Consider the following 144,179-nt stretch of genomic DNA (forward strand, 5'->3'; position numbering starts at 1 on the left):
GCATTCAGAAGTACATTTAACATATATTTCTGAATATATTTGCAACATATTTCACAATGCATTCCAAAATATATGCACAAATATATTGAAATATATTTTTGAAATATATTTAATCTGGCCAAAATTGTAGCATTTCAAATATATGGCAATATATTTCGGAAAATATATTAAGAATGTTTTTTTAAAATATATTTTAAATATAAATGCAAATGTACTTCTGAATGCAACATTTTAAAAAATACATTCCTATTACATTTTGAAATGCTGTGTATTTATATATTGTATTTTATATATTGTAGGCCTATAAAACTAGCAAACATTTGGAAAAAAAAACAATAACACAGTACAATACACACAACTTTATTATCATGTAAATATACAAAAACTACAACACAGGGAATAGAAAGTGGTGTTAACTGTGATAATTGACATTAATGACATAAAAGTTTGTAGTATTCTGCTGAGGTTCCTGATGTTTTCCTTCAGGTGATATTTCAACGCCGCAATTTTTCTCGTAACAGCGTCACTGATCACAGCTTATGAAGTCCCAGGAAACTTTGCCAAAGTAGCAGCTTTAAAAAGTAAATGGAAAATATTAGACTTATTAGATTTTCCCTGGGAATCAAAAGCCATACAAGACCCTTTTCACACTGCAGCGATGCTAAAGCTCCGGCGGTTTTGCAGTGTTTTTGTAGCACTTTTTAGGCGTTTTTTTTTTTTAAAGGGAAAAAGTCCAGTTTTTAATGCGCTTTTAGGGTGCTTTGGAAGCACTGCCCATTAATTTCAATAGGCAGGTGCGTTTTAGGAGCGCTATTTATAGCGCTCCCAACCCGCCCCAGATGCTGCTTGCAGGACTTTTTCTAATGTTGCGCAAGCGCATCGCCCCATTGTGAAATTACTCATTGCACTGAAAGGGATGCAGTTTTATGAGCTTTTTAGAGGCTATTTCTAGCGCTAAAACGCCTGAAAACTGCCTCAGTGTGAAAGGAGTCTAACAGATGCAGCTGAGTAAATAAAACTAACAAAATTAAGCATGTATAAAAACATCAAAATATTGTAGACTTTTCAAAAATCAGTATAAAAATCAACATCTTGCCTACAACTTGTCTTATTAGTTCAGACTACTACCAGACTGAGCAAGATATCTCATTTTGACACAGCAGTCAAATTGGCTTACAGTCTACATGTCAAAGCTGATGTTTTCATAGGGTCTAACTGTACCTGCTTCTCTCCATCTTTCAGCCGCTTGGAGGCACCGCCTTAAAGGTTACTTTTTATTGAAGTGGTTGTAAAGACACAAGGGCTTTTACCTTCATGTATTCTATGCATGAAGGTAAAAAGAAAAACTTCTGTGTGCAGCAGCCCCCCTATACTTACATGAGTCCCCTCTCGATCCAGCGATGTCCACGAGAGCCTTGTCTCTCCAGGGACTTGCACTGCTGATTGTCTTTCTGTAGCGGTGGGAGCTATTGGCTCCCGATGCTATCAATCACAGCCAGTGAGCTAATTAGGAGATGGGGCCAAGGCAAGGCTCAGTGTGTGATTGGACACACAGAGCTCTGGTTCAGGAGCACTGGCATGGGACCTGAGAAGAGAAGGATCTGAGCTGCTCTGTACAAAAACCCTTACACAGAGCAGGTAAATAGGAGTAGGACATGTTTGATATTTAAAAAAAATACGTTTTAATGTTTCGGTACCAAAAGAAAACCTACCTGTTTAGGCCATGAGTACGACACTTGACAAGGAGATGAGCTCAACTCTTCAGGCGGGACAGAAGGTGATGCACACGATACACCCACACAGGATGAACTTCCACCATCATTCTTCAGTGCTATTAGCTGCGCTCTTGTGGTTTTCAAAGTATCCATTACGCCAGGCAAATCTATGGAAATGCATAAAAACTTTTTAAGTAAAATAATGGCATATTTTCTCACTATATCCATTAATTTAATTTGTTAGAAATTGATGACTTGTGGAAAAATGTACTTTTACATGATTAGAGGGATTCCTCCAGTCTGCTGCTGACCCCCCCACTAGATCAAAAATATTCCAGGAGGGTTTCACCCAAGGTAAAAGTAAGGATGTTCCACAAAACAAAAATCCTACTTGTGTATATAGTATGTAGTTACCTCAGTGCACTCACTCATACTATAATGAATGTAGTACAGTAAACTCCCAGTTGCCCAATGACCCCCATTGGTACTGTTGTTTCTGGTTGCTTGAGAGCTAATAGTAACTCTCAAGCACCCATCTCCCATGGCACCCTGACCCCCTCCCACTTAGCAGCTAAAGGGGGTATGGCTTGGGGGCAGGGTTTTACCACCCCCAAATTCACATGTGAATGAGCCTTAAAAGTGCTATTGCCAAATGCAACTAAGGGCTCATTCACAAGTGTGGTATGCAATGCTCCAATGCACCTCTGAGAAATTCTGCAAGGTGGTGAGGAGGCAAAATGTTAACACCAATAATTGCAGTGAAAGGCACGTGATTGCAGCGCGGTAGTACGGCAATTATAGGTTTTAGTCAGGTGTGAGGAGGCAACATTGGAAGACACTGCGCCCTGTGATCTTTGACTTCTCCCATGTTGTTCAGGCAGATCTCCACCTCTCTAAGGTTGCCTAACTTTGCCTTAAAACACTGTAGAATGAAAGGGCAAATGATTGGTCAAAGAGAAAATAAAGATAAAAAAAATAAATAACAAAGGCAGCAGTACTGGTGGAATAACACACAATAAATAGATAACAAATGAAAAGACTGCGCCAATATAAAAAATTCAATTAAAATAAAAAAAATTCACCAATACCAATTCACATTGAAAGATTGGCATCCAGGGGCTGATATGCCAAAAACGGTGCACAATATTTAACCAAAACAAAAAATCAGAGTGCACAGAAAAATTAGTATATAAATTCACAAAATGAATGTCCAATTATATGTGTAAACAATGAGAGGTTAATACGCCAAATCGGTGATCCCAAAATTGTATGCCAACAGCACATACTTGGCAAACCAAACCTCAAAAGTTCTTAATGATATCACCACAAAACTCAAACACTGATGACCAAATGAATAATGAAGGATGATGCAGATATGATGATCAGATACAGTGCCAGTTGAATGCGGTGATATAAAAAAACGGAAGGTGCCCACCACCGTAATTAAGTTGTCCGCTTACCAAAGGCAAGTTGTCTCAGTTGTCGGTTTTCTTCTTCCAAGTGCTTATTCCGGTTTTCCATTCACCAGTTGTCAGTCTTGGTCAGGTGCTTTGACAGCGGCTGGCGGCCCATCTGTCAGAATCCAAAAAAATAAATAAAAAAATTTCAGCTTTCCACCTCCACACCCCCCATCCACCCCCCCCCCCACACACACACACACACACACACCCCAGACACAGCTAACCTCCTTCTGCACAATTTATTTGATGGCAGCTGAATGTAAACAGCAGGTAGTGGGGGAACCATAGCCAAACTGCCATTGGCTGTTTCAATTTTAAAATTAGGCTGATTATTGCGCCCCCTTCCCAATGCCTGTTGTAAATCAGCAGAGGAAGACCTGAAGAAGAATGTTCTCCTTCAAATCCTCTCCTTTGCTGATTGACAACAGGCAGTGGGCGGGTGTAACTAGCTATTGGCTACTGCAATTTAAAATAGTCAATAGCAAGCTGGTTATCTGCTCTTTTTTCCTGTATTCTGACAGTGGCCAATGACTGTTAGAATACAAAAAAAGGCCTAGGTGTCAACTGATATCAGGCTACTTCTGGGGCAGCTGGATGTAAACAGAATATCAGTACCTCATATTGTTATCGGCCTGAAAGGTGGCCCATAATTGGTATCTGTATGGAAAAATCCATATCTGTTGGCACCTAGTAGCAGGGCAGATAATAATATGCAAAAGGGGAGGGAGACATAAAACATTGGTAGTACTGTGCCCTGACATTATAATGGGGTATATTTACTAAAGGCAAATCCACTTTGCACTACAAATGCACTTGGAAGTGCAGTCACTGTAGATCTGAAGGGGATATGGAAAAAAAAAAAAAAAAAGCATTTTGCTTGTACATGATTGGATGATAAAATCAGCAGAGCTTCCCCTCATTTCAGATCTTCCCCTCTGATCTACAGCGACTGCATTTTCAAGTGCACTTGTAGTGCAAAATGGATTTGCCTTCAGTAAATCAACCCCTATGCTGCATGATGAGTGGATATAGAATGCAAGCCGTATAATATTATATGCAGCAATGTGCACTGAAAGTATGCTACACAGTTACTGGATATAACATGGAAGCCACACATATTATATGAAGCAGACTGACATGCTGTGGAAGAGGAGCTCTGTAATATTACATTACTGTGAACATGCTGCATGGTAACTGTGAATGCACTCGGAATGAGAACTATTCAGCAGGAAATAGACAAATAAAACTTAACTCATGCACCAAACTGTCACAATTCTATTATTTGATAGAAGACATACCTTTAATCCAGGAGAATCCATCCAGGAGAATACAGAGAGTCTCCACCATGCCATGCTTTCCTTTTCAGACTAGGCCTTACAGGAAGTGAGAGGTGGAAGTTCACCACCCCTCTGGTTCCCACCCAGCTCACTTCCTGTCTTCCTGTATTATGATAGAAGTCTGTCTGTTTGAAGAGTTTTTCCCAGGGCAGGATTTACATATTAGAAGATTGAAGGCACAGAAATCACAGATCCACATACCAATAAAAGGAATGAAAAAAAAGAAATGAGAAAAATATTTATACATGTAAGTAAGTGATGGGAGAGGCATTATATATATATATATATATATATATATATATATATATATATATATATATATATATATATATATATATATATATATATATATATATATATATATATATATACACACACTGCATCTTCATTCCATTCTGCTATATGTGTGTGTATATATATATATATATATATATATATACACACACACATATACACATATATACTGTGTGTATATACACACACAAGAATGCAGCTCTCATCACTTACATATTTATCTTCCAGCCCAGCCTAGTATTGGCCCATGACAACAGTGCAGCTTGGGCAGGGATATGACATTTAAAGCGGAGTTCCACATAAAAGTGGAAGCTCCACTTACTTGCCTCTCCCCCCCCCTCCCCACTTTGCCACATTTGCCACCTTTCGGGGGAGGGGAGCAGGTTCCTGTTTTTGACAGGTACCTGTCCCCACTTCCGAGAGATCTCGCTGCAGCAGATGTGTTTCCGATGCTTTTCTGCATGCCTGTTTTTGATGCATTCCAGGGCATGTTTGGTGTGTTTTAAAGCATTCCAGTGCATTTTCCTCCTCTTTTTTTCCTAACCTTAGATAAGGACATGTGTGTTCCAGTGCGTTGCAGGTGCATTCTAGTGCGTTTTTGATGTGCTTTACAGTGTTCCATTACAGTCCAGTGCAGGAAAAATGCAGAATGCTCTACTTTTTTTCTGAAACTGCAAGCACTGGTGTGAATTATGCCATTGAAAACCATATAACCTACTTTCCATGCAGACAAAAAAAAAAACGCACTGGACTGCATGTGGTGTGAATTGGCCCCTATAGGGAATGGCAGCAGCAGCACCCCGAGAGCCAATGTAAACATTGGCTGGGGTACCAACATCGCCGGATTCCAGGACAGGTAAGTGTCCTAATATTAAGTCAGCAGCTGCAGTATGTTTACAGTATGGGGGTTATTTACTAAAGGCAAATCCACTTTGGACTACAAGTGCACTTGTAAGTGCAGGCGCTGTAAATCTGAGGGGTAGATCTGAAATGAGGGGAAGCTCTGCTGATTTTATCATCCAATCATGTGCAAGCTAAAATGCTGTTTTTTTATTTTCCTTTCTCCCCTCGGATCTACAGCGACTGCACTTCCAAGTGCACTTTCCTTGCAATTTCAAGTGCACTTTGCATTTGTAGTTTGCACTTGTAGTGCAAAGTGGATTTGCCTTTAGTAAATAACCCCCATTGTGTAGCCGCTGAGTTTTAATTTTGTGCTGGGGAGAACTTTAATATCCCAATTCCTTTTATTTGGCTGCTGGAATTACCCTTCGGCAGGTACTAAGTCCAAAAAATGGACTGGACTTAGTATAAAAAGAATATACAGTATATATACTATATTGCCAAAAGTATTAGGACACCTGCCTTTACACGCACATGAACTTTAATGGCATCCCAGTCTATAACAGATTCAATTCCTCTGGCTGTCCTATGGGAATGTTTGACCATTCTTCCAGAAGCACATTCATCCCAAAGGTGTTCTATCAGGTTGAGGTCAGGACTCTGTGCAGGCCAGTCAGGTTCCTCCACCCCAAACTCGCTCATCCATGTCTTTATGGACCTTGCTTTGTGCACTGGTCCAAATCATTTGGTGGAGGGGGAATTATGGTGTGAGGTTGTTTTTCAGGGGTTGGGCTTGGCTCCTTAGTTCCAGTGAAGGGAACATTTAAGGCGTCAGCATACCAAGATATTTTGGACAATTTCATGTCCCCAACTTTGTGCGAACAGTTTGGGGACGGCCCCTTCCTGTTCCAACATGACTCTGCTTTGTATTAAATGGATTATGTGCTTAAAATCTTATAAAAAAATGTAATATTTTATTTGAATCTTTTGGTTTTTATTTAATTTTTTTATTTTAAAAGGAGTAAAACAAACCATTTTAAAATGGGAGTGGCTCTCTTATAAATGTATTCAGAATGTTATCTATGTCATAGTTACAAAAATGTCAGAAAAAATATATGTTTAACTGTCTTTATTAGACATTAAGGGGCAGATCCACAAAGATCTGCCCGGCACATCGTATCTGAGATACGCTACGCCGCCGTACCTTACCTGGCTTTGGTTCGAATCCTTAAAGATTTTGCGCCGTAAGTTACGGCGGCGTAGTGTATCTCAAGCGGCGTAATGGCGCGGAATTCAAATGCGGCGAGTAGGGGGCGTGTTTCATTTAAATGAAGCGCGTCCCTGTGCCAAACGAACTGCGCATGCTCTGTTCCTAAATTTCCCGCCGTGCATTGCGCTAAATGACGTCGCAAGGATGTCATTGTTTTGACGTGGACGTAAATTACGTCCATCCCGATTCACGGACGACTTACGCAAACGTAAAAAAATAATTCGAATTAAACGCGGGAACGACGGCCATACTTAACATAGCAGGTTTAACTATACGCCACCAAATAGCAGCTTTAACTATACGCCGAAAAAAGCCGACTAGAGACGACGTAAAAGAATGCGACGGCCGCTCGTACGTTCGTGGATTGTCGGAAATAGCTAATTTGCATACTCGACGCAGAAAACGGCGTTAACGCCACCCAGCGGACGCCGAAGAATTGCATCTTAGATCCGAAGGCGTACGAAGACGTACTCTTGCCGGATCTAACCCAGATGCTGTTGTATCTTGTTTTGAGGATTCAAAACAAAGATACGACACAGGAAATTTGAAAGTATGCCGGCGTATCAGTAGATACGCCGGCGTACTCGCTTTGTGAATCTGCCCCTAAATATTTTCAGAAAAACATATTTTAAAAATATATTTTCTAATATATATCTTTGGAAAATACATTTAAATTATATTTTTGGAATGCATTTACAAGTATATTTAAAGATATATGTTCAAATGCATTTTTTTTATATGTTCAAAAATATCTGAAACATATATTTACAAACATATATTTTCACATATATGCCTTTGGAAAATATATTAAAATTATATTTTTGGAACACATTTACAAATATATGTAAAAATATATGTTGAAATTACTTTTTTTATGTGTTAAAAAAAATCTGAAGAATATATTTTAAAAATATATTTTCCAATATATGTCTTTGGAAAATGCATTTAAATTATATTTTGGAATGCCTTTACAAGTATATTTAAAAATATATGTTTAAATGCATTTTTTTAGATGCTCAAAAATATCTGGCACATATATTTAAAAAAATATATTTTCAAATATATGCCTTTGGAAAATATATTTTAATTTACATTTTTGGAATAGATGTAAAAATATATTTGCGTAGGCCAATATATTGTAAATATATTTAAAATATATAATTTTTTTTAATAAATATATTGGAAATATATTTTTCTTCCATATGGGTTGGGCCTGCTTTTCTTCAGCAGGGACAGGGAAGATGGTTAAAATTGATGTGAAGATGGATGGAGCCAAATACAGGACCACTCTGGAAGAAAACCTGATGGAGTTTGCAAAGGACCTGAGACTGGGACGGAGATTTGTCTTCCAACAAGACAATGATCCAAAACATAAAGCAAGATCTACAATGGAATGGTTCACAAATAAACATATCCAGGTGTTAGAATGGCCAAGTCAAAGTCCAGACCTGAATCCAATCGAGAATCTGTGGATAGAACTGGGAACTGCTGTTCACAAACGCTCTCCATCCAACCTCGCTGAGCTCGAGCTGTTTTGCAAGGAGGAATGGGCTAAAATTTCAGTCTCTCGATGTGCAAAACTGATAGAGACATACCCCAAGCGATTTACAGCTGTAATCGCAGAAAAAGGTGGCGCTACAAAGTATTAACTTAAGTGGGCTGAATAATTTTGCACGCCCAATTTTCAGTTTTTTATTTGTTAAAAAAGTTTGAAATTTCCAATAAATTTTGTTCCACTTCATGATTGTGTCCTACTTGTTGTTGATTCTTCAAAAAAATTACAGTTTTATATATTTATGTTTGAAGCCTGAAATGTGGCAAAAGGTCGCAAAGTTCAAGGGGGCTGAATACTTTCGCAAGGCACTGTATGTAGAGGTAAGCCAATGAGTAGAGAGTTGCAGTAGTTGATGACCAGGGCGTGAATTAAGAGCTTTGTTGTGTCATTGGTTAGAAAGGGGCATATTTTGGAGATGTTGCAGAGGTTGAGGCGGCAAGATTTGGACAGTGATTGAATGAGAATTCAGAGTCCAGCACTACACCTAGGACCTTGGCATGGACTCATAGTTGTGCCATCGATTTTGGCAGGGGAAGGGTCACATGAAATCTGTGAAACCTGACCTTAGTTGTAAATTGAATTAAAGTTCATAAGAGGTGAATATTGATACTAACAAAAGCATGCCACACTTTTCAGATATTTATTTGTAAAAAAAAGCTGAAAACCATTTATCATTTCCTTTCACTTCACAATTATGTGCCACTTAGTGTTGGTCTATCGCATAAAATCCCAATAAAATACATTTATGTTTTTGGTTGTAACATGACAAGGCACTGTATAGACAATTTGGTTAGGTTGCAACATAGGAGGTAGAGACATGCAGGCTTTATTTTGCAATAAATATTAGAGTGTATTATCTGAGAGGCAATATCCGCAAATATTGTTCAATGGATGGATAGTATGTAAGCAACTTGGTTATGCTACAATATAAGAAAGAGTTACAGTGCAGGTTTTATATTTAAATAAACATTAAAGTGTAATAATAGCCACAAATATTTTTCAGTGGCTGGACAGTATATAATAAACCATAAGTGCAGCACTCAAGCCCTCAAACAACATAAATAAAATATACAGTGTAAATATGCAGTGTAAATTAAACAAACGTGCACAAGTCAATCACAGATCACATGCAATGTCTATGCAATGCAAATTCAGCCATACAAACTATGTGGCTGAAATCGCATCGCTTTTGCACCGAAACGGTGCAGGACCCCTTTTTTGGCTCGCACTGGAACCAGATCCCATGGGTGTTTAGATCCATGGGATCTGATTCCTGCAACATTTCACAATTCACACTGATATGATCTCCGAACGAATCTGGGGGTGCTATTAACTTTACACTGACACCCCCAGTGGTTCGCAGATGTCAGTGTGAACCAGTGTGCGATGTAAGTGTGATGTGGGAACTGGAACTGAATCGCAGGGTTTCCTGCATTGCACCAGTGTGAACCAGGACTTATACAGAGTCTGAAACCAAACTTTTGGGCAGCATGCCTACTGTGCTTTATAAGAGTCGCTGCTAGCCGCATTTTTTGGGGGTTAGCCTCTATTAGCCTACGTGTCCATACACACATAGTGGAGAAATGATACCACTCTGAAAGCTGCTGATCCCTTAGATTGCTCCCGCCCTACTGAAACCGACAGGTGCTGGCTCTGCACAGGTGCATGAGATGAAAAGGAATCCTGGGCTGCCGCACTCTGTTCAATGACGTCTTTATTGGATAAAATCAATCAAAAAAAAATCCAAAATGGTACAGTCACAATGAAAGTGAACAACAAGGTAAAGGTGGCTAATGCGTTTCACATCGTGAGATGCTTATTCATAGCATCTCACGATGTAAAACGCGTTAGCCACCTTTATCTTGTTGTTCACTTTCATTGTGACTGTACCGTTTTGGATTATTTTTGATTGATTTTATCCAATAAAGACGTCATTGAACAGAATGTGGCAGTCCAGGATTCCTTTTCATCTCATCCATACACACATAGGTGTTTACAGGTGTTTAGAGGCAGAATAAACCCCACTGCAAGGACATTCAGGAGCAGAAAAAACTCCTGACACTCCTAAACAAGCTTAAGTCCTAGCAAGTCACGCACTTAGGCATTTATTCATTTAGTTGGACATATAAATGTATTAATTTAATTGGCTAGAATACAAACTTTCCCATGCCCATCGAAATTAATGAACGGCCAAGCACTTAACACTCCTAAACGTGCCTAAATGAGTCTGAACATGTTTGCAAAAGCATGGCTTTAGGCACATTTTGATCCTGCTTTTTTTCTGCCAGTAGAAAGGCATTTAGAAAAGCTGGGCCCAGTGTGACTGAGGCCTTAAAATACACTATATTGTCAAAAGTATTGGAACACATGAACTTTAATGGCATCTTGGTCGGTAGGGTTCAATATTGAGTTGACCCACCCTTTGCAGTTAAAACAGCTTCAACTCTTCTGGGAAGGCTGTCCACAAGGTTTAGGATTGTGTCTATGGGAATGTTTGACCGTTCTTCCAGAAGCGCATTTGTGAGGTCAGGCACTGGTGTGGACGAGAAGGCCTGGCTTGCAGTCTCCGCTCTAATTCATCCCAAATGTGTTCTACCGTTTTTAGCTCAGAATTCTGTGCAGGCCAGTCATGTTCCTCCACCTCAAACTCGCTCATCCATGGTCTTTATGGACCTTCATTTTGTTGAGGGGGGATTATGGTGTGGGGTTGTTTTTCAGGGGTTGGGCTAGGCCCCTTAGTTCTAGTAAAGGGAACTGTCAGCATACTAAGACATTTTAGACAATTTCATGCTATAAACTTTGTGGGAACAGTTTGGGGTTGACCCCTTCTTGTTTCAACATGTCTGTGCACCAGTGCACAAAGCAAGCTTCATAAAGACATGGATGAGCCACTATATTGAGTTCATGTGCATGTAAAGGTAGATGTCCCAATACATTTGGTAATATAGTGTAATTTGAAAAGGAAGAGGAAGGCTTTAAAAATGTAGCAATATAGGCACCGGTAATTGTTTAACATGTTATCTTCCAATATTTTCTCCTTGGGTTTTTGCACTGCCTAATAGTGATGAACTGCCCTGGGTTCAGTTCTTGCATTGTTCATCAAACATAAAAGAAATGCGGACGTAGAACCCCAAATAAAATCAATGGGCTTTTAAAAAAGAAAAATGTCACACAGACACCCAGAGCTCCCCCAAAATATATAGCAGACCCATCTATTATGTATTAGGGGGACTTTGGAGAGGTCTGTGTGCTGTTTTCTTTTGACCCATGTGACCATGTTTAGGCAATGATGTAAACCACTCCATTCCCCTCCCATTCACTTATGTGGCTGGGAATTCCTGCTATGTAAGTGAATAGGCCAGTTGGCATCAGTGGTTTGTGAGGATGCTGCTGGTGCAAACAGCTGCTTTTGCAATCCTCCATGCCCAATAGCCTCAACGTTTGGCATTCAGATAAACTTCCAAACAGCTAGTATTCAGTCCAAACTTACATTCGGACCAAACACTGAGCTGATTTCTATTGTCTAATAATGTTGTATAGTGGATCCTCAGATTGCAAGTAGCGCGGTTAACGAGCGTTTCACAATACGAGCGCTGTATTTAAAAAAATAGTAACTCGGTTTGCGAGTGTTGTCTCGCAAAACAAGCAAGATTCAGGCCAAAGCGGTGTGCAGTACCACGTTTGGCCTGAGGTGGGGGGGCACCGGAGACAAGCAGAGCCAAACAGCGCCAATTGCAGCCGATCAGCGCTGTGCGGAAATGCACAGAAAGGCCCAAGGACAGCTCGACTGACCTTTGCAAACCACAGAAAGGCTTGGGAATCAAGTCTTTCTGAGGCTTTCTCAGGTCAGTTGCGGTGTCCTTGGGCCTTTCCGGCCATTTCCGAGGCTCTTTAAAGCCCCCCCTCTGGCCGCATGCTGTATTGCATGGCATTGAAGTCAATGCCGAACAAATTATTTTCGTTTCCATTGACTTCAATGGGGAAACTCGCTTTGATATGCAAGTACTTTGGATTACGAGCATTCTCCTGGAACAGATTTTGTTTGAAATCCGAGGTTCCACTGTATACTTCTGAAGAGAACCTGGTGGCATCTTTTTACACATGCTTTGTTTTGAATAGTTGATTGGCTGCCCTAGTCCCGGCCAGTCACTGGTGGTTAGTTGCAATTTTTTCTGAATGGACATTTGTTCCCTACTTATTAGATGAGCTAGAGCTTCATGTATGAACTGCAAGAATGGTTGTACTGTATGTCTTAACCACATCAACCAGCTTCCAACCAATTTACATCCCATATCAGTTTGAAAAGAAGCATAATCTGATACAAACATTAACACTTACATTTCAGTAAAAAAAAATTTTTTTACAATTACAATTGATGTAGCTTAGTGAGTGTCCAAATGATTTTTATAGCATAATATAAACTAGCGAACGGTAATGCAGCATGGCGGAAGATACCACCCACAGCACTGAATTACAGGCCACTCGAACTGAGCAGGATAAAGCTCCATGGGCCAATATAAACTACAGCAACAGACACACTTAAAAACAAACAATATATTACTTCCCATGGCTAAACTAGAACTCTGTGTTTTAGAAGCAGTAATGGAAAATTCATCAGACAATGCCAGCAGTGCTTAAACAGATTTTGGACATAGACAAATATAAATCCTATGTATCTATTTTTACCTTTTCAGCAACATTCCGTATTGACCCAATTTCCTTAAAATTTTTAAGAAAAAATATATTTTTCTTACTATAATATTTCATTCTTTATTTTAATGAATATAGTTATGTGTTTCTGTGTTCTTTGAATTTACCTTAAAAGAATTAAATTCTTTACAGACCAACTTGAAAAAGGAAAATAAACTTGAAAAAGAAAGAAAATATATTAAATGCAGGAACTTCTGGATGGACTTGATAAAGAAAGCATAATAAATGTGATTTTCAAATTGTAATGGCTTTCAATTGTTAGAACGATGCTGCTTGAAAAATAGATTCATCCATCCAAGGTGTACCAGAAATCTTGGATTCGAGTGTAGTTATCAACAATAAACAGCCATTATTCCAAAAGTGCAGAAAATGATGGCATTACATGGGAAAGTTATAGAGAGAAAGAAATCGAATGGTGCATTATATTTAGCTAGTAATTTCTCAAGTCGGAGCATGGTATTTGTAGATAGACAGGGAGTCTGATCCATTGTACAAAATATAGGTGCAGTCTGTATCCTCACAGCCCATCAGTACCATATAGCCTTTTTTTTTTTTTTCATATAATTGAAAAGCGTAGGAATCTTCTTGTTTATATAAGTTTTAGCCAGGTTTGATTTAAATTGTCCTAATTTTTATATTGTACATACAACTACAATATTCACTGTGCAACTGTCTTTTTTGTGTGTTATTGTATAATGTTATAACTAAATACTACCTTTTAAACAAACACTAACATAAGAGCCGGGTCACACAGGGGCGCCTCGTCAGGCGACTCAGCCGCCTGACAAGTCGCGTTCCGCTCTGTTCAATAGAACCGTTCTATTAGGAGCGACTCAAGTCGCTCCATCTTAGAAAAAGGTTCTTGTACGACTTTGGGGGCAACTCGGGGCGACTTGCATTGGTTTCAATAGAGAAGTCATTTTGCAAGTTGACTCTGAAGTCGTCTTCTTGAGATCGCCTTGCAGAGTCGCCCCCAAAGACGTGCTGTCCCTGTGTGAACCAGGTCTGAGTGGTTCTTAAAGGAGTATGCACTCAACACTCTTTAGAATTGTATCCAAACTTGTCAGAATCAAAGTTATTGGGGGACTGGCATATAATATATTTGGGTAGTGGGTATAAGTTGGGGCCATCATATAGTACTTACGGTTTCCATTGCAACAAGCTACAGTATATGAGCCAACCAATAGTAGCTTACACTTTCATACAGTCTGTCTATAAGCACAACCTTCATATTGTTTAATGATTTTTGTTAAAGTGTTTAATATTTTTGTAGCTTGCAAGTTCTTAAATGTGGTGCTTGCATTGTTTTTTGTTGTTTGTTTTTTAGCCACTGTTCTTTATTTTTACCTGGTAATCCTGCAAATTTCTGTGTTAGGAAGTCTATACTCACTCTCTTTACTGTATCTATTAAGGAGTCATTGTTGACAGTAGAGATGAGCCTAATACCCCTCCTATACGGTTTGCAGCAGAACTCAGGGGGAAAGTTCTGACCGAACCTCATTGAAGTCTATCAGAGCCAAATAGATAAAAAATAAAGTGCCCATTTTTAAGGCTTATATGCAAGTAATTGGCCATACAAGGGGTATGAGGTCAGGGTACTGCCCTGTGGGACATGTATCAATGCAAAAAAAAAAAACTATCATATTTTCAGGGGCAGGGATTTTAATGGCAAGTGCAACAATGGCCACAAGGGCCTCATCCCCACAATACCGTGGTCGGTGGTTGTGGGGGTCTGCCGGCAGGGGGCTTATCGGAAGCCCCCCTTGTGAATGTATGGGCCACCTGGCTACGTCACCTGGTGCCACTGCCCCTTTCTGACACCACTGACCCAGAATGCATTCCCCAGTGCCCCCTGCCCCAAAGCACCCACCACCCCTTGCTGAGGGCATGCTGCTTGGTATGGTTCAGGAGTAGGAATGCTCGCTCTTCCCCCCCTTTCCTTACCTGCCAGCCTGCATGGATTTGCGGGGGGGGGGTTCACTTTTTTCTTTTTTTAACCAGCTGTCAGTGGTGAAGCCCATTGACAGCTGATGACTAATTGGTTGTTAAGAACACCATGGCTTCCCTGCTTCTTAACATCCAGCTTATACTGCAAAATTGCATTGTCCTGCATGCAGTGCATTGCATGACGTTCAGCACGTGTTCCCCAAACTGGGCGAACAGCCAATGTTCGGCCCAATCTGATGCTCTAGCCAAACCATTCGCCCAACTATAGACACCAAGGCTGCTCTTCTTATTTGGACTACAAACACATCTTCTATATTCATCCCCATGGCACAGAGGTGTGGAAATGTGCCAGTGCTAGTTGCAATCTTCTGACCTCTCCATTCATACACCCCCACCCTTTAATTCATTCTCTATCCAAATCTTGGTGCCTTAACTTTTGTAAGATCTCCAAAAGATGTCCCTTTTTAACCACATACAACACAATGCTGCGATTTGAGCCCCTGGTTATCTCTTGCTTTGACTATTGCAACTCCTTCTTTGTTGGCCTACCTTTACATAGGCTTTCCCCCCTTGAGTCTATTATTAATGCTACTGCTAGACTCATTCACCTTACCTAAACGTTCAGTGTTCACCACCCCTATTTGCCAATCCCTCCTTTGGCTTCTGCACACCCAACAAATAAATCTCACAATACTAGCAACAACCTACAAAGCCATCCACAACTCTGTCCTGAGTTACATCACCAACCTCGCCTCAAATTACCAACCAAATTCAGTTGTCCCTGCTTCTTCCAAGCCCTCTAGCTCCATTGTCACCTTATCCCATGTTCACCTCCAGGGCTTCTCCAGAGCCTTTTCTATCCTTTGCAACTACTCCCTATCCCTATTATCCCTATGTGTTCAACTATCTCCTACTCTATCTGCCTTGAGGTGATCTTTAAAAATCCATCTCTACTTCCAGATTCGGCGCTGCACGAGGAGGAGGTGAGCCAGTTCCCGCAGAACTCCTCACATACTCTGCATAAAAAGCCTGCCAAGCTTTGGGGTGACCCCTGTTTCTGCTACCTAATGGGGCCCCCATGGATTGCTTTGTGGAGCGATCACATACCCGCTCAGTCTCCTCCACACTGCAGCTGGTATAGCGCAGGTGGTTGTCTCCCTCCTTGCTCCTACAATAGCAGCCACAGTAGATGGTGCGTCGCAGAGGGGACTGGAGCAGCTTCATATTGAGCTCAGGACACAGGCTCAGAGGATCTCTGAAAGAGGAGTGAATTTATTCATTAGAGGATGAGGCCATGGCTAACTCAGCTTCGCAAGCCTGCATATCAACATCTAACAGAGACATCTGGAAACAATTAGATGACCTGGAGAATCGCTCACAAAGAAATAATCTGTGCATTATAGGTCTGCCAGAATCAGTCTCCAATGCCCAGCTCCTCATCTCCCTCCTTTTATCTGGCAGATAATGAGGATTTCCATCATACGCTAGATGAAGCCTGGGCGGAATATGCTTCTACAAACGTGCGCACATTTCAGACCCAAACCTTTTCTGGGAAGCAGGTAAAGCATTTTTAAGGGGAAAAATCTCACACACTACCCAATTTAAGAAACACTCTCGGAAACAATACATGCAGGCCAGCAATGCTTTATGCTTTGCACACAAACGTCTTACATTAAACCGCACCCCTATAACTTACAAACCTGGCAACTGGCTTAAAGCAGTTTTGACATGTGGGCAGAACAGCAAGAAGCAGCTAAAACATCTTACTCTACCTTACATTTTCACAGGTTTGGCAAGAAGGCAGGCAATTTATTGGCCAAACTATGCTCAGCCCCGAGACGACCTACCCACATTTCTGCCTTAAAAACTGCAGGCTCCATTGTTACCTCACCTGCAGAAATCAGTAAACTTCTTGCTGACTGCTATACGACCCTGTACTCTAAGGAGTCGACTGACCAGATGACAGCAGATGCCTTCCTAGCTAAGATCCACCTACCTAAGCTCAACTCCACTCACTTAGAAACACTCAATGTGCCCATAGTCTTCGAAGACATCCAGCTAACTATTAAATATCTAGCATCTGCCAAGGCCCCAGGCTCAGGTGGCTACACGGCAGAATTCTACAGATTGACAAAATCACAATCACAAAATCACACCCTAAAACATGTCTTCACCGCTATGTGGGATGGTGGCTCTTATATCCCCAAGGGAACGCAGGAACACATTAGACTAATCTGCAAAAAAAAAGAAGAAAAGAACATATTCAGGTAGAATATAGTCAAAATTGTTTTGACACAAAGCAGGTTTGTTTTCTATAATAAACATTCAGAAACACGTCTACAAAACAATGAAACAAGCAATGTTTATTTAATTTTTTTGGTTAGCAATTTTTGCGCCAAGAAAAGATACTAGTCTTATGGGCCTATTTATAAAGCAGTTAATTTGACATTTACCAAACATTCACTGCAGGGGATATTTCCTGGTGCATGTACTTTAAATGACAACGACTGATTCATCACCAGTTAAAGCGGTTGTAAACCCTCCTATCTTTTTCAGCCAAGGAAGCTGACATCTTGGCCTTTGTTCAATCTTCAACTGCCATGAAGCTGCACATGTGATCAGTTATGACACCAGCCATTGGATGGTTTGACAGCTTGGTTGAGAGCACAACCAATGTGCAGTTAGCATTCCCGGCATGCCAGGAATGTTAACAGTTTTTTTAAGTGTTACATCGATGGGTTTACTTCCGCTTTAATGTTTGGTGAAAATCACATTCACTACTTTATAAATATGACCCTAGTATGCCTAAGGACCACAACTTGGAAGCTGTTCTGCAGAAAAGTCCATCACTCCTTGCATCATGTGCTTTTAAATACCAAATAGATCCATAGACACTGTGAAGCAGCATATTTTCAAAACAAGCTTAGGCCTAAATGTGAAAACACAAAAAGTGAGAACAATTCTGCTGGATCCAGTTGTAGATAGTTGCAAATGTTCTGGCGTAATTAGTAAAGGAGAAGGAATAGTGTACATCAGCAATGTAGTCTTTTTCTGACAAAAAAATTATGGTCTTTTGGGGTTGCTACCATCTAAAAAAGTATTTTTTTTAGAGCTAATGTCAGTCAAATGTGAATGTATTGGGATGCTGCTGTTGTCTGTAATTCCAAATTATGTAAAGTACACTATAACTGAGAATGTCACCTAAAACCATGGCGAAATACATCATACAGCCTTAAGGTATCCCTCAAACCTGTTATTTAAAAGTTTTATTTATTTTCCATGTCACCTGCAAAACCACATTAACAGAGTTCTGTCCCAACTGTAATATTTTTGGGAAAATGTTTGACATTAACTCAAGCTCCCCCTGGCATGGCCCAGTAATTTGCATTTTAGCTCTAAAAATGGTCAGAATCTACCAACAGGGTTTGACCCATCCTCCCCCCCATAAACGTCAACAGGATGGGTACGGGTGGGTACTAGTACAGGACGTACCTGTACGTACATGTGCCCAGCCGTGCCATTCTGCCGACGTATATGTGCAGGAGGCGGTCCTTAAGTGGTTAATGGCATGCCAATCTTAGTCTGTAGGGTTCAATATTGAGTTGACCCACCCTTTGCAGCTATAACAGCTTCAACTCTTCCGGGAAGGCTGTCCACAAGGTTTAGGAGCGTGTCTATGGGAATGTTTGATCATTCTTCCAGAAGCAATTTTATGAGGTCAGGAACTGATGTGAACGAGAAGGTCTGGCTCTCAGTCTCCACTCTAATTCATCCCAAAGGTGTTCTATTTAGTGGAGGGTGGATTTCCAGTGAAGGGAACTCTTAAAGCGTCAGCATACCAAGACATTTTGGACAATTTCATGCTCCTGACTTTGTGGAAACAGTTTGGGGATGGCCCCTTCCTGTTCCAGCATGACTGCACCCCAATGCACAAAGAAAGGTCCATAAAGACATGGATGAGCGAGTTTGGGGTGGACGAACTTAACTAGCCTGCACAGAGTCCTGACCTCAACTCGATAGAACACCTTTGGAATAAATTTAGGTGGAGACTGCGAGCCAGGCCTTCTCATCCAATCTCAGTGCCTGACCTTACAAATGCGCTTCTAGAAGAATGGTCAAACATTCCCATAGACACACTCTTAAACCTTGTGTACAGCTTTCCCAGGAGAGTTGAAGCTGTTATAGCTGGAAAGGGTGGGCCAACTTAATATTGAACCCTACAGACTAATGCCGCGTACACACGATCGGACATTCCGACAACAAAACCGTGGATTTTTTTCCAACGGATGTTGGCTCAAACTTGTCTTGCATACACACGGTCGCACAAATGTCGGAAATTCTGATCGCCAAGAACGCAGTCACGTACAACATGCACAACAGCACTATAAAAGGGAAGTTCAATACCAAGCACGCTACCCTTTGGGCTCCTTCTGCTAATCTTGTTTTAGTAGATGTTTGGTTGAGAGACGATTCGCGATTTTCAGCCTTGTGTTTTTCAGTCCGTTACTGCTCTTTGCAGTCTGACAAATGTGCTATCTATTACAAATGCTAGTTTTACCAGACCGAGCGCTTCCGTCTCGTACTTGATTCAGAACATGCATGGAAATGTATGCATCGGAATTGTCTACACACGCTCAGAATTTACGAGAATGGATTTTGTTGTCAGAAAATTTGAGAACCAGCTCCAACAGCAAATGTCCGATGAAGCCTACACATGGTCAGAATTTCTGACAACAAGCTCCCATTGAACATTTGTTGTCAGAAATTCTGAGTGTGTGTATGCGGCTATAGACTGTCATTCCATTAAAGTTGATATGCGTGTAAAGGCAGGCATCCTTATACTTTTGGTAATAAAGTCTCAGAATCCAAGTAAGTATATGTTTGAAATTTTTCACAAAGTAAGATTGCTCAGATTATTTGGAGTAAGCTAGAAATAATTGAAACACAGCTGAGAAATGAATATATGATTTTACATTTTTACCATAGCTACATTTTAACTGTGGCATATATGTGATATTCTGTAGCACTTTGCTATTTTGAATCTTTGCCTTAGATAACAATTAAAAATATAATGATATAATGAACCATCACAACACCTGCAATGATTTTAAAATCCCCTTTATTGGGGAAATTAAGTATCAGCTTCAGCAGATGTGGAGTTTTTGTCATGTCAACTATGAACCCCACTCCACTTTTTGATGACCCAATTACCTGTTTCTTTTTTTTTCAGCTATTTCAGGATTTTCAAGTTATTCCATGTTGGAATCAAATCAGCGAAAACAAATGCGCAGAACATCAGTGTCACTCTAGCCTTTAATAAAGGGGTTGTGTACAAATAATGGCAAGTGACATCAGAGAAGAGGGATCATAAATCTGTTAGCTTAATAAGATAAGATGCCATTCAGAGGCTAGTGGCTTCACTTCAAAGGAATTAAGATTGCAATCACTGGGACAAGCTAGTATTATTTCCCATCAACCAGAAAAAGAGGGTCAGAGCAGACCGTTATCACGCTTCACATCACACTGTTTACTTTGCATTTTAGTGCACACAAATTGGCTCAGATAGCTGACAATCTGATTAAGTGTAGTTGAGTATAGCTACATCAAATGCAACACAACGAGAATCTACTTGCTTGAGGATCAAATTCATCTTTTAGTTAGAGAGCTGTGTGTATTGGTGTTAAAAAAATATATGGTAGTTTCCCGCAAGCAAGGTTCGCTGCAGTGTCAGTTTTACGTTGCTAACCAAGTTTTACAAAATTTTGATGGGTGTTCCAAATCAAGTTGTAAAAGTTTGGCCATAACAGTATAAATTGTAATCTCTCCTTCCTAGCCCTCTTGTGTTGATTTGTTTAGTAACTTTACTGTCTCCCTTTTTAATTGTGAAGTGCTCTACACTCTGTTGGCGCTATATAATTCTGTATAGCAATAATAATAATACATGGGTACATGTTCTTAAAGACTGGATAGAGAACTGATGAGACCTCATATGGATGTGTAATACTAGCCAACATACATTGTAAGATAGGACAGCTCAAATCTATCAAGACCATGACTTCCAAATAAAACTATATTAGAGATAAGGCAATCTGTGACTGTATTGAAAAATAAAGGCATAAAACTGATGGAGATGTTATGAGCCAATTTCTAGAACTTTGCAGAGGACACATATCTTTATCAATATATATATATATATATATATATATATATATATATATATATATATATATATATATATATATATATATATATATATATATATATATATATATATATATATATACACTGTGTATATATATATATATATATATATATATATATATATATATATATTGATAAAAAACATCTCTGCCATTTACTGGGTCATTAGGGACCCCAGGGGTGGGAATGACTATGTAGGCTGGTATAGTGCACTTTCATTTTTTTTATTGACCCTCAACTGGCATAAAGAGGTTCGCTCCAATCATATAATGCCATTAAATTCACTTTAGGCATTATAATTATCAGGTATGTGTTTCTAATCTTCATTTTGACATTCTCATTGTACAAATGTCCGCTTTGCTTACCAAATTCACTAAATTGCATTATCCTATAATTTTAATTGAAAGAATTTCTGTAATCTAAACCCAAAGTCTGAACTGAAAGAATACAGTGCAAGTGTTCCCTGGTTCTAGCACAATACTTTGTAGGACTCAGAGATAGGAATTAGAAAAACTAAACTTTTCTGAATTTTTTGTTAAATTGGAACAGTGATGAGTTAAAAAACGCCTTTTTTTTCTATATCCTGTTGGAGAAACTTCCCTTTGCTTACCATCCCAGAAGCAGAACAGGAAGTAAGAGAAAATCTCTCCCAAACAAGGGATAATTTCCTATAGGACAGTTGTCACAGGAACAGATCTCCCTGTTGGAAGATTAAAGCCAGCCATACACGGAGCAAATTTTGAAATTAGCTTGATTCGGATAGACAGTGTTGTGAATCCCTCCTGCCAAGTCATTGTAGTCTCCTGGCAGGAAAAGCTGTCCTTGCCAGGAGAAGACTAGTGGAGGTAACAGCCGCTAGTGATACTCTCAGGTAAAACCTGGCATGCTGGTTGAACCTCAGTTGATCGATTGTTCAACTTGGTACATTCAGCCTGCCCATATAGCAGGAACCGGACGAGACTCAAACTATGTGTGTCCAGCCTTACTCTCTCCTCCCTCACCCCTCTTTATGTGACAACCCAAAATGTTGAATTTTTTCTCACTTTCAATGATGATGACAATGGCCCCTGGACAAAAGGAGAGAATGAATATACCTGGAATGGACACAGATGACTGTATGACTTGGCAGAGGTTCTAAATGTTTGCACGCTGCACAAAAAAAACCCAAAAAACAGTTTTGGCTATACACACACTTAAAATGTAAAATGGTCTACATTGACAAAGCTGTAACCTATTTTTATTATTTGCTATAATGATCATTGGGCCAGATTCACATACATTTCCGCTACGCAGCGGCGGCATAACGTAATCCATTTACGTTACACCGCCGCAAATTTGCAGCGTAAGTGCCTGATTCACAAAGCACTTACCTGTAAACTTGCGGCGGTGTAACGTAAATGCGCTCGGCGCAAGCCCGCCCAATTCAAATGGGGCGGGCACCATTTAAATTAGGCGCGTTCCCGCGCCGAGCGTACTGCGCATGCTCCGTCGGGTAAATTACCTGGCGTGCATTGCGCTAAATGACGTCGCAAGGACGTCATTGGTTTCGGCGTTAATGTAACACTTACACAAACAACGTGATGTTTTAAATTTTGACGCGGGAACGACGGCCATACTTAACATGGCTTAGAACACCTAGGGCTCAGCCCTAATTTTACGACGCGTATCTCGATGGAAACAATGTAAAGTTAGAGCGACGGGTAACGCGGACGTTCGAGGATCGCCGTATAACTAGTCATTTGCATATTCTACGCCGACCGCAATGGCCTCGCCACCTAGCGACCGGCATAGAATTGCATCCTAAGATCCGACAGTGTAAGTCAATTACACCTGTCGGATCTTAGGGCTAGCTATGCGTAACTGATTCTATGAATCAGCCGCATAGTTAGGACGGGCGGATCACGGAGATACGACGGTGTATCAGGAGATACGCCGTCGTATCTCTTTTGTGAATCTGGCCCATTGTTTTTAGCCATTTGCAGCCTTTAGTGATTAGTGTTGAGCAGAATATGCCATATTCGATTTCGCGATATATCTCGAATATATATTCGAATATTCGAGATATATTCGCTAAATTCGAATATTCGTGATATTTTATCGAAAGTAAATGATTGCGATTTTTCGCTATTGCGAATGCGAAAATAATTGCGATTTTTTGATAACTGCGGTAGGAGCACTCTGATTGGCTCAGAATATTCGTGATATTTTATCGAAATATCGCAACATGCGAATGCGATATTTATTGCGCAATTTCGAGAAATGCTGGAGGAGCGCTCTGATTGGCTCAGAATATTCGTGATATTTTATCGAAATATCGCAACATGCGAATGCGATATTTATTGCGCAATTTCGACAAATGCTGTAGGAGCACTCTGATTGGCTCAGAATATTCGTGATATTTTACAATACAAAATAATTGCGAATATTCGGCAAATGCGGAAGGAGCACTCTGATTGGCTCAGAATATTCTTGATATTTTACAATACAAAATAATTGCGAATATTCGGCAAATGCAGAAGGAGCACTCTGATTGGCTCAGAATATTCTTGATATTTTACAATACAAAATAATTGCGAATATTCGGCAAATGCAGAAGGAGCACTCTGATTGGCTCAGAATATTCTTGATATTTTACAATACAAAATAATTGCGAATATTCGGCAAATGCAGAAGGAGCACTCTGATTGGCTCAGAATATTCTTGATATTTTACAATACAAAATAATTGCGAATATTCGGCAAATGCGGAAGGAGCACTCTGATTGGCTCAGAATATTCTTGATATTTTACAATAGAAAATAAAAAGTGTTTTGCATTGGTGGTGATTCTTTACTCTATCCATCTGTCACAGCCGTTTGTCAATCAAACACCTTGAAGATTGAACACGTTCATGCTGCATGCTTTGGACTTTTTTTCACTTCACATATCAAAGACATTTTTATGAAAGATTATTTTTCTATTATTGGGACTATATTTCTTTATATATTTTTTTCACTGTGTATTTCACAAGTTATTTGCGCTTGCTTATTTTATAATTTGCCCACATGTCTTGTCACTAGACATATTTTTTATTCTTGTAGAGCGACTCCATTTTCTGTCTTGTATTAATTTATGTTGTATAACATTTTTGAGTTGCTGCTGTATTCTCCCCTTTTTTAAGGTATGCGCAATTTTTTCCTTCTTACAAAAAATAATAATATCAAACATACAAATATTCATAACATACACATACACAAAGCCCCCCCCTTTTGCATCAGAGACAATCAGAGTTCTCCTACCACAGTTATCGAAAATTCGCAATCATTTTCGCATTCGCAATAGCGAAAAATCGCAATTTTTTTTTTTTCAATTTGGCAACATAAAAGGATCGCCTCAGCTTAGCTACTCGGCCCAGGGTCTCTAATCATCCCAGCAATGCTTTTAGACGTCGATAGGATGTGATCTGTTTTAAAAATCAAATTGAAAAAATGCGAATATTCGGAATTGCGAATATTCACCGCGAAATTCGAAATATAGCGCGATTTCTCGAATATGCTATATTCGAGTCGAATATTCGCAATGCGAATATTCGTGAGCAACACTATTAGTGATGAAAATAACAGTTTTTAAGGCAGATATTGATTGCTATAGCTGAATGAATTGAGCCTCAAGCACTAAAATGACTGGGTTGGTGCAGTTCTATTATTTCCTCACAGGAAGTTTGGATACCTAGATGCCAATAAAATAAGTTTCATAACAAAATTCAAATATTCAGCCTTTTGAAAGTATACCTTATTGAGTAAATAATTTTATGGCAATGGCCCTATTGAGGAATAAATGAGAGTAGAATTGAATCTAGCAAAGATAAGACAATACAACATTAAGGTGTATAGATGTGTATATTTTCAATGCTAATGTCATAGGCATTTTCGGCAAGTGAGTAAGTGCATGAATATTGCATGTGCTGTAAGGTACAACATCCTTAAACAAATCATATATTTATAAATTCACTGAGCATATTGCCAACCACACGCAATGTCTGATTTCTCTTATTGCTTAGAAGTGAATGGCCAAAGCTTATTCTTTCATTTTAGCCTATGTGATGGCTTGTCTTATTTCCCAGCTGACTTAGCTCAGGTTATACGTTTTACATAGAGCAGTGATTACTTTCACTTCTTTCCTCTATTCTCTTGCAGCCAAGGAATTACCCCTCTTATTGCACAGATAGTAAATTGTAATGAAAGTGGCAAGAGCTTAAGAGGTCTCCCAGAACAGTCTGAAGTGGGCTACATATATTCCTTTACATTTTTAATGCAGCTTTATTGAGACATTGAAAGCCGTGGCAGTGAACGTACTGTTTTTATCTCTTTAATAGTCATATAAATCTTTTGTGGGATTGAAATGTAAACCGTCTTTCACTCATGCAATGGCCAGTCAATTGACTTTTGATGTGTAAGTGGGAACAAAATCTCAGTTTATGTTACTGAGAGGCAGAGACTTTGAAATGTCTGTAGGGATCTGGTACGGGTATTGAGCAGAAACTCACAAGGATCTGGCTGTAGTTTAAAAGGAATCTTTAGTGTGTGGACATCATTTTAATATTTTCCTGGAAGTAACCTTTGATTTAACTTTCACGTTTTTACTTTGTTGCTGTTCCATATTTTGGTGCAGCAACTATTTATATTGAAGTGTTATTTACTATTGTATACTCTTTTGAAATTGTTGTTTCCATTGTGATTTTGTGTCTTTGTTGTAACTGTATCCTTATAATTTCCCTTGGAATTAATAAAGTATTCTGAATTTAAATCTATAAGTCTGCCTTACGCTCAGATAAAACAACAGTCAATTTTGAGCATTGTGCCACATACTAGATATATGTAACAAGCAGATATAGCTGCCCTCTGTATATGTATAATTATAAAATGCAAAAGGCATTTTTTTTAAAGGAACTCCTGCACTTAGAGATATACATTGTTTGTTGTTTGTTTACCAATTATAGATGAGAAATTATTGGAGTATCCACTAAGTTTGTAATTTTTTGTATTTGATGTGTCATCCAGTTCGCCACGAATGGCAGTGGACCTCACTACAACGGAAGTTCAAAGAGAGCGCATGCTCCTTCCCCATGGAAGACTTTTTTTCAACTAGCAGGATCCAATACGGATCCTGCTTTTTAGGGCTCCATGCACACTCGGTTAAAAAAAAAAAAAAAATGTCTGCTCCCTTGGCAGAAAAAAAGAGTGTTTTCTGTACATAGTTTAGGTGAGTTTAGGAGAGTTTTGTGTTTTTTCTGCCAGAAAGCTCCAATAACGCAAACCAGAAGGGTTTCTTTTTCCTGCCTCTAAACATTGAGCTTAAAATATCCCAGTATTTGTCCTAATGTGCACCCCCATGGGCAGATAAGGAGGTCTTCCAGACAACTCTGTAGGCTTTAAAACCTCAGGGAGGAATCCTTCACCCTAATGGAGTGAAAATAATTAGGCAGCAGACACTTTAGAACATTGACTGTGTATTAGAACACAATAAACTCAAGGATGAGTTTAAGGGTTGGGGTACAGGATACAAAAAACGACAAAAATGCAACTCCATGAATCTTTGTGCTAAGACTGGCAATCTGCATTGATAGACTGTGTGGCAGCTTCCGACAGCAGAAATACATTCTGAAGGATGTAGATAGGTCCCCCCTTGCAATTTCACTTCTCCCCTTCATACCCACCCCCCCCTCTCCAGTAGAAAAAACTCATCCAGTCCACAGACCCAGGATATTCTTCTTGTAAAGACCCTTCCCAGGCATCAGGCCTGGCTTCCCACTAGCCCCTCCCCAGGCAAAGCCAGGAAGGAAAAAGAACACTCTACAAGGTGTCCCTGAATATTTATATCATTCTCCAGTGTACACCACTGTGTAGCGCACAGACCGGATTGGTCTTGCAGTTTGATCATGAATTCAAGTCCCTCATGGGCACAAAGCAGCCAGGCACTCAACATTTCCCAAGCATTCTAATTAGAGAACAGGCTGTCTTTTTTTGTGTTTTTGTGAGTGGGAACTTAGGGATACTCCAGAATCTGCAAACTTGACCATGAAGACTGTAATTTTGCACCAAGACGTCAGGGTTTAAGCACCCCTTTAAAGTGTAAAGCTGAACAGTAACAAACGAATCCCTCAACAGGAATAAAGTCCTGAATGTGGAAAGTAGTAGCCAGTGATATCTAAGGAGAGAGAAGGAATGTCTTTAAATCCAGAAGGCTGGTACTCATTGGCTGCTAATCTCCAGACAGCAATGTGCAGGATCTGTCAGATTTGGTCCTTCAGCAGCCTGTGTCCTGGCTCTTTGAGAGACTCTGGACTGTCTACACCTCCTGCTGGTAACCTGTCATATTGACCAGGGATTGACTGGGGAGATATTAGCATGCAGGCTGGGATCATCATTCTCCCACCCACTATGTCCCAGGGTCCCCTGGGAGACAGGGGAAGGTAAGTGAGCCCATACCGTAAGTGAGCCAAAAGCAGACCCAACTAATCAAATAGTGTTCTCCCTGCTTACAGATAGACCAAAAGCTAGATTTAATGAGGAAGTAAACCCTGATGGGTTTTACTTTCTCTTTCTTCTGCAAAGGAAAAGCATAATGGGCTACTATGCATCGCATACTAGCCCATTATGTGGCACTTACCTGCAAACAAAGCTTACGATGTCCCCGCTGGTGGCCGCTTCCATCTTTGCCCCTCTTCCTTCCAGGGCCATTGACCCCGGCTCTGTGACTGGCTGGGGCCGTGTGATGTCACTACAGCGCATGCCTGCGTGGGAGCCGTCAGTCATGCCACTTGCGAGTCAAGGACGGGCACGGAGGTCCGTTTCTCCACTGCCTATGCGCACACTACAAGATAAATATCTCCTAAACGGCACACGTTTAGGATATATTTCCACTACCTATAGGTAAATGTGGCAATCGGGGGTTTACAACCACTTTAACAAAACAGTAGCTCTATGGGGCAGTACACCTGCCAGTGACTTGCCAGAGAGATATAAATATTAATAACTCAGCATTATTGTTTCTTCTTGCGTGTGTCCCTTCCCGCCAATAAGGGCTCAAAACTCTCCTCCCTGAAGCTCTGCAGTGTTAGACTTTAGACTCCCCCCTTGCTTTTCAGAGCTGAGAGATGCTGTGTACAATATATGTTTTGGAAGGCTGTAGAGAATAGGGGGCTGCAGGTACAATTAAAGCAGGCGAATCTGTTCAATCTCTGTGTATCACCTGAGGCCAGTTATTTCAGTGGTTATATGTAAGGGTTTTCAACCACTAATGTAAAAGAATGCAGCTAGTGGTTTCTGTACAACAGTCTGGCATCCCAGCTTGACAATCAAAACAGTGTTTAATACTGAGGTCATGAAGAAAATCTTATCAATACCATAGTTTTGGATCATATTTCCTTCTGTCTAAATAGAAACTTTAAAAAAGTGATATTGTTTTCATTCGTATACTTTACTGACAAGAAATTAGGAGATCTTCCCCTGCTTGCGCTGGAAGAATCATCAGCATATACTAAGTAGGGGTAGGCATACACAGGTATACAATATGTCTCTCTGAGAACAACATATAAAGAAAAGCCTGGAGTGACACGTAGGCTAGGCACAGGGCTGGCATGACAGGGCAGAAAACCAGCAAGGATAGGGGTTAATTAGGGGAGTGTAGCAGGCCATGTTAGGGGGTGTCTTGGTAAGATATTTTCTGGGGTAGGAGGGGCCAGGGTACGGTGGTCAGTCTCTGTCCATCGGATGAAGAAGGAGCTCCCACCCTCCCGCCCTAATTTTGGTATGCTGTGTGTAGGTTTGTGATTTTGGGGGTATCGGTTGGGGATCTTCGGAGGCAGTAGAAATTAAGACCAATATGGCATAAGTGGGGAACCATTATGGTATGGGATCCTCAGTGGATGCCAGTTAACCAAGGTTTAACTGGCATTGGGAGATGGGTATCAGCGTTGGAAGGTAGTCCTCGAGTCGGCATGCTGCGACTGTGGACCTTGTGTGACCACTCTGAAATGTAGATAAATTTGGTCAGTGCCTTCAATGATCCTCAACATGGTTGTGACGTATCTGGGTTAGTATTTGTTTGTAAATAATATTATGGTTAAAATGTTAATAAAATGGCTGGTGTGGCCAATTTAATCCAAAATGGCTGTTGTTTGGTTATTTAATAAGGTATACAGGGTTGTATAGTATTTGGTATTAAGCTGTTTGCATCTGCTTACCATAGTCATGGGTTTTCTGTGGATTCTTGAAGGAGTCTCGTGCTGCAAAGACCTACTGCAAACATATTCTCCTTTCACCAGTAAATGAATATGGAGTATGTGCAGTAAATGATTTGTTCCTAGTTCAGTGGAGAAAAAAAAATGACAATCAGCTGTCATAAAGAAATTTTCCAGGATGTGCAATAACAATCTCTTCCAATGACAGGAAGTGCTCATTACCGCACCTCTTCATGGCCCAACTGCTGCTAGTTATGCTCAAATTGGTTATATCATTTTCTTTTATATGGCCTTGCATGGCCACGGTTACAAGTTCTGCCCTGTAAACTTTAAAGGGCATGAGAATTTATAGCAAATGCTGTAAATTTCTTCTAATTTACAATGTAAGAACTTTTATTGGACTTGGTTGGGAAATATACTAAAACTGATGCCGCATACACACAATCATTTTTCGGCATGAAAAAAACGATGTTTTTCGGCATGTAGAAAAAACAAATTTTTTTCCAACTTCATCAATAAAACGACATTGCCCATACACCATCGTTTTTAAAAAATGCTCTAGTGACGTACAACACGTACGGCGGCACTATAAAGGGGAAGTTCCATGCAGATGACGCCACCCTTAGGGCTGTTTTAGCTGATTTTGTGTTTGGAAAAGACGATTTGTGCTTTTCTGTCTGTTACAGCGTGATGAATGTACTTACTCCATGACGAGCGCTCCCGTCTCATAACTTGCTTCTGAGCATGCGCAGGTTTTTAACGTTGTTTTAGCCCACACACGATTATTTTTTACAACCCAAAAAACAACATAATTTAAAACGTCGTTAAAAAATGCAGCATGTTCGAAAAAAAAATTGTCGTTTTTCAGAACCTGAAAAATGATGTGAAGCCCATACGATAATTTTAAATGACATTTTTTAAAAAAATCGTTTTTTTCATGCCGAAAAAATGATCGTGTGTGCGCGGCATTATAATCTCAGCATCTTACAAACTTAATTTTGTGTCTTGCACTTTACTAGACATTTAAAATATTTTCTTAATGGTGGAGCTATAGTTCCGGGTCACTCTTCAAACTCTTTAACCAGTGAAGGGGTATGATTTTTTTATACTTTTATAAGAACTTGAATAGGTGGTGTGTAAGGGTGGGATACTCCATAAACCCTTAGTAATGGTTTGAGGACACTGAACTTTCTTTTCAGAACTGTGAGCCAAGTCCTTAGACAAGATGGTGATGGACTGAGCTTTGTAGTAAGACTTTGAGAAGATTACTCTTCCTCCTTAAACATCTAAGCAAAAACATTTCACTAAGAATAAAATAGACTGAGCCACCAGACACAATGTCCCCTTTAAACCCGCTAACTCTAGCATAAGAGCGATGGCAACATCACACAGTCTCGAGGATCTCTCACACCTGTCTGTACTAAGTAATGTCATTGAAAAATTGGTTTCCTCCTTCCAATATGCTCCAGACACTTTCACCTGGTTGTACCAGACTAGATCCTCAGACCATAGCCCCAGCTTCAGCAACTGTCCTCTCCTAGGCTGTGATGTCCTCCTCAGGAAAAAATACCAGGCTGCTCCAAGTCTAATTGTATTTATACAGACTCCCTGCCACCATCTGGGCACCTCTCCCCAGGAATTGGCCAGGACTGCATAAATATTCAGATGCTGATTAGACATTTCCTGCCCACTAACTTCCACAACATTTCTGGCCAACCTAGGGGAAGCAGTTAATCCTGCAGCCACTGAAACACAGAACAGACCAGAACAATCAAGCACAGCTACACTGATTACAGTAGGCTAAAACTAAACTTGCCTAATGAAATGTAGCTCCACTGGATACAATGAGCCAGAACAAAATGTTCCTAATTCTAGCACCTAGCTAGGAGGGTGCTACATATTAAAGCACTCTGGAGTTATTTATACAAATTTGTTCTGCTTTAGCTGGCAAGACAAGGTTTATCCTGAACAAGGACTTTAGATTGTTGGTGGGACATCAATGCACAATTTGGACTCTCTTGAAACAGTCTGAAGAGTACATTGTGGACATATAAGCTCTGCTAAGCGGAACATTTATTTATAATGGACAGTAACAGTAGGAGTACAAGTGGAAGTGGTGCTAATTATCACTGGGGGTGAACACTAGCAATCTGGCAAACTTTTCTAATTTGTTTGGTCACTTGTTTCTATGCACAGCAGCCACCTGGTTTCATCTTGCACCACTCACAAACAAAAGGTTGCCACCCAGTTTGGGCTAAAACAGCCTGATCAGGTGACAGTCATCTTAATTAAGTTTTTGATTTACATAATTTTTTAAGTGAAAGGATTAAAGGCAGGTACTGTAGCTGGGGTGTAAAGGCAATAGAAGAAGACATGTTTCAAAGGGTAATTGTTTTGCTGGCACAGAACATCTCACATTTTACAAACTTTACTTTTAGCTTACTTGCTGCTGAGGGGGTAGACCTGTAATTATTATATACTTGCCTTACTGGCTCATCCCATCAGTTGTGGCTTCACTAAAATTTAGAAAAATGTTGTGCACTAAGGCTACTCGTAAATAGGGATGAGCCCGATGTTCGAGTCGAATGTACATTTGACTCGAACATCGGGTGTTCGCTGAATAGCGAACAATTTGCTGTGTTCGCAGCAAATTCAAAAGCAGCGGAACACTGTTTAAAAGTCTATGGGAGATTACCATGTAAAACCAAAAGTGCTCATTTTAAAGGATTATACTGTATGCATGGTATTGTCATAAAAAATTGTTTGGGGACCTGGGTCCTGCCCCAGGAGACATGTATCAATGCAAGAAAAGTTTTAAAAACAGAAGTTTTTTCGGGAGCAGTGATTTTAATAATGCTTAAAGTGAAATAATAAAAGTGAAATATTCCTTTAACCACTAGCCATCCGCCGCGTCACATAGGTGCCGATGTCCACCAGGCACCCGCGATTGGCAGTCACAGAGACAGGGACGTGTAAACACAGAGATCCACGTCCTGTTAGGGAGAGGAGACCAATGGTATGTCCCTTGTACATAGGGACAACCATCGGTCACCTTCCCCAGTCAGTCCCCTCCCCCCACAGTAAGAATCATCTAGCAGGGAACATATTTAACTCCTTGATCGCCCCCTAGTGTTAACCCCTTCCCTGCCAGTCACATTTATACAGTAATCAGTGCATTTTTATAGCACTGTTCGCTGTATAAATGTGAATGGTCCCAAAAATGTGTCAAAAGTGTCTGATGTGTTCGCCGTAATATCGCAGTAGTGACAAAAATCGCAGATCGCCGCCATTACTAGTAAAAAAAATAATAATAATAATTCTATCCCCTATTTTCTAGGCGTTATAACGTTTGCGCAAACCAATCACTATACGCTTATTGCGTTTTTTTTTTACCAAAAAAATGTAGAAGAATACGTATCAGACTAAACTTCAGGTCTGGTATGGATTTTAAGGGAAACCCTGTGCCAAAATAAAAAAAAAATGGCGTAGGGGTCCCCCCAAAAATCCATACCAGACCCATATCCAAGCATGCAACTTGGCAGGCCGCAGGAAAAGAGGGGGGACGAGAGAGCGCTCCCCCCTCCTGAACCGTACCAAGTCACTTGCCCTCAACATGGGGGGATGGGTGCTTTAGGGCAGGGGGAGCTCTTCACCCCCCACCCCAAAGCACCCCTGTTCCCATGTTGATGGGGACAAGGGTTTTATCCCCACATCCCTTGCCCGGTGGTTGTGGGGGTCTGTAGGCGGGGGGGAATCTGGAAGCCCCCTTTAACAAGGAGACCCCCAGATCCCAGCTCCCCCCCTATGTGAATTGGTAACGGGTACATTGTACCCCTACCATTTCCCCCAAAAGTTTCACAAATGGTAAAAAAGACAGGAGACACTTCGAGACAAATCCTTTATTATCACTTAAGCCCCGGAGCATTTTGCAGGGCAGGCCACTTTTTGCGATTCGGCACTGCGTCACTTTAACTGACAATTGCGCGGTCGTGCGACGTGGTCCCAAACAAAATTTACGTCCTTTTTTCCCCACAAATAGAGCTTTATTTTGGTGGTATTTGATCACCTCTGCGGTTTTTATTTTTTTGAGCTATAAACAAAAATAGAGTGACTTTTTTGAAAAAAAATCAATATTTTTTACTTTTTGCTATAATAAATATCACCCAAAAATATATAACATTTTTTTTTCCTCAGTTTAGGCCGATACGTATTCTTCTATATATTTTTGTTTAAAAAATCGCAATAAGCGGTTATTGATTGGTTTGCGCAAAAGTTATAGCGTTTACAAAATAGGGGATAGTTTTATGGCATTTTTATAATATTTTTTTTTCTACTAGTAATGGCGACGATCAGTGATTTTTTTCGTGACTGTGACACAGTGATTTTTTTCGTGACTGTGACACAGAACCCACCCCACCTACCGTAAGAAACACTATGCAGGGAACACTTAACCCCTACAGCGCCTAGTGGTTAACCCCTTCACTACCAGTGTCATTTTCACAGTAACCAGTGCATTTTTATAGCACTGATCGCTGTAAAAATGACAATGGTCCCAAAAATGTGTCAAAAGTGTCCGATGTGTCCACCATAAGGACACATCGGACACTTTTTGAATAACTATGCGGAGCGGCGGCGGATTGTTAAATAGTAAGTGACCGGATTTATATTATAAAAACGCATTATGAAAGGACATACATTTAAAAAATGCTAATTGTGGTTGGAACCCCGCTTTAAGTGAATAAAAAAAAAAGATATGTTTAAACTCACAGACTTGCACAAAACCTTTAATTGAAACAGAAGACAAAATATTGATCTGAAAAACCATTCATTAGAATTATTTTTATATATACAGCCTCACAGTTCACGCCCTTCATTGATAATCTTTCTATGATGCAATGTTGCGTTTACATTCCCATCATAGGTATTTATGCTTTGAATCAATACATTTACAAGTTTAGTCTTTGGAAAACCCCACTAGACATCTCTCTTTAAATGTTTAAAATGTATACACAGTCTTAGCGTTTTCTGAAGGTCGCATTCATGAGCAGCTAAAAGGGCAATATAATAATGATAAAGACTGCATGGGCTTGGTACTGTATGTTGCCCCCAGTATTTGTGTGGATTTCTGGAAATCATTGTGGAAACATGTCAGTATTATATGAATTAGCAACATATTTAAAAATGTAAATATCAAGGTTCATTGGTGAAAGTTAGATGTGGTATTAGAACTAATATAGGATAAGGATTACAAGCATGACTAGAAAAATATATACTGTTATATACTACTTATATATATTGTATATACACTCACCGGCCACTTTATTAGGTACACTATTGTCCAATTTGATGAGCCTGTGAAAATTATAGCCTCAATTTCCTGTTCTTAGTTGACAGGAGTGGCACCCGGTGTGGTCCTTTGCTGCTGTAGCCCATCAAGTCTCTTGAGAAAGGAGCGCGCAGGTCCCTCTACAGGCCAGCGTACGCTCTGAAACGCGTTGTGGATCCTTTTGACCCTTGTCAGCCACCGTCCCTCTGACGTCACCATCTAGCAAGACGAGCGTCTGGTTCTAACAGCGCTCCTACACAGCCTTAGACTCGGTTCTTCCTGCTACACCACTGAGCTCTTTTCACAGATTGCAGGCACAGCCCGGCTCCATTGGAACACCATCACTTCTACCTGTGACTCTGCTTACTTATATGTAAGTGTTGGATAACCTGCACCTGTTATTTTCATTAAACCAGATGACTTAGAGGCACTTTTTCCTGTCTTTTCTTTTTCTCTGTAAACTCTAGAGATGGTTGTGTGTGAAAATCCCAGAAGATCAGCAGTTTTTGAAATACTTAAACCAGCCCGTCTCACACCAACAACCATGCCACGTTCAAAGTCACTTAAATTCCTTTTCTTTGCCATTCTGATGCTCGGTATGAACTTCAGCACGTTGTCATCACCACGCCTAGATGACTAAATGCATTGAGTTGCTTCCACGTAATTAGCTGATATTTGTGTTACCAAGCAATTGAACAGGTGTACCTGATAAAGTGATAGGTGAGTGTATATTCCTATATAAGTAAGTTACAGGTTATGATCACAGAAGAAATAAAAACTATTTTGAACCCACAAAGGGCCATAAAGACCTATGCATCAGTAACCACTGGAGACATCTAAGGACCAAACTAGAACCACTAAGTGATAGATTCCTAAAAACAACTAATACAGACAACAGACAGCTTCTATAGAGCTTACTGTACTGACACCGATGGGTGCTTTATTTGACATATTGAAACACTACTATATTGCAAGCATTGCATACATCTTGCAAGATTGAGCTTTTAATCAAAAGAAAATATTTTTTGGGTTGGGCTAAAATCACTCATGTTGCTTGGGTCTAATAGGTGTAGCTTAAAACAGAAAGGTCTCTATTTCACCTTTAAAAAAGGAATGGTTCTTCTCCTGGGAGAAATGGTTTAATATTTGTAGTTGTTCCTCATTAGAGATGGCCTGGCAGTTCGCTCGGCGGATGTTTTGCGGCAAACTTTGCTAGTTCGTGGTCCGCCAAATAGGCGGACATCTGGCGATATTCGCGGCGGTCCGCCATTTTACATTGATAAGAACTTTGACCCATGACACATCCATCAGGTGGTGCAGGACAGCCAATTGAGACATTTCAGAACATGGACATACCCCCTACCTTATAAATAGACCTGATCTGGCGGCCATTTTACATTTTGCTTTTTGTCAGTGTAGGGAGAGGTTGCTGTGTGTGGAGCAGGGACAGCCTGTATTGAATCAAATAGCTATCTAAAAGGTCCACAAAAGTCCTTTAAATTACTGGTATAGGTGTACTAGTTGCAGTGCAGTATATAGGTGTAATACATTCATATACTTTTTGTCAGTGTAGGGAGAGGGTGCTGTTTCGAGCAGGGACAGGCTGTATTGAATCAAATAGCTAGTGGTCATTGATCAAGCTGTCGAGGAGCAGGAAAATGAGGAAGTCGCAATGCTGGATGAATTCCCAGGGGGGGCTACTCCACCTGAGACAAGTCAACAACGGGAGTCTAAAGAAGGAGTCAGAGGAGGATGGTGCCGGGGCAGAGGAGGAGGAGCAAGAAGAGCATGCTTTAAACCTTTCTGGGATCCCTGGTGTTGTCCGTGGATGGGGGGAGGAGAACGAGGACAACATTATCCTGGATGATGAGCAGGAGCCAAACCAGTACAGTGCTTCTAGTTTAGTGCAAATGGGGGCCTTCATGCTCCAGTGTTTTAAGAGGGACCCCCGTATAAAAAGCATAAAGGACAAGGACCAGTACTGGGTGGCAACGTACTTAGACCCCTGGTACAAACAAAACATGGCGGAAATGTTACCACCATCACAGAGGTTCTGTCAGAATGCAGCACTTCCAGGCCTTGCTTAGAGAAATGCTGCATTCTGCTTTTGCGTGCGTTGGCAGAGGAATTTCCACTCACAGAGAAACAGTTTTGGGTACCAATCTAACAGCGCCTGCAAGAAAATGGCGGTTTGAAGATGTGTTGGTCACTAATGATATGAGATCATTCTTTCAGCCGACCCATCAACAGCTGTCCTCCGGATCCAGCATCAGGGAATGCCTAGACCGACAGGTATCCGACTACATCGGGTTAACGGCCGATGTGGATGCACTGAGAAGTGATGAACTCCTGGACTACTGGGTGGGCAGGCTTGACCTCTGGCCAAGGGTGACCAGTAGACCATGTTTCATTCAAATTCAGGTGAACGCCTGTGGGCCTGTACTGCCCGGCACTTACTTCTGTATCCGGTGAATGCCTAATGTACCACCAGCCACAGAATACAAAGTTGTTTGCTGTCAGGTGAACGCCTGTGGCCATCGGCTAATTTTTGGGGCATGTAATGGGCGGCACTTACTTCTGTATCCAGTGAATGCCTATTGTACCACCAGCCACAGAATACAAAGTTGTTTGCTGTTAGGTTAACGCCTGTGGCCGTGGGCAAATTTTTGGGGCCTGTAATTTTCGACACTTACTTCTGTATACGGTGAATGCCTATTGTACCACCAGCCACAGAATACAAAGTTGTTTGCTGTCAGGTGAACGCCTGTGGCTGTGGGCTAATTTTTGGGGCCTGTAATGGCCGACACTTACTTCTGTATCCGGTGAATGCCTATTGTACCACTAGCCACGGAATACAAAGTTGTTTGATGTCAGGTGAACACCTGTGGCCGTGGGCTAATTTTTGGGGCATGTAATGGGCGGCACTTACTTCTGTATCCGGTGAATGCCTATTGTACCACTAGCCATGGAATACAAAGTTGTTTGATGTCAGGTGAACGCCTGTGGGCTAAGTTTTGGGGCCTGTACTGGCCGGCACTTACTTCTGTATCCGGTGAATAGCTTAATGTTCCTCCAGCCACAGAATGGCCGGCACCTACTTATGTATCCAGTTTTTAACTTATTACTTCTGGTAGGTCAGTGTGCATGTTGTGGAACTATTTGTGCACAGCTAGTAAGTATTTTGTGGCTGCAAATATGACCTGCAGGTTTTTAATATTCGCCTGCCATTAAAGTCAATGGGGCCCGCTGCGAACTTGCGGTTCGCGGACATTTGCGAAAGTTCGCGGTTAGCATTCCCAAACCGTCCCGTCAGATGTTCGTCCACCACTATTCCTCATAACTGTGGTCCTCTATCCCCCTTATTAATTAAATTGCTCTTCTCTGAGATCTCTCATGAGGATTGGTGACCATAATAGCATGATGAAGATGTGACTTAAGCAGAGTTTTGTAAAGTGGTAGAATTATATCTTTAACTCTTTAGCAAATACCCCTTTTTACTGCTTAGTAATCTGCTAGCGTGATAACTGCAGCTTTGCATTGCATACTATTATGGAGTCTACAAGGACCATCAGAGCTTTTCCATTCTCAAATCCCCCAGAGGTTCTCCCCCTAATGAGTATCTTGCACACATATTTTTAACACCCAAGTTCATAACTTTACATTTTCCAAATAACTCACAGATTTACAGTTGTATTCAAAATTATTCAACCCCCACTGAAATTGATTGTTTTGCCCAGTTTGACATTGATTTTGATCATTCAGTCATCCTGCTTACAAATAAATCAAAGAGGCACGTGTAGGTCAGACAAACATAACATAACATTTATAATGAAATAACCACAAATGTCTTTTCTGTGCTCACATCATTATCAGTTTTATTCAACCCCCAAGTGACATTCAATCTTAGTACTTAGTACAACATCCTTTTACAGTTATAACCGGTTTTAAACTTGAAGCATAGCTTGACACAAGTGTCTTGCAGCGATCTACGCGTATTTTCGCCCATTTGTCATGGGCAAAAGCCTCCAGTTCAGTCACATTCTTAGGCTTGCGCACTGCAACTGCTTTCTTTAAGTCCCACCAGAGGTTCTCAATCGGATTTAAGTCTGGTGACTGCGATGGCCACTCCAAAATGTTCCAGCCTTTAATCTGCAACCATGCTCTAGTGGACTTGGAGGTATGCTTGGGATCATTGTCCTGTTGAAAGGTACAATGTCTCCCAAGCCTCAGGTTTGTGACGGACTGCATCACATTGTCATCCAATATCTCCTGGTACTAAAGAGAATTCATGGTAGCTTCCCTGTACCTGCAGAAGCAAAACAGCCCCAAAGCATGATTGACCCCCCGCCATGCTTCACAGTAGGCAAGGTGTTCTTTTCATCATAGGCCTTGTTCTTCCTCCTCCAAACATAGCGTTGATCCATGGGCCCAAACAGTTTCATCAGTCCACAGAACACAATCCCAAAACTTCTGTGGTTTGTCCACCTGACTTTTTGCATACTGCAGTCGACTCTTCTTATTCTTTGGAGACAGCAAGGGGGTGCGCCTGGGAGTTCTGGCATGGAGGCCTTCATTACGCAGTGTGCGCCGTATTGTCTGAGCAGAAACTTCAGGACCCACATCTGACAAATATTTTCTCAGTTCCTCAGCAGTCACAAGGGGACTTTTCTCCACTCTACGCTTCAGGTAGCGCACAGCAGTCGAAGTCAGCATCTTCTTTATGCCACGACCAGGTAGCGTTTCAACAGTGCCCTTTGTCTTGAATTTGCGAATGATGCTTCCTATGGTGTCTTTTGGTATGTTTAACATCTTTGCAATCTTCTTATAGCCATTGCCCTTCCTGTGAAGAGTAATCACCTCTTCTCTTGTCTTCCTGGAAGATTCTCTTGACTTCACCATGTTTGTAACCACACCAGTAAATGTCTAGAAGTAGCTGAGTATCACAGTCATTTCAAAGCTGCCTAATTAATGCTTATTAGGCTTTATTGCTGCTCCCTGACATCCACAGGTGTTTTCAATACCTGATTGAATACACTTCAATGAACCTCTGTTCTTCAGAGTGGTAGTCTTTAAGGGGTTGAATAATTGTGTAAATGAAGAATTCACAAAATAAACATTTACTACTGTATTACAAAACCAATTGATGTCATTTTAGTTGCATATGGTTCTTTAAGAAGTCCTTGTAGGATTTCATTCTGAATACAATTACAAATGTACACTAAATTCCCTAAAACCCTTTACAGCATTGGGGGGTTGAATAATTTTGAACACAACTGTAAATAATGTACAGAGTGGATTATTTTTAAATAACTAAATATAGTGTTAAAACCAACTTCATCCTGATGTTTCTAGTAACAAAATGATCAACTCATTGAGATTCATTATAGCCACTGGAGTGTGGGATTCTATGCTCCAATTCACAGGTTGTCATTGTTTAATTACTTTACTCATTATGGATCAGCAGCATATCATGCCAAAATCTACCAACTGATATTTTTCGGCTGCAAATAAGCTTGTGTTTGATCATGAAACACATGGATCATTTTGCTCATTGCTACTACAAATAAAACCTTTTTGTTTTTTTGTTTTTTAAATCCATGTGTATCAATAAAAATATTTTCTAGAATATTTAACTACTGCAGGCAGAGTCAATTTTCTTGAGCAGTGGCATTTCCTCCCATGTCCTAAATATCAAAGCCCTCTCCTCTTCTGGGAGTGTCTAACTACTAGACATGTGCACACTGAAATATTTTGTTTTGGAATTTTGTTTTCATCCAAAAAATAAATTTATTTAGTTACTCCCAAATGTTTATTTGTATTTATTTTGTTTCGTTAAAGGAGCCAAAGGGGGCAAATTCAGAGTGTCACTTGAGTAAGAGCTCTGAGTCTGTTGGGCTATACTCAGCAACAGACTCCGGGCTTTTGGAAGTCCACATATGGCAAGCTTTCTCAGGTTAAAAACATGTATAAGGACAGAGATTGAGGGCGACCTGTGAACAATATCTGTTTGCTTGCCAGCATTTTTTAATTCATCTCTAGTGGACATATGTAGTTCCAAATACAGGTGCCATCCCATATACATACAAATAAAAATACACAAGGCAGTGCTACAAATAATGGAAAAATAAAATCAAAAAATTGCGCAACCCAATTAATCGTTATTGAAAAAATATTAAAAGTTGGTCCAATACCCAATAAAGGATATCGACAAAAATTGAGGAATGCAATAAATTAAAACTAATCATAAGGTGCAAATGAGACCAGCTTGCATTGTTGCCAACCTACCAGATTGAAATTTACTGGCACAACCCCCAAAATTTACTGGCGCAGCCACGTTTTTACTGGCATTTCACAAAAGTTACCAAATAAAATTTTTAGGTGCAAATTTCAGTATTTAGGCTACAAACAAGTACGCTAGGCAAATAGCAATGTGATTTAAGGTAGATATTAAGGTAAAAAAAAACATATTTTTGTTATTTTCGATATAATAAGGGCAAAATATTTAGTCACATCACCCCCTGCCTTCACCCCCTCTGCGGTGCCACAATCTCCCTCCAATATCCCCCAGGCCCCCTGCCTCCATCTCCCTCTGCAGTGCCACCAACAACCCCTGTCTCCATCCCCCACCCTCTGTGGTGCCACCATCCCCCTCTGTGGTGCCACCATCACCCCCTGCCTCCAATTACCCCCTGCCACTAACACCCCTTGCCTCCAATCTCCCCCTGCCTCCAATCTCCCCCTGCCTCCATCCCCTTCTGTGGTGCCACCACAGCCACCATCACCCCCTGCCTCCAATCACCCCTTGCCTCCAATCTCCATGCACAGTTCCAAGCCGAACCGATCTCGGCTATTTTTACTGGCACATTCCCACAACCACGGACATTTACTAACGGGGAAAAAAGTGCCCTATTTAACGAACTGTCCGTAAAAATATGGACGGTTGGCAACACTGCCACCTTGACAAATACTGGCTCAAATGAAAAAAGTCCATATAATGTGAAACTGAAAAAAAATAGTCCCAAACGTGATGAAACCACCAATAACGTGAAGCTAATGTAATGCTGGGCAGATGAGTTGGTATCATAAATTTCATATCCAACGGGCTACTGATAAGATAATGGCTGCTTACCAGATACAAGTAGTATTAGGCTCTGGACTAGGCCGACCTGCCTTTAGGCAATCTGACCTCCGTGATCCTTACACATGGAATGATCTAATGCCGCGTACACATGATCATTTTTCGGCATAAAAAATACAACGTTTTTCAGCATGTAGAAAAAACGAAGTTTTTCCAACTTCATCATTAAAACGACGTTGCCCACACACCATTGTTTTTAAAAAATGATCTAGCAAAGCGGGGTGACGTACAACACGTACGACGGCACTATAAAGGGGAAGTTCCATGCGCATTACGCCACCCTTGGGGCTGCTTTAGCTGATTCTGTGTTAGTAAAAGACGATTCGCGCTTTTCTGTCTGTTACAGCGTGATGAATGTGCTTACTCCATTATGATGGTAGTTTTACCAGAACAAGCGCTCCCATCTCATAACTTGCTTCTGAGCATGCACAGGTTTTTAACGTTGTTTTAGCCCACACACGATAATTTCTTACAACCCGAAAAACGACATAGTTTAAAACGTCGTTAAAAAATGCAGCATGTTCGGGGAAAAAAATTGTCGTTTATCAGAACCCGAAAAATTATGTGAAGCCCACACACGATCATTTTAAATGACATTTTTTAAAAACAACGTTTTTTTCATGCCGAAAAATTATCGTGTGTACGCGGCATCAGACTCCAAAGTCTTGCTACAAATAAATCAGCACAATACACTTGTTAGGATGCGCTCTATTATATAGAGCCAGATGAAAATCTTGTTAAACACTTTTGTCGTGATGACCTGCCACCAACACCTCCACTCGTGAGACAAAGGGGGGTTAGAAAACCCCCTTGTGATTAAACTCTTACCAGACACTGCGGGGAAATAGGCATCAACACCTCTCATGGATGTTCTCTCTGAATGGATTTTTCCTCGTTCTTAATTTGCAGACCAGGGGTTGGATCTCGTGCCAATAAGCTCATTATAAAGCAAAAGTAAAGAGATCCATAGAGTAATTATATTTAAAAACTTTCATTCAAATACATCAAGCCCCCTTTTTTGGAACTGCACTTACTCTAAAAACCAACATAACATCAATGTGATCAGCCAAACATCCAGACAGGGGAAGAACCAGGCGGTATCTCCTACCATATGCTGCTTTGCTCACTCGCAATAGCAAAAGCTATTCCGATCTGCGCGCTGATGTCACAACTGGCAGTCGTTTGGCCCAACTCTGACGCGTTTCGTCATCAACGACATCATCTGAGGGTGTGCCTTCCTATATATGCTTATATATATATATACAGTGAAACCTTGGTTTGAAAGTAACTTGGTTTGAGAGCATTTTGCAAGACAAGCAAGATTTTTTTATAAATCTTGCCTTGATATACAAGCGATGTCTTGATAATAGGGTAGCGTCTATCACAACTGAGTTTAAAAAAGAAGAGCGGAGCCTTATGTAGAAATATGGTTACATTTAATGAAGGTACAACATTTAGCAACTTATTGCTACACTTAGAGGTGCCTCTCTTCTCTTTTATACCCTGTAAAAAATGCTTTGATATACAAGTGCTCTGGATTACAAGCATGTTTCTGGAACGAATTATGCTCGCAAACCAAGGTTTTACTGTATAAACTTTACACTTTATGCCCAGTTTATTGGTTATTATAGGGTTTTAGACTATAATTTTTAATTTGTATATATAAGAAATATATACAAATAAAACATTATAGTCTAAAACCCTTTAATAACCAGTAAACTGGGCATAAAGTGTCTCTAAATGAATATATAGAGGAGTGTGGAGAGGTGAACCAAGGACGAATGACTGAGTGCTATGTAAATTGACATACATATAGAATCTGTTGCAAATGGCAAGCATGATCCTTCTGTTTAAAGGTCTGACATACTGTAACTATCTATCTTTCCTTACATAGCCATAATCATTTTCATTGACAGAGATGCCTAATACATTGCCTTTCCCAATGGCTCTCTTTTCCAGTTGCTAATTATGTATTGCATTGTTCAATCCTCTGTATTTTCCTGTTTCCTTCTACTGGGTGAAATTGAAAAGAAATCATCTAGGGGCTTCTTAAGCAGAGTAGCAGTAAAGCCTGTAACTAATATAAGCAGCAATAAATAACTGATCATTTATATCTGAGAATTCCCCAGCTTCGTTTTATTTAATTGGACATTGTAACAAATTTATAATGAAAGAACGGCTACTGCTGTGCGTTTTGTAATATCTGCTCCTGTGCAATTAGGTATTAGGCTAGACATATATTTGAAAAGTTATTAACAGTACCTAAATGCATAAATAATTAAACTGCAATTAATAAAGGTGCAGAAAATGTCAGAGGGGATCTCTCGGTATGTTTTAAATTATTCTTTGGTCATAATATAGTTTTACAGAGACGTGTATTCAAGGCTGGCCTTCTTATAGAGAATTTGATTATTTTCAAAAAGAAACGGTCTAAGGGCTGACAATAATCTTAAACAGACACATTTAACCTTATGAACTATTTGACTATGGACTTCTGTTAAGAACGCTAGGCAAATATTTTAACCACTACAGCCCCGGAAAGATTTGCCCCCTTCATGACCAGGCCATTTTTTGCGATACGGCACTGCATCGCTCTAACTGACAATTGTTGTACCCAAAAAAAAATTGACGTAATTTTGATCACCTCTGTGGTTCGAATTTTTTGCGCTATAAACAAACAAATAGTGACAATTTTGAAAAAATATAATACATATCCCAAAACAAAATAAAAAAAAACACATTTATTTATCAGTTTATATATTCTTCTACATATTTTTGCTAAAAAAAAAAACACAATTGGCGTATATTAATTGGTTTGCGCAAAAGATATCACGTCTACAAACTATGGCATAGATTTAGGGACTTTTATATTTTTTTATTGTTTTTACTAGTAATGGCAGTGACTTGCAATTTTTAGTGGGACTGCGACATTGTGGAGGACAAATCTGACCCCAAATGACACTTTTTGGGGACCAGTGACATTATTACATTGATCAGTGCTATTAAAATGCACTGATCAATGTAAAAATAACACTGGCAGGGAAGGGGTTAACACTAGGGGGCGATCAAGGGGTTAAATGTGTTCCCTAGGTGTGTTCTAACTGTAGGGGAGATGGTCTCACTGGGACATGACAGAGATCACTGTTCTTGCTCACTGTGAACAGAAGATATCTGACATGTCCCCTGTCAGAACAGGGCTCTGCCTTGTTTACACTGGCAGGTCCCCGTTCTGCCTCTGTACTAGGCGATCGTGGGTCGCCGGGGACATCGAGTCCACTGGACACGCGGGCATGCTCTCGTGGGAGCGAGAGTGCGCCGCCAGTTTGCGCGCACCCGACCACAACTGCGCCTGCGCAGTGCTGTGAACCTGCCACAAAAAATTAACAGTTATTTTTTTCTTTACTATAAGCTTGATCAGCAGATCACGGGGGCAATGCAGTGTTCATGCAGCCAGTCTGTGTAAGCTGCCTGCTCATACCTCACACAAGCAAGCAGTTACACTCTGACAGGTAGACTCAATATACTACCTAGAGTGCCCTGGTAGTTCATTAAGAACTACAAGCCGACAGCCTACTAGTAGTTTTCATGTTCACAATTTCCCATTCACAGGACACTGAGTTTTTTTTAAACCTTGACAGTGAGTGGGAGGAGAAGATCCCTCGCTCACTGTCAAAACGAGGGATCGGGGGGCGGAAGCTAGTGCATTTGTAACATGTTACATGTTACACCCTAAATATGAGTGTAACATGTAATGTGTTGCAAAAGGTGACCCTAGCCTATTAATGCTCATTAGGGCCCTTAAAGTCCGATAACGGCATAGTCCTCCTAGAGCCATACCAAAATGGCACAATTTTACAAAGGTTCATAACTTTTGGACTCTGAAGCAAGCAGAGTGCATTTCTAGGCAAGAGAGCAGAGGAGAGGGAGAAAGAGATAGAGAAAGATTTAAGTGTGTCTTGACGGAGCGTTATTGTGGGCTATTGAGCCCTATGTAGGGTGTAGTGGCGTGTGCACATAGTCTGCCCAGGGTTCTCAGGTAGCTTCGAACATTCTTACTTTATCCTGTAGTATGCTGACTATCTTCTCCTGAGCCATAATCCAGGAGATCTTTCGTTTTTGCCATGGTAAAAGAGACGAAGGGTTGCTTCCAGGCTCTAGCTATTGTTAGTTTAGCCAGGAATATAAAGTGTATCAATCTCCCCGTACTCCTGTTGGCTTTTTCTATGGGGAAATTTAGTAAAGCTATGTGTGAAGATTTCTCAACTGGTATGTCCATAACTTTACGGACCATGGTAAATATTTTGTTCCAGAAGCTTCTTATTTTAGGGCATTCCCACCAGATATGAATCATGGAGCCCATATGGGAACGCTTCCGGAAACAAAGGGGGGGGGGGCTGTAGGGTAGAATTTATCCAGCCCTGTAGGAACTAAATACCACCTCGTTATGACCTTGAGGTCAGCTTCGATTAAGGAAACATTTAAGATTCCTCGATAGGCCCTAGAGGTCGCTGTGTACCATTCCTCTATGGACCATTCTAATGAGAGGTCCTTTTCCCAATCTGTCATGTTGTTGGGTTTGAAATTAACCCTAGCAAGCGACTCATAAATCAATGATATCCCCCCTCTCTGCTCACCAGTGTTTATAGGGTGTAATCTTGGGAGGAGAAGGTCTAGTTTTCCATAATGAGTGAAGGAAGTTGGAAATTTGGAGGAATCGAAATCCTTCAGAGGTAGGCATTTCTAGTTTAGTTATGGAATATTTCAGGGTGAGGGGTCCAAAGAGATTGAAAAAGTGGCCAATTCTGTACATCTCTTTGTCCAACCACCATTGAAATTATTTTATGTTTATTCCTGGGGGAAACTGGGGGTTGTGAAAAATAAGGGCGAGAGGACGAATCTTTGTAGATTAATTCCACATGTTTTTTTAGGCCATCCCATAGTGAGTAAAAGTGAGAAAGCGTTGGAGCCATAATCGGCTGGCGATTTTTAGAGGTGTACCACATAAGGTAATCTAGAGTGAAGTTAGGTACTGCCTAACGTTTCATTTGAACCCAATCCGGTTTTGGAGCTCTCGAGTATATTACAGACTTCTGGATCAGCTGGGCTGCCTCAGAAGGTTGGGTAAGCCGAAGTCTCCTTTGTTGCAAGCTATATAGAGCACTCCTTTAGAACAGCGATACCCCCAAAAGAAAGCTCTATTTGTGGGAAAAAATACATAAATTGTATTTGTGTACAGCGTCGCATGACTGCACAATTGTCAATTGAAGTAATGCAGTGCCGTAACACAAAAAATGGCCTGGCCACGAAGGGTGTTAAATCTTCCAGAGGTCAAGTGGTTAAAGCTTACCAGACTCATTACACAGACTGTACAATCTTCTTTAGATCTATCAACAACTACATAGTGCTGATTGCTTGAATACGTACAAATAAATTGATAGGTGTGCATAGTGCATAGTTTGATAAATCTAAATTTAATTTACGAAAATTGTATGTTCAGATTGTTATATGTACTGTGAGCATGAGAACCATAGGAGCATGACCTTCACAACTGTATTTCTTCTAGCCTATCTCTTCCCAAAACTCTTGTCATAAAATAAACCTCTATTAAGAGACATTCAGGGACAGTTAATGCTGGAAGCCTTCTGAAAAAGTGTGGCTGTCAAACTAATCCCATGGCTTCATTACTTTTTTTTTGACCAGGAACTTGCCTACAGCAGTGCAGACCTGTTAAAGTGAAGTTCCACCCAAAAATGGAACTTTTGCTTTTCCGGTTCCTCCCCCCTCTGGTGTCACATTTGGCACCTTTCAGGGGGGAGGGGGGAGCAGATACCTGTCTAATACAGGTATTTTGCTGCCACTTCCATAGATACCCGAGACACCCGTGGGTATCTATGCCACTTCCGGTGCCTTCTCCGCCCCCCCACTGTCTTCTGGGAGACACACAGGTCCCAGAAGACAGCAGGGACCAGTGGGCGAGTTGCACATACATAGTAGGGAACCAGGAAGTGAAGCCGCAAGGCTTTACTTCTTGATTCCCTTACCGAAGATGGCGGCGGCAGCACCCTAAAGCCAAGGGATAGATCGGCTTCGGGTGCCGACATCACGGGCACCCTGGACAGGTAAGTATCCTTATTTTAAAAGTCAGCAGCTGCAGTACTTGCAGCTGCTGACTTAAAAAAAAAAATCGGCGGACCTCTGCTTTAAAGTCAATCCTTGGTTTGTGTACTTATTGTACATGACTAAAAATATATTAAAGACAATTGGATCATTATGGGACTGCCAATAGCACTTCCAGAATTTGTTCAACAACAGTAGCCTACGTGTTTTTTTCTTAGCATGATTTTCTTTTAACCTACAAAATGTCTATTGAGCTGGCCTGGTTGATGTAGCCTTTTTTAAACTCCATTAACAGCAGAATCTGTTATTTTTCTTGCTCTTTTTCCATGCTCTTCAGCAAAAAAAGCTAGATAGTAATTCTTTCTTTTACTAATCTTCAGGTGAAGTTATTTTTAAAGCTGAACTATAAATAGCTGTTTGAACTTCAATTCAGTAGCCTGTTTAAAATAGAAATAAGGGGAATGTAACCTTCTGCATCCTGTAATTCAAAAATATTGCTTAGATGAAGGAAATAGACGAGTCCATAAAGCATCTACTTAGTGAGCATTTTTACTGAAGAAAATAACTCAGCCGACTTGTCATTGTGTTGTTTTGTAATGTGCCTGCTTGTAAAATAAACTCCCATCTCAAGTCCTTAATTTCGCTGTGTCCAACCAGGCTTCTGACGTTACCCCAGTTGGGGTTGGTCGGAAGCAACTCTAAAGAGCCATTTAAGCCTTTAATGAGCAATTTACAGTATACCTTTTTATAAACAGGCGCATAGGATAGCTAGGGTTTAAGCACAAAATTAACTCCACAGTCTGAACTGTCAGGATAGGGCAATAAAATGGCACTGGTACTGAGCTTCATTGCTTCCTCTAAGTACAAGTTATAGAAATAACAAGACTGTTATATGACTGTCATATTGCCTGTGAATTATGACAATAGCTGATAGTAACAATTTGTTCTCTTTATTATTTTCTGCATGGCTAAGCTGTTAAAGGGATATTGCCAATTTTATTTTTCCTGTTAAATACCAAGCTTAAGTGCAGCAGACAAATTCAGAAAGTAAATAACTCCACCTTTTGGACTATGTTACATTTTACACTCTATTTAAGGCGTAACATGAGTATTGTTCTTGGTCTGGTGACAATACTTTATTTTGGAGATTTTTCCTTCACTTTCTGCCTCAGTCAAAAAAAATCAAAAAAACAAAACAAAAAAAAAAACAGACATGGATTGTAAAGCCTCAACGCTATATGCAAAACTACAAAACATAAAAAAGATTTGCCTTTCGAAACTCTTCAGTTTGTACTATACTAATCATCTGACAGATTTGTTTTGTCTTTTTTAATAAAAGGTACGAAGTCTGTAAATTACAGCACTATAAAATCTATATTCTCCAATAATGGGACAAATTTAGCAGTCTAAATTAAATCTTTATCATCAGTAAGGCAACAGGTGGACAGGTGCTTTTTAAAAGTGTTAATTTAGGATTATTTAAAATACCTTGAAGAGACAACCATAAGAACATGGCCTTCTATTAGAACAACCTAGAATGCATTTTTAACGCATACAAAAAACGAAATACTTGAGGTTTCAGATGGTCCTAGAAATCGTAAAACGGGAACAGATGGCTTGGCAAGTGTTCATTCAGGCCTTAAGCAAATACTGTGAATGATTAGTTGAAAACACATCCCAGATGATTAGTTGAAACAGACTTTATTAGTTAATCCACGTAATTTAGCTTTTCTATTTCACTCATGACATGGTCGGTGGACATCACTATTATTTTTTTTTAATGTACATTTAATTGTATAGACGTTTACTAGACTAGTGGTAGACAGGCTTTTAAGTTATCCCCAAGTCCTAATTGCTAGTACCACAATTGGCTTTTTGCCATTGTTCTTGGACCTCTCCAAAAATATATGATTCCTAAAACAACTCAGTAGGGTAATGCTTGGTACAGTTTTTTTTTGTTCAACCCAGCAGACTGCATGAAAAAAAATTAGGCACTTGAGAGGAGCTTGCAGTACTTACTATCCAATGTTAGTACAGTGATCTCCCCTCTGAGTTATTTTGTTCTGACAGGGGGACTGCCCCCCCCCCACCAGGACACACCGGTCAGCTTACTGGATGACGATTGGCAGATGTTTTTCAGGTATGCCCCTTCCACAGAAGCTGGACGTTTGGTCGGCTTCTGTCAGACAGACTGCCATACACATGGGCTGATATCGTCCAATATTTGGCCCATGCATATGCAGCTTAAAAGTCTGCTCACCTGTAGAACCAGCATTATTGATTCAATTAGCTGCATATGTTTAAATATAAGTATCTTTAGTCATTTAGAAACTTTAATAATTTTAGTCATTTCTGTTTATAAATACTGGCTGCATTTGACTACATTTATGCTGGCCAAACACGGATTTTGTTTTAGGTTCGAAAACTTATGGTATGGAAGTCTATTTAGGAAAGTAGAGTATATTTATTCATGGAGGATCTCACACTTCACAGCGATTGACATTTGATCATAGCACCTAGCTGAGGTCTTCCACAGTTGACTTCCTTTGCGGCATGATGCAAAACTGGGAAATGCCCTTATATGTTTAAAGAAAGCTAAAGAAGAAATCTAAAGCTTGATTGTGTAACAGTATTTGATTGAGTCTTTTAACTTATAAAGTACTTCCTCCATTGCAATGCATCCCCCTTTTAGCATATGTATTTGACAAAGTGTGTTTTACAGTTACCCATGCGCTTAAAGGGGTTGTAAAGGTTTGTTTTTTTCACCTTAATGCATCCTACGCATTAAGGTGAAAAAACACCTCCTTGTCATGGGCCCCCCATACCCCCCGTTTTACTTACCTGAGTCCATTCACCTGCTGTGCGTGTCCCCTGGCGTCCTCTTCTCCACAGAGTCTGGCCATTGATTGGATAGATTGATAGCAGCGCAGCCATTGGCTCCTGCTGCTGGCCACCAGGAGGCGGGACTGGGTCATACACTTGGCATCTATGGATGCCAAGTGTATGACACGGGAGCGCGCCCGCCCTCTCAGGACAGAGCTTCCCAGAGGGAGTTCGTTTTAGTGGGGAGGATCCGAGACAGCCACCGTGGGACCCCAGAACAGCAGGATCGGGGCAACTCTGTGCAAAACAAACCGCACAGTGGAGGTAAGTATGACATGTTTGTTATTTAAAAAAAAATCGAACCTATACAACCCCTTTAAGGACAACGCCAAACTTTTCACCACAGACATCAATCGCCACTGTACACTTTGCACTTTCTCTAGCCCACAGCACACCACATCTGTCATGAAAGGGTAAGTTGATTGTGTTTGCCTCCTAAAAGGTCCCAGTTCTTCCCTGTAAGTTTCCATGTAACTGATGTTTGTTCTGCCTCATTGCTGAATTTTAGCTGATACAAGCCCCTCACTCTTGAACATGGTATTAGGCCTCGTACATACAATAGGTTAACCAGAGGACAACGGTCTGATGGACCGTTTTCATCGGTCAAAACCGATCGTGTGTGGGCCCCATAGGTTATTTAACCATCAGTTAAAAAAAGCCAACTTTCTTGGCATGCTCAGAATCAAGTCGACGCATGCTTGGAAGCATTGAACTTCATTTTTTTCAGCACGTCGTTGTGTTTTACGTTACCTCGTTCTGACACGATCGGTTATTTAACCGATGGTGTGTAGGCGTGACGGACCATTAGTCAGCTTCATCAGTTAACCAATGACAACGGTCCTTCAGACCGTTCTCATCGGATGGACTGATCGTGTGTACGAGGCTTTTTGTTTTTGGCAAGTTTAGTGGGTATACAAGGGAACTTTCTAAAGAGAAAAAAAGTTAGAAACACTTTAAAAAAAATCTGTCCCTAGTAGAAAAATCCTTGGACATGAGGAAGGTCACTCAGAAAACATTTTTTTTTATAGTCTGAAAGTGTCTAGATTAATGCCTCACATTTTCCAGGCACGGCTGTTGTGAATTATGGTCTGCAGTGTTCACCCACAGAGCGATGTTAAGAGTTACTAACTACGTGCAGGTTTCTGCAAGTGTTCAACACCTAGAAACATCATATTTCTAGCAATGTTTATTTGAAAATAGCATTATAAATTAAAAAAGGATCAAAGTCCCATCTATAAGGGTCAGCGGAACTATGCTAATTTAAGATAACTTGTTTAGAAAGTCCAAGGACTGTGAAGATAGAAGGCACAGAATGATGCCAGAAACAAGGTTCAAATTATAAGCCAGAAAATCAAAATCCAGGTGTAGTTGTCAGCCAAAGGCACAGAGCCACAAGGGAAACAAACATGTAACCAGGGGGAAGACCTACCACCCAATCACGGTTACAATACGGAGTACAAGGTCTTGGTATGCTCTTGTGCCTATAGCAGCCTGCAGGTGGCTGAATTTGATGCTGCTCCTTAACATTGGCAACTGAAGGAGCCAAGAGGGGTGATCTGAACCTCAGAGACTATTAAATTGTAAGTAAAATCAAAATGTTTTCTTTAGTTTTGGATAGAGTAGGGAAGGATTAGAACTCTTGTAAAGTTTGTATTTCTGTCTTGGTCCCTGCTAGGTAATTTTACAATTTTTTTTTTCTGGAAACCATAGTCGCTGAGACAGAAAGTGATGGGCAATCCAAAAATTTACAGTTGTCATCAGAAAAAAAGATGAAGGTTAATCTTCCAATGGGGACACCTGTCCCTATGGCAACTGTGTTTGACAAATTACCTCTCACTCTGTAGAGAATTCCTCTCCCTTGTTGTGTCTCCAGTACAGTATGTGAAGGGGAACCTCTGCAATGGGAATGCAAAAAATAAACTAATCTTTTTTTTTTTTTTTTTTTTACCAATTCCTATTCTATACAAAATAAAAGAAAAAGGTTTTGTTTATGTATACACTTTAAGGCTAGAGGCCAAGAAGGGTGAGGAGTAAAAAACTAGTGACAGAACTAGGGGTAAGTGCTCATGATAACCACAGAAAAATATATACATGTTTGATTTACTAAAGGAAAATAGACTGTTCACTTTGCAAAGGAGTTTTCCCAACAGCTTAATTAATGTTCTGAAGCTCTTCCATAATCCAATCATGTGCAACCAAAAATGGGATTTTATCATTATCTTTGTGATTGGGTATCCTTTTCAAAGTGAAATTTTACCACATTCACTAAGCTCTGGGGCAAATTCCAATAAAAAGCACAACTACCTTTGCAAAGTGAAAAGACTATTTAGAAAAAAAAAATGTTTTGCCCTCTTACTTTTTATGATGGATTGTTCAAAATAAACATTCTCAAACACTCTGTGAAACCATCATTGACCGTCATGATCCACCTCTTCGCCACCATCTATATTGTTTTCATCATCAGGCGTCAGCTGTTTCATCTGGGTTCCTGTAGTTGGCCCACCTATAATATGCACTAGGTCTGCCTTCCTTCAGGTCTGTGAGGCCTAAGCAGACACTGTATCATTTGTATTACACCAAAAAAAAATGTTTTGCCCTCTTACTTTTTATGATGGATTGTTCAAAATAAACATTCTCAAACACTCTGTGAAACCATCATTGACCGTCATGATCCACCTCTTCGCCACCATCTATATTGTTTTCATCATCAGGCGTCAGCTGTTTCATCTGGGTTCCTGTAGTTGGCCCACCTATAATATGCACTAGGTCTGCCTTCCTTCAGGTCTGTGAGGCCTAAGCAGACACTGTATCATTTGTATTACACCAAGGACGAGGCAAACATCCTGGCTAGTGGGACACCAGGACTCAGAGCCTTCTACAAAACATTCTCTACCCGCGCAGGGGTGAGGTGCTCTGGTGAGTGGACACATGGGAGGGGTGCACAGAGAAGTCACTATTTGGATTTAGCACATGTCACTTTTGGAGTTTTCATGATTATGGACATTTATTCGTTTATGTATGGTTGATTAACTTTTTGCACTTATTTATATACAAATATACACTTTTTTCCAGCTTTTTACTTGCATACGTCACTTTAAATACGTCACTTTAAATGAGCTCATTCTAATTTTTTTTCACTTACACTGACACTTTATAGAGCTTTTTCACATAGCCCAGTACCGTCACTTTAAAGGAGCTTATTCACAGTTTCTTTCACATTTATCTGCACTTTTTAGAGCTCTTTTATATAGCCTATTATCAGATTCATTATTATGTTTCAATCACACTTTTTAACCACTTGCCGTCCGCCGCACGCCTATTTAGGTTGACAGAATGGCACCGGCAGTCAGATTGGCGTACAGGTACATCCATTTGAATCTGCCGCCCAGTGGGCGCCCACATACCTTGTGCCTCTCAAGTGTGGCCACGGGTCCCGGGAACTCGATGTTCCCGGGAGTCAAGCAATTGCGATCGGGAGGGAACAAGGCATTCCTCTATTCTGCCTAGTGACACTCTTACTGATGACCGTGATCGGTAACGGTCATCAGTGACGTGTCACGTGTAGCCACGCCCCCTAACAGTAAGAATCACTTCCTAGGGAACACTTAACCCTTGCAGCGCCACCTAGTGGTTAACCCCATCACGGCCAGTGTCATTTTCACAATAATCAGTGCATTTTTATAGCACTGATCGCTGTGTTAATCACAATGGTTTCAAAAGTGTCCAAAGTGTCTGCCATAATGTCGCAGTCATGATAAAAATCGCTAATCGCCACCTTAACTAGTAAAAAAAAAAAAATTAATAAAAATGCCATAAAACAGTCCCCTATTTTGTAGAAGCTATAACTTTTGCACAAACTAATCAATAAACGCTTATTGCGATTTTTTTACCACCAAAAAAAATATATAGAAGAATACGTATCGGCCTAAACTGTGGAAACATTTTTTTTTATATATTTTTTGGGGGATATGTATTATAGCAAAAAGTAAAAATCATTGTTTTTGTTTCAAAATTGAGGCTCTTTTTTTGTTTATAGCGCAAAAAAAAATTGCAAAGGTGATCAAATACAACCAAAAGAAAGCTCTATTTGTGGGAAAAAAAAGGCATAAATTTTGATGGGAGCTACGTCGCGCGGCTGTGCAATTGTCAGTTAAAGCCATGCAGTGCCGAATCGCAAAAAGTGGCCCAGTCTTTAACCACCAAAATGGTCCGGGGCATAAGCGGTTAATTGGTCACTATTATTAAGGCGGATCACAGTTGAGCTTTATTTATTTACTACAAGAGTAGTGGTCTTTTGATCTGTGTATCACCCTTGTAGAACAGCGCCACTTTCCCATTCTTTTGAGTTTTACATCCTTCTGTGTAGAGTGGGTTACGAGGCATGGTGGGTGCAATGTAAGGTAGATTAATGGGCGCAAGATAATTCTTGAAGGCAAAGAGATTTATTGCCTCTTAACCCTCCTGGCGGTATTCCCAAGCGTGACTTGGGGTGGATTTTTTGTGCCATTATTGGTAACCCCGAGTCACGCTCGGGGTAGCTATGCAGAGCCTGCAGCGCGCGCTGGCTTACCTTGTTCCTGGATCCAGCGATGCCACTGCGCTGTGTGAGCGAGCGGGTGCTCGCTCGATTCACACAGTGTCCTCCTGTGCCGTCGATCTCCGTTCCCTGCGACGTTACGACGCATGGGAGCGGAGATCGGCGCCAAATTCAAAAACTTAAACAAACACATTACATACAGTATACTGTAATCTTATAGATTACAGTACTGTATGTAAAAAAATACACACACCCCTTGTCCCTAGTGGTCTGCCCAGTGCCCTACATGTTCTTTTATATAATAAAAACGGTTCTTTCTCCCTGCAAACTGTATATTGTCCATAGCAACCAAAAGTGTCCCTTTATGTCAAAAATGGTTTTAGATCAGCTAGAAAACAGCGATAATAAATTATAATCACTTGCAGAATTGAGCGATAGTGATTTGTGGGGAAATTCGTCATAAAAAAAAATAATGACAGCGACAATTCTGCAACTGAGCAAATTTCAGTGATTTTGAGTTGATTACATTATTGAATAATTTTTATTAGAATTATATTATTATTTGTTATAATTATTTATTATATTATAATTTTGTTTTTAAAAAAATGTCATACCCGAGATGCCTATTAGACTCTTGTTTGGTCAGATTTAAGTGAGTTATTCCTAAGAATAACAGGCCTACAGTATAAAACTCCAAATTTCCTTGCAAATAATGGTACCGCTTTCAGCATCTTTTTTCTGAAAGAATCAGACCGCCAGGGAGGTTAAACAGAACTGTGGGAGAGATGTTTAGGGCCAGGACCCTTTAGTAGTTGCAATGTTAATTGGCAGACTTCTATAGGTAGGTGAAATTTCTATATAGGGAGGCAGCAGTTCATTCATAACCTAAGCGCGGAATTTTCCTTTATTTACTACACAGAAGGATGTTGGCTGTCCCTGACTCTGGAGGTCACCATTAGGCCTGGAGAAGCCCGGGACTTGGCTACACATATAGGGCATGGGATTATACCTGATTCTGTCATATAATCCAGACCTTCTGTAATCTAAATTTCTACTGGAGTCAGAAGTTACTATCAGCAATGAAGTTTAGCACATTACTATGTTAACTTATACCCACAGTGAAGAATTTTGTCAACTGCAATTGGTCAAACTTTCATACTTTGGATATCTGTAAATCCAAGCTTCAAGTGTCCGGCTCCATAACAGTGACCACATGTTGTTGAATGCAATAATACAGTAATTGTGGATACACAATGCTTGCAACCAGTCTTAGCATTTTGCCATACCTCCCAAATTTCTAAAATAAGAAAGAGAGACACCTTCTAGCACAAAATATATAGGTAAAGGACACTCGTCCCCCAATTACATAGACCATGAACCAAGAAGAATTTTTACGAACAAAAAATATATTAGTTAAGCCCAAGATTACTCATTCAAGACTACTCTTCCTTTATACTGACTTTTCAAAATAGCATATGCAATAATATACTGTAAATGTTTATAAAATGTTTCAAGAAGAATAACACTTTTGGTAGTTAAATTGTAAATTTGTATAGAGGTTTATACAACAGACCAAAATGAGAAACAACCAAGGAAGAAAGAGGGACAGGGAGATTGTGTTCCACAAGAAGGATGTTCCCTTCACGTGAGGGACACATGAGAACTATGGTGCTGCCTATACCATTTATTAAAGATGAGCTGGTATGCATTTTATAGTGGATATTATGGATTGTGAATCTCTCCTCTCCTTTTCCTTCCACACATGAATCATGAAAGACTGTTTATACAGTGTGCCATCCATACAGTTGTGTTCAGTTTGGGTTCGGAGATCCCAGATGTTAATGTATGAGTTTTCAGAAAAGGCTTTTTGTTATAATGTGCCACTATTGGCCCCGTGTTCTAAGTCTGTAAATATCTGGCACCTAGCTAGCTCAGTTTCTGCCTGAAATGTATCAGTCCATTGTTTATATTAAATAATCAGAGGCTAAGTATAATGCATGGTATTGTTTCCTAAACTTACCTAAGAGAGTCTTTTAACAATGGGCAACATAGAGGGATTTATCATGTCTGAATAGTTAAAGGAGAACTTGAAATAAATGCACATGAACAGTTTTACCTGTCTAAATATTTGCAATGATGTCTAGGTGATCTTAACATTTACAGATCCTAGCTGCTGTTTATAGAAGGCAACACTACTATTCAAAGTCTGCAACTGTCTAACACAGCTTGTCATTTCACCAACAGCAAAATGACAGTTATAAATAAGCAATACATCACTGGTGGGGTTCTTTCCATTATTTCCACTTTAATTTAAATACTCCCCCAGCTCCCAGGACCTGAAACATATTAGGAGCATAGCACTGTACTTTTAATATAGGGTGACCAGACATCCCCGGTTTCTGGGGACAGTCCCCGGATTGAGCACACTGTCCCCAGACCAAGTCTGTCCCCGGTTTTGTCCCCAGATTGGATTTGAACAGGGGCTGGGGCAATTTCAAACACAGTCAGTGCAGAATAAAAAATAAAAACATCTGAATTACACCCCCCCCCCCGATCCTGCGCTCCTACTAGCATAGGGGGTGTGTATAGTTTATTTTTTTTCCATTATCTGTGCCCCTTTCTGATGACCATGTGCTGGTCGGAGCGGAGGGACTATTTTTTCAGTTTCGGGCATGTGCCCATTCAGCTCCACTCGCATGTTCTTCTGCCTTGGCTCAAGTCCCAGGCCAAGCCGCCTGCCTGCTTATCTCCTTGCCTTCTCTGACAGAGTGATCTTCCTCCGCTCCCCACCCAGTAGTACCCGGGGCCCGGAGAGTAAGACTTGACAGGCTGTGAGGTCGGGCGGCGGCGACAGGCAGAGAGTCGCTGATTGTTGCCATTACTAGTAAAAAAAAAATATGTCCCCGGATTTCATTTGAAAAATCTGGTCACCTTATTTTAATAAAGATGTGTGATGGGGAGCCTGTGACCTGTAGTACCTCTGACATTGTTGTCTATATTGAAGCATGAGCCTGCAAGTCATCACATTTAAGGTAAGTATATGGAGGTGTGTTTTACAGGAGTTCTATTATTTTTCCCTGTAAGGTGACATTAGGGTTGATTTATTTAAACTGGAGAGTGTAAAATGAGGTGCAGCTGTACATGGTAGCCAATCAGCTTCTAACTTCAGCTTGTTCAATTAACCACTTACCCCCCGGACCATATTGCTGCCCAAAGACCAGAGTACTTTTTGCGATTCGGGACTGCGTCGCTTTAACAGAAAAATTGCGCGGTCGTGCGACGTGGCTCCCAAACAAAAATTGGCGTCCTTTTTTTCCCACAAATAGAGCTTTCTTTTGGTGGTATTTGATCACCTCTGCGGTTTTTATTTTTTGCGCTATAAACAAAAATAGAGCGACAATTTTGAAAAAAATGAATATTTTTTACTTTTTGCTGTAATAAATATCCCCCAAAAATATATAAAAAAACATTTTTTTTCCTCAGTTTAGGCCGATACGTATTCTTCTACATATTTTTCGTAAAAAAAAATCGCAATAAGCGTTTATTGATTGGTTTGCGCAAAAGTTATAGCGTTTACAAAATAGGGGGTATTTTTATGTCATTTTTATTAATATATATTTTTTACTAGTAATGGCGGCGATCAGCGATTTTTTTTCGGTGCTGCGACACTTCGGACACTTTTGACACATTTTTGAGACCATTGGCATTTTTATAGCGATCAGTGCTATAACAATGCATTGGATTACTATAAAAATGCCACTGGCAGTGAAGGGGTTAACACTAGGGGGCGGGGAAGGGGTTAAGTATGCCTGGGTGTGTTCTTACTGTGGGGGGGGGTGGCCTCACTAGGGGAAACACTGATCCTCGGTTCATACATTGTATGAACCGAAAATCAGCATTTCCCCTGCTGACAGGACCGAGAGCTGTGTGTTTACACACACAGCTCCCGGTCCCCGCTCTGTACCGAGCGATCGCGTGTGCCTGGCGGCGATCGCGCCCGCCGGGCACACGCACGGGAGTCGGGGGCAAGCGGGGGGCGCGCCCCTAGTGGCGGCTGAGAGAGAGGACGTTATACTACGTGCTCTCGCCCAGCCGAGCCGACCTGCCGACGTATAACGGCGGTGCGCGGTCGGCTAGTGGTTAAGCTTTGACAAAATACCTGGAAGCTGATTGGTTTCTATGCAGAGCTGCACCAAATTTCTCACTCTCCAGTTTTAGTACATCAAGCCTATTGTCTCCTTAAAGCGGAGTGCCATCCAAAATTGGATCTTCGGCTTTTCGAAATCCCCCCTCCAGTGTCACATTTGGCACCTTTCAGGGGGAGGGGGAGCAGATACCTGTGTAATCCAGGTATTTGCTCCCACTTCCGGGCATAGATCGCCGCAGTATCTGTGGCGATCTACGCCATGTCCTGCCCCTCCTCCGTCCCTGTCCAACGATCCCATCTATTGTGAAATCCTCAAGGGAGGCGTCCGCACTGTATCTAGAAAGGCTCCATCCCTTAGTAGTTTATTATCTCCAGGTCTCTTCAGTAGCAGGTCAACCTCCACTAATTGGTTATCCTTCAATGGAACGTTTAGATCTGGAGGTCATAGCTGCACATACTGTTCTTTTATTCAGAAGGGGGATACTGTCATCCCCACATCTACAGGGAAATCGCACAAGCTACATTCTTTCATTAATTGCAATACACGATATGTTGTATACGTGATCACATGCAAACTTTGCTCTATACAGTATGTGGGTAGGACAACCAGAAGACTTAGAGATCGCCTCTATGATCACTTATACGACATTGATAAGGATCATGCCACCAATGTCGCACGACACTGGAACAACTTTCACCAAAAAGGCACCTCCAGTCTAGTTATCTAGGGATTAGAAAGAATCATAAAACCAGCCAGGGGCGGAGATAAATTCAATATCCTGTGCAGACAAGAAGTTAGATGGATTTTTATTCTCAATTCCAGACGCCCTTTGGGGCTAAATTTTGAGTGGGACGTGTCCCACTTTTATTCCAATAGTGTGACACTTTTTGAGACTTCTTGAATCTTTGGGAATGCCGAAGCAATTCTTTGTCCTCCCATTTGTTATTGTTATTATTATTTTTTGCACATGTTTTTGTGCTGTTTTCATAACCTAATATAAATAATCAATGGAAGATAGACGACAGTGGAGCCGAAAAAGAGTTCTGCCCTTGAGCCCTGGTTCACACTGGGTACGATTTGGAACGATTTGAGATGCGATTTGACATGTCAAATCGCATCTCAAATCGGCGGCATTTGCCGGCAATTGTCGGCAATGGCACTGTCCTAATCAGTGGGATGCCGCATCTGCGATTTCAAAAAGTAGTTCCTGTACTACTTTTTGCGATTTCTGGCCGCGATTTACATTAAATTGCGGCCATTTTACCGCGATTTTGAATTTGCAGCAGTGTGAACCTAGGCTGATGCATACCACGTGTTATTTCTGGTTTGTTGATCATATCTCAAAAAGTCTCTTGGAACAAATACAATATCAATAACCTTTTTTGTAAAGTATTATGAGATATATAAATGCCTTAAAATGGCACTCAAACCAGAATGACAGGGTATAGCACATAGTATCATAATCACATATATACTATTTTTAATCAAACACCATATTTTTATACTTTCTATTTTGTGTTTTACTTACATATACCGTGTTTCCCCGAAAGTAAGACCTACCCCGAAAATAAGACCTACCCCGATTTTTGGGAGGGGGCTGCAATATAAGCCCTACCCCGAAAATAAGCCCTAGTGTGGAGTGCTTGTGTGTGTGTACTCCGTTGCAGTAGTGTAGACTGTGTGTGCCAATTGTGCCAAGTACTGTACCTTCAGAATACAGCCGCTCTGAGATCAGCTGATCTCCTGCTTCTTTCCTCCTCTCCCTCCCCCACAGTGCTCGGAGCAGGGAGAAGAGGTTCGGCAGGCTAAGGAAGTGGCAAACTGCAAGCTGGTCTCCCCCTCTCCGAGATGTCAGCGGGGGATTTCCGCCCCCCTACCTGTGCAGAGCTCTGGCAGGCAAAGCAAGTGAGGGCAGAGCTCCAGCAGGTAAAGCAAGTGAGGGCAGAGCTCCAGCAGGTAAAGCAAGTGAGGGCAGAGCTCCGGCAGGTAAAGCAAGTGAGGGCAGAGCTCCGGCAGGTAAAGCAAGTGAGGGCAGAGCTCCGGCAGGTAAAGCAAGTGAGGGCAGAGCTCCGGCAGGCAAAGCAAGTGAGGGCAGAGCTCCGACAGGCAAAGCAAGTGAGGGCAGAGCTCCGGTAGGCAAAGCAAGTGAGGAGCTGCACTCAGCTATGGTAATCTCCCCCCTCCCTGAGATTTCGGCCCCCCTCCCTGTGCAGAGCTCTGGCAGGCAAAGCAAGTGAGGAACTGCACTCAGCTAATCTCTCCCTCTTCAAGATGTCAGCGGGGGAACTCGGGTCCCCCTTCCTCTGCAGACCTCTGGTGTGTCACAGGCAATATAAAAAGGTATGTGGCACGACATTTCAGCATGCAGCAGTTTTGCATTGTGTGATACCAACATTCTGCAAGTACTTTTACACAGGGGATTTGTGACAGGCAGGTAAGGAGGGACACAGCACATGGCATTATAAGACCTACCCCGAAAATAAGCCCTACTGTGACTTTTGTTGTCAGAATTAATATAAGACCCGGGCTTATTTTCGGGGAAACACGGTATTAAATGTTGCAATTTTAATAAGCTCTATACTTGATATCTACTAATGATCATTTAGACTATTAATACGAGTCAATTGCACCAATTTTTCATTTTTTATATATGTTTATTTCACAACATTCTTTGTCAAAGTATATAAACACCCCTTTATTTTCAGTATATTGGTTATGACACATATGTGTTTTCACACATGGGGTTCCTTTCTGTCTTATATATATATTTTTTCTATTTCACATACGATAGTACCCCATGTGTGACACATCAAGGGTTTTGAAGTGTTCTTTTGACTTTTGATTAATGATCACCTGCGGGTTGATTGGTGAAACGCCCCACTCACCTTCTTCCCCTCCTCTATTTAAACACAGTTTTTTGTCACTGCTCACTAGCTACGACTGCACTGTTTTTGGTTGTTTTCTGTTTTGGAATTTTTTTGCTGAATAAAGACATTGGCCCAGATTCAGTAAGCAATTGCGCCTGCGTAACCATAGTTACGCAGCGCAATTGCTGACTTGCGCCGGCGTAACGAGTTCTCCTGATTCAGAGAACTCGTTACGCCGACTGCAGCCTAAAATCTGCGTGGCATAAGGCTCTTATGCCACGCAGATTTTAGGCTGCATTCTTGCGATGACCGCTAGGGGGCGTTCCCATTGTGGTCAGCGTATAGTATGCAAATTGCATACTTACGCCGATTCACAATGTTGCGCGCCCCCTGCGTACGCAAGTTACGTCGTTTCCGTACGGCTTGTTTAGCGTAAGGCTGCCCCTTCTAATAGCAGGGGCAGCCAATGCTAAACTATACCCGGCGTTCCCGCGTCGCAACGTTTGAATTTTACGTTGTTTGTGTAAGTGAATCGTGAATGGCGCTGGACGCCATTCACGTTCACTTTGAAGCAAATGACGTCCTTGCGACGTCATTTGCCGCAATGCACGTCGGGAAAGTTTCCCGACGGAGCATGCGCTCTACGCTCGGCGCGGGAGCGCCCCTAATTTAAATAATTCCCGCAATTCATTTACATTGCGCGCGCTTACGCCGGGCAATTTTGCCGGCGCGCCCTCGCAATTTACGGAGCTACTGCTCCGTGAATCAAGGGCAGCTCAAAATATTTGCGGGGGCGCAGGGCAAAATCGTTGCCCTGCGCCTCCGCAAATAGAGCGCAATTCTTTCTGAATCCGGGCCACTGTTTCAAGGAGTGCGGCAGTCCAGGAATTTTCTCTATCTAACCCTCCTCCGTCCCCCCGCTATTTTCTGGGAGACACACAGGTCCCAGAAGACAGCAGGGACTAGTGAAATCGTGCAGCCCGACTCGATCATGCGCAGTAGGGAGCCAGGAAGTGAAGCCGCAAGGCTTCACTTCCTGATTCTGTTACCGAAGATGGTGGCGACTCCACTGAAGAGCCAAGGGACAGAACGGCTTCGGGTGCCGACATCGCGGGTGCCCTGGACAGGTAAGTGTCCTTATATTAAAAGACAGCAGCTGCAGTTTTTGTAGCTGCTGACTTTTATTTATGTTTTACTGTGGAACTCTGCTTTAACTACCTCCTACCCGGCCTAATATAATTAAATAGCTGAATTGAAGCACTGTTGTCTCCGGTGGACGTCATATGAAAACCCTTTACAGCCGTGTGCCTCGTGTGCACTCTAAGGTCATGCAGCAGTGCCATCTGTGATCTGCTGTGTCAACCGAACACAGTGGAACACAGATCTGTATAGTGGGCCTGTCCTGGTACCATGTGATTGCTATGACAAATCACAGCGATCACATGTCAGTTGTACACAATGGCTTCTTTTCATAGCCATTTATTGTGTATTATTGTGATCTCTGTGATTGGTTACAGTGATCACATGGTACTGGGCCAATCACAGCAGACCTGTACCATGTGATATCTGTGGCCAATCACATCTATCACAATAGTACACAATGGCTCATGAATGAATGCCATTCACCAAGAAAAAATTATTGCTTATACAGTGATCATCACTGTAACAAGCAATCATAGTGTAAGACAAATCCTGATTATCTCACCAGAGCGGTACAGTGTCACTATGGTTGCTTGTTAAGGTGGTTCATTATTTCCTGCACCGCATTCAAATCCTACTGTCCTTGCGATTTGCAGTGGGTGTCAGGGCAAAGTTACCGACACCCCAAACACAGGTGGCAAAAGCAGTGTGTATTTTTAGCAGCACTTTACCGTCGATTTCGTGGCACTATTCGGCCGCTAGTGGGGCGCTTTTACCCCCGCTAGCGGCCGAGAAAGGGTTAAAACCACTGCAAAGCGCCTCTGCAGCCGCGATTTGCCAATGGTATAGCCACGGTGCCTATTAATTTCAATGGGCAGGAGCGTTGGAGGAGCGGTATACACACCGCTCCAAAGATACTGCTAGCAGGACGTTTTTTTACCGTCCTACTAGCGCACGGCTCCAGTGTGAAAGCTTTCTGGGCTTTCACACTGGAGAGACAGCAGCAGCTGTTTCAGGGAGCTTTGCAGGCAATATTTTTTAGCGTCATAGTGCCTGCAAAGTGACCTAGTGTGAAAGGGGTCTCATGGTGAGGGGGGGGACCTATCCCACCACGATATCCGAGAACCCAGCAGATATTGTGGTGGGATAGCCCCCCTCAAGAGATCTAAAAGCACAGTTGACTCCTGACTGTATCTATTAGTCCCTATTTATCAATTTATTTATTTATCACTAGTCACCATTTATCAATTTATTTATTTATTTATTTATTAGTATCATTGGTTTCATCAGTCACATACTCATGGGATCATTTATCCAGATTTCATTTAATATTTATTTATTTATTTGCTCAAAAAGGTTCACATAAAATTATTTGTCCAGATACAGACACAGAGTAATACAGATTAATTAAATTATTTATAGGTGTGGTGAGGCAAGCGCTGTTTAGCTATTTTTAAAACATACAATATATTGCCAAAAGTATTGTGACACCTGCCTTTACACGCACATGAAGTTTAAAGGCATCCCAGTCTAAGGCCCCGTACACACGACCGAACATGTCTGCTGAAACTGGTCCGCGGACCAGTTTCAGCAGACATGTTCGGTCGTGTGTAGGCCCGAGCGGACAGGATTCCAGCGTACATTTACCCGCCGGGCCTTTTTCCAGCGGGCAAATATTTCTGAACATGTTTTAAAACATGCCCGCTGGAATCCTGCCCGTCGGACATGTTCGGTCGTCTGTACAGACCGTACATGTCCGAGCGGCCGCCATCCCTCGCATGCGTCGAATGACTTTGACGCATGCGTGGAAGCATTGAACTGGCAGGGCCGCGCACGTCGCCGCGTCATCGTCGCGGCGACAGCGCGGCCTTGTCGCCGCGTATCGAGTACGCGCGGATTTCTGTATGATGGTGAGTACAGCCATCATACAGAAATCCCCGGGCAGACATGTACGCTGAAAACGGTCCGGCGGACCGTTTTCATCGTACATGTTTGCCCGTCTGTACACGGCCTTAGACCCCATACACAATATTAGATTTTCTGCAGATTTTTTCATTCAGATTTACCCAAACCATATAATATGAGGTCAAACCTTAAAGCTGCTTACACACGACCGTTTTTCATGACGTGAAAAATGCAATTTTTTAAATTGGTCGTTAAAAAGGGTCGTGTGTGGGCTCCAGAGCATTTTTTCACGGCGTGAAAAATGGGCATTAAAAATTTAGAACATGCTCTATTTTTTCTCGTTGTTTTTCACATCTACGTTTTTCTCGTCGTGAAAACCGGTCATGTGTACGCTTTAACGACGGAAAAAATCAGTGCCGCCTATCAGTGCCACCCATAAGTACCCATCATTGCAGGCTTTCAGTGTCGCCTATCAGTGCCCATCAGTGCCCACCAGTGCTACCCATGGGTGCCCATCAGTGCCGCCTATCAATGCCCATCAGTTCTGCATATCAGTGCCACCCATAAGTGCCGCCTACCAGTGCCCATCAGTGCCGCATATCAGTGCCAATCGTCAGTGCCAATCGTCAGTGCCCATCAAAAACGTGCATGCTCAGAGGCAAGTTATGAATTAATGAATAAATTAATGAAAAACTTATATAGCGATACATATGCGAACTGAATCGCCTCAAGGCGCTTGGTATCCATTTCCTTCTAATTTTTGTCCTTCAGAATAGATGGGTCTTGAGTTTCTTTCTGAAGGCCTGGTGATTCATTTCCGTTCGGATATCGGTTGGTAATGCGTTCCACAGTCGGGGTCCTTGGACTGCAAATCTCCAATGGGCCGCTCATGAGACGGGATCGCTCGTTCTGGTAAAACTAGCGTTTGTAATGGAGATCGCACATTCGTCACGCTGTAACAGACTGAAAAGGACGAAGACTGAAAAGCGTGAATCGTCTCTCACCAAACTTTTACTAACACGCGGTAACACGAAATCAGCAAAAGCAGCCCAAAGGGTGGCGCCATCCGAATGGAACTTCCCCTTTATAGTGCCGTCGTAAGTGTTGTACGTCACCGCGCTTTGCTCAAGCATTTTTTTCACGATCGTGTGTATGCAAGGCAGGCTTGACAAGAATCACGTTGAGAAAAACATTGTTTTTTCCATGACAAAACGGTCGTGTGTACACGGCATACGAGTTTCAATTTGTATGCAATCAAGCGAACTCTTGCACTACATGGTTTTGGTAAATCTGAAAAAAAAATCTACAGAAAGTCTGTAGGGGTTCAATATTGAGTTGGCCCACCCTTTGCAGCTATAACAGCTTCAACTCTTCTGGAAAAACGACTGTCCACAAGGTTTAGGAGTGTGTCTATGGGAATGTTTGACCACTCTTCCAGAAGCGCATTTGTGAGGTCAGGCACTGACTGAGTCTTCGCTCTAATTCATCCCAAAGGTGTTCTATCGGGTTGAGGTCAGGACTCTGTGCAGGCCAGTGAAGTTCCTCCATCCCTAACTTGCTCATCTATGTCTATATGGACCTTGCTTTTTACATTTGTCCAAATCATTTGGTGGAGGGAGATTATGGTGTGGGGTTGTTTTTCAGGGCTTGGGCTTGGCCCCTTAGTCCCAGTGAGCGGAACTCTTAAGGTGTCAGCATACCAAGAAATTTGGACGATATCATGCTCTTAACTTTGTGGGAACAGTTTGGGGATGGCCCCTTCCTGCTCCAACATGACTGCACACCAGTGCACAAAGCAAGGTCCATAAAGACATAGATGAGTGAGTTTGGGGTGGAAGAACTTGACTGGCCTGCACAGAGTCCTGACCTCAACACCTTTGGGATGAATTAGAGTGGAGACTGCGAGCCTGGCCTTCTCGTCCACATTAGTGCCTGACCTCAAAAATGCTCTTCTGGAAGAATGGCCAAAATTCCCATAGACACACTCCTAAACCTTGTGGACAGCCTTCCCAGAAGAGTTGAAGCTGTTATAGCTGCAAAGGGTGGGCCAACTCAATATTGAAAAAGTTCATGTGTGTGTAAGGGTTGGCATCCCAATACTTTTGATAATATAGTGTAGCTAAATACTTACACAAAAAAGTAAAAAAAAAACGAAACAAAAACAAACAACGAAAACATGGACAGACTCGATAGACTACTTTTTTCTGCTGTTGTTCTAACGAGAAGTGCTCGCCCATTGAATAATTTCGGGACAAACTGGGCATGCCCCATACGTCATAGCACAACTGCTGATCAGCTGGGCTTATGTAACCATGGCGCATGTGCACATCATAGGAGGCATCTCTCGATGGGAGATACCATTTCACAGCAACAATTGAAACCTGTACAAACAGCAGGGAAACCGGACCATCAGCACACTGTAAAGCCGCCCCTGCAACAGCGTGGCACAATGTGAGAACTACGGTCTCCCCCCGCTGTTGTTATAGGTTTCAATTGTGGCCGTGAAATGGTATCTTCCATCGAGAGATACCTCCTACGATGTGCGCTTGTGCCCTGGCACTTCACTCCAGCTGGAGTGCGGCTCCGTCCTGCGCATGCGCGGGCACTATTCGATGGGGGGCACTTCTCGACAGAACACCGCCACTGCCGTTCACTTTTCTATGATAGGACATGTGGTACTGACGGGATAACCATGTGAAAATAAAGGAAAAAAGTTCTGAAAAAAAGAAAACAAATGAATCTATGAACTAGTAAATAGTAATATATTAAATTTTTTTCATGGATTTAGACAAACTTTAATATTTAAATCTCCCATGGGGTATTGCCAAATAAAATAAAATTGTTCTAAGAAGAAATGATCTGATTTTGATTTCCTACACTATTTTAGCTACAATATATAAATTGGGTTGCTATTGATAGTCCTTATCATTGGGCGTGATGTGTAGTTTGTTTTCCGCATAACAGAAAGTGGTCTTTGAGCATGAAGCGGTGACATGTTCCTGCAGCAGGTGTCTGTTTACACTGTCAGCTGAATAATAAATATGGTGGAATCCTAGAAACAGGCTGGATTTCCGCGGTTGTGTTTTGGTTGCACTCGGCTGAACTTTGTTGTCTAGTGAACCAATAACACTAGATAAGAAATCTTTATAGTGCAGATCTAATAATAGCTTCTCATGAGGCTGAGAATCTGCTTCAGTATCAGGGGACCTGCAATGTGTTCATCCGGTGGGAGAAAAGCGCTACTTAACTGGCACCAATCACTTACTCATGCTGTCAGAGGTTTCTATAGACTGCTGTAGTAAATGCCACTGGTACACTGTAAGCAAGCATTTCTCGGCAAGGGGAAAATTCAAATATTCATATTTACTAGGATAGTAGAGTGTATCTAGTTAAGTATTACTGGTGTTTATTAAAGCAGATGTGCCATGGGAAAAAAATATTAAAAGCCAGCAGCTACAAATACTGCAGCTGCTGACTTTTAATATTAGGACACTTACCTGTCCTGGAGTCCAGCGCCGATCGCAGCAGAGGACGAGCGATCGCTCGTCTCTCTGCTGCTCCCCCCGCCATCCACGCTGAGGGAACCAGGAAGTGAAGCGCTGCGGCTTCACTGCCCGGTTCCCTACGGCGCATGCGCGAGTCGCGCCGTGCCCGCCGATTGGCTCCCGCTGTGTGCTGGGAGCCGAGTGTTCCCAGCACACAACGGGGGGGGCGACGGGATGTGACAGAATGCCCGTCTTTTGCCCGTGAATGCCGGGCCGGAAGTGGTTGCAAATACCTGTCTTTAGACCGGTATCTGCACCCCCCTCCCCCCTGAAAGGTGTCAAATGTGACACCGGAGGGGGGAGGGTTCCGATCAGCGGGACTCCACTTTAGGGTGGAGAACCGCTTTAAGTGCTGACAATTTATGCGGTGCTTTACAGGGGTCCTGTGTAGCTTCAAAACATCGCACCACACTGTTTGTGATGTGATCTTTTTTTAATAAAAATTGGAGATCCTTGGTGTGCTGGCAAATATTTACATTATGTTGTGTATGTTCCAGTATCCAGCTGGAGGTCTCTGCTTTGTGCACTGGTGTGCAGTCATGTTGGAACAGGAAGGGGCCATACCCAAACTCTTCCCAAAAATTTGGGAGCATGAAATTGTCCAAAATGTCTTGGAATGCTGAGACCTTTAGGCCCCGTACACACGACCGAGGAACTCGACGTGCCAAACACATCGAGTTCCTCGTCGAGTTCAGTGTGGAAGCCGCCGAGGAGTTCGGCGGGCCGACTTTCCTCATTGAACAACGAGGAAATAGAGAACATGTTCTCTTTTCGGCCCGACGAGTTCCTCGACGGGTTCCTCGCTGAAAAGTGTACACACGACCGAGTTTCTCGGCAGAATCCAGCTCCGTCCGAGTTTCTGGCTGAATTCTGCCGAGAAACTCGGCCGTGTGTACGGGGCCTAATGCCACGTACACACCATCACTTTATGTGATGAAAAAAAATGACATTTTCTGTGAAGTAAAAAATGACGTTTTTGAAACTTCAATTTTCAAAGACGAAGTTGCCTACACACCATCGTTTTTCTCACAATGTTCTAGCAAAGCGAGGTTACGTTCTCACTACTTTTTCCATTGAAGCTCGCTTCATGAGTAGCTTCTGGGCATGCGCGGGTGAAAAAACGTCGTTTTAAACGACGTTTTTTACTACACACGGTCAATTTCTGTGAAGTAAAAGTTGACGTTTTGAAAAACGACACGTAAAATTGAAGCATGCTTCAATTTTTTTTGGTCGTTTTTTAGAAGACATAAAACGACGTTTTCCCCCACACATGGTCAATTAAAGTGACGTTTTTAAAAACGTCATTTTTTTTCATCACATAAAGTGATGGTGTGTACGGGGCATTTGAGTTCCTTTCACTGGAGCTAAGGAGTCAAGCCCAACCCTCTAAATAACAACCCCACACCATAATCCACCTCCACCAAATGATTTGGACCAGTGCACAAAGCCAACGGTGGCTCTTTACCATGTGATCAGCCATGTCTAATCACAGCCGATCACGACGTAAACAGGAAGAGCCGTTGATCAGTTTTTCCTTACTTGCGTCTGACAGACGCGAGTAGAGGAGAGCCGATCGGATGCTCTCCTGACAGTGGGGGTCTGTGCTGATTGTTTATAAGCGCAGCCCCCCCTCGGATGCCCACCCAGGACCACCAGGATGCCGCTGGAACTACTAGGGATGGCCACCACACTGGACCATCAGGTATACCCCTAGACCACCAGGGAAATGCCAATCTGTGCCCAGGCAGCTGCCAATCAAATCCCAGGCATCTGCCAATCAGTGCCCATCCTCAATGCCTACCAGTGCCACAAGGGATGCCTATCAGTGCCATCGATCAGTGCCGCATCCATCAGTACCCATCAGTGTCATGTATCAGTGCCCATCAGTGCCGCCTATCAGTGCCACCCATAAGTACCCATCATTGCAGGCTTTCAGTGTCACCTATCAGTGCCCATCAGTGCCCACTAGTGCTACCCATGAGTGCCCATCAGTGCCGCCTATCAATGCCCATCAGTTCTGCATATCAGTGCCACCCATATGTGCTGCCTACCAGTGCCCATCAGTGCCACATATCAGTGCCAATCGTCAGTGCCACCTCATCGGTGCTGCCTTATCAGTGCCAGTCAGTGTCGCTTTATCAGTGCCCATCATTGAATAAGAAAACTTACTTATTTACAACATTTTATAACAGAAGCAAAAGAAACCCTTTTTTCAATATTTTTGGTATTTTTTTCCTTTGTTTAGTTAAAAATAAAACCGAAGGGGTGATCAAATACCACCAAAAAAACTTGATTTGTAGGAACAAAATGATAAAAATTCTGCTTGGGTACAGTGTAGCATGACCGCGCAATTGTCGTTTAAAAAGTGACAGCACAGAAAGCTGAAAATTGGCTTGGGCAGGAAGGGGGTGTAAGTGCCTGTTATTGAAGTGGTTAAAGTTTATGTGCGTGTAAAGGCAGACATCCCAATACTTTTGGCAATATAGTGTACATACACAAAATAAAGCCAATTTGGGCACAAGCCAATTAACCTACTAGCATGTTTTTGGACTGTAGGAGGAAACCAGAATACCCAGACTTGCAAACTCTATGCCAACATTTTGCTGACAGCCATTTGAACCAATATTTGGTAACTGGAGGCATTATAGGGGCATGTGTTTGCTAACATACATTTTGGGGAGTAAACAAAGAGTGACACTGGTGTAGTAAAGACCCCAGACCAGGCTGGCATAGCAGCCAGACACACAGCAGTTCCATAATCTCACATGTCTGTCAAGAAACAGTGCATGTCTTTTTGCAGCTTAATGCTGGTTGAACGTGGTTTTTGGGCAGGGATACTCCATACTTAGTGCAAGATATAATGAAATCACTGACTCTTGGGGGTAAAACATCCCCTGAGACTAGTTATAAGTGAACTACAGCTCATTGGCTCCAATGCAAGAGCAAACCTAAGTGAGAAAATCTGTAACAAAAAAATCTGTAACAGTCTCTCCAAGGCTTAACAAGAACAGTCTTAAGGATCTCTCTCAGGTCTGTACTCACGGTGCCTTGTGTACTTGAATGTTTTCCTGCAGTACAGCCAGCTTTTGTGATGTGAACCTTCAGGCCAGATCCTCAGTAGATTCTCTCTAAACTGCTCCCAGCGACTTTAGACACAGGTCCCTCAGCTCTTCCTAAACTGGGACCCCAATGGCCTCCTGCAAACTTCAGCCAAGAGCCCTCAGGCTGGGCCTTCTCCCACAGGACAAGAGCCCTGCTGTTCAAGGTCAAAGCCTATTTATACACACCCCAGCCCACTACTGGTCACACGTCCTTCTAGGGATTGGCTGAGGCTGTATGAACATGCCAGGATCAGGGTCTGCCTCATTCAACCCACTAAATTCTAGAACTCACTAGAAACTAGCAGGAAGCGGTTAAGCCTGCGACAAGCAGAACACAGCCAAAATCAATCAAACGTTGCTCCACTGGATACAGAGTAGCAAACAAATAAAAAATATGGCCCGGATTCAGATACAATTGTGTATCTTTAGGCGGGCGTAGCGTATCTCCTATACGCTATGCCGCCATAACTTTGAGAGGCGAGTATGGTATTCAGAAAGATTATGCGCCCAAAGTTACGGCGGCGCAGCGTATAAGGGCCGGCGTAAGCCCGCCTAATGCAAATAAGGAAGATGTGGGCGTGTTTTATGTAAATTAAGTGTGACCCCACGTAAATGACGTTTCTAACGAACGGTGCATGCACCGTCCGTGGACGTATCCCAGTGCGCATGCTCCAAATTACGCCGCAAAGCTCATTGGTTTCGATGTGAACGTAACTTACGCAAAGACCTATTCGCGAACGACTTACGCAAACGACGTAAACGACGCAAAATTTGACACTGGCCCGACGTCCATACTTAACATTGGCTACGCCTCATAGAGCAGGGGTAACTACGCCGGAAAAAGCCTTAGGTAAACAACGTAAAAAAATGCGCCGGGCGGATCACAACACAAGAAGAGTGCAACGTTTCAGAGTCACGCAGGATCCCTTCGTCAGGTATGTGAATTAAGCACAGAATTTCACTCTACAATAAAAACTGGCAAGTGTGGCACAGATAGACCTGAAGCAGGTATATTTTCATTGTTAATGCGGTACCATTAGTGCCAGTTATCTGCGTCATTGTAAGCTTTGGATATTCCCTTCTTTGTGTTAAAAGGTGTCCCTCCTTCTCATCTTAAAACGATGGGACTCAAGGTGTCATGCTATGATGGATTGCTCAGCTACTGTTCTGTTTTCTTTTCTGAAAAGTCAATGACCCCTGTACTGTACGTAAGTCCCTTCTGTATTATGTAGGCTTGGGTGAAAAAAATCCAATAAAGGTAAACATTGGCAGACCTCCCTCCATGCAAATTTTAGTAACAAATTTGTCCAAGTACAGAGATTTTTACTATTATATCTTGAGAATTATTATTATTTTATTTTTTATTTTATTATTTTTAGGAAGATGTTCAAAAAGCAGCCTAAGAAAAAAGTGAAGTAGCTAGATTCACGTACTCGTGCCTAACGTTAGGCAGGCGTAGCGTATCTCATATACGCTACGCCGCTGTAAGTTAGAGAGGCAAGTGCTGTATTCACAAAGCACTTGCGTCCTAAGTTACGGCGGCGTAGCGTAAATGTGCCGGCGTAAGCCCGCCTAATTCAAATTGGGAAAGAGGTGGGCGTGTTTTATGTTAATAAAGCATGACCCCACGTAATTGACGTTTTGAACGTACAGCGCATGCGCCGTCCGTGGACGTATCCCAGTGCGCATGCGTTGGATAGAATGCCTAAGATACGTCGAACACTGCCTACGATGTGAACGTAACTTACGCACAGCCCTATTCGCGTACGACTTACGCAAACAACGTAAAAAGATACGCTTGTTCCGACGTCCATACTTTGCATGGGCTGCGCCACTTAGAGAGCAGCTTTATCTTTACGCCGGCGTATGTCTTACGTAAACGGCGTAAATAATTGCGACGGGCAAGCGTACATTCGTGAATAGGCGTATCTCACTGATTTACGCGTTCTAGGCGTAAATCAGCGTACACGCCCCTAGCGGCCGGCCTAAATAGACAGCTAAGATAGGATGGCGCCCGCTGTCATATCTTAGCTAGATTTAAGTGTATCTCAATTTGAGAATACACTTACATTTACGACGGCGCAGATTCAGAGTTAAGACGGCGTATCTACTGATACGCCGGCGTAACCCTCTCTGAATCTGGCTAACGGTGTTTGTACAGAAGATGCAGCATTATAAATATATTTTTCGGACTTTGGCTCTCTTCCTAAAGAAGAGAACACACACTTTTTTATAGCAATTTTAAACCCAATATTACGTGGCTCGTTTGGGTTGATTGGTGTCATTTTTTTTCCTGGGACAACAATAAACATGTTCTAAGACAAAAAATAAAAAAAAATCTCTTTAGACAGCTAGATCATGCTTGCACGTACTATAACCCTTCATTGTCTATGATCGGCTTCTTTAGGTTGTAAACAAGAAGTTGACTATCTGCACAGTTTGTACAGTCAATAAAGGGAACCAAAACACACTTAACAAATGACCCTGGGGATGGATCAACACAAATCACTGTACAATATTTACTGCAAACATCGCTGACATTAAAAAGTTCTTCCCTCCGAAGAGTGCTGGCAGGAAAATACCCACTAGTTTTTAAATAAACCTGCAGGAGCAGGAAGATAGCAGGGCTTCCTATAAACAGTCATTTTACTACAAAGACATCAGTGATTCCACAGCCTACAATACATCTGTTGTATGAGAAAGAATGCCTGTGTCCACTAACACTTACACTGTGATGATGAGCAAATCAATTCTTTTTATCATCAGTGCTGAATGTGTCCTGACTGTAGTGAATGTAGTTATTTTCCATTTATTGGGGTAGGGGGTTCTATAGACGGAGAAGTCCCCATGAAGTCATAACAGCTCGCTGATACTTTCAGAAACATCTGCCGTTTTGGCCCATGTCAGAACTGTTAGTCTGTGCCAGACAAAGATTATTCTTTCCGAGAATGTCTAAGGAAGCCTGGGCTGTGCTCTGTGAATGAAAAAAATATGTAAGTGCAGCGCAATAAAAGTCCATATAAAAGCAACTGAAGATGACACCCAGTGATACAGCGAAAACTCTTCAAACGAAAGTGATGTAACCGCCACCAACAAGAGAAATGCTTTCTTACCAGATGAGATGGACCATTTGCATTAACAACTGGTCAAAACAGCTTGGTCTCACCATAGGAGAGAAGACACGGATGGATCCAGCAAAGTGGTAAGTAATCCGATCAGATGGGATGGGCCATTAGCATTACCAACTGGTCAAAACAGCTTGGTCTTAGCATAGGAGAGAAGATGCGTATGGATCCAGCAGAATGGTAGGTAATCCGATCAGATATAAAAGAAACAACAGAAAACACGATCTCAGTGTAGACTGTTTGTATTTTATTCCAAGGGTAAAAAAGTTCACTATACAGCAAAAATCCTGGACTGGACAATAGGCACAGGGAAATCCACTGGAGGACTACCGTCTGGTACAGCGAATGAGAATAAAATCATAAAAAAGCATGGCACGTAGCCGTGGTGTACAGCTGCAAACAGCAATGGAAAGGACGCGGGTGACGTCACAAAGCTTCTCCCCTGTACGCATGTTACGTCCGATTGGACTTCGTCAGCGGTGTGCTCTGTGAAATGCTGATTGCTTGGCTGTAATGCTGATCGAAGAGCTTGGATCGTTTCTGAGTCAATGATCTGCAAAAATGTGTGCACATAGGCTGATTGTAATTTATTTGTTGTCTGTTTATTTAACCACTTAAAGTGGAGCTCCACCGTTTTTTTTTTTTAAGTCAACAGCTACAAATACTGCAGCTTTTAAAATAAGAACTCTTACCTGTCCAGGGCGCCCAGGATGTTGGCACCCGAAACCGATCTATACCTCGGCTCTCGGGTGGAGGCGCCGCCATCTTCAGTAAGGGAATCAGGAAGTGAAGCCTTATGGCTTCACTTCCTGGTTCCCTACTGCGCATACCCGACTCACACTGTACGTTCCCTCTGGTCCCTGCTGTCTTCTGGGACCTGTGTGTATCACAGAAGACAGCGGGGGACCAGAAAAGGCACCGTAAGTGGCGTAGATACCCGCAGGTGGCTTAGGTATCTATGCCCGTGAGTGGGAGCAAAATACCTGTATTACAGGTATCTGCTCCCCCCACCCCCCTGAAAGGTGCCAAATGTGACATCAGAGGGGGAGGGTTATCCTTAAAAATCTCCAAAAATCTCCATAGGCGACATTAAAAAAATTCTACAGGTTGCTAGTATTATTGTTCTCACTCTACCGAACGTGGCGATACCTCACATGTGCGGTTTGAACACCGTTTTCATATGCAGGTGCTGCTCAAGTATGTGTTCGCTTCTGCATGCGAGTGCTTTTTTTTCTTATTTATTTTACACTGTTCTTTTAAAAAAAAAAATGGTGTCACTTTTATTCCTATTACAAGGAACGTAACATGCCTTGTAATAGAAAAAAAGCACGACAGGACCTCTTAAATATGAGATTTAAGGCCATCTCCTATTTACACTAAAATGCATTAATAATAAAAAATAAATTAAATGTCATTGGAAAAAAAAAAATGTCTCTTTAGGAGCTATGGGCGGAAGGGACGTTTTGACATCGCTTCCTCCCTGCAATCGTATGGAGACAGGTGGGGGCCATCTTCCCCTCATTTTCATACCAAGCCAGGGAGAGGACCCGATCTCCATCCTTTTACTTGTTGTTTGTGCTGTGGTGTGAAAGGAAACACATGAGCACTTGAAAGGGATCTTGCAAATTGAACTGGGAGTTCCCCATTGTGTGCGCTCTTCAAACTAAGCCTATAATAAGTCTTACTTGTAGCTAAAATTAATATCTCCTAAGCGTGCAGAGTTTAGGAGATATTCACCCTTCATGCAGCCGCTGATGTCAGTGGCGCATGCGCTCTAAAGGTGCGGCATAACGTGCCGGACCTTCATAGCTCCTTGCTGGAACGGAGGGCTCCCGGGAATACGCAGGAGTGATGTCATCGCGGCTCCAGCCACTCACATCGCCGGAGCCAGATCCCAGAAGAAAGGATGGGAGAAGATGTCAGCCCTCTCAGCGGTGTGCGGGCGCCTCTAAGGTGAGTATTTCATAATGTGTTAGTATGCTATGCATACTAGAACATTATGCCATTGTCTTGCAGCATTTTTTTTCAGCGGTTTACTACCACTTTAACCCCTTAACGCCCGCCGCACGACTATATACGTCCGCAAAATGGCACGGACAGGCAGATGGGCGTATATATACGTCCCTGCCATCTAGCGGGTGGGGGGTCCGATCGGGCCCCCCCCCCCCGCTGCGTGCGGTGGGCGGATTCGTTTATAGCCGCTCCGTCGCGATCGCTCCCCGGAGCTGAAGAACGGGGAGAGCCGTATGTAAACACGGCTTCCCCGTGCTTCACTGTCGCGGCGTATCGATCGAGTGATCCTTTTTATAAGGGAGACTCGACCGATGACATCAGTCCTACAGCCACACCCCCCTACAGTTGTAAACACACACTTAGTGAACCCTAACTCCTACAGTGCCCCCTGTGGTTAACTCCCAAACTGCAACTGTCATTTTGACAATAAGCAATGCAATTTAAATGCATTTTTTGCTATGAAAATGACAATGGTCCCAAAAATGTGTCAAAATTGTCCGAAGTGTCCGCCATAATGTCGCAGTCACGAAAAAAATCGCTGATCGCCGCCAATAGTAGTAAAAAAATTTTTTTTTATAAAAATGCAATAAAACTATCCCCTGTTTTGTAAGCGCAAACCAATCGATAAACGCTTATTGCGATTTTTTTTTACCAAAAATAGGTAGAAGAATACGTATCAGCCTAAACTGAGGAAAAAAATGTTTTTATATATGTTTTTGGGGAATATTTATTATAGCAAAAAGTAAAAAATGTTGCATTTTTTTCAAAATTGAAGCTCTATTTTTGTTTATAGCGCAAAAAATAAAAACCGCAGAGGTGATCAAATACCACCAAAAGAAAGCTCTATTTGTGGGGAAAAAAGGACGCCAATTTTGTTTGGGAGCCATGTCGCACGACCGCGCAATTGTCTGTTAAAGCGACGCAGTGCCGAATCGCAAAACCTGGCCTGGGCATTTAGCTGCAAAATGGTCCAGGGCTTAAGTGGTTAAGATTGCTCTGCTCTGTGTTCTAAACTATCTCTGTCAGGTCACAGAACAGTAGCTGGAGATGCATGCTCCAGATTCCTCTCTCTTCCTGCTTTACTACTATACAAAAAACTTATGCACTCTTGTTAATTAGTCACAGAACCCAATACAGTTTCTATTTCACTCTGAAATATAAAATGGCACGCATGCTTAGTTATTGTGATGCACCACATTCCAGTTTCTTGTACTAATTTTCTAGAGTGGGAAGAAAGAGGGAGAGGGGAGAGTGAGAGCAGAGGAGGAATCTGGTCTATACCATAGCACTTATTCTTCTTTCTTGGTTAAGAGTTCAAGTGTGTCTAGTGAGTGAGAACTTGTAAGCACACAGTGATCACTGGGTGGTGGTGAATAAAGAAGGAGCATCAAAGCAGAATTTGTCCATAAATACATGGATGAGGGAGTTTGGGGTGGAGGAACTTGACTGGCCTGCACAGAGTTCTGACCTAAACCCAATAGAACACCTTTGGGATGAATTAGAATGGAGACTGCAAGCCAGGCCGCCTTGTCCAACATTAAATCTGCCTGACCTCAAAAATACGCTTCTAGAAGAATTGTCAAACATTCCCATAGACACACTCCTGAACCTTGTGGACAGCCTTCCCAGAAGAGTTGAAGCTGTTCTAGCTGCAAAGGGTGAGCCAACTCGGTATTGAACACTACGGACTAAGACTGGTATGCCATCAAAGTTCATGTGCTATGATCCCCCGCATATTTTGTAAGTTTGTATGTAAAGGCAGGCATCCCAATACTTTTGATAATATATATATTTATATATATATATATATATATATATATATATATATATATATATATATATTATATATATATATATATATATATATATATATATATATATATATATATATATATATATATATATATATATATATATATATATATATAAAAATATAAACATTATTGCTATTGCAGATATTGTTTCATAGTTACTTCAATGCTACCAAATTGCAGATAAAATGTTTAGCGAAATATTGTAATAATAATGCTTTTTACCTATCCTTATGATTACTCTCAATACAGAATGCAATATAATTCCCCATTAAACATATATCCCTAGCTGGTTGCACAGCATAAAATTATCCTGTCACTTTGATCATCAACAAGAGAATATAAGAACTTGTGTCTTCCTATTAAGTTTGTTGTTAGTAATTCAAGAATGTTTTAGAAATAACCGTACATAAAAGCTACCGTTATCAGTTTTAAAACATCATTTTTTTTCACTCAGTGTGCAAGTGGAATTCCCAGTGTGTGGCTCCAAGCTTCTTTCTGCTCTAACAATGGAAAACAATTGTGAACAATGTGGAACCAGCCAAGAAAACCTCCAACTGAGTTGACTTATGTTTGGAGTTCTATCTGCCGCAATTCTTTCCACAACTAACACTTAACAATTGTCATACAAAGCCATTTTACTCACTTACATTGGACAATCGTCTATGTAAGGTCAGGCTTGGATTTTCTGTGGGCTAAGAAACTTCCTTGACCTGGGAAATCCAGACATATTCCACACATTTGCATTTGGACACAGGTTAGGGATGAAATATTGTTAGGCTAGCATAACTTTTATAATCTTTAACAACATTACCTAGTGAAGTCCGTCTTTTGCCAAGGAGATCTTCACAATTCTGCTAACAGTTGAACACTTTGTAGTCCTTTCTTGGTAATATCTTAGCTCCATCTGCAGAGGTGCTACATTGTTAGTTAGGGACTCATACTTCCCGTATGTTCTGTTCCTTACTGCCTATTAGTGCAATGATTTAGTCACTGAAAACCTATTCCAAACACTGCAAACTCAATGTGATGAAAGGAGGAACCCTGTATTATTCACATTTGTTCTTTAGTGAATCAGCAGTCCTTCCATGTGTTTAGGTGCTTTATTTGTGGCTATGTAAGCTTGTTTTTTAGGTAAGATATACACACCAGTGGTTTTAATACCTTAGATCAGAGACTAAAGAAAGCAAAGAAGCAAGTTTTTGAGAGTCCAGAGATGACTATAAAGTGCTAACATTATGCAAACTCTACGTTCATGCTTAGTATTTTAGGCAAGGAAGACTAAAGTGTGTTGTAAAGTGTTGGGCAAGGAGACTAAGGAGATTAAGATCACCTTTGTACTTAAAGATTTTATGAAGGATGCTTGACTTTAGGCAAACTTAGGCTGGGCTGACTATGGATAAAATAGGGAAAGGGGAATGGTGGAGTGTGGGGATTTTGGAGGATGAGGGAGATGACAAAGAGGAAACAGATTTGTAATTTTGATATGCTTAAAAATGGTTGAGGACTAAGCATAGAGATGGTGGGTGAGACACAAATTGAATATAGAGGTATTCTGGATGAGATTTCAGGGATGTGCCAAGTAATGAGCATACAAATGAGTGGATAGGAACAAACCCATTGGTAATCTGGACTCCAGTAAGATGGGGACTGTTTGCTATTCAGCCGACATTTTAACCGGACCGCATGTAGCGCATGATGGCGATCGCTTGCCTTTGCTTTTGAGAAACCCGCAAGTGGCGCAATTCCTAACTTGGGGCGTGACGTGATGTCATCACACTGGACGGAGCTAAAGCGCCATGTTGGAAAGTCAGGTCTAATGTGATCTTTGTATGATTTGTTACTATTTGTACAATTTGTACTTTTAAGTGTTTTAAATAAAAAATATATTAGCATTCTTCACTATTGGTTTCTATGTTTTTTTTCGACTGCCTCTATTACTGGGAGATCAGGCCAGTCTGGAGAGGAGTAGTATTGGTATAATAACCAAATTAAGCATAGCGGTGAGGTGAGAAGATATCAATGAGGTGGGGTGAAGGGCACTCAGGTGTTGTGATTTCACATTGAAGATGTATTGGAAGAAATTGGACATGTTTTTAGGGAATGCACAAAGATTTTATAGTGAATGGGACTTTTACACTTAATGATTTAAATTATGGATGATATATGTTGAAGTTTATTATGATCATATGACATTTATTAGAATAGACTCATTGTGAATATATATTAATTGATATATATGAATTCATTTTTTATTTATGTACTATTGTAGCACATATAACTTTAAGAACACATTGGAAGTGCATCACTAGTTGAATTAATTGATTTAGGTAATGAGCATAGAAATGCTAGGGAAAGCATGAGGACTAAGCACATCGTCTGTGGACAAGGAATGAGAATTCAGCAGGAGGGAGATCTGAGGACTGAACATGGAGATGCTGGGGAAGAATTAAGCATGGTAATGCTGGCAAAGGAGAAGAATAAAGCATACAAACTGTGGATATGAATTGAGAATAAAGATGTTAGGTGAAGGCAGAGGACTGTGCAATAATATGCTAGGGAATAGTGTTGCTCACGAATATTCGCATTGCGAATATTCGACTCGAATATAGCATATTCGAGAAATCGCGCTATATTTCGAATTTCGCGGTGAATATTCGCAATTCCGAATATTCGCATTTTTTCAATTTGATTTTTAAAACAGATCACATCCTATCGACGTCTAAAAGCATTGCTGGTATGATTAGAGACCCTGGGCCGAGTAGCTAAGCTGAGGCGATCCTTTTATGTTGCCAAATTGAAAAAAAAAAAATTGCGATTTTTCGCTATTGCGAATGCGAAAATGATTGCGAATTTTCGATAACTTTGGATACCTTAAAAAAAGGGGAGAATACAGCAGCAACTCAAAAATGTTATACAACATAATTTAATACAAGACAGAAAATGGAGTCGCTCTACAAGAATAAAAAATATGTCTAGTGACAAGACATGTGGGCAAATTATAAAATAAGCAAGCGCAAATAACTTGTGAAATACACAGTGAAACAAATATATAAAGAAATATAGTCCCAATAATAGAAAAATAATCTTTCATAAAAATGTCTTTGATATGTGAAGTGAAAAAAAGTCCAAAGCATGCAGCATGAACGTGTTCAATCTTCAAGGTGTTTGATTGACAAACGGCTGTGACAGATGGATAGAGTAAAGAATCACCACCAATGCAAAACACTTTTTATTTTCTATTGTAAAATATCAAGAATATTCTGATCCAATCAGAGTGCTCCTTCTGCATTTGCCGAATATTCGCAATTATTTTGTATTGTAAAATATCAAGAATATTCTGAGCCAATCAGAGTGCTCCTTCCGCATTTGCCGAATATTCGCAATTATTTTGTATTGTAAAATATCAAGAATATTCTGAGCCAATCAGAGTGCTCCTTCTGCATTTGCCGAATATTCGCAATTATTTTGTATTGTAAAATATCAAGAATATTCTGAGCCAATCAGAGTGCTCCTTCCGCATTTGCCGAATATTCGCAATTATTTTGTATTGTAAAATATCACGAATATTCTGAGCCAATCAGAGTGCTCCTACAGCATTTGTCGAAATTGCGCAGTAAATATCGCATTCGCATGTTGCGATATTTCGATAAAATATCACGAATATTCTGAGCCAATCAGAGCGCTCCTCCAGCATTTCTCGAAATTGCGCAATAAATATCGCATTCGCATGTTGCGATATTTCGATAAAATATCACGAATATTCTGAGCCAATCAGAGCGCTCCTCCAGCATTTCTCGAAATTGCGCAATAAATATCGCATTCGCATGTTGCGATATTTCGATAAAATATCACGAATATTCTGAGCCAATCAGAGCGCTCCTCCAGCATTTCTCGAAATTGCGCAATAAATATCGCATTCGCATGTTGCGATATTTCGATAAAATATCACGAATATTCTGAGCCAATCAGAGTGCTCCTACCGCAGTTATCAAAAAATCGCAATTATTTTCGCATTCGCAATAGCGAAAAATCGCAATCATTTAATTTCGATAAAATATCACGAATATTCGAATTTAGCGAATATATCTCGAATATTCGAATATATATTCGAGATATATCGCGAAATCGAATATGGCATATTCTGCTCAACACTACTAGGGAAGAGTGGTGGACTAAAAATGGAGATTCTGGGGAAGAGTGATAACTGAGTATGGAGATTCAGATGATAAAGAATAAGCATAAAGATGTTAGCTAAAACATTATGCATTTAGATGTTGGGAAATACTTGAGGATTAAACACGAAGACACTGCCAGGGCTAGTGGACTATGTCCTTGTGGGATTTGGAATGCTCAAAAGGGCAAAAGACAAAGCATGGAGGTGTTGGGAAAGGCGTGATGATTAATGATAAAGATGGTGGGTGAGAAATGTGGCGATCAAATGGGAAGTTGTAAAGACTAAAGCCCTGTACACACGAGCCAGAATCCCGTCAGGAAAAAAAAACGTTTTTCCTGACGAGATTCTTGGCAAGAATCTCTTGCCGCCCGAGTGTAGACACTCCGCGGTTCTTTTGGAAGGCAAGAATGCGGTGACGTCATCGCGTACGATGAGCATGCGCTTGTCACATTCGATGCCATCGCCGCCATCTTGCTGCACCCTACCTATGCCTAGGAAGCTACCGCGCATGCGTCAAAGTCATTTAGAGCATGCACGGGTTTCCACGGCGACAGGTAAGTATACACACTCTCGGGTTTCTTGGCAGGAAAACACTGCCGAGAATCACAACGAGAAAATAGAAAGCAGGTTCTCTATTTTTCTCGTCGAGATTTTAGACAGTTTTCTTGATGAGAAACCTGAAAGCCTCGTACACACGCACGGTATACTCGGCAAGAAAGCTCTGCCAGCAGTTTTCTTGCTGGTTCTTGCCAAGTAAACCGAGCGTGTGTACAAGGCTTAAGATCTGGAAAAGGAATGAGGAATAAGCAAGGTAATGTTGAGTAATGAGGCAAACCAAGCATAGAGATTCTGGGGAAGGAAGAGGAATCTAGAATAGACATGTGCAGAAAGGAAAAATGGATTCTGTTTTGTTTTGATAGTTATCTTACCAATATTGTTTTGTCGGGGACACTGCGGATAACTTCCTGGACCGGTCCTTAACAACCAGCTATTCTTCACACAGAATTTGAAACAGTCCATAATTTTTCGACTAATCTGAATTTGAATTGTTACAAAAATTTGGAATTTGTTAGAAAACAAATATACGAAACAAAATTAAACAAATTTAAACTAAATTAGTTACTATTTAATTCTCTGGATACAGTAGTGCTCATACGTTTACATACACTGGCATAATTTATGATTCCTTGGCCATTTTTCAGAGAATATGAATGATAACACAAAGATTTTTCTTTCACTCATGGTTAGTGTTTGTCTGAAGCCATTTATTATTATACAACTGTGTTTACTCTTTTTAAATCATAATGAGAACACAAACTTCCCAAATGACCCTGATCAAAAGTTTACATACCCTGGTAATTTTGGCCTGAAAACATGCACAGAAGTTGACACAAATGGATTTGAATGGCTATTAAAGGTAACCATCCTCACCTGTGATCTGTTTTCTTGTAATTAGTGTGTGAGTATAAACGGTCAATGAGTTTCTAGACTCCTGACAGACCCTTGCATCATTTATCCAGTGCTGCACTGACGTTTCTGGATTCTGAGTCATGAGGAAATACTGGATTCTGAGTCATGAGGAAATAACTTCAGGTGAAATACAGCACTCTCTGAAAACATGTGGTGTGGCTGTTTTAAGATGCACAATAAGGAGGCACTTGAAAAAAGATGGGATGCATGGTCGAGTCGCTAGAAAAAAGCCTTTACTATGTAAATGCCACAAAATATCCCACTTACAATACGCCAAACAGCACAGAGACTAGCCTCAAACCTTCTGACACAAAGTCATTTGGAGTGATGAGACCAAAATTGAGCTTTTTTGCCACAATCATAAACACTACATTTGGAGAAGGGTCAACAAGGCCTATGATGAAAGGTACACTGTGAAACACAGAGGTGGATGGCTGATATTTTGGGGATGTGTGAGCTACAAAGGCACAGGAAATTTGGTCAAAATGAATGGCAAGATGAATGCAGTATGTTTACAAAAAATATTGGAGGAACATTTGCATTTATCAGCCAGGAAGCTGATGGGACATGGGACATACTTGGACACTCCAACATGACAATGATCCAAAACACAAGGCCAAGTCACCCTGTCATTGGCTACAGCAGAATAAAGTGAAAGTTCTGGAGTGACCATCTCAGACTCCTGACCTCAATATCATTGGGCCACTCTGGGGAGATCTCAAATGTGCAGTTCATGCAAGACAGCCCAAGAATTTACAGAAACGGGAGGCTTTTTGCCAAGAGGAATAGGGAGCTTTACCATCTGAGAAGATAAAGAGCCTCATCCACAAATTCCACAAAAGACTTCAAGCTGTCATTGATGTTAAAGGGGGCAATACACGGTATTAAGAACTTGGGTATGTAAACTTTTGGCCAGGGTCATTTGGGTAGTTTCTGTTATTACGATTTAAAAGAGTAAACACAGTTGTTTGATAATAAATTGCTTCAGCCAAACACTAACATGAGTGAAAGAAAAAGTTTTTGTGTTATCATTTATATTCTCTGAAAAATGGCCAAGAAATCATAAATTCTGCCAGGGTATGTAAAGTTATGAGCACAACTGTATATCCGAACCTCGGAATAACCAAAAGACGGACGAATAACCCAAAATTTGCCTTAATTTTAAATTCAGAACAAAACTAATTGCACATGTTTAATTTAGAATGCAGATGATGTGAAGTCATAAAGGCTAAAAATTGAAATATTTGGGAAGGTAAAAAACAGAGCATGTAGATGCTGCAGAAGGATGAATACAGATTAAGTGTGGAAATTGTGGGTAATGAGATGATCTAAGCATGGAGTTGCGGGGAATGAATGAAGACAAATGGAGATGCAAAGGAAGGGGTGAGGAATCAATCTGGAAATCCTAGGGACTGAGCATAAAAACTCAGGCAAAATGTGAAAACTATAAATGATGGAAATAGATATGGTGTGAATATAAAAATATATGTAAGGGCAAGTACTGAGCACAACGAATATTGAAGGTTAAACATTTTCATGATTAGAATGCTTTTTTATTCTTCAACTGATATCTTGTATAATCACTTGTATAGCCACTTTTTTAGGTGGCAGTCAAGAATGGGTACAAATATTGCTGACTCATCATTTAGTGTGTGTTCTGGCAGCAGCACGCTGACTCTGCTCCACTGGAGCTCTCTGTGAGGTCAGCAGAAAATATGAAAATCTCACTCGCCAGTTCAGACTTCTAAATCTTTCTGTGACTCAACAGATATGAGTGATATAGTACTCAAGCTCAAATACCAGCTTCAATAGTTTTTCATGCTGAATGAATATATTTTTTTAATTTAGAGGTTTATTTCATATGTTAATATTTAATATATCAGGTGATGAGAGACCATGTGGGCATTACAAGCTTTATTTGATAAAAGTCCACATTGCACCAGTTGTTTCCTTGCTTTGTGGCATCAAGTTTTATATAGCTACAGACTGATGTCACTTATGGGTTCGATTTACTTAATGCTGCACTCCACCAAGTAGAGCATTCGACCAAGGTAGCATTTGAGTTTGCCTAATGCCGCGTACACACGATCGGGTTTTTGTCTGGCCAAATCACATCGGAATTCCCAGGGAACCGTCCTTGTAAGGACAGCCACCCCAGCGATCCAACTGTGGACACTGCTTACTGCAACCCACATCGGTCCCCATACAACCACCCACGATCGCCCCGCATCTCGCATGTCTCTTGCACTGCGCGGACGGCCGTTTTTCTCCGCATCCGCGCCAGGCCTGACTCTTTCGCGGCCGCCGAAATCAGGAAACACCGCGGCTTCAGCCGCGGCCTAGCGGCGCGCCGCAGCCAGGAACAAATCCAGCCGGAATTGCGCTAGTCCTAGGAAAGAAACTCCCCCCCCCATATCCCTGGAGGACCCCGTCCTCCCGGGATTAGCAATCAGCAGTGTTTTTTTTGCTTTTTAATAAAAGAAAAAGCTAACACTACCTAGACAAATCTGAGGCTTGGTACCCCCTCAGAACAGGGACACCTGTCACCCTCCTCTCCTCCCTCTACCCTACGATACTTGGTCCAGGGCTTTGCAGCCGATCGCCCCTCAGGGATCAGGAAGGAATTTTTCCCCGTGACAGCATATTGGCTCAGCTCTGCCAGGGGTTTTTTCGCCTTCCTCCGGACCAAGATCAAGAGGAAGGACTCTGTGAATCCTCCCTCCAATTATAAATTAAATCATCAATCCCCCCCCCCACAGTGACAGGCAATAATGGGTAATCTGCGTTACTCTGCGGACTCCATTCGGGATCTGAGACAATTCGCAACTACATTACCAGCCGTCACCAAAAAGGCTTTAAAAATAGACCAACTCTGGAGAGTCGATCGACGATCGATCATCAAAAATTTTAACCACTTGACACAGCTAAAACACATATCATGTGTTTTGATTAATACAAGATCGGCAGTAAAACACCGATCAGAAATCCACGATTTCTTACTACAAAACGATCTAGACTGCCTCTTTATTACAGAAAGCTGGCTCTCAGACGACTGCAACACCATTCTCGATGAACTGGTGCCAGAAAACTATCACCTAATAACAGAAAACAGAATAGGGCAAAGAGGAGGAGGCCTTGCGGTGATCCATAAGAATCACATCGCAATCACTAAACCAGCCCTGCAAAATCCTCTTCCATTCATGGAAACCCTTACTCTTCAGCTCCAAACTTCCCCCCAGGAGACTGTTCACATTCTCCTCTGCTATAGGCCACCTGGGCCTAAATCGCAGTTTTTGCCATCATTAACGGAGTTTATATCCACTTATACCCTCAACAGCAAACATCTTTTGCTACTCGGGGATTTCAACCTGTGGGCTAACTCCACACAGGATCCCATTGCGGACGCCTGCATTGATCACCTAGATAGATTAGGACTACAGCAACTTATATGCGGGCCCACTCATGCTTCAGGTCACACACTTGACCTAATTTTCAGACAAAATCTGGAAATAAGCATTTTAGAAAATGAACCATTGCCATGGACAGACCACCATGCAATCAAGTTCACAATCTCCAAAATCCCCCCAGTGTCAAAAGCACCCAAACCGGTGACAATACACTGGGCTAGGTCTCAGAAGAAGCTCCACTCGGAACTCTTCAAATCTACCTTGAGAAACAAAATCAAAACAATCCAGCCTCAGCAAACAGCCGCTGATACACTGGACGCCATAAACGCAGCCTTGCTACACTCAGCCGACTTAGTAGCACCGAAACGCAAATTCGGCAGCCGCAGGAAAAAGTCTGGCTGGTTTAACAACCAGCTATCGCTTCTGAAGCAAGAGCGCAGGAGGGCGGAAGCCGCCTGGAAAAGAAACCCTGCAGAGGATAATCTTATCTTCTACAGAGCAATAACAACACGATATCACAAAGAAATTTTCAAAGCCAAGAAACATCATTTTTCTATGGCAATTAACAGTTCCCTAAATCGCCCCCGCGAACTATTCAAAATGGTCACCCAGACCATGAATCCGGGATGTCTTGAAGTCCCCAACTCAGACACCCAAGAGTTCTGTAATGAACTATCGGATTTCTTCATTAGCAAAATTGAAAGAATCCGGGAAAGTATTCTGCAAAACAATACCCACCTCAATCCGGCTGTCAATCAGCCACAAAATTCCCGCAGAAATTTTGTGCACTCGACAAAATTCACTCTGGAGCCTATTTCCAGCGATACCACTAAAAATATCATCGGTGCCTTGCGGAACAGCACATCGCCCAATGATATCATCCCTACTAAGCTGTTGAAGGATTGTGCCGACATTCTGGCACCACCCATCACACAGCTTATAAATCAATCTTTTAAGGAAGGCATAGTGCCATCCATGCTGAAAGAGGGCATAATCCAACCCATCTTGAAAAAACCGAATCTGGATCCCAAGGACCCAATTCACCGCCGCCCCATAACAGGCCTAAACGTTCTCTCTAATATTAATGGAGAAAATAGTGGTACAACAGCTGCAACAGCATCTAGATACCCACAACCTACTGGATCCATTACAATCAGGCTTCCGTCCTGGACACGGGACAGAAACGGCCTTACTTAAAATATGGGACGACGCCCTCGAGGCCGCAGACGAAGGAGAATCTTGTCTCCTAATTCTGCTGGACCTAAGCGCAGCCTTTGACACGGTAGATCACAAACTGTTACTGAGGCGACTAGCTTCGGTAGCAGGAGTTGCAGAAGGTGATTTACCATGGTTTTCTTCCTTTCTTGAAAACCGTTCACAAACAGTTAAATTGGGTTCTTTCACGTCTGAGAGGCGCACGGTGTCATGTGGAGTCCCCCAAGGATCCCCCCTGTCACCGGTGCTTTTCAACATCTATCTTCGCCCTCTCTTTGATATTATCAGTAGCCAAGAACTACTTTATCACTCTTATGCAGACGATACGCAACTGTACTTGCGCATCGGCAACAAAAAGAATCATCATCCAAGTTTAGAGAAATGTCTTGCTTTGATTGACAACTGGATGACCAATAGCCATCTTAAACTCAACAGTTCTAAAACAGAACTCCTTGTGTTTCAGGCTAGCCGAAAGAGTCAAGTGGTAACAACTTGGACTCCACCGCCCATTCTGGGGCAAATCATCAACCCTAGCTCCAAAGTCAAAAGTCTCGGGGTCATCTTTGACACCTTCATGACAATGGACGCACAAATAGGGTCAGTAGTCAGCGGAGCGCACTATCTGTTGCGCCTACTACGCAGACTTATTCCATTTATCCCTAAAGAAGACGTAGCAGTCGTGGTGGGAACAATCATAAACTCCAGACTGGACTATGCCAACGCACTGTACCTCGGACTCCCAAAGTACCAAATCTCCCGCCTGCAAGTCGTACAGAATACGGCCGCCAGACTGGTGACTGGGAAAAAAAAATGGGAATCAATCTCACCTTCGCTGAGAACCCTTCACTGGCTGCCAGTAAAAGACAGAATTGCATTTAAAGCACTCTGCCTGACACATAAGTGCATCCATGGGAAGGCTCCGCAATATCTTTGCGACAAGATAGAACCTCACAATTCGAATCGCGTTTTGCGATCCACCGACCAAAATCTGGTCAGGGTAGCAAAAACTAAATACAAATCCAAAGGAGAAAGAAGGTTTGCTTTCCAGGGTCCTAGACTATGGAACGCTTTACCAACCAGCATTCGGTTGGAGGAAAACCACCTAATTTTCAGAAGACGGATCAAAACTCTGCTCTTTTGCGGTCATGAGTCACAAACAACTAGCGCCCAGAAGCGATTCAGTTCGCATGTGTTGCGCTCTATAAATTTTTCATTCATTCATTCATTCATTCATTCATTCATTCATTTTAAAAAATTAGAACATGTTCTATATCTAAACTCCGATTGAATTAATCGGAATTTCCATTGAAAAAACTCAGATGGGGCTACACACGATCGGAAAATCCGATGGAAAAACTCCATCTGACTTTTTCCATCAGAAATTCCGATCGTGTGTACGGGGCATAAGTGTATCCATTTACCTCCAGTGGTTATGTTTTTATATAATATACAAGGCATCAGCTAGCTACCAAAACATGTCAGTCTTCAACAGGCTTTTGGGACACCTGTAATATAGAATATCTGAAAAGATTGAGACCATCTTCACTCAAGCCCTGTGATGCTTATGCTGAACTATTTCTTTACATTGAATACAATAGGTAGCTGTGATATTAAAGATCACTTGTTTACATTTCTTGAATTATGAGTTGTTCCCATTCATGGAGCTAACTAAAACCATTAGCATGATGTTAGAGGCAATATAGAAGCTTCATTCAAGAATAAAAATACACAGAGCCTCAAGAGACCGATAAAAATCCCAGAAAGTATTAATGTTGTTACAGATCTACTTTAAAATGGGATAGCAGGCCTGATAAGGTTAACCAGAAGCATAGACTGGAAAATTTACTATCTGCCTTATGGTTTTAGAAACCACTATTTCTTCGCAACAAATCATAGAGTCTTTTATGATAGGATAGGGTAGGATTTATGCTAGGATTCAAGACTCTTCACACAATACAATGTGTGAAAATGTACTTCTATTATTTAATATTATGAAAAGAAGAACCTTGTTTACTAATTTCATCTGCACACGATTGGATAATATTCATAGAATTTATTGTCTGAACATTCTCAATTTCTTTTGAAAATTAGCTTCATATAGGTAGATTCACGTAGGGGCGCCTAACTTTAGGGCGGCCTAGCCTAGTCTTTTTAGACTACACAGCCGTAAATTAGTTAGGCTAGTAGTGATTCTTAAACCACTTACCTGCGTAAGCGCGCTTAATTCAAATGACTTGGAGGGGGACGTGTTGTATGGAAATGAGGCTTGACCTCGCGTTTTTTGACGTTTTTTGACACTGCGCATGCGCCGGGCGACTACATTTCCCAGTGCGCATTGCTGCTAAGTAGGCCGTACGGGCCTATTGATTTTGACGTGTATGTAAACGACGTAAATCCCGATTCGCGGACGACTTGCGCAAACGACGTAAAAAATTCGAGCCTCGCGGCGGGAACGGCGGCCATACTTAACATTGTTATTCCACCTCATAGGTGGAATAACTTTAAGGGGCCTATCGCTTACGGAAACAACGTTAATCGACTGCGGCGGGCTAGCGTTCGTTCGGGAATCATCGTAAATGCTAATTTACATAATCTACGATGGCCGCAATGTAAGCGCCACCTAGCGGTAAGCCAAAACATTGCAATCTAAGATAGGACAGCGCAAGCCGTCCTATCTTAGATATGTTTAAGTGTATCTCTGTTAGAGAATACACTTAAACATAGGTCGGCTTAGATTCAGAGTTAGGTCGGCTTATCTGTAGATAAGCCGGCCTAACTCTTTGTGAATCTACCTAACAGTGTTTATTCTAAGAGCTCTTTACATGGGTAGTTAGGCTCTTAGGGCCAGATTCACATAGAACTGCGGCGGCGTAACGTATCGTAGATACGTTACACCGCCGCAAGTTTTCATCGCAAGTGCCTGATTCACAAAGCACTTGCGATAAAAACTACGCCGGCGCCCTCCGGCGCAAGGCGGGCCAATTCAAATGGGCGTGTGCCATTTAAATTAGGCGCGCTCCCGCGCCGGACCTACTGCGAATGCTCCGTTTTCTAACTCCCGCCGTGCTTTGCGCGCCGTGACGTCATTTTTTCGAACGGCAACGCGCGTAGCGTACTTCCGTATTCCCGGACGTGTTACTCAAACGACGTTAAATTTTTTATTTCGACGCGGGAACGACGGCCATACTTTAGACAGCAATACGATTGCTGACTAAAGTTAGGGCAGGTCAAATAACGACTAAAATTGCGACGGGAAACTTGACTACGGACGACGTAGCGAACGCGAAAATCCGTCGGGGATCCGCCGTAACTGCTAATTTACATACCCAACGCTGGTTTACGACGCAAACTCCACCCAGTGGCGGCCGCGGTACTGCATCCTAAGATCCGACAGTGTAAAACAATTACACCTGTCGGATCTTATGGATATCTATGCGTAACTGATTCTATGAATCAGTCGCATAGATAGAAACAGAGATACGACGGCGTATCAGGAGAAACGCCGTCGTATCTCTTTGGTGAATCTGGCCCTTACAGCATAAGCACCAGGCATATTCGGTTGCCTGGGAAGCATAGGTGCAGCATACTGTAGACTGCCCACAGCCTGCCAAAATCATTATTGGGCTAAAATATGTAATGCCTGTATGCTGTTCTGAGCGGCATTCACATAGAGAACTGCATGATTATAGGGATATATGCCCTGCAGGCAGGACATGCTTCTCTGCAAACAAACAGCCCTGAAAGCAAGTACTTCTCAGAACAGAACACAGGGGGGTAAAGCCACCACCTTTACAGTCTGTCATTGTTTTTGCCAGCTTCCTGGCAGCAGGCTGTATGTCATACATGTGACTATTGGGCGATCAGTTTAAATGTTGTATGGGCCAAACTCCCCATGTGCATGAGGCTTAAATGGAAATGTACAGTTTAAAGCTGACCGTATATGGCTTTAGTTTTTTGCTTTTTATTCAGCCAGTGGGCTGAATGAAAAAAATTTAACAATTCTCTCATCCACATATTTAAGGTAGATGAAAAAATCCTCCCTTCTGTGTCATTGTATTTTTACAGCAGCACTCCCCCCCCAATCAGAGTACACTGACCAGTGCTGCAGCCCATTGCCTGCATGCGCTGATTGAAACAACATTTTCCAACAAGCCAATTCAGGAGAAGTCGATCATTAGAGTGAGTGACCTCTCCTTGTAAATGGGGATTGCCAAAGATGGACGAAATTTGAAATTATCAACAGTCCCTGCGAAAATGGATGCATTTTAATCCATCTATTGCCAGCTTTAGAATCCTCTTTAGCCTCCCACTGAGGCCTCGTACACACGGCCGAGGAACTCGACGTGCCAAACACATCGAGTTCCTCGGCCAGTTCAGCACTGAAGCCGCCGAGGAGCTCGGCGGGACGAGAGCTCCCATAGAACAACGAGGAAATAGAGAACATGTTCTCTATTTCCTCGCCGAGCTCCTCGTCGGCTTCCTCGGCCGAAAGTGTACACACGGCCGGGTTTCTCGGCAGAATTCAGCCAGAAACTCGGTCGGAAGCTGAATTCTGCCGAGGAAACTGGTCGTGTGTACGGGGCCTGACATTATTTTAGACAGGTGTTCATCAACAAGCCATAGAGCACTCTGGTAAATATCAAGAACAAAAACCCTACAACAAATGTTGGCTGCTATTTGTGACATGATATTTACTAGCAATGTGACCATTTAATTACAAGCATTTTTCCATTAGGTTTGTTGGATAACTCATGAGCATGAGTGTCATGTGAGTGCTTGAGGTGCTTATTATGGCATACATAGATTTTCCATTACATTGAACAGTCTAGAAAAGGTTATTGATCACTGCCTTCTTTCCAAAGGCATGGAAACAATCCACAACATTTCAGAGTCATGAGAGGAGATTGGGTATCCAGAATCCAGAGGATGCAGCAATCTGAAGAAGCATGGACAGATGGCTCATTGCCCAAAATCTGTGTATGCCAGCCTAACCCATATACTTTATGAAAAGCAGTAGAATAGCAATTAAACCTTATGCCTGAGATCTGTCCTAACCTTCAACAGTCATCCATTTTGATGGCCAAATCTGACAGATATTAGTGGGTGCCGACTATTCACACTGTCAGGGGGCGGCCTACATTCTTCGAACAATCTGTCACATGTTGGAAAATCACTTGCAGTAAAGTTTTGATTGTTCTGTCTTTAGAAATGAGAGCAACCCATTGGCTGCCCACACATTGGTCACAAGAGGGTTGATTTACTAAAGGCAAATACACTGTTCACTTTGCAAGGGAATTCTCCCCGGAACTTAGCGAATTAAGTGAATCTCTGCTGACTTCCATCAACCAGTCACGTGCAAGCAAAAATTTAGTTTTTAATTTTCCTTGCATGTGATTTGGTATTTTTTTGCAAGCTCTTGGGCAAATTCCCTTGCCAAGTGCAACTTTCCTTGCAAAGTAAATAACCTATTTGTCTTTAGCAAACCAACTCCATTGTTACAGAATTCCAGGATTGTTTCAGAGACAGAGTGATCTTGTCTGCAAGTTTTTTAAAATGTTATAATCAATATGTAAAGGAAGGATTAAGTAGATTGCAGTATGACCTAAATACCTAGCAGTAATATCAACACTACAGTTAAATCATTCATGATTCTGAGAAGAGAAATTAAAAAAAAACATTATGATTATTGCTGCAGTTCCTAAACATTGGGGAAAAGGTACACCAAACCTAAGGCTACTTTCACACTGAAGCGTTGGGTGCGTGCGGCGCTAAAGTGGTGCTATTTTTAGCGGCGCTTTACCGTCGTTTTTGCCACGATTTTCGGCCACTAGCATTTGCAGTTTTAACCCCCGCTAGCGGCCGAATAAGCATTAAACCGCCTGCAAAAAAAAATGCTGCTTTGCGGCGCTTTGCGAGCGTTTTGGAGGCGCTGCCCCATTGATTTCAATAGGCAGGGGCGCTGTAGGAGTGGTATATTCACCGCTCCTACAGCGCCTCAAAGATGCGGCTGGCAGGACTTTTTTTAGCGCCTGCCAATGCAACACTCCAGTGTGAAAGTCCTCAGGCTTTCACACTGGATATAAAGGTGCTTTGCAGGTGCTATTTTTAGCGCAATAACGCCTGCAAAGTGCCTCAGTGTGAAAGCAGCCTAGCTCCTGGATTTATACAAGAATCTTAGATCATAACAGGATAATCATAGACATATTTAGTTTGTATATGCAGGTTTGCTTCAAAATGGATAGGCTGTAATGCACCTTGGGCACAATAACTTGTTTGCAGTGCACCACACTGCATAGCAGTGAAACACACATATGTTGTGGTGCACTGCAATGTGCTGTAACACAGCTGGGTTCTGGATGTGAGTTGGGGTGCCACTCAGAACCATGTTTTCAGACCGTCTAATACCACATTTTATCACCTCCCTTAGGTAAAGTAGACATAATCCCTAACCGAATGGCATTAGATTTGCCGAAAGCATTGTGTTTTTACTGTTTCAATTTTTTTTCCATCCTGTCACACCTCCTGCCTACATACATGCACTTCAACAATTGCTTAGCATGGTCCTCAGGATGGTAACACTAAAACATGCCTGTGTGATGCATGGCTGCTTGTAGTCTACATTGGTAGAGTGTGTGATAGGGTGACAACTCTCAAGTTAAAACCCTGAAATACATCCCACCTGCATACTATAATCTTTGGTGTCTAGGTTCTTTGATAACCAGATTATCACCACTGCCCATCACACTGGCGTCTGTCTTTGGGATTGCCCACTAATGGTAATGGATGATGCTTCCAGTGTCCCCTTTGGGGAGGACTGAGAGACTTGATTGCTCCTACCTTTATAAGTGCATATAACATTTTATGAAAAATAAATTGTTCAGTTTTTAACCACACTATGACCATGAGCATTTTCCAGTGTAGCAGAGCGCCCTCTGAGTTTCGTATTGACCAGCATAGCATTGTAACTGTATCACATAGCATTATTTGATAAACCCTCTCCTGCACGGCACATTTCATTGGTTTTATTGGTTTTATAGATCTGGATTTTTTACATTTCTGATTTAAATTTGTATATTTATATAATGCTTATTTTGCTGGGATTGATATATACATCGGCATTTATTCCATTCCATTTTTTCCAAATGCATAGTGCGTGAAACAATAGCACTTTATATTATAAAGCCAGTTTTGCACTTATAATACCAGAACCCTACACTGACAATCTTTTTCGCTGCTTTTAGGTGGCTGTGTAGTCTGATTTCTCTTATAGGTCCTCTGAATTTTTGGAGAGGTGTGAATATGCTGAATTTATTTCCGTCACCCCTGTCCATTTTGTCGTATCTTCCCCCTTGTATGTAGTAGGAATGCCCTATTTCTCCAGTTTTATAAAGGCAGGCTTCACTATAAACAACAAAGAATGGTGCTACTACCCCAGATTAATAAAACTCCTCCTGAGCTGTCGGGTGCAGGATGTGCAGTTGCTCAGCTGCCAAAGTGATGAATAGATAAAGGACAATCTGCAACTCCATACATGCTCTTAAATCAGTCCGAATTTATTGTATCTCCATAAAAAATACAGCAATGGTAGACACGTTTCAGCCGCAAAGGCCTTACTATAAACTTTAATTTTACCCCCTTATATATTGTCCCCAATGAAGGTAATAGAGAGATGGGGGGATCTTGAGGTTTTCTTGAAGAACAATGCTGCCTGAAGTGGGTCAAGTCTGGCAGCTGCAGTTTTTAAGAATAATGATGACAGCCCTGTCCATACATGTCTTTCTACAGTTTCACATATTACCCTCAATATCCTTTGTGATTGGACCTCCCCTTGGAGTGGTGACAGGCTGGGGCACTTTGTCAGAACTATTGTGAATCCTTACATTGGATTGCTGAAATAGACGTTGCAAACAACTGCTGTTCTGTCAAACGGAGCATGTGTAAATTCTCTCTTCATATATACTGAGGAGCTGTTGAAATATATGTTTATTAATAGGAGTATTTTCCTTTGATGTGCCTAGGCATGACGACAAAATAAAGGTCCAGCACCGGAATGTACCAAGCGATGAAAAGCTTTACAATAACAGTAAAGTGATTCCCTCTATTTAGGTAATCTCTTATAATCTCAGTGTGTTTTTAAATAATTGGTCCAAGTTGATTAACAGCTTGGTGGTGTCTTCCATATGTGTCAGTGTAGGGATACACCTATAAAAGGTATGTAAAATGAATATAAAATTAAATGTAATACTTACAAAATAATTTATTATAATACAGGATTTATTTAGTGGCAATAGCTTGCACAGCGCTTTACAATATAAAGGGAGTACAGTTACAAATACAATACAATACAATTCAAGAGGGTTAGGCGTGCCCTGCTCATGAGAGATAACAATCTGATCTATGGGCCAGATTCACAGAACAGATATGACGGCGTATCTCCTGATACACCGTCGTATCTGTTGTTCTATCTATGCGGCTGATTCATAGAATCAGTTCCGCATAGATAGCCCTAAGATCCGACAGGTGTAATTGACTTAGGACGCTGGGTGGAGTTTGCGTCGTATTCCAGCGTCGGGTATGCAAATTAGCAGTTACGGCGATCCACAAAGGTTTTTCCCGTCATTACGTCGGCGCAAGTCTTACTGTAGTTTCCCGTCGCAAAATTAGGGGTACTTTAACTTGGTGTAAAATTAATCCACCATGTTAAAGTGTGCCCGTCGTTCCCGCGTCGCTTTTGAATTTTTTTTTTTCCCGGCGTAAGTACGTTACGCACGTCGCGATTCACAAACACGTTGTGCCGCCGTAATTTTGCGCAAAGCACGTCGGGAAAATTGCGAACGGAGCATGTGCAGTACGTCCGGCGCGAGAGCGCGCCTAATTTAAATGGTACCCGCCCCATTTGAATTGGGCGGGCTTGGGCCGGACGTGTTTACGATACACCGCCGCAAGTTTGCAGGTAAGTGCTTTGTGGATCGGGCACTAACACTGAAAACTTGCAGCGGTGTAACGTAAACGGGTTACGTTACATGGCCGCAATTCTATGTGAATCTGGCCCTATGTATGTATCTATCTATCTATCTATCTATCTATCTATCTATCTATCTACAGTTTTTAACCACTTACAATGGTAGATATTTCCTCTAACATTCTACTTCTGATCAAAGATATTTTCCAACAATCGTGTAGCGCTACCCCCGAAGGAGCCGCTGATTGAATTTGGGATCGGCGTATTAAGTTACCTCTATGTGATGTCTAGGGTGAAGGTAGTGAGTAGAGAAGTAATCGAATGTCCAATCTGTAGATAAGGGTTTTCTGAATGCTTTATTTTCCTGGTCCAACACGACCAACACATCAACTTGAGGTAGACAGAATAGGTTGATGAAATCAGAATAACTTTGCAGTATCAGGCTTTGGATAAGGAAAGCAGTTCTGCCTTCTGTAATTGTGTCAGTACGTTGCCACTCTAGCCAGAGTGGGTGAAGTGCCCCTGGACAGACCTCTGCCACAGGCCTGGCAGCCAGAGCGTCACTTTAGGTTGCTGGGAGGAACAAGTCTCTGCCACAGACTTGGCTCTGATTGGATGTTGAGACCTCTGCCACAGGTCTAGTGCAAGATTAAGTTGAACGATAGAGCAAATCCTCCCAGTAAATCACGTTATGGTCACCGGTTGACAGCGTAAGTGTACCTGTCAATGTCCGGTCACCAGATCCCCGATGGTTCGTTCAAGCCCTTTTGGATCACCTGCCTCCGGGTTCTCCCCAAGCCGATCCCCCACTGAACGGCATACAGCCTGGGATCTCCTTAGTAGAAGTGGGGACCCAGTAAGTCACTGGGGCCCCTTAGTGGCATCAGTTGCTCCAGACCAGGAGGGCCCAGAATCAGGAACTCTGCGTAGCACGCGACCCCAGGCCAAGTAGGTCATAGTGGTGGGTCCCGTGATGTGCGCACACCCTAAAGGTGGGTGCCGCACCCGGAACCAGGAACCCGCAAAGAAGCCAGAACAACGGCCTCCGCCACAGAAATACCCTTCCCCAGCATGCACAGCGAGGTCCAACTCCTCACATTGGCTGCTGGGAAGAAGCGGCTCCGCCTGGATCCCTCTGGCGCCATCTGCTGTCCAGAGATGAGACCGTATCCCTGGAACGCAGACTGACCCACAGAACAATCCAGATTTGGCGACAGCCAAATTTGACAAAAATCAAGAATGAGAGTAACATAACTCTCTCATTCTCCACTAAATTTAACATAGTGTCCTTTCTGAAATGAGAGTAACATAACTCTCTCATTCTCCACTAAATTTAACATAGTGTCCTTTCTGAAAGTAAAGGGGCGCTACAATAGTAATGGAGCAGAAGGCACTTAGTGAAAGGAGAATTTAAAGTAGTAGACCTAGGGGCGGACAACTTATGGGACCCCCAGGCAATAGGAGATTATGGGGCCCCCGGGCAATAGGCGATTATGGGTCCCCCGGGCAATAGGAGATTATGGGACGCTCAAGCAATAGAAGATTATGGGGCCCCCCATGCAATAGATTATGGGGCCACACAGTATGCACATACATACACATACACACACACACAGTTTACATACACAGTATACACACACAGTATACATACACACTGAATACACATACAGGCACACAGTACACACACACACACATACAGTAAACATACACACACTGAGAAGGTACTGGAGAGGCAGGGCAGCTATAATCTTGGGATTTTTAGACCAAAAGGAAGTCTGTAAGGGACAGATGTAAAAAAAAACATAGATTTTTACATACTATCCCTGGTTTTACTGAGGCTGGCAACCCTGGTGGGGCCCCCTAGTGGCATAGGGCCCTCGGGCAGTGCCCAAGTGCACAAATGGTCAGTCCGCCCCTAAGTAGACCTGTAATGACAGTAACATAAAAGATTCTGTAGCTGAGCTCTTCTTCTAATTATTCTAGCTTTCTGGCTACCATACTGGTCCTTTGGCCTCAAAAGTACCAGTCACTTATCCAGAATAAGTATTATTATTAATATTATACAGGATTTATATAGCACCAACAGTTTGTGCTGTGCTTTACAATGTAGGTATACAGATAAGGACTTTTCTTTCCTGATTGCTTATCATTGCTGCACATTTTTCAACATATAATTTGCTGCAGGTATATTTAAAGCTACACTTGGGCAAAAGTGAATCTTTTTTTATAAATATTCCTTTACTAACCCTTTTTGAAAGGAGCAAAACTAATTTTTACTTACATGGCTCCTTCAGGGAGATGTACCAATAAATATTTTTATTGTGAGGAGCGCCATTGTAGGTCTCCGTTGTGACAGGGGTTTGGCAGACACCCTACGTGTCTTCCTGTACATGTACATGTGTTATGTTAGACTACAACACCCAAGAACTCTTTGCCAGCATGTAGGATATGGGTTGGTTCCTGGGAGCTTCTGGATTTATAACAGCCTGGGTGTAATGATGAGTTGGGTGATGCTGGGCAGAGAGAGAATATGTACAGCTCATCAGCAGTGCACCTAATTGGCACCTATTGCAGAAAGTGCTGACATCACCATTATACTAGAGAGGGATATTGGGGTTACCAATCACCATGTTAATAGGAAGTGATCTGTGGTGACTGGTCAAAAGAAATAGGTGCCTCCTGATTGATAAAAGGCAGCCTAGTATTCTATCAGGGTAGGCAACACGTGAGGAAAAAAAAACAAAACCTGTGACAGGTAAACAGCAAAACTGGAATTGATTTCTTCTGCCCAGAATTCCAGAATTTCCAAAACCATAATTTAAGGCTACATTCAGAGACATAGTTTGAATGGGTTTTCAAAAGCTCTATTCACTATCTATACTGTAAATTCAGATACATCATACACTTCAGTTTTTGATTTGCAGTAAGAGCACAGCATATTTAATTAAATTTACATTTTCAAGTTACATCCTTTGTCATTGAGAAATTAATGTGACTGCCACTCTGTATGCTCCTTAAGTGGAATTTTAAAAACAGAAATGTCATCTTGATTGGAAAAAAATAGAGATTTAAGTATTTGTAAAACACACCCAAAGTTCTGACTGGCAGCAAACAAACACAAAGCTTATTCTTGGGGCTTGAAGCAGCAGAACATTTCCTATGCTGGTGATTAAGTCCTTTCAGTAAGATGGAGAGTTTAAGTATTTTTGTATACTATATGTGAACACAATATCAAAAGAGTTAACAATACAGTCCGTCACTGATCATTGTAAACTGTGAATTAAAATAAAAAATTGTGAATCCCTAGTTAACCCACAGCCCCCCTCCTCGACCTAATGAATTAGTATATTACATTTTAAACACAAAAGCAATGATCTGGGGGTATGTAAAAAGTGTCTTCATTGTTTTTTTAGCTGTAAAAAGGTAGTAGTAGGTGGGGTAGGAGGGATGTATTTTTTCTCCTGGAGGTGGGTGTGACGCCCACCACTGCCAACCAAATGTGATGGACTCTGTCTGGACACCCTGTTGGGTATTTCCGTCTAGGAGCTGCTTCCCAAGTCCTGGAACACGACCCAAAAACCAGACAACACCAACACCAGTCTTGGAGTATACCAGAAATAGAACTGTTTTATTTAAGAAACACACTCAACGTATACAGAAAACCATCAGACACATTAAAACACAGAGTTCTCCAGGCAATGGTTCTCATGCAGCCCAAAGTCTGTGACAGTGGGCTTTAACACAGCAGCCGCGACCTGCAAGACTGCAAACTGTGGCAGGCAGTGTGGGTGTGCGGGAAGGGAACGCGTCCATGTCAACGGGGGTGCCACACATTGGGCGTCCTCCCCTCCCTCGGTCTTCCACCTCCTCCTCCAGCGGCCCCTGTAACAAGGTCCCACCTCCTAGAGTTCAGTGCTAGGTGGAACAATGCTGGTATCACCAGCGTGTATTGTAGGAGGCGGGACCTTGTTACAGCGGCCACTGGAGGAGGACCGAGGGAGGGGAGGACAGGCGCGCTGTGATGATACCCCTTCCTTTCCCTAATATGTGGCACCTGGGGTGGACTGACCCCTGTTGGCACTAGTAAGGCTACACTGATGGAGGCACTGATCACGCTGCACTGATGGGGACACTGATCAAGCTATACTGATGGGGACACTGATCGGGCTGCATTGCTGTGGACACTGATAAGTAGACACGTTTTCTTCCGAATGCATTTTCGTCTGAATTTCGTGTATTTTCGTTATAATTTTAACAAACACTGATCAAGCTGCACTGATGGGGACACTGATCAGCCTGCACTGATGGAGGCACTGATCAAGCTGCACTCATGGTGACACTTATCAGGCTGCACTGATTGGGGCACTGATCATGCTACACTGCTGGGGGCACTGATCAGACTGCATTGACAGAGGCACTGATCAGGCTGCATTGCTGGGGACACTGATCAGGCTGCATTGCTGGACACTGGTAAGACCGCATTGCTGGGCACTAGTAAGGCTGGATTGCTGGGCACTGATCAGGCTTCATTGCTGAGCACTGGTAAGGCCGCATTGCTAGGCACTGGTGAGGCCGCATTGCTGGGCAATGGTAAGGCCGCATTGATGGAAACTGGTAAAGCTGCATTTAATGGGCACTGGTAGGGCTGCATTTGATGGGCACTGATCAGGCTGCATTTGATGGGCACTGAGGAGTGAGCAGGCCGTGTACAATCAACACTGGCGGCCTGAGGACATTGTGTGTGTGTACATATATATATATTTATATATATATATATATTAATACACTAAATACACTATATACTGTATATTTATATATATATATATATATATATATATATATATATATATATATATATATATATATATATATATATATATATATATATATACTATATACACACACACTTTTTTATATTTGAGGTGGGTGGTGGGAATCTTGGGTGAGTTTTCACACTTTTTTCCCATCTATTCCCATTTACTAAGGCCTGGTTCACACTAGTGCGATATTAGATGTGACTTGAGACATACAGAATCACATGTCTGGGGAAATCACACTGTTGTCATTGGTTTCCATTCACATTAATGCAACTCAGCACAAAAGCAATTTTGGAAAAGGTTCCTATGCTAGTTTGATGCAATTCCAGTGCGACTTTGGCCCCATATAATATACAAACATTATCAAAGTGGTATTTAAGTTACCAAGTAGCACTACATAATCACACTGAAAGTCGGATCAAACTTGTATCACAGCAATGTGAACCTAGACTAAAGTGTTCTCTGCCACCTGTGTACCTATTGAGGAAATTTCCCTTTTTCCTCTTCTGTCTGATATCCTTAAAATAGGCAGGAGGTATGCAGAAATTCTATCAGGAATGGATACACCAATAAAAACTCCACAGAACTTCTAGCCCTCTCACTCTATATTGAAGTAAGGAGGCTGCACAACACAGATCCATGTTACAAGAGGCAGAAACTGAAGCCATAACCATTGTGGGAAATACTGAATATAAAACATTACATAAAATATATATACATTATCAAGAACAACTGAGTGGACTTTTCACAGTTGCAGTGACTTAACTAAAAATGTATGGGCCTAAAATGTTGTGTCCCCCAACCCCCCCCTAACTTTGTGTCAAAATTTGCAGCAGCAGTGTGTTGGTTAACTTGAAAATAACTCTGTGACATGGCCCATCTAAATAATTTTTCCATTTTATAAAGAACTTGTGTAGCCTCGTACACACGACCGAGGAACTCGACGGGTGAAACACATCGTTTTCCTCGTCAAGTTCCTTGTTAGGCTGTCGAGGAACTCGACAAGGCAAGTTTCTCCATTCCCGTCGAGGAAAAAGAAGACATGTTCTCTTTTTGGCTCGATGGGTTCCTCGACAGTTTCCTCGTCAAAAAATGTACACACGACCGGCTTCCTTGGCAAAAAAAAAATCCCAGCAAGTTTCTTGCTGGTTTTTGCCGAGAAACTCGGTCGTGCCTAAGGCCCTATTACCAGCATGTGTTAGTATTCATTGTCAATGGTGCCACATTTTTCTTAAGCAATGCACTGTTGCAGAGCTGCCCAGTTCATGATGATGCACTACCATGCATTGTGGTGCACTGTTAAAAAAAAATGTTTTAGTTTATTTTCATTTGTTGTTTCATGGCAGCCCATTCAACTGAATGTGCAAAGCATTTGCATAACACACCAGATGAACAGGTCTGAATAGACCCTAATGCCACGTACACACGATCGGTTCATCCGATGAAAACAAACCGATGGATTTTTTCATCAGATATCCAATGAAGTTGACTTTAATCAGTCTTGCCTACGCACCATCAGTTAAAAATCTGATCATGTCCTACGCGGTGACGTAAAATGACGTGCAGAGAAAAATTAAGTTCAATGCTTCCCTCGACTTGATTCTGAGCATGCGTGGATTTTTAACCGATGGATTTCCCCACAGACGATTGTTTTTTTCTATCGGTTTTTTAACCATCCGAAAATTTTAAAACAGGTTCTATTTTTTTTTCACCGAGAGAAAAAAAAAAAGATGGGGCCCACACACGATCGGTTCGTCCGATGAAAACGGTCCATGGACTTAAGGCTTTTGGTTGTTGCACTGTTTTAACAAATACCCTGCTTAGATTTTTTTTATATTTAAGCTGGCAAATGCAAAACATGTGAAAAAGTACAATTTACATTTAATGGTTTACATAAATGTTATGTATTTATTTATTTATTATAGTGTTTGCATTTAGACTGCATACCTCCTTAGAGCCGGTTCACACTGGGGCGACTCGTCGCATTCCGTTTTATTCAATAGAACCGTCCTAATAGGAGCGACGCAAGTCGCTCGGACTTAGAAAAAGTTTTGTACAACTTTGGGGGGCGACTTGCATTGACTTCTATACAGAAGTCATTTTGCAAGTCGCCTCTGAAGTCGTCTTCAGGTCGCCTTGCCGAGTCGCCCCCGAAGTCGTGCCACCCCTGTGTGAATGGGCTCTCAAGCTAGCTGGCATCCTCCTGTTTGTAAACAAGAACATGTCATCACTATAGTTATCTCTTTTAGTGATTATATTATGGGAGCAATGCTGTTGGAAACTGCACCAAAGAAAAAAAGCTCCATGTGATCAAAGCTTACACAGGACTAAAGACACTCCTCCCAATCCCATGTGGCCCCTCTCAGGCCAAGTGATTGGCTGACCAGGACACAGCACTGCATTGTGGCAAAGAGTAAAGAAAGTCACAATCTCTTCTTACTGAATATTTCACTTCTGCTCCAATGGGAAAATGGAATGGCGGGGACAATGGGTTATAAAGTAAACCTGTTATTTATTTAGACTTTACCCTAAGATGTGTTTACACAAAAGGAATGCCATACCTTTATTTGTGGTACATATTACTTACCAAGTTGTATCCTGTTTGACAACTTGATTCATTTAAATGCAAATTTGATCATTTGATATCATTAGGACCAGCCCTGTTGTCATACAATACCTTCTCTAATTAGCATTTAGCTTGCAGAGATTCTATAAACTTGCTGTTTTGGCTGACAGAGGCATTGACTTAGAACCATGATAAGATTACACTTATTTTATTTTTACTTTAAAAATGAAATAGCATAGAAAACATGAAAGAAGATCATTTATAATATTTCTATGTGTGCTAAAGAGAATGTTGTAAAAAAAAAAAAAAAAACGAGTATATGTTTAAGAGAATGTTTTAACATTAATACATATTATTTTGATTGAATTATTAACAAGCATTTTCCCAAAAAGCAAGTAAGAGCAACCATAGTGCAATGTTTGTCTGAATTTAATAAAATTAGCATAGCCTTCCGTCTTCTCATTTTACTGCTCATGTAGAAAATGTTAGGAAATATATGAATATAGTTGCAGATTAGGTTCTATTTCTAGAAGCTGTTAAAGCATTTTGCTAAGCGAAAAACAAGAAACATTTCTAATACATGTTTAATGTTCAATTCTTAAGTGTAGGAATTCACCAATTTTAAAGGATCGTTAGGTCTGACTGGCAGACTGAGTCAGACCTAAGGTGAATTTGGAGAGTAATAGGTAGATTCAGTAAGAGTTAGGCCGGCTTATCAGTAGATAAGCCGACCTAACTCAGAATCTACGCTGACTTATGTTTAAGTGTATTCTCAAACAGAGATACACTTAAACATATCTAAGATACGACGGCTTGCGCCGTCCTATCTTAGGTTGCAATATCTCGGATGGCCGCTAGGTGGCGCTTCCATTGCGGTCGGCGTAGAATATGTAAATTAGTAGATACGCCGATTCACGAACGTACGCCCGGCCGCCGCAGTACATTTACGCCGTTTCCGTAAGCCATTAACAGGCCTAAAGTTATTCCATCTATTAGATGGAATAGCAATGTTAAAGTATGGCCGCCGTTCCCGCTTCGAGATTAAATTTTTTTACGTTGTTTGCGTAAGTCGTCCGCGAATAGCGATTTACGTCGTTTACGTCCACGTCGAAATCAATAGGCCCGTGCGGCGTACTTAGCCGCAATGCACACTGGGAAATGTAGTTGCCCGGCGCATGCACATTTCCAAAAAAACTTAAAAAACGTAAGGTCAAGCACTATTAACATAAAACACGCCCCCTCAAACACATTTGAATTAGGCGCCCGCCGCTTTAGGCTACGCCGCCGTAACTTAGCAGGCAAGTACATTGTGAATCATGTACTTGCCTCGCTAACTTACGGCGGCGTAACTTAAATTCCTTAAGCTACGCCGCCGCAAAGTTGCGGCAATCTTACTGAATCTACCTATAAGTTTACCTAGATGGAGGTTTCTATTTTGTACCTCAAACCAATATTTTAGGCTATGGACATCTAAAACATAGCATTGATTGTTGAACTTTTTCGACTGACAGCATTTTTATAAATATGCTGTCAGATAACAAAATGGCTGCCTTTGCTCGCAGTCGCCGCTCTAATTCATCCCAAAGGTGTTCTATCGGGTTGAGGCCAGTCATGTTCCCCCACCCCAAACTTGCTCATCCATGTCTTTATGGATCTTGATTTGTGCACTGGCCTAAATCATTTAGTGGAGGGGGTATTATGTGGCGTGGTGTTGTTTTTCATGGTTTGGACTTGGTCACTTAGTTTCAATGATGGGAACTCTAAAGATGTCAGCATACCAAGACATTTTGGACAATTTCATACTAGAGATGGTTGTGCGTGAAAATCCCAATAGATCAACAGTTTTTGAAATACTCAGACCAGCCTGTCTGGGACCAACAACCATGCCACATCCAAAGTCGCTTAAATCTTCTCTATTCTAATGCTCAGATTTGATTAGCTGATTAGCAATTTGTGTTACCAAGCAATTGAATAGCTGTACCTAATAAAGTGGCCGGTGAGTGTACTGTATATTACTATGTGAGATGAAGAAATGCTTTGAAAAATTATAAAAGGTTCTCAAAGGGGCAAACAGATTATCTGGAAGGAGCACTGTCCCCATCCAAAACGAGAACAGACCCTGCCTGCTTATGTCGATCATGGATATCCTGCTGGCATGGAAGGTACTGTACCGAGCATCAACAACATACCTTCCCACAGACAGGGACTGCAGACTGGGACATGGGGCATAGGAGGGGCTGCAATGATGGGCACAGTGAGGCTGCATTCTTGGGCACAGTGAGACTGCATTCATGGGCACAGTGAGACTGCATTTGATGGGCACAGTGAGGCTACAATGATGGGCACAGCAAAGGGTTGCAATGATGGGCACAGCAAGGCTGCAATGGTGGGCACAGTGAGGCTGTAATGGTGGGCACAGTAAAGCTGCATTTGATGAGCACAGTGAGGCTGCATTTATGGGCACAGTGAGGCTGCATTTGATGAGCATAGTGAGGCTGCATTTGATGAGCACAGTGAGGCTGCATTGATGGGTACAATGAGGCTGCATTTGATGGGCACTGATGAGGCTGCATTTGATGGGCACTAATGAGGCTGCATTGAGCTCTTGTATCATGACTGCAGCCTCTGACCATCTCCTGTATCATGTCTGCAGTCTCTCAGGGAGTCTGGAGAGGAGTCAAGAGTGGGAGCACCGCCGGGATGGGGGTCATAGGAGAAGCCAGATGTCTGTGGACTGTGGAGAGAAGACTATATAGGATAAAACTAGAGCCACCGAGCTGGAGTCGACTGACTAAGCCCTGCACGGTGCACCTGAGAGGAGGTCAGTGACAGCACCGCTAGGCCAGTCTGAGGGGGGGTCACTGATGTAAGGGGGAAGTGAATACAATAATGTAAGGGGGCACTGATATAAAGGTTTCACCCCTATATCAGTAACCCACCCCCTTACCTTAGTGTATTCTTTCTGCGGAAGGTGGTCTCCCCCACGTTCTGAGTTCCTGGGGTCCCCCTTTGATGATTGACCACTTTTACCACTTTTAACTGAAATTTATAAATATATAGCCCTATGTGCTTTTATATCTGTCTTATCTATATGTAATACACTCTTTAAATGTGCTTTAAAATTCATGGTTTTCCCTTTCATGAACAGCAAAATAATGACGCTATGCTGTTACGCTGGTATAATAATGCTGTGGGGCAGGTATGAAATTTTTTCCAGGGCTGGTTTTTATTCCCTGTCCGGCCCTGTCTGTAAGTCTCCAGTGGTAGAGTCTGGGGTGGTGGGAGACCATATCCAGAAGCCAGGAGTGGACCAGTACAGTGAGGTTCTGTGAGTAAAGGTTAAGTGAGCCTGAAGAACCTGTGGTCTGGGAGACCAGAGAGAGAGAGAGAGAGACTTGTAAAGCGAAACACATGCGAACTGAATCGCCTCTGGGCGCTGTATCCATTTCATGGGTAAGGAACCCCTTGACCAGTGTAAGGAGCAGAGGTACTGCTGACAGGACAGCCAGATGGCTTGGTATTTTTGTTTCTGCTACCCCTACGTGGGAAACCTTGGGCTAAGACTTTCTTTCGCTTTTAATAAAAGCAGTCTGTCATGCCCTTAAACTATAAGTTCAGACTAACATGGAGGATTATCCTTATATTGGGTCTTCCGCAGGCACTCCTGGCCTCACCCTCTGCCAGAATGCCCCCATAGCAAGCCGCTTGCTATGGGGGCAATCCCGTGTGCTTGCTCCCGAGCTGAGCCTGTGTGTCCGTAAGACACACAGAGCATGGCTTGGCCCTGCTCCCTCCTCACTGGCTATACTTGACAAAAGCCAATGGCTCCTGCTGCTGGGTCTGAGCCAATGAAGATAAAGAAAGCCAAGAGAGCCTCTGCTTTCATGCACATCACTGGATCAAGATTGGACACAAGCAAGTATAAGGGGGGCTGGGGAAAAAAAGCTAATTGTAACATGTTTTTTAGCTTAATGCATAGAATTTATAAAGCTAAAGAACCTTATGTCTTTAAGGCCACTTTATAGACAAATAAATAAAAAAAGAATAATATAATAATATAAATATTTCCTGTTCTATATCACCTATACCAGTGATGGCGAACCTTGGCCAGATGTTTTGGAACTACATTTCCCATGATGCTCCACTACACTGCAGCGTGCATGAGCATCATGGGAAATGTAATTCCAAAACATCTGGGGTGCCAAGGTTTGCCATCACTGACCTATACATTTCTCATAACTACTACTACTGTAGCAGGGCAAAGGGAATAACTACAACATTAAAATACAACATGTACAATGCATTATTGTAAAAATAATAATTATTGGTAAAACATGTAACATGGGTGTCACATGTATGTGTGCCCAGGCAGATTGACATACCCCAAATTAAATATCAGCACAATATATAGCATGAATTAGTATAGACATTATAATTCTAGTAGGGTGTGGGAAAAATCATGTCTATTGTATATATAGGCTAAGAAATCCCATTGTAATTATAACTGATGTATAGTTTCTATAGAGAATGTATGTTATCTTTTTGTTTGTTATCCTTCTTTCATGTGTGCTATGTAAAGGAATAGGATTAATAAGCAAAAGACACATGTGGAGCAGAATCCCTTGAAAATATTAATAGGGGATATTTTTCATCTGCATGTCACAGACGTCCAGTCATGTAAAGATAAAGAAAGAGATCCACCGAGATTCTGTACAATATCCTGGATATGAGCTCTGTGTATCTCCAGGCTCTAACAGTGCAGGCTATTCACGGTGGTGGATGCACTGGAATGACATAAAATAAAATACATTATAGAAGAGTGATACAATGGCATGGGTAATTGCACATCACCTGCATGAGCTCAATATCACAGTTCCTATCAGCAATGTATGACAACATTTAGACAGCTACTGTACGTATTTTAAGAGCAATGATAGGCAACAGGTACAATTTTTTTCAATTGTTGCATTGTTATAGTAACATTTACAATACATTGTAATGCTGTGCTTGCTTTAGTACTGTAGTTATGTGCTGTCTAAAAACATTAACTGCTACTGTTGTGCAGAATGTTTTGCCAGGGTGCCAAATCAGAGATCCAATTTCTGTGTGGGAAAATTAAGATTTTAACAACCTATTAATTTTAACTTACTATCTTTATTTTAAGATGCTTTCATTTTTGAGAAAATTCCAGTGGATCCTTCCAGTTTCTTTGATTTCTTGTGTAGCAGATTTCCCATTTACTCCCCATACTCAGACACAGATGCAGAGCCCTTTAATTCCACCTCCCACAACTCGCTGGGTTCCTGGGCATGCCCAGGGTGTATACATTTCTCATCTCCCCTCTCTTAGTCGCAGTTTAGAGAGATCACATCTGATGAAGTAGCTGGGTATGTTATCTGCAGCAAAGTAAGCAGTTGTAATGGTCTGGGATCAGACTCAGAGGCCTGTAGTTGTAGCAGTACAGAGGTTCATACATTAGTCATTTGGATGAATAAGCAAGCAGATGCCCTTAGCAGATGATGTGGGGTCACCCGAGGTGCAGGGTCTGAGCACTAGCCAGTCTTCACAAGAGCTCCTGGTGGTGGGGATGGGTTTTCGCTGCTTGCTAATGTCAGGCTGCAGCCCTCTGGATTGCCCCACCTGAAAGAGAACAAGTGGGGGTCAGGTAGCGGATGAAGAGTAGATGGATCACCTCTCACAGGTAGGCAAGACAATGTTATTATTAAAGTAGACTTCAATTATTGTGATATTGACTGGGCAGACAGAACTGCATGCTTATCTAAGGCTTGTAATTTTTTTAACGTCTTGCAGCACACAGATCTGATTGCAGATGTGAAAGTTAAGGATAACTTAGGAAACAGCGATCATAGAGTACTATGTAAATCAGGGGTGGGGAACCTTTTTTCTGCCGAGGGCCATTTGGATTTTTGTAACATCATTCGGGGGCCGTACAAAATGATCAACTTAAAAATTAGCCTGTTATAGCGGGGATTAAACGTGTCCCCCCCCCCCTGCATCACTGGACCCCTTTACATTACACAGCACCTTGCACCTCTGGACCCCTTTACATTACACAGCACCTTGCACCTCTGGACCCCTTTACATTACACAGCACCCTGCATCACTGGACCCCTTTACATTACACAGCACCTTGCACCTCTGGACCCCTTTACATTACACAGCACCCTGCATCACTGGACCCCTTTACATTACACAGCACCTTGCACCTCTGGACCCCTTTAAATTACACAGCACCTTGCACCTCTGGACCCCTTTACATTACACAGCACCCTGCACCTCTGGACCCCTTTACATTACACAGCACCCTGCATCACTGGACCCTTTACACTACACAGCACCCTGCACCCCTTTACATTACACAGCACCCTGCACCTCTGGACCCCTTTACATTACACAGCACCCTGCATCACTGGACCCCTTTACATTACACAGCACCCTGCATCACTGGACCCCTTTACATTACACAGCACCCTGCATCACTGGACCCCTTTACATTACACAGCACCCTGCATCACTGGACCCCTTTACATTACACAGCACCCTGCACCTCTGGACCCCTTTACATTACACAGCACCCTGCATCACTGGACCCATTTACATTACACAGCACCCTGCATCACTGTTCCCCTTTACATTACACAGCACCTTGAACATCTGGACCCCTTTACATTGCACAGCACCCTGCATCACTGGACCCCTTTACATTACACAGCACCCTGCATCACTGGACCCCTTTACATTACACAGCACCTTGCACCTCTGGACCCCTTTACATTACACAGCACCCTGCATCACTGGACCCCTTTACATTACACAGCACCCTGCATCACTGGACCCCTTTATATTACACAGCACCCTGCATCACTGTTCCCCTTTACATTACACAGCACCTTGCACATCTGGACCCCTTTACATTACACAGCAACTTGCACCTCTGGACCCCTTTATATTACACAGCACCCTGCATCACTGGACCCTTTACACTACACAGCACCCTGCATCACTGGACCCCTTTACATTACACAGCACCCTGCACTGTGCAGGACATTAATACATGAGTTACCATGACCATTGACCAGTGCAGGACATTTACCTAGGGTTGCCACCTGTACGGGATTGACCCGGACAGTACAGGGTTTGAATCATGTGTCCGGGTCTCCTTCCGCCTTCTACCCGGACACATGATTCAAACTGTACTGTGGCTTAGCTGGTGGAGGAACACTAGTAGTTAAAGTTGGTAGAGGAAAGTTCTTATCCTTATACAGCAGTTCGGACAATTTAATCTGAGCCCCAATGTCCTCTTCTATACAGATACACTGAGTAATGTAATTGCCGGGATCAGCAGCACAAGGATTACTCTGCAGGGACTATTTGATGGTTTTCGGGCTCAGGCGGAGTAATCCTTGTGCAGAGGTTCTCAGCAATTACATTACTCAGCCAGGGTATCTGTATAGAAGAGGACGTGGGGAGATTAGATTGTTGGGACTCAGAACTGCTGAATAAAGATAAGAACTTTCCCCTAATGACATTGTGATTTTTTTTTAATATGCAGCATGGGGGGAGGGGGTAAATGTCCTGCACTGGTCATGGTAACTCACAGTGCAGGACATTAATATATGAGTTACTATGACCAGTGCAACTGTGTAGGTAGGACATTTACCCCCTCCCCCCGCCGCCATGCTGAATATTAAAAAAATCACAGACAGTCATCACCGTTAATAATCTTCAGACTGCATACAGAATGATGCAGTCTGAGGATTATTAACTTTGATGACTGTCTGTGATTTTTTTAATATGCAGCATAGCGGCGGGGGGAGGGGGGTAAATGTCCTGCACAGTGCACAGAACATTAATACATAAGTTACCATGACCAGTGAAGGACATTTACCCCCCCCCCCCCCCACGACATGCTGCATATTAAAAAGATCATATTCATCATTATTAAATGTAAATATGATGAATATGATCTTTTTAATATGCAGCATGTGGGGGGGGGGGTAAATGTCCTGCACTGGTCATGGTAACTTATGTATTAATGTTCTGTGCACTGTGCAGGACAGTTACCCCCCTCCCCCCGCCGTTATGCTGCATATTACAAAAATTCGCTGTATTTCATGATGCTGTCTGGCTGCCTTACTTGCTGCTGGAAATGGTTCCTCGTCGGTGGCGCTGGCTCGTCCTCTCTATGCTCCTCCCATCAGTGCCATCCCAGCCATCATGACTGGTGATCCCCGCCCGCCGTGAGTGACGTCACGCCGCCGGGCGGGGCTGTAAACCTAGGGAAGAATCTTAGCTGCATTGCAATGGCTGGAGGCTGGCGCCGGCTAACAGGGGCGGGCCGCAGGAGCGGAGTTAATGTATTTCTAAACACACGGACAATGAATGAATGATCGCCATGATCATCCATTCATTGTCAGTGTGTTTAGCAATACATTTACTCCGCTCCATAGTGACAATCGGCGGCGGTGTTTTACAATCGCATGGGGGGCCGGATTAAATGATTTCGCGGGCCGCAAGCGGCCCGCGGGCCGCAGGTTCCCCACCCCTGATGTAAATGATATGAAAAGGAGACCTGAGGGTAGGACAACAGCACTACATTTCAAAAATCCAACGTTACTAAACAGTGCTCCATACTACATGACATTAAATGGAATCCAAGCTTTAAGTGAGTATCAAATAATGGCATTAGCCCGTGCCAATGGACATCAAATACAAAAGAAATAAAGTAAAACTTGGGTGGCTCAATTTTAGCATAAAAAGGTATATTAATGAGAAAAAGGCATCCTTTAAAAAATAGGTTGAGGGGTAACCATTGGCATTCCAACACTACAAAGAATGCAATAAGAAATGTAAAAGCGCAAACAGGGCAGGTCTATTTAGACCATGCGAGATACATAGCGGAGGAGAGTAAAAAATCTGCATAAAGGAAGGCCTGTGGACCTAGATTTTGCCTAAAAAAATTTATAACAGTACCCCATAGCAGCTCATTTACAAAGTGAGGTCTGTTGGCACGGATGATAGTGTATGTAACTGGATAGAATACTTGTTACAAGAACGTGTCTAGAGGGTGCTGATAAATAGTGTATCTTCTGAAGTTGTAAGTGGGGTACCCCAAGGCTCAGTCCTGGAACCAATTCTGTTCAACTTGTTCATAAGCTATATGGAAATTGGTATAAATAGTTCAATCTCAGTTTTTGCTGACATTACAAAATGTATCAGGGTAATAACTTCACAACAAGATATAGCAACTTTACAGGAAGACCTCGATAAAATATAGGGTTGAGCGCCCAGATGGAAAATTAGGTTTAATGTTGGAAACTTTAAAGTAATGCACTTGAGGGCTAAAAACATGAATGCAAGTTAATTGCTAGGGAGAGAACCTTTTGGGGAATTTAAGATGGAAAAGGATCTGGGGATTCTAGTAGATCACAGGCTTAGCAATAGCATGCAATGCCAAGCTGCAGCAAGCAAGACCAGTAGCCTATCAGCATGAGTATTTACTAAAGAGATAATACCATAAATCTACCACTTTACAAAACTCTGGTTCAGTCGCATATTGTGTATGCCACCCAGTGCTGGTCATCAGGAAGGATGTGCTGGAACTTGAGAGAGCTCAGAGAGGGGCAACAAAGCAAATAACTGAGCTGGAGGATTTATGAGGAATGATTACAAACATTCAAACATTTTCTCTCTGGAAAGGGGAAAAGGAGATACGATCACAATACACATAAATGGAACTGGTGAGTGGTAGACTAGTATAGGGCATAAACAATTCAGTCTCAGGTCACTTAAAGCGGAGTTCCACCCAAAAATTGAACTTCCGCTTTTCTGAATCCCCCCCCCCCCCCGTGGTGTCACATTTTGCACCTTTCAGTGGGGGGGGGGGAGAAGATACCTGCCTAACACAGGTATTTTGCTCCCACTTCCGAGCATAATTGGCCGAGCCACCCGCGGCTATCTGCGCCACGTCCAGTGCCTCCAGCACCCCACCTGGTGTCTTCTGGGAGACACACAGGTCCCATAAGATAGCAGGGACCAGTGGGATCATGCAGCGTGAGTCGCTCATACACAGTAGGGAACCAGGCTGTGAAGTCGCAAGGCTTCACTTCCTGATTCCCTTACCGACGAAGGCGGCGCCTCCACCCGAGAGCTGAGGGACAGATCGGCTTCGGGTGCCGACATTGCGGGGCACCCTGGAGAGGTAAATGTCTTTATTTTAGAAGACAGTAGCTGCAGTATTTGTTGCTGCTGACTTAAAAAAAAAAAACCTGCTTTAAGATAAGTAGACACATGGCCACTCAATGAATTTGAACAAGTGGTATAACTTTAAATTGTGTAAAGCGTTGTTAGAGCAGTAAGGGTTTGGCACTCTCTATTACAATTGGAGTGGGGAGTGTCAATTATTTCAAAAACCTTTTAGATGGGCATCTTAGCAAACACAATATACAGGGACATAGTAAACGGTAAAGTCAAAAACACACAAACACACATGCACACACACATTGAATTGGATGGACTGGTGTTATTATGCAACCTTACCAACTACAGTATGTAATTATTTAACCCCATTCACACACAGAACTTTATTTATCATCCCAATACAGTCCTATCATTTAGATTTGGCAGGATTTTAGCAAATTGTGTCTTTGCTCGCTAATTAGGATTTTAGTGTATTTTTTGTAAACATTTTGTTTTAATAATTTCTTAGGGGCAATGAAAGCCCTGTCAGTATTAAATCTGTAACTGTCCCTTTACCTTTTGCCTAACCTACCAACATCATTTATGCTCCCACATACTGTGCCTGGTCTGCTATCTGCAGGGTTTCCTTTTCAAGACACATGTCTATTCTCCATAGGCATAAGTTCAGGTAAAATAGTAATATTTTAATAGGATTGGAGCTAGCAAAGTGACGTCAACTAGCGTGGACTGCACAGCAGGCTGCCATGCAAGATTTTATCTCTAATTCATTGTCCTTGATGCAAGTGCAATTTTTTTTTTAATAAACCAGCTTTATACACGTTAAGGCACTATGAGCGCCTTCCATTATCTTTTATAACCACATGATGTAATTAATAAGATTAAGGAGCACCATAAGCCTGGATACATTCCCTAGAGCTGGCTGACCACTTGCCTTCAGAGACGTTTCCACTCATGCCTCGTACCGTTTTCCTCGACGAGTTTCTTGTCAGGCTTGTCGAGAATCTTGTCAAGCTTTCTTTGCATACACACTGTCAAGACAAAATCTCGTCATTCTCAAACGCGGTGACGTACAACACGTACGACGGCACTATAAAGGGGAAGTTCCATTTCATTGGCGCCACCCTTGGGGCTGCTTTTGCTAATCTCGTGTTACCCCGTGTTAGTAAAAGTTTAGTGAGAGACGATTCATGCTTTTCAGTCTGTTACAGCGTGACGAATGTGCTATCTCCATTACGAACGCTACTTTTACCAAAGGTGCGCTCCTGTCTCATACTTTATTCTGAGCATGCGCGCATTTCGAAACATACACACGAATGTGTTTCTCGTTGTAAACCAGACCGACGAGGAAATTGAGACACCCGACGAGAAAAAAAGATCCACAACAGTTTTCTCTACAAAAAACATACACACAACCATTTTCCTCTGCAAAAAAAGCTCTGCCACCAAGTTTCTTGATAGATTTTGTCGAGGAAAACAGTCGTGTGTACGAGGCCTCACATGCATTTGATCTCTTGGTGGGATCATTTGATTCGGCAAGCGGACAATTTTCACATATAGAGCACTGTGGTGACAGCTGCACTACTATTTCAGCTGCACTACAGTTTGTTGTATTTGCACATGGTAAAGAGCATTTTCTTTTCACTAAACACAATAAATTATGGAGCACTGGACCATTTATGAACTTTTTACACCATTTATTATTTGTCATTTTTTGTGAATGGATTGTGGCTACTTATCCTCAATTTTTTTTTATGTAATTCACTTGATACAGCGTTCTAGGCACCAAGGGCCAGATTCACAGAGGAGATACGAAGGCGTATCTCCTGATACACCGTCGTATCTCATGTCATATCAATGCGGCTGATTCATAGAATCAGTTCCGCATAGATAGCCCTAAGATCCGACAGGTGTAATTGACTTACACCGTCGGATCTTAGGATGCAATACTTCGGCCGCCCCTGGGGGGAGTTTGCGTCGTATTCCAGCGTCGGGTATGCAAATTAGCAGTTACGGCGATCCACAAAGTTTTTTCCCGTCGTTACGTCGGCGCAAGTCTTTTTTTCCCGTCGCAAAGTTAGGTGTGCTTTAACATGGTGTAAAATTACTCCACCATGTTAAAGTATGCCCGTCGTTCCCACGTCGCTTTTGAATTATTTTTTTCCCGGCGTAAGTACGTTACGCACATCGCGATTCACAAACACGTCGGGCCGCCGTAAGTTCGCGCAAAGCACGTCGGGAAAATTGCGAACGGAGCATGTGCAGAACGTCCGGCGCGGGAGCGCGCCTAATTTAAATGGTACCCGCCCCCATTTGAATTGGGCTGGCTTGCGCCGGACGACTTTACGTTACACCACCGCAAGTTTCCAGGTAAGTGCTTTGAGGATCAGGCACTTACACTGAAAACTTGCGGCGGTGTAACGTAAACAGGTTACGTTACACGGCCGCAAATTTTCGTAAAATCTGGCCCCAAGACTTTTACTTGTCTAGTGACACTTTGCCATTTGAACATTCACTATTGTTTTATTTTAATTTTTTGCACATTGCTTATTGCATCTGTTGCCTAATAATTTTTAGGATAATATCTCAGTCAAAAACAGTGCATCTTATTTATTGTACGTCTTTTTCTCCTCACTATTCTAGTGTTAGATTGCAGCACTTTTTTGATTTCACCTATTTGCAGCTGAGCGCATCTTTTTGTATTGTCTAAAATAGTAATATGCATTCAAATAGAAGTGTCATAGGCATATGCTTAGTACTATGCATGTATAAATGAAAGATTAGGAGGAAGATCACGTCAGCTGTTTTTTGTTACACCTTATATGACTGTTAAGATTCTAGACATCGTTTTCTAGACATTTTTTCTTTTTTTTTTTACAAATACCGGTAGATAACTTCTAGCTCAGATCCACAAGAGAACTACTAGGAGCTTTTGTACTATAATGAAGTAAAACATTCAATGTTATGTGATAGCATTCCTAGCAGGTTGAATGCTCTTGTTCTGGAAGAGTGCTATAAAATAAACCACATTTTGAATTCTAAACCTCAGCACTATAAGAAACGATACACGAACACAACAATAAAATAACAATTATTGTGTAATTGCTGTAGTCTTTCTTGTTGTAAACTCAGGGGCGAAATGTGCTGTCTACAAGCTCTGAAGCTGTGGGAGATCCCTAAACTGCAAGTTTTAAAATTTCTACAGTTTGATTATTTTTTTTCTTATTTGTTAGTGTAGCTGTAAAGAAACTTTTTAATTATGTTCAAAGCTTCATTGCAACATTTCCTCCACAACATTGCATTGTCAGTCTTAACTAGATTATTTTTAAGTAATGAAAACAGGTATTGAAGTTTAACATTCTGCAACTTTGCTAAATATACTGTATATATGGGAGTTTGAGCATTAAAAAATCAGAGGGTACGTCTCCATCAAATAAAAGTAGTAAACCACGGAAGACATGTAGAAAACAGAATTCTAGTCCCTACCTGCAGTATATGATATTTATGAATGAGAAACTTTTACTGCTCTACTGCTAGAAAACATACTGCCAATTCCTGTACTCTATTTCCTGACAGTGCACTGCCATATCTTAATAGACTGAGATAAAGAGGCTCATTTATGAAACTGGAGAAAAGAAAACATGAACAAAACTGATGTTGTCCAATCAGAATTATTGGTTATTTTAAAATTCTAAAACCCTATTGGTTTTTGATGGCAATTGACTTTGCTCTTATTTTCTGAAGGTCTGCTTGTGGAGTTGATGTGGGGGACCACATTAGTTTCTTGTGCTGACTATAATAATTCTCATAAATACAATCAGGCTGATTTGATTTTACCACTTTGCCCCCGCGCTATAGCTTTTCTTCGTAAGCATATGTGTGCGTTATAATCTGTCTACACTATATTATCAAAAGTATTGGGACACCTGCCTTTACACACACATGAACTTTAATGGAATTCCAGTCTTAGTCCGTAGTGTTCAATATTGATTTGACCCACTCTTTGCAGCTATAACAGCTTCAACTCTTCTGGCAATGCTGTCCACAAGATTTAGGAGTGTGTCTATGGAAATGTTTGACCATTCTTCAAGAAACACATTTGTACGGTCAAGCACTGATGTTGAATGAGAAGTCCTGGCTCGCAGTCTCTGCTCAAATTCATTCCAAATGTGTTCTATCAGCTTGAGGTAAGGTGCATTCCAGTCAAGTTCCTGCACCCCAAACGTAATCATTCATATCTTTATGGACCTTGCTTTCTGCACTGGTGTGCAGTCATGTTAGAACAGGAAGTAGCCATCCAAAACAGTTCCCACAAAGGCATTAACTCGGCTCGCCGTGTTTGGAGAAAGAACAATGTTGACTATGACCCTAAGAAAACCATCCCTACAGTCGAGCATAGAGATGGAAACATTATGCTTTGGGGTTGTTTCTGTGCGAAAGGTACAGGCTGACTTTTACCGCATTGAGGGGCCAATGGACGGGGCCATGTATTGTAAAATCTTGGATGAGGACCTTCTTTCCTCAGCCAGAACACTGAAGATGTGTTGTAGATGGGTCTTCTACAATGACAATGACCCAAAACGAAGAAGTGGTTTAAGAAGAAGCTCATTAAGGTCATTGAGTGGACTAGTCAGTCCTTAGACCTTAACCCTAGAGAACATTTATGGAGGGAGCTAAAAGTTTGAGTTGCCAAGAGACAGCCAAGAAACCTTAAGGATTTAAAGAAGATCTGTAAAGAAGAGTTGACCAAAATCCCTCCTGAGGCCTCATACACACAACCGTTTTCCTTGACAAAATCCATCAAGAAAAATGCTGGTATAGCTTTTTTGCCGAGGAAAATGGTCGTGTGTATGTTTTTCGTCAAGAAAACTGTCGTGGATCTCGATGAGCAAAAAAGAGAACATGTTCTCTTTTTTCTCGTCGGGAATCTCAATTTTCTCGTCGTGTTTCTCATCAGGCTGGTTTACGACGAGAAACACTTTTGTGTGTATGCTTAGAAACGCGCGCATGCTCAGAATAAAGTATGAGACGGGAGTGCACCTTCGGTAAAAGTAGCGATTGTAATGGAGATAGCACATTCGTTACGCTGTAACAGACTGAAAAGCGTGAATCGTCTCTCACCAAACTTTTACTAACACGCAGTAACACGAGATTAGCAAAAGTAGCCCCAAGGGTGGTGCCAATGGAATGGAACTTCCCCTTTATAGTGCCGTTGTTCGTGTTGTACGTCACCGCATTTGAGAACGACAAGATTTTGTCTTGACAGTGTGTATGCAAAGAAAGCTTGACAAGATTCTCGACAAGCCTGACAAGAAACTCGTCGAGGAAAACGACGTTTCATTTACGACGAGATTCTCGGTCGTGTGTACGAGGCCTGAGACGTGTGCAAACCTTGTTACCTACAAGAAACTTCTCCACCAATGTTTTTTTTTTGGTTGATATTCTGTCTATATTATTTAAAATACACCAATGATAAAAAATGATAGACCCTTAATTTCTTTGTAAGTGGCCAAACTTACAAAATCTGCAGGGGAACAAATAATTATTTCCCCCACTCTATCTATCTATCTATCTATCTATCTATCTATCTATCTATCTATCTATCTATCTATCTATCTATCTATCTATCTATCTATCTATCTATCTATCTATCTATCTGTAGCACTACCCCTGAAGGAGCTGCTGGTTTGTTTTGGGCGGCATGTTACCTCGTGTTTCTCTGATGTCTAGGGGTGATTGGTGAAAGTTGTAGTAACGGAATATCCACGACAGGTGTCTTTTTCTGTGCTCTTTATTACCCAGCCGGGTACTTTGGTGAAGAATAGAGGTTTAGAAGAAATAAAGATAGCAGATCCAGATGTCAGAAATAGGGAAACAGTCCTGCTCCCACATGTAATGTCTCTTTCACCACTCCAGCCTGGGTGGGTATAGTGCACCTGGACAGGCCTATCTCACCAGCCTGGCAGCCAGAATGTCACTCGAACCTTAGAAAAAAGGCTCAGCAACAGACCCTCCTGGTAAATGAACAGCGGAGATAATCCTCCTTAGCAGACTTGGCACCTGGATCTCCTTCAGGTAGTTTTGAATTAGAGTACCGACTGACGGGCGGCCAACATCCAGCCTTTCAGTGTCCGGTTCCTCTGGATAGTCAGGCCCCTATCGGAACACCAGCCTCTCTTGGTACTCCTCAGGCAGACTCTCCAATGTACGGCCTCCTCCAACTGGACGGATGACCCAGGGCCTTCTCAGGTCGGACCCAGTCGATTACTGAGTCCCCAAGCAGCAGATCAATTGCTCCGGACCAGCGTGGTCACGAAGGCAGGATCCTTGCGTTGCACGTGCAACCCTGGCCCGTAAGGCCATTCGCCGGGGCGGCGTGAAGTGGCTACCCTAAAGGTGGACACCACATGAGGAAAGACCCAGGAAAATGGTGTCTGCCCCGTAAATACTCTCTCCCAGCATGCACAGCGAGGCCAAACCCTCCTGATAGGCTGCTGGGCAAGAGCACCCAATCCTTGACTCCACTGCTGCCACCTGCCGACCTGGGGTGAGATCAGCACCCCAGAAACAATAGAATGGACCACAGCACAGCCAAAGCTGAGACAGAGACCCGCATTTACACAAATCAACATGGTCAGAGTTAAATAACTCCCTGACCCCCTCTAAATTTAACATAGCACCGGTACTGGAAAGTGACCAGGTGCTACATATCTATCTGAACCAATTGTAAGGAATGAAAACTCTTCACTCTAAGTTCACTCTAGATACCCAATCAAGGCTTAGCTGGATAATCAGTTAGTGTCAGTCCAGTGAGGGAGTAGGACGCTTCCCGACGAGTCTGCTCTCTCCAGGGACCAGACAGATAGCCAGCTAGACACCGCAGACAGGCAGGCAGGCTCCTACAATCTTTGCTGCATGAATCAACTTGCAGCCCATAGGACCGGCTCCTTCCTTCCCTTCGTGGGCCCCTCTCTTCAGGTAAGACCCTGTCTTTCAGGGCCATCTTTCCACCCCCAGGAATCGCTAGTGACCGTCCTTTTCAGGACAGCCACTCCAGCGATCCAAATTGCGGCTGTTTACCTTCTCTTAGAGCCGCATGCACCCCAATCAGTCACCCATAATCACCCCGGCCATTTTTTTCTGGCGATCTGCGGCTCTTTCCCGCATCCGCGCCAGACCAGGCCTTATTCGCGGCCGCCGCAATTAGGAAAGACCGCGGCTTCAGCCGCGGCCTAGCGGTGCGCCGCAAAAAGGAGCACTGACAGCCTGGAAATTTTCCTGGAATTGTCAGGGATCATCCCCCTATCCCTGGATTAACAACCAGCTCATACCCACCAAGCCAAACTGCCCCCAAACCTGAGGCCTGTGGCCCGGTCAGCGGCCATCTTGGTACTCCTCAGCTACAGTGACACCCTTCTTCCCCCCCCTCCAAACAGTACTTGATCCATGGTTTCGTCCGATCGCCTTTCAAGGATCAGGAAGGAATTTTTTTCCCTGCGGCAGCAAATTGGCTTAGCACTGCCAGGGTTTTTTTGCCTTCCTCTGGACCAAGGCCAAGCGAGAGGATTCAGCGAATCTTCCCTCTATTGCAATTAATCCCCCCCCCCCCCCCCGGTGACTGGCAACAATGGTTAAACTGCGATACTCTGCAGAAACGATTTGGGGTCTGAGACAATTCGCAACAGTATTACCAGCCGTCACCAAAAAGGCCTTAAAAATAGACCAACTTTTGAGATTCGATCAACGATCGACCATCAAAAATTTCAACCATTTAACCCAGCTCAAGCACATATCATGTGCTTTGATCAACACAAGATCGGCAGTAAAACACCGATCAGAAATCCACGATTTCTTACTACAAAACGATCTAGACTGCCTCTTTATCACAGAAAGCTGGCTTTCAGACGACTGCAACACCATTCTTGGAGAATTGGTGCCAGAAAATTATCGAATTATAACGGAAAACAGAATAGGGCAAAGAGGAGGAGGCCTGGCGGTGATCCATAAGTTTCATATTGCAATCACTAAGCCGGTCCTTCAAAATCCTCTTCCATTTATGGAAACCCTTACTCTTCAACTTCAAACTAACCCCCAGGAGACTGTTCACATTCTCCTCTGCTATAGGCCACCTGGGCCAAAATCGCAGCTTCTACCATCATTAACGGAGTTCATATCCACTTATACCCTTAACAGCAAACATCTTTTGCTGCTCTGGGATTTCAATCTGTGGGCCAACTCCTCACAGGATCCCATTGCGGATGCCTGCATCGATCACCTGGAAGGATTAGGACTACAGCAACTTATATGCGGACCCACGCATGCTTCAGGTCACACACTCGACCTAATTTTCAGACAAAATCTGAAAATAAACATTTTGGGAAATGAACCTTTGCCATGGACAGACCACCATGCAATTAGTTTCATAATTTCCAAAATTCCACCAGTGATAAAAGCACCCAAGCCGGTGACAGTACACTGGGCTAGATCTCAGAAGAAGCTCCATTCGGAACTCTTCAAATCTACCTTGGGAAACCGAATCGAAACTATTCATCCTCAGTTAACAGCCTCAGATACACTGGATGCCATAAATGCAGCTCTGCTACAATCAGCCGACTTAGTAGCACCGAAACGCAAAGTCCGCATCCGGAAAAAAAAGTCTGGCTGGTTCAACAACCAGCTGTCCCTACTGAAGCAAGAGCGCAGAAGGGCGGAAGCCGCCTGGAAAAGAAGCCCTTCAGAAGATCACCTCATCATCTACAAGGCAATAACAACACAATATCATAAAGAAATCTTCAAAGCTAAGAAACATAATTTTTCTATGACGATTAACAGCGCCATGAACCGCCCCCGAGAACTATTCAAGATGGTCACCCAGACCATGAATCCGGGATGTCTTGAAGTCCCCAATTCAGACACCCAAGAGTTCTGTAATGAACTATCGGATTTCTTCATCGACAAAATCGAAAGAATCCGGGTAAGTATTCTGCAAAATAATACCCCCCTCAGCCCCCTCTTCAATCAACTACAAAACACCAACAGAAACGCTCTACAATCAACAAAGTTCACTCTGGAACCAATCTCCATCGATACCACAAAAAATATCATTGGTGCGTTGCGGAACAGCACAGCACCCAATGACATCATTCCCACCAAGCTGCTGAAGGAATGCGCCGACATTCTGGCGCCTCCCATCACACAGCTTATAAATCAGTCATTTAAGGAAGGCATAGTGCCATCCCTGCTGAAAGAGGGCACAATCCAGCCCATCTTGAAAAAACCTAACTTGGATCCTAAGGACCCAACTCACCGCCGCCCCATAACAGGCCTAAATATTCTCTCCAAGATAATGGAGAAAATAGTGGTACAACAGCTGCAACAGCATCTGGATACCCACAATCTACTCGATCCATTTCAATCAGGTTTCCGTCCCGGACACGGGACAGAAACGGCCTTACTCAAAATATGGGACGATGCCCTCGAGGCCGCAGACGAGGGAGAATCATGTCTCCTGGTTCTGCTAGACCTAAGCGCAGCCTTTGACACAGTAGACCACAAAATGTTACTGATGCGACTGGCCGAGGTAGCCAGAATCGCAGAAGGTGATTTACCATGGTTTTCCTCCTTTCTTGAAAACCGATCACAAACAGTGAAACTGGGATCTTTCACGTCGGAAAAACGCACGGTGCCATGTGGAGTCCCCCAAGGATCCCCCCTGTCACCGGTACTGTTCAACATCTATCTTCGCCCTCTCTTTGATATTATCAGTAGCCAAGAACTACTTTATCACTCTTATGCAGACGATACGCAATTGTATTTTCGCATCTGCAACAAAAAGGATCATCATCTCAGTTTAGAGAAATGTCTCTCTTCGATAGAAAACTGGATGACTGAGGCCCCGTACACACGGCCGAGGAACTCGACGTGCAAAGCACGTCGAGTTCCTCGTCGAGTTTTGGGATGAAGCCGCCGAGGAGCTCGGCGGGCCGCCTTCTCCCATAGAACAACGAGAAAATAGAGAACATGTTCTCTATTTTCTCGTCGAGCTCCTCGGCGGCTCCATCGAGCCAAAACTGTACAGACGACAGAGTTTCTCGGCAGAATCCGGGTTTTGACCGAGTTTCTCTGTGAATTCTGCCGAGAAACTCTGTCGTGTGTACGGGGCCTAAGAGTTATCTTAAACTCAACAGTTCCAAAACAGAACTTCTTATGTTTCACGCCAGCCGAAACAGTCAACTGGCAACAACCTGGACAAAGTACCAAATCGCTCGTCTGCAAGTCGTACAGAATACGGCCGCCAGACTGGTGACTGGGAAAAAAACATGGGAATCAATCTCACCTTCGCTGAGAACCCTTCACTGGTTGCCAGTAAAAGACAGAATTGTATTTAAAGCACTCTGCCTGACACATAAGTGCATCCATGGGAAGGCGCCGCAATATCTTTGCGACAAGATAAAACCTCACAATTCTAATCGCGTTCTGCGATCCACTGACCAAAATCTGGTCAAGTTGCCAAAAACCAAATACAGGTCCAAAGGAGAAAGAAGGTTTGCTTTTCAAGGTCCGAGACTATGGAACGCTTTACCAACCAGCGTTCGGTTGGAGGAAAACCACCTGACTTTCAGAAGACAGATTAAAACTCTGCTCTTTTGATGTCATGAGACACGAAACATCAAGCGCCCAGAGGCGATTCAGTTCGCATGTGCCGCGCTATATAAGTTTTTCATTCATTCATTCATTCATGTGAAAAGCAAATGCCCTTTCCCTTTCAATAACCAATCATATGCAGATGCTTTCATATTATTGGATAATTTGAAGTTTATATTCACACAATTTGAGTCAGCCCAACTATGTCACAGAGAGACTGCATGCCATCGTGGGGTAAATATCGCATTCCCTATGTATTTTCCCCATTCTTTGTTGTGTGTGTATTGTATTCCAGTTCTCTTCAAACCTGGTGCACTGCCTGCAAATAACTCTACATCCCTAACTCCTTCACATTGGAAACAAATGAACAATTATCTGAACAGCATCGGTCTGGCACATCTAATGATGAGTAGGTTACTGGCAATTTTCCCCTATGAAATCACTGTGTATTGATAAGTGGAATATTCTACTAAGGACATGAGTGCAACTCACTTCAACTTCATTTTGTATTTGGAAACAATCTTACTGATTCCATTATCTTTTTGTTTCATTCGTAATGGTTTAGACTAGAATATAAACAATGTTTATGTGACACAGTAGTATAAATGCATGGTTACAAGACTTTATGATAATGGTAGTGAGGCTGATCATACAGCAGCGAGGCTTTGAATACATTTTACATTTTTTGCCAAGCACTTGTTTCGTATGTAAGGCCGACTGGCATTAAACTGATGTATTTTTGCCATAACAAATGCTGATTTAATTCTATGAAGAAGTAAATACACTATGTAAATAAGCACATTGCACTGAAACGACCCGCTGTACAACTAGAACATCAGAATGAAACAGAAATCTTGGTGGTTTTGCAGAAAATAGTTAACTTTTTGTGAGCAGTGTACAAACTTCCTGACCTCATCTGTATGGTGGAAATAGAAAATTTTTGGGTCTAAGGTCCCCGAACCAAAGAACCAAGGGGAGAGGAATGGGCCATCCAGCGTAGCGTTTCCAGACATCCCCCTACGGTGGCCCTGGGTGTGTTTTGGTGGGATTTACGGCTTCAATCCTGAAGCTGCGCCCCTCCTGTAAGTGTTGTAGCAAGGGCTTCCGTCCGTGCGTCTGACTCTTACGCATGGCGCACGTGCAAACGTCCGTACTGACGTCACACGCACTGCTCTCACCAGCGACGCCGAGACACGGCGTCTGTCTGTGTGGGAGAGTCATGCCATGTGCAAGACACATAAATAGGACCTTCCTGCTTCCAGCGATCACCAACGCTGGGTCCCGGGACTGCTGCGACTTTATCCAGTCTACAGTAAGGCCCCGTACACACGAGAGGATCGATCCGCTGAAATTGATCAGCGGATCGGTTTCAGCGGATAGATCCGCTGGTGTGTACGATCCAGCGGATATTTATCCGCGGATATATTTTGGGCCGACCGATTTCCAGCGGATAAAAATTTCTTAGCATGCTAAGAAATCTATCCGCTGGAATCAGCTCCAGCGGATCGATCCGGTGGTCTGTACAGACTCACCGGATCGATCCATCCGAACCCATCCCTCGCATGCGTCGTAATGATTCGACGCATGCGTGGAATTCCTTATATGACAGCGTCGCGCACGTCGCCGCGTCATCATCGCGGCGACGGCGCGACACGTCATCGCGATGGGAATTCGGCGCGGATTTTGATCCGATGGTGTGTACACTCCATCGGATCAAAATCCTCAGAGGATTTATCCGCGGAAAACGGTCCGGAGGACCGTATCCGCGGATAAATCCTATTGTGTGTACTAGGCCTAAGTCCTTTTTTCCCCCTCCTTTCCTTGAGTTCCATCTCCCTACTCTCAGCCTGCCTCCCTCCTGGACAATTTTTCCCTTATCACTAATTGCACACTCTACCTTTTTTCCCTCCTCAGGCATCAGATGCTAGCATCATTACCCTGATGCTACCATGGGACCTCGAGTGGCCCTACTTATCCCATATATTATCACCAACTTCACATGTTGTGCTGAACCCACATGCACTTTAACAGGTGCTACCACTGGGCTCCTGCTCCCGGGACCCCCCTACATATCACTACCTTTCTTGTTATCAAGGTACACTGATCATTATTTACCTTTATCCTCTTCAACTTTGTTTCACCATCACTCCCATCTTTCCCTACACTTTCCCATTTCCCCCCCTTTTTTTACCTCCCTTCTCTCCTCCTCTTCCCATTCAATTTCACTCCCCAGTTCTGCTCTTTCCATCTCTCTACCCTTACCCCTCTTTCCTGCCTTCTCCCTCTCCATTTCTCTCCTCCCCGTCTCCCTTTCCCCTTTCCCTCCCCCCCCTCGTTACCCATCCTTCCCCAACCCTTCCCCCCCTCCCTGTCCCCTCCCCCCTCTGAAAATAGACATTTATTTGGCAGGAGGGATTCCCCTGTCTGCACTGTCTGTGTTGATGGGGGAATCGTGCAAATTTCTTTACTGCAACCCCTGTCAGTCTTCTGACTGCCGGCATGAGGTCTGCTTCCTATGATTAACATCACAGTTTAAAAGTTTGAACAACACCTATTTGCTGTTAGCTGCACAAGCAGGCCTGGGTCTCCACGCCCCCCATCTTTGTGGCTCTCTCAGCCAGTTTGCGCCGTCAATGCTGTTTGTTTTTATTTTGCCACAAACTAAATGTGAATTGTATCTATACAAGAAGTAAATTGACCATTGTATAAGTCTCATCCTGACGAAGGAACATCACATATTACTGTGAAACTACGAAACATGTTGGGATGCCATGCTGTAATTCTGTCCGCCTGACCCTAATCGCTATTTAGGCAGTGGATTGTAAGCTTCTGGGTTGATATCTTCATATCTTGTACATGAGCGATTCATTGATCCAATTTTAAGTGATTCTTGTATTTTTTATGCAAAAAATATTTTTTTCTATATACTAATAAAACTAGCACTTATTGTGTGTTTTTTTTTACATATGTCTACCTTTCTGATTTTTTTCTTCCTATAAAGTCCTATGGGGAAATCCTCTGTGTACTAGTTGCACATTTCTTTCTCCATGGGTTAGCTACTGTTTAAGAAACCTAAATCAGAGAGAAAGTATATATAATTTTAATGCAATAACTGTGAAATTGCAAGTTGAAAATATGCAAGTATGCATATTTGGTCATCTGTATTTCATTATCCATATGTTATATTATCTATATGCCTAGTACCCCCTTCTTCTGCATTACTGGGCAATAATGAAAGTAATGCTTCTATTTGACAGAAATGATCTACTCACACCCTCACAGAAAGTTCCCTGTCTGAACTATTTGCATTCTTTGCCAGGAATGGGGTGGTTCTATCCCTTCTTAATCCTCCCTCTCTTCTGCTCTTTTATCTGCCATTTGTTACTTGTTTTACTAAAAGTACCTATGAGAAGGGAGAACACAGGGCAGGACTGGGAAGAGCCACACTGTCATAAGGGAGAAACCCTTATTCAAATTGAGGCGCTTAACCACTTAAGCCCCGGACCTTTAGGCAGCTAAATGCCCAGGCCAGGTTTTGCGATTCGGGACTGCGTCGCTTTAACAGACAATTGCGTGGTCGTGCGACGTTTCTCCCAAACAAAATTGGCGTCCTTTTTTCCCCACAAATAGAGCTTTCTTTTGGTGGTATTTGATCACCTCTGCGGTTTTTATTTTTTGCGCTATAAACAAAAATAGAGCGACAATTTTGAAAAAAATGCAATATTTTTTACTTTTTGCTATAATAAATATCCCCCAAAAACATATATACAAATTTACCTCAGTTTAGGCCGATACGTATTCTTCTACCTATTTTTGGTAAAAAAAATCGCAATAAGTGTTTATCGATTGGTTTGCGCAAAATTTATAGCGTTTTGCATTTTTATTACTTTTTTTTTACTACTATTGGTGGCGATCAGCGATTTTTTTCATGACTGTGACATTATGGCAGACACTTCGGACAATTTTGACACATTTTTGGGACCATTGTCATTTTCACAGCAAAAAATGCATTTAAATTGCATTGTTTATTGTAAAAATGACAGTTGCAGTTTGGGAGTTAACCACAGGGGGCGCTGTAGGAGTTAGGGTTCACCTAGTGTGTGTTTACAACTGTAGGGGGGTGTGGCTGTAGGACTGACGTCATCGATCGAGTCTCCCTATAAAAGGGATCACTCGATCGATACGCCGAGGTAAGCCGCCCGCCGCACGCAGCAGGGGGGGTCCCGATCAGACCCCCCACCCGCTAGAAGGCAAGGACGTATATATACGCCCATCTGCCTGTACGTGCCATTCTGTGGACGTAAATAGGCGTGCGGTGGGCGTTAAGTGGTTAAAGTGATTATAAAGTCTCGTTTTTTTTCCATTAAAATAACAAACATGTTATACTTACCTCCTCTGTGCAGTTGGTTTTGCACAGAGCAGCTCGGATCCTCCTCTTCCCGGGTCCCTGGCTGGAGCCTTTGGCCCCTCCCTCCTGTTGAGTGCCCCCACAGAAAGCACCTTGCTATGGTTGCACCCAAGCTGAGCTGTAGCTCTGTGTATCCATTCAGACACAGGGCAATGGTTTGGCCATGCCCCCTCTCTCTCCTGATTGACTAACTCTGATTAACAACACAGGACCCAATGGCGCTGCTGCTTTGTCTTAACCAACCAGGAGGGAGAGTCTCAGACGGCCGAGGCCCTCATGGACATTGCTAAATAGAGATGGGGCTCTGGTAAGTATTAGGAGGGCTGAGGGGGGCTGCTGCACACAGAAGGCTTTATTCAGATAAAAAACTTCTGCCTTTACAGTCACTTTATTAACATACTTGTTGGAGGTATGGGAAGTAGACAAGACACTTAACTGTGCCAAGTGCCAGGACAAGGTCCTCCAGCACCCAAACATACCAAAGTGTGCCCCCCTCCCCTAAGCTATTTAACTTTTAACCCATCAAATTTGTCACTTCGTTTTTTGGGGGAGGGGGGGGGGACCAGGTACCTAGTTTTGACAGCGCATATCACAGTGGCGTTTCGAACTAAGTTCACCCCCCTCTTCATCTGCAGACTTCTAGGACACATCACAGGTCCCAGAAGACTGTGTGACCATTCACAAAGCTCAGCGTGGCTCAAGGATGCACAGTGGGAAGCTGGATGCCTCTCTCCCTTAGTTTAGGATGCCAGCGCCTAGACCTGAAGGCCATTTAAGAATTGGCTTGGATGAGGAGAGAACGGGATCCCTAGACAGGTAAGTGTCCTTATATTAAAAGTCAGCAGCTACAGTATTTGTAGCTGCTTGTATACATTTTTTTTGGGGGGGGGGACTGAAGCTTCTCTTTAGGTACAAATTTTATTTAGCAGTTTATCCCTTTTATAAAGAAAAGGGGGGGGGACATTTGGGACTTTAAAAGGAACCCCATTTCTAGTACAAGGCCTTGTTGTTATAATTTGGTGCTACATGAAAGAATGGAAATGTAAAAAGTTTACTTGCAGAAGAATAAATAAATATCCAAGGGAAGAAGGAAATGATGAAGTTGTAGTAGTATTAAACCCTCAGGCCTCGTACACACGACCGAGGAACTCGTCGGAAAAGACACATCTTTTCCTCGACGAGTTCCTTGTTAGGCTTGTCGAGGAACTCTTTCTTTGCATACACACGGTCAAGACAGAATCTTGTCGTTCTCAAACGCGGTGATGTACAACACATACGACGGCAGGGGAAGTTCGATTCCACTGGCACAACCCTTGGGGCTGCTTTTGCTAATCTCATGTTACTGCGTGTTAAGTTTGGTAAGAGACGATTCGCTCTTTTCAGTCTGTTACAGCGTGAAAAATGTGCTATCTTCATTACAAGCGCTACTTTTACCGAAGGTGCGCTTCCGTCTCATACTTTATTCTGAGCATGTGCGGATTTCTTAGCATACACACGATCGTGTTTCTCGTCGAAAACCAGCCCGACGAGGAACACGACGAGGAAATTGAGACTCCCGTCGAGGAAAAAGAGAACTTGTTCTCTTTTTTCCTCGTCGAGTTCCTCGACAGTTTCCTCATACTTTATTCTGAGCATGCGCGGGTTTCTTAGCATACACACGAACGTGTTTCTCGTCGAAAACCAGCCCGACGAAGAACACGACGAGGAAATTGAGACTCCCGTCGAGGAAAAAGAGAACTTGTTCTCTTTTTTCCTCGTCAAGTTCCTTGACAGTTTCCTCGATGAGAAACGTACACACGACCGGTTTCCTCGGCAAAAAGGCTCTCCCGCCAAATTTCTTGATGGATTCTATCGAGGAAAACGGTTGTGTGTACGAGACCTCAGCATTGTTTAGCTTATTGCATTTAGCATAATTATTTAAACATTCTCAAGTAGATTTTTTGGTAAAATTCTTACCCCAGCACTTGCACCTAAATTTACTACTCTGACTTTCTGGTCTTTTCAAACATTGGACAGTGCAGTCTCCAACCAGTCTGTTAGCGTGAACAAGGGAGGAGGTGGAGGAGGGAGGAGCAGGCACCAGCCTTGCCATCCTGGTCTACTGAGCTGTGTGTTTCTGTTGATGCAGGGAGATGATGTAGGGGGACACAACTCTAGTCCTTGTATGCAAAGGTGATTCCATAGAATGCTGCGGGAGAAAGGAAACCACCGTAAAACAAGAAACCTGGGAGTAAAAAAATGAATGAATTCCCCTATCCACACAAGTGAGGTGGATGGAGGAATCCTCCTCATTGTGCTATTATATTCTGACAGAGCGGACTCCTCTGTCAGAACACACTGATCAGTGCCGCAGCCAATTGGAATGAAAGTTTTCCAGCAGTCGCGTTTCACTGAGCCCGATCAGCCAGCCAAATTTCCATCAATCTATAGCCAACTTAACCACTTCAGCCCTGAAAGGATTTACCCCCCTTACTGACCAGGCCATTTTTTGCAATATGGCACTGCGTTATTTTAACAGACAATTGCGTGGGCATGTTTGATGTCACAATGTAGAGAATAAGATTTCCTATCATCTGTGCCCAGTCTTGCCACACAGAGTTAATCCAGCTCTGAGCAATCCTCTTTTATTGTTCAGTGAAAATTAACAGACTTCCAGATAAAAACCTGTCTAAATAAAAAGTCCTTTCCGTCCCCTTGCTTCAAGTGACATACATTACCTCTCACAATAAACTGTGGATCACCCCCCATATTATGATAAACATCCAGGAATGTGCATGTGTCCAAGCTAGTGCACAAGATATGTAAAAACCCTGTCACTCGAAGCGAGGGGATGGAAAGGACTTTTTATTTAGACAGGTTTTTATCTGGAAGTCTGTTAATTTTCACTGAACAATAAAAGAGGATTGCTCAGAGCTGAATTAACTCTGTGTGGCAAGACTGGGCAGAGATGATAGGAAATCTTATTCTCTACATTGTGACATAAAAAATAAATAAAAAAAAAAGTGGTTAATTGGGGACTTTGAAGTTTTAGCAACCTTTTCCAGGTCGGTATAACGCAATGTAATTTATGGTTTATACTGTATATAATATAGAATATAGCGCAGTCTTTTCATTTTTCATTTGTTAATTGATTTGCACAGCAAATTTCTTCGCTGCAGCTGCTATTTATTTTGATCTGTTAACACTACATTTATTATCATCTGGTTTGGTTTATTTAAATTATTAAAAATATACACTGATTACTGTATAAATGACATCAGGAAAGGGGTTAACACTAGAGGGCGATCAAAGGGTTATGTGTGTCCTAGGGGGGTGTCTCTAACTGTGGGGGGACTACTGGGAGTACAGAGCGATCGCTGTCCTATCACTAGGAACAGACAATCTCTCTGTATTTCCTGTCAGAACGGGGATCTGCTTTGTTTACATTGACAGATCCCCATTCTGCCTCTCTGTGGAGCGATCGCGGGTGGCCAGCGGACATTGCGGCCTGCCAAAATTGTGCATCGGCTCCCCTGCCGTGCAGTGTAATAGGGCCCGCCCTGCCGCAGTACATGTGCGGTGGGTGGTCCTTGGGCGGTTAATGCGGTTATAAAGCCTAAACATTTTTTTACCTTAATGCAAGGTATTAGTATCCCTCCTGATCCCCCCCTTACACATACTTAAGCCCTCTCTTGATCCAGTGCTGAACTCATCTACAGCGCTTCTCTCCTCTCACTTTTTGGTCTCACTGAATTTGATGAGGCAGTGGCAGCCATTGGCTTTGGCTGCTGTCATTCAAGGTTAGTGTGAAGAGAGAGTGTTGGGGGGGGGTCCCGAAGTCTGTGCGGGGGCCCAAGAGGAGGTTCGGGGGTGCTCTGTGCAATTCCAGAGCAACTAAGCATAATCTTGTTATCTTAAAGGGGTTGTAAAGGTTCTAAATAGGTTCCTTTAAGCTAGTGCATTGTTGGTTCACTTACCTTTTCCTTTGATTTCCCTTCTAAATGTTTTTTTTTCTTTGTTTTCTTTGTCTGAATTTCTCACTTCCTGTTTCTCCTCAGTAAGCTGTTCAGTAAGTTGTTCTGGCTGACTAACCCCCAGCCAGAATGGCTCGGATGATGGTGGCAGGTTTACTGAGGAGAAACAGGAAGTGAGAAATTCAGACAAAGAAAACAAAGAAAAAAAACATTTAGAAGGGAAATTGAAGGAAAAGGTAAGTGAACCAACAATGCACTAGCTTAAAAGAACCTATTTAGAAAAAAAAAAAAAACCTTTACAACCCCTTTAAAGAAGTAGAAAAGAAAAAAAAAGCATTTACATTCACTTTAAGTGTAAATGTTGTAATGGTCTCATAAATGCAATAAACATCCTTAGCTAAGACATGGGTTTGCAGGCTGCACAATACCCCCTCCCCCATTATCCCAAATAACAACCACAGATAATTAATATCCTTTAAAAGAAATACACAACAAATAAATTGCCATAATAATGGCTGCGGCACTTGTATTGGTTTGTTCACATTACTAATAGAACATTACTTATTAAATTCAATTACTCAAATCATAATAGGACAAAATAATTTAAATGCTTAGTCATAAGAACTCAAGCAAATATTATAAATGCAATGCAATAACAAATTCCCCTGATTTAAAGGTGACATGCACAATAAAGTGCTTGCAACGGGTGGGAGGGTGGGTAGCCCTTTAGCTGACACCGACCAGCAGCAAGATTGCCTTGGTTTGCAACCCTTTGAGCCCAATAAGTTCTGGAAGGTTCTGCCACACCTTATTGGTCAGTCTTTTACCTGTTCACAAGGTGTGCAGAAAATGTAAAGGGGCATTGGGGGGTAACCACAAACACATGCAAGTTAGTATTTAGTTACCTTTTGTGCATTTTGAGAATGGGATAAGGTTTTTTATTCTTTAGCTCTGGAAGGTTTACCCTATTAATGACCAGGCCATTTTTTGGGTGATTCGGCACTGCATTGTTTAATTCACAATTGCGACACTGTACCCAAATACAATTGATGTGCTTTTTCCCCCCACAAATAGAGCTTTATTTTGGTGTTATGGAATCACCTCTGTGGTTTTTATTTTTTTGCGCTATAAACAAAAAAAGATTGACAATTTTGGAAAAAAAAAACAGTGGGCTAGATTCAGATAGGTGAGCGGATCTTTAGATCCGCGTAACCTATCTGATTTACGTTACGCCGCCGCAAGTTTTTGAGGCAAGTGCTTTATTCAGAAAGCACTTGCCTGTAAACTTGCGGCGGCGTATCGTAAATCCCCCAGCGGAATTCAAATTCCACGGCTAGGGGGCGTGTAAAATTTAAATCAGGCGCGTCCCCGCGCCGAATGAACGGCGCATGCACCGCCCGTAAAATTTCACAGCGTGCATTGCTCTAAATGACGTCGCTAGGACGTCATTGGTTTCGACGTGAACGTAAATTACGTCCATCCGTATTCGCGAACGACTTACGCAAATGACGTAAAAAATTCAAAACTCAGCGCGGGAACGACGGCCATACTTAACATAGGATACGCCGCATATAGCAGGGGTAACTATACGCCGGAAAAAGCCGAACGCAAACGACGTAAAAAAAAAAGCGCCGGGCGGTCGTTCGTTTCTGAATCGGCGTAACTCCTCATTTGCATATTCCTCGCGTATACAAACGGAAGCGCCACCTAGCGGCCAGCGTGAGATTGCAGCCTAAGATCCGACGGTGTAAGTCACTTACACCTGTCGGATCTTAGGGAGATCTATGCGTAACTGATTCTATGAATCAGGCGCATAGATACAATGGCCGGACTCAGAGATACGATGGCGTATCAGGAGATACGCCGTCGTATCTTCTTTCTGAATCCATGCCAATATTTTTTACTTTCTGCTATAAAACATTTCCAATAAAAAAAAATGAAAACATGTAATTTCTTCGTCAATTTAGGCCAATATGTATTCTGCAAAAAAAATCCTGATAAAAGTATATTGATTGGTTTGCGCAAAAGTTATAGCGTCTACAAACTATGGGATAGATTTATGGACTATTTATTTATTTAAAAAAAAAAATTACTAGTAATTTTAGCTGGACAGCGACATTGCGGCAGACAAATCAGACACCTAATGTTCACTTTTTGGGGACCAGTGACACCAAGGTACAGGTATGTGATTTTGCCTCTTAAGGGCCGCCCTGCCATAGTATATGTACGTGGGGCTGTCCTTAAGCGATTAACAATCTACTGAGCTGCCAAGAACCAGTTCTTGAGGGAGTTGATTCCATATTTTTACAGCTCTTACTGAGAAGAGGCCTTTCCAGATGTGGAGGTTAAAGGGGATGTAAAGGTAAAAATGTTGCCCCCTAAATAGCTTCCTTTACCTTAGTGCAGTCCTCCTTCACTTACCTCATCCTTCCATTTTGCTTTTAAATGTCCTTATTTCTTCTGAGAAATCCTCACTTTCTGTTCTTCTGTCTGTAACTCCACACCGTAATGCAAGGCTTTCTCCCTGGTGTGGAGTGTCGTGCTCGCCCCCTTCCTTGAGGGGGGAGAGGGCGAGCAGGAGAGTCAGGACGCCCACTAACACACGGCTCCTTTTTCTATCTTCAATGTAGAGAATGTCCTGACTCTCCTGGTCGCCCCCTCCTCCCTCAAGGGAGAGGGCGAGCATGACACTCCACACCAGGGAGAAAGCCTTGCATTACGGTGTGGAGTTACAGACAGAAGAACAGAAAGTGAGGATTTCTCAGAAGAAATAAGGACATTTAAAAGCAAAATCGAAGGATGAGGTAAGTGAAGGAGGACTGCACTAAGGTAAAGGAAGCTATTTAGGAAAAAAATAATTGCACCTTTTACAACCCCTTTAAATCTATTTCCCTCCAGTTTAAAAAAGTGCCTCCTTGTCCTTCAGTTGGGGTGGAGAGGGGAATACAGAGAATGGAACCATCTATCAGGGCCCTTTCACTAAATTATAAGGCTTCACAAGAAGGTCCTTTAAAGGGGTGGTTCCCCTAAAAATAAACTTTTAACATTGCATTTCCCACATTAATGACAATTAGAATCGGCTGGTTTTATAAAAAAAAAACGTCCGTAAGTACCGTTTGCTGTAGGCGTTCTCACCGCCACTTCCGGGTACGATGGTGGGGCTGGGCGTTCCTAATTGATGGACAGGCATCAGACCGACGCATACATCGCGTCACGAGATGCCGAAAAAAGCCGAACGTCGGTGCGGCTGTATACGGCACATGCGCACCGACGTTCGGCATTCATCGTGACGCGATGTATGCGTCGGTCTGATGCAATGCAATGTTAAAAGTTTATTTTTAGGGGAACCACCCCTTTAAATGTGTTACTTCTTTTATTAGCTGTTCCCATGTGTTTTTTTCTATTTATTGTCAGACCTTTCAATTTGTTTTCATTACTCATTTATTTTGATGCCAATTGGCTTCTGACGTCTCATCGCAAGCAAACTTCCAGCTCACAAACAATAGATATTTATTAAATGTCACACATTCAGTTTTATTTTTTAGGTCCCATGCTAAAGATAATGAAGTGTTGATTGTATAGAAGTGACTGTTTTGTTTTCATTTTGTGGTTTTGCTTATGCCACTTCCTTCCTTGGGTATGTTCCATATTCAATACAAAGGTGGAGGGGGGGGAGCCCTACAATTGTGTCATTCACTCAGGTGACAATAACAGTGGGGTGCTAATTAAGAGAATGAGCCAATCTATTACATCAAGCAGGAAGCTAGAACATCTCGATGTGATGGAATAAGATGATTAAAGTGTTTATTAGCATAATTATGTTTTTCTCCAGTCTAGAATGCTACTGTTCGTAGTGACACTGCTATGCAGGGTGGAGGAGGGAAAAAAACATACCGTAACTTTATTGCAGAAAAGGTGAATTTTCACTACAGTTTCAACACCTGTGGTTTTTGTACCCCCTTAGGGTATTTCTGCCTAGCCAAACAAAATTAATTTAATATAAAAAAGTAATGTTACCAGTTAATAAATCTTATACAAAGCAGTTTGCAGCCGATCCTTATTGCTTAAAAAACATGTTTTTTTTTTTTAATTCCCTAGGAATATGCATTGTCACCTAGAAGGCATTGCCAATAAAAGTGCATAACATAGTCTGAGGCCTCGTACACACGACCGGTTTCCTCGGCAGAATCCATCAAGAAACTTGCTGGGAGATATTTTTTTTCCCGAGGAAACCGGTCGTGTGTACATTTTTCATCGAGGAAACTGTCGAGGAACTCGACGAGCCAAAAAGAGAGCAAGTTCTCTATTTCCTCCACGGGAGTCTCAAATTGGCTCGTCGAGTTCCTTGTCGGGCTGGTTTCCCACGAGAGACTCGAGCGTGTGTATGCTAAGGAACCCGCGCTTGCTCAGAATAAAGTATGAGACGGGAGTAAAAGTAGCATTTGTAATGGAGATAACACATTTTTCAAGCTGTAACAGACTGAAAAGTGCAAATCGTCTCTTACCAAACTTTTATTTAACATGCAAACACATGAGATTAGCAAAAGCAGCCCCAAGAGTTGTGCAAGTGGAATCGAACTTCCCCTGCCGTTGTATGTGTTGTACGTCACCGCGTTTGAGCACAAGGAGATTTTGTCTTGACAGTGTGTACGCAAAGCAAGCTTGTCGAGTTCCTCGACAAGCCTAACAAGGAACTCGACGAGGAAAACGATGTGTTTCGCCCGACGAGTTCCTCGGTCGTGTGTACGAAGCCTAAGTTGAAGAACACGTTTGTTCCAGAAATCTAAATGCACCCCAAAATTATTGCACCAGCATTAAAGCACACCACAACACCACACACCGTGTAACGCACTACTGTGCCGCACTGCATTGGTACAAATAGTACATGCATAGTTTTGGTGTTTTTGGTGCATTAGGCAACCGTTCAATTGAGTAGGATGCCTTTCTGCAACACATATTGGCACATGGCATAAACGTGTGTATAGGCTTTTACAGGTTTGGAAATCCTACTGTACAAGCAAAATTCTTGGTTATTTTATATCCTAAAATGAAATTAAACTCTATTTCTGATATTTTTGTAGGAAAAGGATAGTGGAACTTTGAAGGTGCCATAAACAAATCAAACCCAATATATATATATATATAAAAATATCAAATTTATTTATACATAGATAAAATCATCAGGATATCACCATACAATAACCATATGTAAGAGATGGACCGCAGTATTTTCTTGCTCTACATGTTTCGCAATACGGTGGCTTCCTCAGGAGGTAAGTACTGCATATATGGTCACTGATAACAATATATATCCTATAAACATAAAGTTAGTGGCTCAGATGTCAGGAATATATTGACATTATGAGGTGTTGGTACACCATAGAGGGGAAGATAGGAACTCCAATGTCAATAGGCTAGTGAATCCAATCCAGTCAATCGTCCAAAAATATATTCATCCCAGCATTATAAAAGCTCTCCGTTATTTCATGTTCAGGAGATGAATCTTCCAAAGGGAAAATCACAGGCTCCTTCATAGAACAGTGCCACACTTGTCTCTCTACACTCCAAAACTGGTTGCTCAATTGGTTTCTGGTGAAACTTTACTTTGTCCCCATTTTCAATTCTACAATTCTTGCTGCAGGATAAATGGTGTAAATAAATGCTTGAGAATTGTATGCAGGGGACTACGCAAGTTTCCTGTGTTGACTATAATAATACTTATGGACACAGTAAGGGCTTGTAAGGGCTTGTTCACACTTGACACAATTTCTAATGCTTAACCACTTCCTTCCCACCCATAAATATATGACGTCTGCAGGAGGGATCTTCCATCGTGGGCGAGTGTTATATGACGTCCTGGGCTTCCCGGACATCTAGGGGGCACACGCCCGCCATGTCGTTCGGGAGCCGATGCACGTTCCCCGTGGCTGCGATGTCCACCGGGCACCCGGCGATTGCCCGATAACAGAGTGAGAGGAGCCACATCGGTCTCCTTCCCTTGTGAGTCCCCTCCCCCTACAGTTAGAATCCCTCCCTAGGTAACACATTTAACCCCCCTTTTACAAGTGTTAATGACAAGCTAAAAACGCTTCCTAAATCCCCAATACACACTTTTGAAGCGTCTGATGAGTGTTAAGGTGCATTAAAACTGCTCCACGATTGAAAGTGACAAAAAATAAACACATTTTAATTAGGGTTGTGGAAATTAACTATTAATTCATGATTAATCTTTAATTTTTTTGATCGATCAACATTTTTTTGATTGGTACTCACCTCTCCGCCAGCTTCCGGGCCTTCAGGGAGTTCCGTCGGAGATTCGGTGACGTCACGGACCCTGGCGGGGCTTACCGTGTCCATCTGAAGGGCTCCTCTGCTGTGCCTTCATATCTGCATGTCGGCGGGACCTTACTATCTGCCACACGCAAGGGCTGTTACACTTCCCTCCATCAACCTGGGATTTTACAACCATCCTCTGGGAGTTGTGATAGTTCCCTTCACGGGACATCTACATGCCGACGGACTGATGTTAACTTCTCCCCATCTGGATTCAGCAGTGGCATCGTTGTACACATTTTTATACCAGTATCATGCTTAGCTACATGTTTTTATGACTGCTTTTGTTACCGTTTGGTATTACTCGCACTATTTTTACAGTTTATGTAGCTACATCAATTTTATCTCCAGTGCAATATTTATTTTGTTACCTACTTGAAGACTATAAAAGTTTTAATGCTATTCCCATCAAGCGCTGCCTTTGTGTGTTTTTTGTTTCCTACTATCCATTTTTCTAGTTGTTGGTAGCTGCACTGGGAATCAGCCTGCAAGGAGGAGATCAGCTAAAAGTAGTTGGATCTGTATGTGAGTTATAATTAATCAAAATTAGTTGATTAATCGATTAAAAAAAAAATCGATTAATCGAACACAAAAATTTTGATCAGTAACAGCCCTAATTTTAACGCTCCGCAACCAGGCCGCAAACGCCTACCAGAGCGTTTGTGAAGCGTTACCATAGACTTGAATAAGAGGCGTTGAAAGGCTTCAAACACCTCCTGAATTTACATAAGGCTTCAGTTTTAAAGCGAAGTAACACAACACTAACACTTTATGTTTTCATAATGTGAACAGCACTGTGTGCTGTCCATTGTATCATTTGCATAGGCATTTGAGGGATGTTTTTTAACGTCTCTCAATTGCCTGGTTGTAATGCCAGTGTGAACTTAGCCTGAGGCTGATTAAAGCCCCATACACACTATAGCCCCATACACACTATCAGTTTTCCTGCTGGTTTTCTCTTCAGGTTTACCAAAACCATGTAGTACAAGGACCTGCCTGATTGCATTCAAATTGAAACACTTAAGGTTTGACCTCATATTAGATGGTTTTGGTAAACCTGAAGAGAAAACCATCAGGAAAACTGATAGTGTGTATGGTGCTTATCAGTTTTCCTGCAGGTTTTCTCTTCAGGTTTACCAAAACCATCTAATATGAGGTCAAACCTCAAGAGTTTCGATTTGTATGCAATCAGGCAGGCCCTTGCACTACATGGTTTTGGTAAACCTGAAGAGAAAACCTGCAGGAAAACTGATAGTGTGTATGGGGCTTTACACACTAATGCCGCGTACACGCGATCGGAATTTCCGATGAAAAACGCCCGATGGACGTTTTTCATCGGAAATTCCGATCGTGTGTGGGCCCCATCTGACTTAGTTTCAGTCTGTGTTTAGAAATAGAACATGTTTTAGGAAATTTCTATCGTCTGTGTGCAACTCCGACGGAGAAAAAACCCACGCATGCTCAGAATCAAGTTGACGCATGCTCAGAAGCATTGAACTTAATTTTCCTTGGCTCGTCGTAGTGTTTTACTTTACCGCATTTTGGAAGGTCGGAATTTGATCTGACAGCGTATTTGCAAGACAGCTTGAATGGAATTCCGCCGAAAAATTCCATCGGATTTTAGGCCATCAGAAATAACGATCGTGTGTACGGGGCATAAGAGGCACCACATGTCACCGCATAGCAGCCAAATGTAGCACTCTGCTCTGCTGTACAGAGACATGACCAATGAATGACATTTCAAATCAAGCTTTTAGAAAATGTAAACAATGAGATGCACTGAAATGTGCATTGGACCGCTCCCTCAACGCAGTGCACTGTAAATAAAATTAACGTCTGCCCGCATGCCATATTGGTGCATTTAGTGTTCTGGCAGTGCAAACAAGCTATGGGACTAAACTAAAAGTTTGTGTAGTATCTTCTACTTTTATTTTACATTATTACCCTATTTAAGTACATTTAATTTGTCCTTTATCACAGAATACAGTGTACGATATTTCACCAATTTGTATTATACTACTGATAATAATTGGCGCTGAGATTATTATATGTTTGACAACGAATCTTCATTTGATGTGGTATTATTGTCTCATTAAAGGGTCACTAAAGGAAAAAAAAATTTTAGCTAAATAGCTTCCTTTACCTTACTGCAGTCCTGGTTTCATGTCCTCATTGTTTGTTTTTGCTTTGAAGTAGCTGTAATCCTTCTCTGATCTCCACACTTCCTGCTTGTCTGGCTCCTTATGAAAAACTCATGCAAGCTTCTCACTGTGGTCCATGATCAAGAAGGTGTGATTACTGTGTGTCTAAAACTCCTCAGAACCAATCAGATTCATTTTAAAAACAAACACTGCCCTGTGTTTGTTTGTTTTTGTTCTGTGTGTCTCTGTACTTCACAGAAACATGAAACTAGTTTAAAAACTAAACTAAACTGCAGGCACATTATATGATTGATTTTTATCTATTTTTAATAATTTTTAAAAGGAATCAGTTAACTATTATGTCTCTATACCCTGTAAACAGTCATTTCAGCAAAAAAAAAAAGTTTTACTTTACTGCTCCTTTAAGTCTTGGACCTTATTTAATTGACAATATTGTTGTCATACTGATTTCTGTGTACTTTATTATTCTTTAAAAACCTTTCAATAAAAAAATAGTGTATGATACAGAAAGTTTGTGTAAATTTGACCTTGTGCTACTGGGTTCAGTAAAAAAATGGAATTTTTCAACCTCCAAGCAGCTAACGATAGCCTAGTAAATATGTGAAAGTAGCCTAGAGTTTTACCTGCTGGCATGCAAATATG

At 42.1% G+C, this 144,179-nt stretch overlaps 1 long non-coding RNA gene across 1 annotated transcript; it reads right to left on the minus strand.

Annotated features, from left to right (window-relative positions):
• Nucleotides 1–1,840: 1,840 nt before the first annotated feature.
• Nucleotides 1,841–4,713, minus strand: LOC120925033. Its single transcript, XR_005746525.1, has 3 exons — nt 4,474–4,713; nt 3,176–3,287; nt 1,841–1,882 (listed from the first exon to the last, which is right to left on the minus strand). It is a non-coding gene; the product is annotated as an uncharacterized LOC120925033 (long non-coding RNA).
• Between the last annotated feature and the right edge of the window lie 139,466 nt (nt 4,714–144,179).

Source organism: Rana temporaria, chromosome 1 (assembly GCF_905171775.1).
Source record: "Rana temporaria chromosome 1, aRanTem1.1, whole genome shotgun sequence".
NCBI lineage: Eukaryota > Metazoa > Chordata > Amphibia > Anura > Ranidae > Rana > Rana temporaria.